We start from the raw sequence: 130,576 nt of genomic DNA on the forward strand, positions 1-130,576 counted from the left end.
TTCCCTTCACGTATTTGTACATGGCTATCATGTCTCCTCTCAGCCTTCTCTTCTGCAAGCTAAACATGCCAAGCTCTTTAAGCCGCTCCTCATAGGGCTTGTTCTCCAGACCCTTAATCATTTTAGTTGCCCTCCTCTGGACGCTTTCCAGCTTGTCAACATCTCCCTTCAACTGTGGTGCCCAAAATTGGACACAGTATTCCAGGTGTGGTCTGACCAAGGCAGAATAGAGGGGGAGCATGACTTCCCTGGATCTAGACGCTATTCCCCTATTGATGCAGGCCAGAATCCCGTTGGCTTTTTTAGCTGCTGCATCACATTGTTGGCTCATGTTTAACTTGTTGTCCACGAGGACTCCAAGGTCTTTTTCGCACACACTGCTGTCAAGCCAGGCGTCCCCCATTCTGTATCTTTGATTTCCATTTTTTCTGCCAAAATGAAGTATCTTGCATTTGTCCCTGTTGAACTTCATTTTGTAAGTTTCGGCCCATCTCTCTAGTCTGTCAAGATCGTTTTGAATTCTGCTCCTGTGTTCTGGAGTGTTGGCTATCCCTCCCAGTTTTGTGTCGTCTGCAAACTTGATGATCGTGCCTTCTAACCCTTCTAAGTCGTTAATAAAGATGTTGAACAGAACCGGGCCCAGGACGGAGCCCTGCGGCACTCCACTTGTCACTTCTTTCCATGATGAAGACGACGCATTGGTGAGCACCCTTTGGGTTCGTTCGCTTAGCCTATTACAGATCCACCTAACCGTAGTTTTGTCTAGCCCACATTTTACTAGTTTATTTGCCAGAAGGTCGTGGGGGACTTTGTCGAAGGCTTTACTGAAATCCAGGTACGCTACATCCACAGCATTCCCTGTATCGACCCAACTCGTAACTCTATCGAAAAAAGAGATCAGATTAGTCTGGCATGACTTGTTTTTGGTAAATCCGTGTTGACTATTAGCAATGACCGCATTTGTTTCTAAGTGTTTGCAGACCACTTCCTTGATGATCTTTTCCAGAATCTTGCCTGGTATCGATGTGAGGCTGACCGGACGGTAATTGTTTGGGTTGTTCTTTTTTCCCTTCTTGAAGATAGGGACCACATTCGCCCTCCTCCAATCTGCTGGGACTTCTCCCGTTCTCCAAGAACTCTCGAAGATAATTGCTAGTGGTTCTGAAATAACTTCCGCTAATTCCTTCAATACTCTTGGATGTAGCTGATCTGGCCCTGGGGACTTGAATTCATTTAGGGAGGCCAGGTGTTCCTGGACAACTTGTTTCCCTATTTGGGGTTGGATTTCCCCAGTCTTTCATCCATTCCATGTTGCTGAGGTTGAAGATGGCTTTCTTTTTGTGAGAAGACCGAGGCAAAGAAGGCATTGAGCAGTTCTGCCTTTTCCCTGTCCCCTGTCGCCATCACCCCATCTTCTCCTTGCAGAGGCCCTATTGCCTCCTTTTTCTTCCTTTTTCTACCAACGTAAGCAAAAAAGCCTTAGATAAGGTTTTGTACATATATTTTTATTCTACTGTTGTTTCTTTTCATCTGTAGTCTTGTTTTTTATCTTTTTAATAAATAAATTGTATAGTAAAAATGGATACTGAATTTTAATATAGATCATTTTTCAGGTTGTACAATATTAGTTTAAAAACATGGCATTATTCACTAGGTATATCCCAATTTTCAATGGCTATTTTATTATCTTAAATTGAAATTTATTTCCTTTTTTATTGTTTACAAGCATATTTACTTGACATTGTCCAGGTGTCAGAGGGGCCACTGCTCTCTACCTTTTCCCCATTTCCTTTCTCTTCACTGCTTCCTTCCTTTTTCTTCCCCTTGCCTGCCTTCTCCTTGCCTTTTTCCTCTTTTTTCTTTCTTTTCTTCCTCCCTTACCCTCTCCTTCCTCCCTTCTCCAGTTTTGAGAAATTCTACATCATAATGTCTCCATGGTAACATGGCTCTCTCTGTGACTTTTTCCTTCCATCCTCACTTTCCCTCATACATGTCACCTTTCTTTACCAGTGACATCACAAATACCACTTTGCCTAGCAATAGCCAATCGCTCAACTACTAACAGCCAATCCATTGATAACACAAAAGACCACTGGATTGTTATGTAGCAACAGCCCTTGTGGTCCAGCCAGACAGATGGACAGACAGACTTTGATTTTTATGCATATAGATTATCATCCCCCCCCCCCCCCGGACCAAAATTCTAGTACAGTAGAGTCTCGCTTATCCAACGTAAAGGGGCCGGCAGAATGTTGGATAAGCGAATATGTTGGATAATAAGGAGAGATTAAGGAAAAGCCTATTAAACATCAAATGAGGTTATGATTTTACAAATTAAGCACCAAAACATCATGTTATACAACAAATTTTACAGAAAAAGTAGTTCAATACACAGTAATGCTATGTAGTAATTACTGTATTTACGAATTTAGCACCAAAATATCATGATATATTGAAAACATTGACTACAAAAATGCGTTGGATAATCCAGAACGTTGGATAAACGAGTGTTGGATAAGTGAGACTCTACTGTATATTTTAATTTATCTTATTTCTTATAACTAAGACTTAGAAGAAACTGCTCAACCTTTACAAAATAGGATGGAAAAATTGACCAAAATGGTGTATAATAGGCAAAAAGTTATAGCCATTTTTGGGAGAAAGGTCAGATTTGACACCAGGTTTGAGGTTCCCTGCCCTCAGCCTGCTACAGCTTCTCTAAAACACTGTTGCACAACTAACTAGGAGACAGATTTGCTGCTGTTGCTTGCTATGTATCTTCAAGCCATTTCTGAATTATGGCAACCCTAAGACAAACCCATTGTGGAGTTTTCTTGGCAATATTTATTCAAAATGGGTTTCTCTTGCCTTCATTTGAGACTTAGAAAATGTGACCTGTTTAAGGTCAGCCTGTGCATTGCCATGGATGAGCAGATATTTGAACCCTGGTATCCCAGCATCGGTGTGAAGTGTGTTAAAGCACTGAGCTGCTGAACTTGCAGACAAAAGGTCGCAGGTTCAAATCCCGGGAGCGGAGTAAGCACCCGCTATTAGCTCCAGCTTCTGCCAACCTAGCAGTTCGAAAACTGCTAATTATTATTATTATTATTATTATTATTATTATTATTATTATCTGTATTTCTATTCACAATGTGAGTAGATCAATAGGCACCGCTCTGGCGGGAAGGTAACGGCACTCCATGCAGTCATGCTGGCCACATGACCTTGGAGGTGTCTACGGACAACACCGGCTCTTCGGCTTAGAAATGGAGATGAGCACCAACCCCCAGAGTCAGACATGACTGGACTTAACGTCAGGGGAAACCTTTACCTTTAACTTATCCCAGCATCCTAGTCAAATCACTACACTACACTGGCTAGAGAAAGCTCCATAAAAGTTACTCTTATCTCTTGCAAGCAAGAGTCTGAGATCATTTTCAAAACAGCATTTTCTTTAGATGCACAAGTGAGCAGTGTTCAATTTTCAAGCTATTGTTGGACTACAAATCCCATCAGCCCTAAAGACTGAACAGTGGTGAAGAATTATAGGAACATTTGGAGGATTGCATGATTCCCACCCCAAGTCTTTCTTAGCAACCACACAAATTCATTCAGGACACTTTGGATCACCAAGCCCAGAATGCATTTAGATTCAAAGTTCAGACCAAACAGGAATAACTAGGCATGATAGATTAAAAGTCATGGTTATGCCTGTGGGAAATCTGCAGTAAATCTGCCTGCAGCCACTAGATGTTGCTGGCACACTGTACAGCTTGGATATTTGGTTATAAACTGATTTCTAGTATAATTTTGTCTCCCTACTTCATCATGTTTCTTAGCCCAGCTTCCCATGCGCCACTATAACAGTTTGAGACTATTTATTCTTTAAATGAGGAGAAAAATATTGTACTATACCAACATCGAATTAAGATACTGGGTGCTTTTACACGGTAGAATTCATGTGACACCTCTTTAACTTCCATGGCTCAATGCTGCGGGATCACGGGAGTTATAGTTTTACAAGGTCTGTAGCTTTCTTTGCCCAAGAGTGCTGGTGACTCACCAAAATAGAAATCAATAGAAATCAATTTCATAGTATTGAGCTTTGGCACGTTGCTTCTAGAGTATAGATGTCTTTTTTTTAGATAAGAACATTATATTGACAAATGCTAAGAGTCAAAATAATAGAAATTGATTTGATAGTGAATGGTTAAACCCAATGAAGCAAAGATGTGCTCTTATGGTGATATAAGAAAAATGGAGCTAAGAAGCTACCAAAATCCTTTTTTTAAACTATGTATATAAACAACATATTTGGAGAGAAAAATGTTGCTATATAAAAGACTCATGGCCGGAGCTAGCTTTAGTTTTGACTCAGAAAGACATAGCGAAATAGTGACACTTGCTTGCAGACTTCCCCGAGTCCCAGCTGTGACTCAGATTATATGGCATGTTGGAAAGAACATTTCATAAAATGATTTATTTAATAATACATCTCAAGTGGATGATATGGCTGAGATATATATATATATATATATATATATATATATATATATATATATAAAATTAAAGGAAGAGTTGAAATAAATAAAATATATATAAACGAAGAGAGAGATCGTAGTATCTTTGTCTATAATATATTGCTCTCTTTCCCTTTCTTCCATGTTTTGGTGCAGGTTTTCCATGAAATCTCACATCCAGATACTGAGAAGTTCCAGAGCTGCTTTGCTTTGATATAATGGGCCCATCATGACTGCTCTTGACTTCACTAGAGTCTGGATGCATCCATACATGCACAATTGCCTTGACCACATTTTTCTCCACATCACATCCACATACACAATAACACCTCAGACAATATTCATAAAGTATCTTCTGTGCTGGCTCCTGCCATGTTATGCCAAGTTCCAGTGAAATAAAAAACCTAAGAATCAAGCAAAGTCCTGATGTTAACACATAGAAAGCTAAAGTCCTTGCAGTGCTATAGTTTTAGCAGACAGTAGCCATTTGGAGTGATATAAATTCCATGTTCTGAGTTAAAATTACCATGGTCATGCCAAAAGAGCTCCAAAGCAACAAACAGCAAACCAGAATTCCAATCCAAAGTCAACAAAGCCAGCAATCGAAAGCTAGCAGACACCGAGGTTAAAGCCAGAATCCAAAACACAGAAACCATGGTACAGTCCAGAGTCAACAAGGCCAATAATCCGAAGTCCAGAATTACACCATGAAACAAAGATGTTGCCACCTACAATGGGACTGAAACCTTGAGAACCTTTTATCCAATGTTCTCAGGTGTTGCTTGTGTAGGGTCTATTTCTCTCTCATCTGTAGTCTAAAAGGGATTGAGCATGTAACCCTTCATCAGCTTGCCCTGATGTACTGGCTTCTACTTGCTCCTCCTGCTGGGAAGTGGTAGATACTGCTGAAGGCACCTCTTCTACAATTACTAAGCTAGGCTGGCAGGGCTGCTGGGAGCTACTGGTCTCCAATTCCAACACCCTTCCAACAACCCATCATCCTCACTGTCAGAGCTGATCAGGACAACTCCAAACACTCTCCTTTCACTCACAGTCACACCTAGCTTCACAAGGATTCACTGAGCATTCATCAACAAACTCCTGTAAGATTCATTGACTGACATCAGCAGGCTTCTGGCTTCAGAATCATCACCTTAGCAAGTCACTTGTTTTCACTAGTGAACTTGCTTTCTTATATTGTTGCCTGAATACTCATCCTCCATCCATCTTTCATTTGCCTTGTATGCTGGACATCCACGCTGGTCTATGTGCTGAGCTGCTCTAAGTAAACTGGTGTAAATGTGAGATGGAGAATACATTTGAGAAGTTTGATAGTGTATGGATCACAAAGAGATGGAAGCTACAGAGATAGCACAAACTTCAGGGACTGGTTGACTTCCAGTTAGGTCAAGAGTTCCCTCAAAATCAGAGGCTTCATCTTCTCTGTTTAGCCTTAGAATCCTGGTAAAAAGCAAGACTACAATAATAAATCAGTATGTACATAGACAAGGAAGACTGGACATTTATATATCCTTAGCTTTTGTCTCATAGAAACATTTCAGGTTGCTTCCTTGGAATGCAGTTTTTCTGCCTTTCTGGATAGATACTGCAGTGAGGTCTAGATACTGATGTGCAAAGATATAGCATTGAATGTCAATGTGGAATTGTCTATATCATTATATTTCTTATTTCTATGCATGGTTGTGAAATATGTCAATGAAGAAAGCTAATAGGAAGAGCATCAACAGATTTGAAATGTGGATATTGTCAACTGCTAAAAAGACAAATGTGTCCAAATGCAAATCAGGCCTGAGCTTCCGCTGAAACCAAGATAACTAAATTGATGCTGTTGTACTTTGGGCATGCACACATCATGAGAAGACCAAGCTTACTATAAAAACAATAACACTTGGTAGGGTGGAAGGTAGTAGGAAAAGAGAAAGATCATATTGTAGGTAGATAGACAAGGAAGGAAGCTATGGCTGACCTGAGTTTGTAAGAACTGAGTTTGCAAGAACTGAGCAGACCAGCTAATTCTCCCTGGGCTTCCCTTTATTAAATAGAATTATTAATTCTTAGGTGATTTTCAGGTAATGGTTTGTGTGTACTTGTTCTTTTACAATTTTTAGACATTAGCATATGGACATGATGTGTTTTAACTCACTGCTTCTTAAACTATAGATCCTCATCCTTTAACTCAGTCTTGGAGTCACAAAACATTTGGCAACAGTAAAAGGTTTCTAAATGACACCTAGACATTTGCACAATCTGTTAGCAACAATGTGCAGCATTTACAGTGGACTCTGCAGAAAATGCTTCAGTGTACTTCACAAAAAGATGGTTTTAATTTGCATGTTTTTAACTGATATTTTAATAACTGATGTTTTCATTGTCTGGTATTAATTGTAACTGTTTATTTTTGGAATTATATGTTGTTGTCATCAAATTGTTGCCTGTTGTAAGGCCGCCCTGATTCCCCTTCAGGATGAGAAGTGCAGGGTACAAATGTGGGAAATAAATAAATAATAAATAAACCAGCTTGTTCAGCAAGCCTTGCAAATGCTGATTTATTATCAGTAAATGTTAGGTTTTTATTCCAGTTTTGTATACTTATAAACATGGCGTTGCGAGAACATTTCTTGGACAAAAAGAGGTCACAAGAGCAAGAAATGTAAGAAGCCCTTTTTATCTCATTGTGGAATTGTTATAATGTTTTATGGTATTGTTTGTTGTTTGCTATGGCTTTATGCTAAAACAATTGGAATAAATGTGTGAAAATCAGAAAATCAGTTTTCAATGCTCATGTATCAGATTTTAGAATGGACCAACAGGTCACTTGAAGTTGGGAGAAGAAAGAAATTACCTTGTAGTTCCCAGGGCCAAAATAGATTTAGCCCTTGTTAGAGAATTAGAACTGTCACATGGATCTTAATATAGACTTCATCTGTCCCATCATCCATTTATTGATTTACCCCAAGCTGAGAAGAACATTGCAAATATTATAGTGGAGCAGTCAAAAGACCTGTCTAGTACAATTTTCTGTTTTCATGGCAGCCAATTGTTTGCCTATAGGAAGCCCACCAACAGGACATGAATGGGTGAGCATTATTCCACTCATGTCCTAGCAACTGATATACACAGACATCCATTTAGAGAAAGTAAATATCTATCATAGCTAATAGCCATGAATAGTCCCATCCTCCATGAAAGTATCCAATCTCCTTTCAGAACTATCAAACTGGGATATCCATTTTGGGGGGGGGGTTGTTTTGTTTTATTGTTTTATCCCACTCCCACCCTCCCCTCCTTGTACATGTAATTTATACAGCAAACTACAGAAGTTACATTTGAAATCTCAATCTTAATTTTTCCACTCCACACCTTAGCACATTTTCTAGATAAAATAATTTCTAGCTGGTTCCCACATCCTCTTAATTATTGTAACCTTTTCAATTTTATCTATATTGTTCCATTTGCAATTTGTTATTTCCACATTTAATGTATTACCCTGTCTCCCCCAAAATAAGACCTACCCTGAAAATAAGACCTATCATGAGTTTTCAGCATTTCTGAGGATGCTTGAAATATGAGCCCTGTTTCAAAAATAAGCTTTAGATATAGTACATTTTAAAAGTCAATTTGGAAAAATAAGACTGCCCCTGAAAACAAGCCCTAACACATCTTTTGGAGCAAAAATTAATATAAGACCCTGTCTTATTTTGGGGGAAAACAAGGCAACTATATACTTATACCAATTTGTCAGAGTCCATTTTGTTTTATCTTTCCAATCCCTCACTAAAACTATTCGTGCACATGCTATTAATTTGTCAATCAATTTTTCTTTTTGTATGCAAAAAGAATATACAGAAATTGGGGTATCCGTCACTATGTTTGGTTGACTATAGTTTAAGTATCCATGCTGACTAAACATGTAATGGAATTTTTGATAGTTTAAGAAAAGTAGTAAAAGAACTGTAGAGGGTTCAAGTAAGTGAGTCAGCCCAAAGCATTTTAAATTTCTAGATATTGTAACTGCAGAAGTAGCATTGTGCACACTATTCAGCCTTGGTTGAAGCAGTAGCAGAAGTGGCAAACAAGAATAAATGGCTTCTGGACCTCATGCTACCTATTCCTTGAAAGCCTGGCATCCAAGAGAGGCTCACCACCACGAAACCAGGCAGTGGGGTTTCCTCCAACTGGGAAATCTTATGGCAAAACAGCCAGCCTGTTTCCTAACATACAAACAGCTTTGCATTTTAGAATACTATCTGGACCATTAACCAAACACAACCAGGAGACGTCTGTATTGCTTTAACAGCTGAACAAAGGGAGTAGGTGCAGCTTTTCCTTGGCTGCCCCATGAGCTGCGCCTGCCGAAATGCCTGTCTTCATTTTGCACAGCTGTGGAAGGTCAGAGCCCTGGTCTATTTTGCTTTGGGTCCTGGAAGCTCCCATTCAAGCATGTGCTCTTGCTTGCTGTGTCCTCCCCTCCTCTTCTCCCTCCCTTTCCCTTGGCAGGAACATAAAGAAAGTGTCCCACTGCTGTTGATCCTCCTGCTCTCTCTTTCTTTGAGGCCACCCCTTAGCTTTTTCTTCTCTTCCACTTCTTTTTCACCCCAGGTAAGTGTGACCAAGACTTTTCTCGCCACTCATATTGAAATACTGCTGTTGTTTTCTGTCTTAGTGCCATTTGTTTCTTCCTTTAAACCTGATACAAATGATAGTGTATGATGAAAGACTTCAGATTGTCAATCTTGCTGGAGCTCCCCCTAAAAGAAACAAATGTCAAGTGGATGTTTAAGGAAACTGGAAGGCAAACCAGAAGGAAGCAGTTTGTTCTCATGTGAAATGAAAGTACTTTATGAATAATGCTGAAGATAAAAAAATACAGTAGACAATCAGTTAACTGGAACTCAAGCAACCAAAGCTCTTAAGTAACTGGCAATTTTAAAAACTAAATTTGCATACTGTGTTCACAAAGTAAAATGTGTTACATTAAGTTAGGTTTGTCTTTATTAGTTTTAATTTGCTTTTAATTACTGTATTTCAATATTAATATCAAGTCAATACAGAGTTAATGGCATGGCACAGTATGGGGTATTGATTAGGCCTTTTAAAAAAAAGTAATTCTCAGACAACTGGAAACTACATTTATCTGGCATCTACCAATCCCCATGGGTGCCAGTTAACTGAGAATGTATTGTACAAGGCAGGAAGCTGTATTAAGAGTTTATCTCCATTTGTGACCCATACCTGTTGAATTTATTACAAATCTAGAATACCCCTTCTACGGTCTGTTTTAACAGTCGTAGAAATAACCTACAGAATCTAAACAGGTGCAAATGTAATACATCTATATTTAAAAAATCAACAGGATACCAGCAAAGCTGTTTTTCCCTTCCAAGTATGAATTATAATAAAAGCCTACTGTATGTTTTTCACTCAAGTGCTTACATTTTAATTAGTCCTCCATGACCAACGGTGCAATCCACAGCCAATGTACTTGAGCAATATGTCTTACCAAGCACAATTTGACTTGTTTCCAAGTAAATACATACAGGATTCTGCTGAGAAATAGTCATATAGTGGGAATCACTGTTTGCTTGTTTTGCAGATGCTTATCAAGAATCAAGTCAGTCTCTTGAGTAATTGCTATCATCTTTCTTTTTTCTGTCTTTGTTTGTTCTCTTTTTCCTTTCTTGTTTTTCTGTGGAGTTTAAAATAACCGTGACTTCAGAGCAGGTGCTGGATTCATGGGGTGGCAAGGGGAGGGGGAGCCAAGAACTAAAAATAGCCAAGTCCTGAAAACTCTTGAACTCTTCTACTGAAAAAAGTCCTTGTGACAAGGAGAATGATATTTTTCACAGTTCATCCCACCAACAGAGAGGAAGAACCAAAATGTGCATTTTTAAAACAGCAGCCTCTTTTTGAGGCCGGTCAATTGTTTAAAAGCTATAAAAAGAAATCAGGCAAGGAGTTAGCAAGGGAAATTTAAATCCGACCTTGGAAGTAAGGAGCTGCCTGCAAGAAAAATATTAGTTTTTTTAAAATAATAATAATAAAACTGACATTAAAAAGATACATTTCAAAAGTAAATACATGAGTATTTGTAAAATTTTAGTTTATATTTTCACTTATTTTTAATAATAATAATAATAATAATAATAATAATAATAATCTTTATTTGTACCCTGCCACCATCTCCCTTAGGGACTTAGGATGGCTCACGAAATAGCACATGATGGTACCACACAACATATAAAATACAGTACATCAACATTTAAAATCAGTAACACATTTACAGAAAACCACACATATAAAATTAACAAAAGCAAACTCAATTTGGGGTAAATAAAATAATCAGTAAAATGTGGCTATACCATTAATTAAAAAGATCCAATTAGGTTAGCATCCCAGCTGTATACCAATCAGAATGTAGACATAAAGTGCTATTGGTAATCAGTCTAGCTACTTACTGCCTTAAACATTATCAAAGGCCTGCTGGAAAAACCACATTTTTAATTCTTTCCGAAAGCTCTGCAGTGTAGGGACTTGCCTAATTTCTCTGGGCAGGATGTTCCAATGCCGGGAGGCCACCACTGAGAAGGCCCTCTCCCTCGTCCCCACCAACCACACTTAAGACAAAACCGGGACCAAGAGGAGGGCCTCCCCGCTCGATCCGGGGAGTCCACACTGTTTCATAGCGGGAGATGCGGTCACGAAGATAGGCTGGACCCTAATCGTTTAGGGCTTTGTAGGTGATAACCTGCACTTCGAATTAGGCCCGGAAACTTATTGGAAGCCAGTTGGACTTCTTCAATAGGGGCATGGTGTGTTCCCTATATCTGGCCCCAGTTAGTAACCTGCATTTAAAGGCCCTTCTTGAGTAAAATTTCCAAGGTTTTATGCACATGGGATTTTACTGATCTTTAGGTATTTCAAAAGTAATTCTACTACAACAAGCAATGCAATAAGTTACTCTTTAAAACTGTAATGACTTACTGTGAGAGATCTATAATGAATTGCATAATTAATTACTGTTCAAAAGTAACTGCCCAAGCTCTGTTTTATAGTACAAGTGTTTTACATTATAGCACTAGAGGGAGAAAGGTATTGTCACAAAATATCCTTTAAAGGGAGTACTTCAGATGCCTGTCATACACTCTCAGCCTCAGGGGAAGGCCATGGCCAACCCTCTCCAAAGAAATCTTGCCAAGAAACCCTGTGATTGGATCATCCTTAGGGTTGCAATAAATCAGACATGACTTGAAGATAAACAACAAAAGTCGTTAGTTGACCCTGATTTTATATTTATAGAGGGAGAGGGAGAGGGAAAGAGGGATTTAACGTTCTGATAAGAATGTTATATACGGGCAACAGCACAGCGGCTCTGCACAAATGATTTGTAATGTACCATATATGGATTGTAATTCTATTGGACTGTCTATAAATGAGTGCATAGACTGAAGCTGGGCATAGGCTGAAGCTGTATGTGCATAATAGTAAATTACGACATGTACGTTATAATGGGCAGCCCTCAATGCTTCTTGGAATCGGCATCTGTTGGAGCTTGTGGCCTTTTGCTTCCTAGTGATGTGAGGCTGACATGCCACTGGAGCTCATTTCTTCTCTTTGTCTCTTTCCTCTTTTTCCTGTCTGACTTCAGTTGCTGTAATTGAGTTAAAATGCAAAAGCAGTTTTTGCTCAATTAACTCATTAGAGATGGGGAGGGAAAGTAGGCTCAGGAAAAAGCAAACTGCAACATCCTGGATTAGCTCGTATGTTCTTCCTCATTCTGGAATCGGAGCCACAGTGGCGCAATGGGTTGAACTCCTGACCTGAAAGTCAGTGGTTCAAATCTATGAGACAGGGTGAGCTCCCATCTGTCAGCTCCAGCTTCCCATGCGGGGACATGAAAGAAGCCTCCCACAGGATGGTAGCACATCTGGGTATCTCCTGGGCAATGTCTTTGTAGATGGCTGATTTTCTCATACCAGAAGCTACGTGCAGTATATTCTCAATTTGCTTCTGATATGATAAAAAAAACATTCTGGAATCATATACTGATATTGCTTAGCCATATGCATCTCAATTTTCATCTGAGAAATGTTGAAGGATACAATTTTCTTTGGGTAAGATGGCTCAAACATTAGAATCTTCCATTTGTAACCTTTCCAGATTTTTCCACTGCTTTCAGTTTTTATTCTTATTGGAGACAAAAACGTTAAGGAGGAGAAGCTGAACAGCTCCACAATGTCTTTATTTGGCATAGCTAAGAATCCCCCATCCAGCAGAAAAGGCCTTTTGCTATAGACTAAGAGGCCATTTAGAGGTAGTGGGTGTTCTGCCAGCCAGAGTTCTAAGAATTTCTGCTTTAACATGTTTTAACACTTATTGAAGAGGCTACAGTCATAAGATGACAAAGAGAGAGCTTCATCAATCACAATCTGTTGATTGCTCAGCCGGCACAACAGGAGTTGGCAGCTAAGACCCTATCACACACGCAGAGAGAGAGAGTAAATCCAGCTGGGCCTACCTGTGGTAATTTAGAGTCAAGAGGAACAGAATCAAACAAGATCTTTTCTTCCTTGAATCTACTTTTCTAATATTGTTTTCTTCATTTCTGAAATGCTTAGGAGTTTGAGACATCTATTTCATATGTTTAGGAATGTGAGGATTAAGCTAGACAATAGAATATGAGAGGGAACCAAAGGCCCCCCCCCCATCTACACTGTCATATAACCCAGTTTCTGAATTCAAATTATCTGCTTTGAACTGGATTATATGGCAGTGTAGATGCATACAATCCAATTCTAAGCAGATAATCTGGGTTCAGATACTGAATTTAATGGCAGTGTGGATCCAACCAAAAAAAGGCTTTAGTTTTCTGCATCTACCTTGCTCTCTGTCCAACTGGACAATATCTTTAAAGACGGCTGATTTTTTCACACCAGAAGTGACTAGCTGTATGTTCTCAATTTGCTTTTGACACAATTAAAAAAACTTTCATTGCTTTATTGTCAAAATATTGAAACCAATTATCACTTTTTGGCAATGAAAACTGCAGGCCATCTTGGATTAGGATCACCATTTGTGGCAAGGATTGATAGTCTCTCCCATGCTAGGATCTTTTTCCCCATGAATCTACTCTTCAGGAAGCAAGAAAATATTATCTAACTGCCAGCTACATGTTAAAAGTATTGTGTAGTTTGATGTTTAGAAGCATTGTTTAAGATCATATCAGATGAGCAGGGGTAAAACGGGGGGCAGCAGGGGCCATTGTGGGGCAATCATGAGGCAACAAAGGGAGCCATAAGCCTCTGTTACCTTCCATCAGGGCCCATAGTCTCTCTTCTCACAATGTTTCCGTCTGTCTCCACTTCCTTTTTGGTCCCTCTTCTGTTCTTCAATAAGGATTCAGGTTTGTCAATGAGGAGAGTACACCTAACTCTGGGCTCTTGTGCTGCAGCGTTGCTGGCACAGAGCCCCACAGAGGCCTGCCAGAAGTACAATATCCCTAAGTCATGTGATGGGCTCCGGGAGACTCCATGCCAGTAGAGAAGAGAAGCGGGGAGAAGATGCTCATTCTCTGCATCGTATAAGGTCATTATTAGTCTTCTATATAGCATCTGATTTGCTAAGAAGTATCACCAATGTAACTTACATTGGCACAAAGTTTTAGGCAACTTTTAGGTAACACAATTACAAGATTACTATTGTTCTCTAATCTCCATATAATATTTGCTTTCCAGATAGTTTTGGAACCCCAGATGAAGAGCTCTAAAATTGAGAAATCTGATTGTTTTCCTCAATCTTTCCTCTCCCCTATCCTTTTCTAGTTTTCAATTACAATCAAAAACACATAAGGAAAATTGCTGTTCCTAGGAACAAGGCAAACTCATATTCTTCTCCCCTGAATCTTTTTTATCAGTGTCATATCTTTCACTAATTTACAATGGTAGACTTCCTTGTATTTTGAAAGAGGTCTTCAAATAGTCTGTCGAAACTGAAAAATGTTTTTGTTTGCATTTTTGGGATTTACATGACTAGGTTGGTTCATTTCACATGCAAATATTACTTGTTTTGAATTTTAAAATCCTAATACATGAATTACTCTTCTTTATTGTGGAGTAGTAACCTATCCCTTTAATTTCCATATTATTTTTCCCTCTGGTCACACATTTTCTGTTAAAGGAATAGTTTCCAGGAACCCATGCACTTCATTGATTAAATATTCCTATAATAGGACAATGGTGGAGTGGTGCATAGAAATGCTGGAGGGGTGGGCTCCTAGTGAAGTGCCAGCTTTGATGCCTAGGAATGCACATGAGAAAGTCAGTCATAGCTGGCAACATAGATGTTCTGCTCACCGATTTCCATCAGCATGGGAAATGATCAAGTATGAGAGGCATTAGCGAAACCATCTAGGCAGCAGGTTTGGGGATGTTAAGCAAGATGGATCAATAGTCAGAACTGTATAAGGTCATTTCCTATACTCATGCATAACATGAACCCAGCAGTTGGAAAAATGACGCATAGAAGGTTCAAATAATTATTTTAAAAACCTGAATGAAAAGTTGAGGAGAAAAAGTTCCTTTGTTGTTATTGTTTGTTTTTCCCTGTTGCATGAGTTCACCCATACGTGATTATTTTGGATTACAGTTTAGGAGCACATTGGTAAGTAAGAACCTTTTCACACTACACAGTTGGAGCACTATGATTCCACTTTAACTGCCACGGCAACATCCTGTGTAATCCTGTGATTTGCAGTGTAGTGAGATGCATTCAGAATTCTCAGCTAGAGATCTGCTGTAATGACTCATTGAACTATAAGCTTCAGAATTCCATTAGATGCAATCATGGTGATTAAAATGAAATCATATCATGTTGTGTGAAAGGCCTTACCTTAGTTTACAGTTGACTCTCTCTCTCTCTCTACATATATTATATATATATATATATATATATATATATATATATATATATATATATATATACACACACGCCATTGTGGTGGTTTTGTTAGATCAAGTACACTTTTCTTTCTTTCTTTATGCATAGCTTAGATGACTGTTCCATTCTTGGCCATATCAAAAGAATGTGTTTGGCATTCCTATATATCTGGACAACATTTTGATGACAGTTTTCATATCTTAAAATAGAAAACTGTTTGCATTGACATGTAACTGTCTTTATATGAACATGCAAGCTGTCGTGTTTTGCCCTCCCAGCACATGAGCAGTATCGTAACTGGTTTCCAGATTTTTTGCATACCACAGTTTATTATTATTTATCGATGTTATGGCAAATTATGTTTATTGAGGCCCTAATTTGGTAGAAAACCAATATCACACTCCATATTTTGCCATGAATACCTGTGCAATATACAGCCAGTTTCGTTTATATCAGGGGTACGTGGACTCCTTCAAGTGGTGTTAGAACACAATTCCAACTAGCCAAAGCCAGGTGACCCAATGTTAAGGGTTGATGTGGGATACAATTCAACAACATCTGGAAGGCCACAAGTTCACCACTCTCAAAGTAAATATTCAGAACAGTATGCTAGCTGAGGAAGAATCTGAATTCCCCCCTAACACAAAACCATGTTGTCTCTAATGGCACAGTATAAAGCTTCAATGATATTGTGTTATATTAGAGCAGTGGTTCTCAACCTGTGGGTCCCTAGGTGTTTTGACTTACAACCCCCAGAAATCCCAGCCAGCTGTTAGGATTTCTGGGAGTTGAATACCAAAACATCTGTGGACCCACAGGTTGAGAACCACTATATTAAAGGAATACTGATCCCTGTTCAATTTTCCAATCCCCCTATTTTAAAAAAACAAACATCCAGAACCTCCTTTAGATTGATCACTTAGTTCAGCACAGATAAATGAGTCTCATTTAGATACATCAATACTAACAAGGGAGGATTTGACCAAGTAGTTTCTTACTAACTCTGAAGTGGAAAACACCCTTTTAAAAATAAAATTAAAGTCCAGTGTTATCAGGAAAACCTTTGATATAGTTGGTTGACTCATTTTGGAGATGAGCACTCTGTCTTCATGTGCTAGTATAAGACAGCAAGAGAGAAACATAATATGACCTACAGAGAATACGAAAGCAATATTTTTATAAAGAAATATAGTGCTCTTTAGCTTGTAAAGCTAATAATCACACTGTAGGTTACAGCTGATAAAAGTTATAACTGTTGAAATCGGAAAGTGGGCCAAGCTTCAGGGCCACAAGTGATTGCAGAAAGAAATATTGTGTGTAAACAATTTTACAAATGTTGCTTCCTCATTCAAACACCCTACAGGCTAGATTCTTCAAAGAAAAAAAATCCACATCTTTCTCCCATTTAGTATTTGTCTACTCTATACATTTTCTAGTGTCACAGGGAGGGGGGGGGAATCTCATTTTGTTTCAAGGAAGCCACTGCCCCGAGTCTTCAAGACCTGGGCAGGGTTTGCTGACAGTTAATGATGTTTGCTTAGTTAAACACTGTGCTGTGTTGCAGCATGGTGTTTAACTAAGGGAGAACCAATGTGCTGATGATACAGCTTGCTTAATGATTTTCTTTTCTCACTCTACATTAGTATTTCTTCATCTATATGATATGAGTGCCTGGAAGAGTCCCTCCCCAATGTTTCAGGTATTGCCCAAACTATTATGTTCATGATTATGAATTTTTATATCCCACTTTTTCTCTCTACAAAGGAGACTCAAAACAGCTTACATTAAAAGCATTTCAATACCATTTAAAATCTACAAACATTCAAACATAATTAAATATCAACGGTATTGAAAATTCTCAGTATAAATCCATAAAATTGAAAACACATTCAAAACTAAACGCACATTTGTGCCCATTAACTGTTTCTTTCTTTCCTGAAATCTTGCTGGAGACCTATAATAAACTTAATAATAAACTTTATTTGTATACCACCCTATCTCCCCAAAGGGACTCAGAGCGATTTCCAACATGTAAGGCAAACATTCAACTGCCATAAAGAAACCATACAGACAATAAACCAAATAGACACCTTCAACAATATAGCACAACATAATTACCTTGTTAAAAACACACTAAAAGTAAAAAAATAAAATATTAAAGAACCCCATCTCATTATAACTTGCGGACAAGCTTCAGTCTATGGACCACTACAATCATAGAATCGTTGAGTTGCATTCAAAGCACCCCCAACAGATGGCCATCCAGCCTTCTGACTAAAACCCAGGACAGTTGAACAGTGTAACTGACATGGAAGCCTCCAGTCACTAAAACCACTATTATCAGTGAGAATGTCATGGACTTGGTAAACTGGGGATGACAGAGTTACATTGGAGAAAACAAGTAATTATATCTAATAATAAATAATATTTTTTTCTTGAGGATAAATTAATGCAAAGTAGTCTGAAGTGTCAGCCTTATCCCTGATTTAAATGTACAATCTGGATGGGTAATGTTTATTTCCAAATATGTGTGTCTTGTGGAGTGGTGAATTCATTTCAAATGTGTCTTGAATTCTTGAGGAGTAGAGTATTTGAACCTTGGGAACTGGCTAAATGGAACATTGTTCTCTGAACATTTAGGATTACTACTATCAAATTATTTAAAGCTATTTTAATATGTTGATCTTTTATAGAAGGAGGAGACTGTATGGTTGGTATCTTAGTGCCTAGAGTGGCTACAAAATAGCTTTGTTGGTCACAACACAAAATTCAGATTAGCACCCCTGAGACCGATGAAATACTGCAGAATTCATGCATGAGTCTATACCAACAAAAAAATAGGCTTCATTATGCTTTCCCAGGTGTTGAATATGCTTGTCTGGTTGTGTATAATTGTCCCAGATACTCATGTAATGCATATTGTCATGAAAAAATCCAATAGACATACCTGAGATCCAAGGTGCATGGTACATGAATTTAGATGCACAAGCAATTGCAACCCAGTCATGCTGTTGGGAGCCAGTGGGCTTGTGGCAATGGTGGCTGCTGGTTTTCATGTCAGTGGAATGGTGAATTCATTTCAGGTTTTGATGAACTCTAAAAAATTAAAAATTATCCAAGGGTTTTTTTCCATGTCAGAAGCAACTTGAGAAACTGCAAGTCGCTTCTGGTGTGAGAGAATTGGCTATCTGTAATGACGTTGTCCAGGGGACGCCTGGATGTTTTACCATCCTGTGGGAGGCTTCTCTCATGTCCCCACATATGGAGCTGGAGCTGAAAGAGGGAGCTCATCTGTTCTCCCTGGATTCGAACTGCCAACCTGTCGGCCAGCAGTCCTGCCGGCACAAGGGTTTAACCTATTGTGCCACTGGGGATCCCACTATTATCCAAGGTGCTTCCCTCTATTGAGGAATAGAGTTCAGGACCTTGGAGAGATTCTTTATAGGCAAGGGTAAGACTTTGAAGGCATTTAATGTAACATCCTGATGATATGGGAGCTATGAGCTGCTTCTGGTTTGAGAGGAAAAATGCAGAACATTTCCCTAGTAGTTTGGTTTGCAACAACACAACTCATTAATACCAATATTATGGGGAATGTGCATGAATTGAGAGAGAAGCCGTGCAATCCAGTACTTACTGGTGGGACCAGACATGCCTCCCATCAAGCACAACATTGCTTTCTCTTTAAACAAAAGTACTGTTTAAACAGGTGGAGGGTTCAGCACTACTTGTTTCATTCTGATACTGAAACTATCACACACATATAAGTTTTTTAAGGGGCCATAAAACATTTCAGTAGTGATGGGATATCATTCCTATGGGTTTCAAGGCAGTTCCAAGCAAGGCTCCCTTTTGTGTGCCTATGCGTGTCTGGACTTTCATTGGAAAGCTTGGCAATGCTACCAGGCCAAGAAAAGTCCTTCCTAGGGCCAAAGTCAGCTTCTTTCAGACCCAAAGAAGGGAGCCACTTTAACGATTTCCATATTACTAAGACTCCCATCTCAGAAACAGCCACAACAACATCTCATCTCTTGACTTGCTCTGCAGTTGGGAAAGGCCCAGTAAGTGTCAGGGGATGAAGGGTAGCAGAGTGAAATCCAAAAATTCACCTCCTTCTCTCCAGACTGTCTCCCGGTGTGGAAAAACAGCACTGGACAAACACACTCCAGTAGACGAGGGATCGGTTGGAAATCCAACGGCAATCAATCTTTATTTACAAGACTATATACAAAATAGAGCAAATCAGTCCTTCTCTCCATGAATGCTCTTGCACACACACAGACACTGCTCTTCTGCTCAGGAAACTCCTCTGCATTCCACAGGAACAAGAAAGAAAGTCCCGGTCAAAACAAACTTGACCCCATTGGTCCTGTGATACATCAATCATAGCAGACTCTCATTAACTCCATAACTGCTGAAATGCCTTGCCGGAAAAACTAACACATAAGGCATTTCTAATAACCCAGATTGATTTTAACATTTCACAATACACAATACCCTGACAGTAAACACTACCAGCTATGTGGGAGGGATCTACAGCTTCTTCCATCCTATCTTGACAACATCACCATACAAAAAAGCATAGGGACTTTCTGTCACTAAGGACTCAGGAGCATTTGTTACAATGATACCATTGATAATTCAGCCTTGGTTGAGGGAATGGCACTGTAACCCCTCAACTTGGAAGCTGACAGGTAAGTGGCAGGGACAAGCCAAGTGCTGGCACAAATCCCATATGCACAAATATTATAGAACGAGTATAAGGCAAGAAAAGAGTAGTAAGTGAGAAATTGAATAAGTTGTAGGCAGAGCTTTGAAAAGTTACTTGTTTGAAGTCCAATTCCCAGAATGCCCCTGCCATCTTGCTACCGATCATGATAACTGGAAGACTTCGGGAATTGTATTTCAAAAAAAAGATATTTTCCAGGCTCTGGCTGGAATACACAAGAAACACTAGGCCATTAAAAACAGGAGACATAACATAAAGTGCTTGAGAGAATGCGCTGTTTACTCTCTGGCATTTCCAGGTAAAGAACTTTAGATAACAAGTTTATATAAAACTCTGCTAGGCAGCTAAAGAGCTTAATACTGGGCTTGACAGACCCATGATGTGTTCACGTGTCCTTTCCCCTTTATTTGTGAGTCTATTGTTTTTATTATATACTGTCTAGAGGGTTTTTAAATAAACAATTAAATAAAATGCAATATATAAATATTTAAATAAGTCCACAGATTGTATAAGAATAAGTTGCCAATTAGTGGCATGAGTGTCCAGATCTTTCACTGAGAGTCAACTTTGTGCTGGCAGGCCAAGATAAGCCCTTCCTAGGGCCAAAGCCAACTTGTTTAAGACCCAAGGAAGGGACCTGTTCTAACCATTCACCCACCATCACTTGTGTCCTAGCTGGCATTACTGATTCCAGTCAGATGGGTAGGGATAAAGCAGAGGACAGCAGGGAAAAGTGTGGAACAGAAGAGGGAAATATCAGGCTCTGTTCTCTCCCTTCAGAATCCGTCCTCTGCCTTCCCCCATTGTTTCCCCCTTTTAGATCCATCTTTCCCTGCTACCTTCTCACGTTCTTTAATTACTTTCTACCACTGTGCTATGGAGTGTGTCCTGTCCTACTGCATCTGCGCATGGTTTGGTAACTGCACAGTGACAGCTAGGAAGGCATTCCAAAAGGTTACTACTGCTACACAGAGAATCATTGGTTGCCCTTTCCCCTCTTTGGAAGAACCTTATAGGTTCCACAGCCTTAAGAAAGCTCAGAGCATTCTTGGGGATCCATCTCACCCAGCATATTCTTTTTATTATTATTGCCATCTGGCAAATGGTACAAGGTGACAAAGACAAGGACAAACAAACTGAAGGATAGCTTTTATCCTAGAGCTGTGGCTATGTTGAACTCCATGGTTTCACACTGATGTGGCATTGGAGGCTGTGTGGTGGTGGGGGTGTGGAGGGATAGGTGTGTTGTTTCATGGTGTGTGTGGGAGAAGGCACGTAATTTCATTGTGCAATAGCACAATGACAAATAAAACTAATTCTATTAGGCATTGGGTAAACAAGCAATTCCTTTAAAAGTACTCTGGGCTCCGCTTCTCTCCACTGTCAGAAGGGGGCTCCATGGAGTCCTGTCGGAAGTTGTCCCACGCCATGTAATGGGCTCCGTGGACTCAGTTCTGGCAGCAGAGAGAAGCAAAGAGAAGACACTCCTCTCTCTGCATTGCTAGTTCTCTGTTTGAAATCCTAGTGATTGGTATAGGCCTGGGATGAGCATCATGTGACCTACAGCTCTCACTGGTCATAGCCAAAAAAGCTTATAGGTGAAGGACCATAAGAGAACCAGTCAACCAACATCTCCTAAGGCAGTGGTTTTCAATCTATGGGTCCCTAGATGTTTTGGCCTACAACTCCCAGAAATCCCACCCAATTAACCAGCTGTTAGGATTTCTGGGAGTTGAGGGCCAAAATATCTGTAGACCCTAAGGTTGAGAACCACTGCTCTAAGGCATTTCATACCCTCAGCATCAGCATCAGTAACAAGTAATGCAGAAGTAAATGTAAAAATTGTAATAATCAATGCTATAATATCTCTGTTAAAAAGGCCTATTGCTCTCCTTGCTTGAAAACAAAATAATAATTAGTTTATGACAAATTGTTCCTTATTGTAGACCTCATTGTGAATGTCTGGTTTTAAATGAATTGATTTTACTGAATCATTTTATTGATTTACTGCTATATTGTTCTGTTGTTTTCAGCAATCAGGTTCAGTGCATCCATTTTTGCTATAAAGTGCTTTGAGATATGTTCTTTTAAATGAAAAGCAGTAAAAATACTGCTAAAATTCTGCCAGTTTTCATTTAATCTCTTCTTGATCATACGTGGTTGTGCTCAAAATGTAACTCTCTTTGCTACCAGGTAATACCTCAAGAATGGAGGATGACCAGATCATCAAGGTTATCAGTGAAGATGCCAGTCATCAACCTGAAGACCAGCCATCATTGCCCATAAACAGCTCTGACTTGCTCCCTACTCAGAATGGATTAGAGAAACAAAATGAAAGATCGCCTCCCAGGCCTCTGTCCCCTGAGAATGCAGCTCATTCCCTGCCAGAAATAAAGCTGTGTGATATATCTGAAGAACTGAGCCGACAGCTGGAGGACATTATTAAAACCTATGGGTCAGCTGCCAATCTGGTGGAGGACAGAAACGCTAAAGTTACAGACAAACCTGAGAAAGGAGAATCATTTAATAACGAGGATGGCGAATATGAAGATGTCCATGATGAGGCTGAGAAAGAACACATCGCTTCTGGGGATGCCTCCGGATCAAAGGAGTCCACTGCTGCTCATAGAGAACAAAAACTGGAAAAGAAAATCCTGAGGGGACTAGGCAAGTAGCTACGTGCGTAAGTGGAATGCAGGATGTAATGTGACTCATTGGCTATATCAGGAACGGCGCCACAGCAGTCTCTGGAGAGTTTCACCACTTGACACTGATAGCACAAGTTTTCATCTCCTCATAGGAGAAGAAATATTGAGTTTGTAGAAAATAGACCTTCTCCCAATTCATTATTTTTAAAAGTGGGAATACTAAGGTATCAGGTGGTGCTAATGGCAATGATCCCCAGAAAGCACAACTCTGAGTATTGGACTCCAGTTATATAATAGGTCATGAAATACACAGTGCAGCATTTGAGGCTACAAACAGTGGATCTAGAGGGTGATGAAGATGATATTAATAACTGCTTTTAGCATTGTCACAAAAGATATGAGACTAGAACAACTACAGCACTATACAATAGGAGACAACTCTGAATCTTTCTTCACAAGCACTTGGAATAGATATGAGCAAAATATGGCATATGGCAGTGGTTCTCAGCCTGTGGGTCCCCAGGTGTTTTGGTCTACAACTCCCAAAAATCCCAGCCAGTTTACCAGCTGTTAGGATTTCTGGGAGTTGAAGGCCAAAACATCTGGGGGCCCTCAGGTTGAGAACCACTGGCTAATAATAATAATAATAATAATAATAATAATAATAATAATAATAATAATAATAATAATAATTTTATTTATATACCCCGCCTCTATATCCCCGAAGGGACTTGGAGTGGCTAACATGGGGACAAGCCCGGGTAATTACAGTCATCAAAAAATTTAAAATACATTGCATAAAAACACATCATATGGCATGCTTGCGCAGTGCAGAAGTAGGGTGAAACTTTCAGATCACCAATATTTGTACACTCTCATGCAAATCTTCATCTGGTTTGAAATATACTTTCCATGGAGATGGATTTTATATATAGTCTATATTATTCCATTTAGGAAAAGAAGCTACCTTATTGATGCAACATTTGAACAAGCTGAATACACCTGAAGAAAAGCTGGATCTTTTATTTAAGAAGTATGCAGAATTGGTTAGTATTGCAGTTATGTTATGGGAGATAATACCCTGCTTACAAATATACTCTATCTGTTCCACAGTGCATCCCAGAGGATTATACTATGCCTTAGAAATGGGGAAAAAATCCCTTCTAAACCAGGTGAAAATATTCAACCACTGTATAATCTTCCCAATCTCCTTCAAAGAGATAGCTAAATTAATCTACTTCTGTGTTAAAAGGGGGGGCATTTCATACGTGTGGCTCTAACATTACTACATTAGTATATCTGAATAGGTGGATTGATATCCATAAAAGTTAATGTGAAAATATCAGTCTCAAACGTGCTGCTAGGTTCTTTTGCCCTTCCACCTTTACCCATGGGTTTTCATTTGCTCCCCACAGCTACCAGGCACACAGAATTCAGAATAGTACACTACACACTTAACTGCCATGGCTCCAGCCTATGGAAACCTTGATATGTAGGCTTAGCTCTATCTACTATACAGCTCCTTTCGTATAGTTCAAGATAGTTTATCAAAGCATTGTCCAGAATACTCTGCATACCATACCAAATAATAAATCCCAATATTTTTTAAAAAAAACTTGATCTGTAATCATGTAGTATAGATCACTGCTTTTCATATGATTTGGTGAGATGCACAGGTAATTCTCCACCAGTGCAGACCGGCATACAGTAGCTTGAGGACCAATACTGCTGTTCAGATCACAATGTTGATATATGCTGATATAAATACTTTTCAGGAATCCTACTTAAGGATGAGATTGAAGGTGAGAGATGTGGATAAAGGAATTAGTGGTTCATAATGGATAATAGAACCTTGGATACTCTCATCTTTTGCTCATTATGGATCCTAAAGGCTTAGAATCATAGAGTTTGAAGATACCTCACGAGCCATCCAGTCCAACCCCCTGCCAAGAAGCAGGAAAATCACATTCAAAGCACCACCAACAGATGATCATCCAGCCTCTGCTTAAAAGCCTCCAAAGAAGGAGCCTCTACCACACTCTGGGGCAGAGAGTTCCACTGTGGAACAGCTCTCTCACAGTTAGGAACTTCTTCCTAATATTCAGATGGAATCTCCTTTCCTGTAGTTTGAAGCCATTGTTCTGCGTCCTAGTCTCCAGGGCAGCAAAAAACAACTTATCAGTAATCGCCCAGTTTCAACCTCAGAACTATGAGTAAATTTGTGTTACATCTCTATCATGAAATACATGTGGCGCAGGCGGGAGAGCAAGCCAGTGCAATTAACTGCAATGAATCACTCTGACCAGGAAGTCATGAGTTCGAGCCCCGCTCGGAGCCTATGTTTGTTTGTCTTTGTTCTATGTTAAAAGGCATTGAATGTTTGCCTATATGTGTAATGTGATCCGCCCTGAGTCCCCTTCGGGGTGAGAAGGGCGGAATATAAATGCTGTAAATAAATAAATAAAATAAATACAACTTTCTAGCAGAGAACTTCTCAGCATCTCTCCAAACTACTAATCCCAGGATTCCATAGGATGGAGCCATGGCAGTTAAGGAGTATCAAACCTCTATAGCTGAGTAATGAGGATGCAGTCTAACACTTGCATCCTTGTGCCTCATATATTGTTATTTCTTCCAGGGCTAAGTTGGGTTATAAGAGACACCAAGAAGAATTAAACATTTTGGAGGAAATGTGAAAAATTGTATGTCATACCTATTCAAGTTGATCGATGTTACATGTTTGATAAACAGAGACTGTAATAACCAAAGGAAGTTTTCCAGGCCACAAGGAATATTATTGTAATCTTTTTAGCATGTATGAAAATTATTTGATATCTTTCTATTATTAAGGAGACTGACTGCAAACCTCCAGCTACCTATTCACCTACCCATGAATATGTATTCTAAAGAGAGTGGTTAGGGCATCAAGTTGCAGCAAGCACACTTGGATCAACTTCATGTTTCCTTCGGTGCTAACAGCTTGAAGAGTAAAACCTTACTTTTCCAGGGGGCTTTCATTACTCAGTTTCCTATAGTATGTGGTGAGAATGACATGCTTTTAATGGCACAGTGCCTGGGCTGAGAAGGTGAACATCAAGGGAACTAGTAAAGTTCCTGGCAAGGAAGTTACATGGGCAAAGTGCCAACAATAAAAACTATGTTCAGACTTGTACAGTCATTGGAGGTGACTATGTTGATCCCTACTGCTCATTTCTACAACAGAAGGTATTATTAAAACTACAAGAACAAACAGCTAAGATACTATAATTCCTCCCATCTACCTCACTCTGGGCAATTGTCAATCCCTGTCACTTTAAAAAAAATCGTGCTTTTTATGGATAAATATCAATAAATATCAGTGTCACCTTACAGCAATAATTATAGTCATCCCTTCACATTTTCTGGGATTAAAAGCAGAGGATCCCCATAAAAGTGAAAATCTCAAATAAAGAAATTGCTATTTTTTACCCAAGAGTTCACCTTTCTAAGAATTGCTAGATCTTCCAGCACAACTTCAGTGCAAGCTATATTTTCTTACTTGGAAGGACACTTCTCTAGAAATTTCCACTGGAAGCTGAAATAATTGTATTCTCTCTATATATCTCTAGGTCTTTCTGCATGACTGGAGAAAGTTGACCACAGAATCACACTGGAGGACCTAGACATTCCTTAAAAAGTACATTTTAATCAAATCTGCAAATAACCAAAGCTCCAGATGTGGAGGGAAAACTATATAGTTGAATTTTATGCCTGTCTACTTAAAATCCACTAGGGGTTCACGGGATAACTGGATGTAGGATTTTAATCTCAACCCTGAACACCATGGGTAGTCCTGACAAGAATGCACCAATTTAATCAATTGTATTAGCATAGGTATTGGCTCACCATTCAGCAATTGACTTAATGACTCTACTTAGTGGAGGGCCTACTTGCATTAAGGTGGAGAAAAATACTGGAGCAGCTCTAAATGTGGGCTCCCTTTGGTATACATGTTTAAACTGCACTAGGGATAAAGGCATAGAAATTCAATGAATAAAAAATAGAAACCACTATAGACATCAGGAGAAAAATATACTTGGAAAATCTTTCAACGTATAACTAACAGCCTAATTCCAGGCATGTTTATTCCATTTTTCAAACAACCAATAAACAAAAAAATGATGATACCAGAAATGTCAGTCAGGCTGGAAGTGAGGGAGGTCCTCCTCAGTGAAGGGCTTGAAGTAGTTAGACTGGTTGAACATGTCCAATTCTACTAGAAGGATTTAGACTTCAGTGGCTTTATTTACTGATGACTTTTCAAAACTGCTTGCTGGCATACCTTTCAAAGTTTCATAGATAAAAACCAGGATGTGTGAGGCCAAGCAACAACAATGTGATCAAGATGGCAAAAGTTATTAATGGAGAAGAAGACACTATGTAAGAGACATTGCAACAGTTTGCTTTTGCCTGAGTCTACTGGGAAGGTTGAAATTGCCCCCCCCCCCCCCCCCGGTCCTCGCTCTCTGATGAGTTGAATACAAACTACCTTTGTACTCTGAATTCAGTTTGTAACTATTGAAGTAAGCTGAGGACACATAGGGAGATGGGAGGAGATGACATTTTAAAAGCAGTTGAAAAAGTAGTGTGATAGGAGAATAATCAGGAATGCCCTACCAAAGCAGGACAGTTGGATTATGTGCAACAGCGACATCACTGGTTAGATGGATGGAAAGTTCATGGCCTATTTGGGGAGTTGCTTTTGAAAGCCCCTAATTAGGTCCTGAATAGCCAAGCACCTGAAACCACACAAATCATTTCAAAAGAACTGGAAATGCAATATTTCATATGTTTATTATAAATTCTGCATCTGTGCCAAAAACAACAATTGAGATGTCTAATAAATGGTCAATATTTAAATTAAAAGAGTAAATTAAAACAATATAAAGAAAAACTTTAAGAAGTAGTTAAAATCCCTTTCAGTGTAATAGTCTACGTTAAATGCAAATGGCCCATTTGAAATAAAGTTCAAAATTTCTACATAGCACATTTTTGCCAATAATATTAGCAATTGTGCAAGTGTAAAATCAGAGTGAAACCATTTTAGCTGTTTCAAAAAAGGTCCTGCAGAAGTAATTTTAAGTAAAGATTCTTGCTGCTTTGCTTCTTTATATTCTTCTCCATATCTTTTAGTTGGAGGAGCATCGCACTGAGCAGAAAAAGCTAAAATATCTGCAGAAAAGACAGACACAGTTGGTAAAAGAGAAGGATCAGTTGCAGAGTGAACACAGCAGAGCCATCCTTGCCCGAAGCAAATTAGAAAGTCTCTGCAGGGAGCTCCAAAGACACAACAAAACCCTGAAGGTGAGACTGTTTGTTTTTTTTTTCTTTCAAAAAGTATGTCCACAGTACATGCTTGAATAAAATGTCTTGGTTCTTTCTCCAGGAAGACTGGCAATTGTGGCCCTACAAAGGAAACAGCTAGGCAGGCTTCTAAGCATGCCCCAGAAATGACAACATAGTGATCTCTGGAATAAACATGGCACTATTTCAAACCAGTTGTAACTCCATTGTTTTTGCTGAAGGCCAAATACTCCTTTCTTAAGTAGGTTAACATGGTAGCTTTCATGTTGAGCATAATTAGAAAATGAATATCTTACTGCTTTTCTAATTGAGGCAGCCTACAGTCCAGATTCCAATTTGGGAAGGGTCTTATGGGACACATTTCAGCAGAGCTATGGGACACAGGGCAGGGGCACAGCAAAGTGAGTGTGCTCAGACATAAGTTTTCCCTATTTGAACATTGTCTCACTAACCAACAATACATAGACAGTTCAATACATTCCTACTCAGAAGTGAAATCCAATGCAAGGCCTGGCTAGAAATGAGTGTTCAAATCCATACAATCTTCCTGGGCTACACACCAGATCTCAGTCCTTCAGAGACCAGTCAAGATTTGCTCATCCTTCCCCCATATAATACCAGAATATGGGAACATCTGCCTGAATCTGCAGAGTGGAAGAGTCAGGTCACATGAAAGGAAGCACTTCAATATAGTGCATATTATTCATGCTGTGGAATTTGCTTCTGCAAGATGTAGGAGTGGTCCTCTCCCTTAACCTTCCTGTACAACTAAAAATTGTGAGGCACAGGATCAGATAGCCAACAGTTAGAAGCTACTGTGAGTTTTTCTCAGTTGGATCACATGAGTGGAAAAAATGTCAGAACTACTTGTATTGTTATGCCAAATTATATAATCCGTTTCCTTTTCTAGACATCAGTTCTCATTAATGTCACCTCCATTGTAAATCTCATTTTGATTACCATTCTGGTCTCTCAGTTCATCTATCCATGTGCTCCCTTTTCTTTTGGCTAGTGATATTTTAGCACTGAAGTTCTTTCATCCACATGCAGATCAATCTGTTAAATAAGGTCACCCTATCTCACATGGCATGATCACCAGGCCAATTGAGAGCTAACCAACAGTGCTGGTCCAAGGCATTTTGCTATCTGAAGCAAAGGACAAGATGGCATCCCCTCCCCTATCTACGCAAAGAAGCTGAGGTCTCATCTACACTGCCATATAATCTAGTTTCTGAATCCAGATTATCTGCTTTGAATTGGATTATATGGCAGTGTATGATGCAGTTCAAAGCAGATTCAGAAACTGGATTTTATGGTAGTGTAGATCTAGTCTGCATGGGCTGGCTGTTGAATCTTTCTTCAACATTAACAATAGAGCAACATACTGCACCACCACACCTAAAACAACAAATAGTTGAGAAGGTTTACTTGGGAAGGGCAACTGCACCAGCACTGGGTGGGACATTTAGATCAGAAAAAGAAAGTTATGCAACTTCACTTTTAATTTTATTCTCACCGGTTTTTTTTTGAAGGCTCAGGAGGTAGGGGTAACCAAAGTCTCTACCTTTTGAAGTGGTTTTACAAGGTCTGGAGGCTTCTAAGCAGTGTCAAGGAAGCACCAAGGGTTGCAGAAAGGGAGTTGTGACCCATTTCTTCACTTCTGGTTGAGATGTTTGAGCAGTGCTAATGGGTACTATGGGTCTATGGTTTCAATCTGTGTGTGCTGCCTTGCTGCCACATGCGCCGTACTAAGCATATGGATTGATTGTTTCTCCCCAGTTCTGGCTGGATCCCAAGGGAGCTGCCCAGCTATGCCGATGGTAGCAACTGACTTTACATCAGCACTATGGAATGATACTACTAGAAATAGCTTGGGATGTATTGCGCAAAGAAGAAAGGGAGGTTTTTGTAATCATTAAAGTCAGGTTAACAGGGACAGGATCTCACAGCTATCTCAGAAGGATAGGATAAGCTTGAATATTGAAAATGATCAGCTTTTACGCTTATCTCTGTGTCAAAATTGAGCCTTTATCCCTCCAGTCTAGTTGTGGCGCAACACTGGGGATAGAAAGCTTACAAAGATGTCAAAAAGTTGACAAGATTTATTTAAATTATCTCATAATTTTTCTTTACATCAGGCTTAAAACAAATAGAGAAAAATCAACCCAAAGCATTGTTTTTTGATGCCTGGTGCTCTGAACAAGTAATGCAGTTTTGCAAGTATTATCTTGAAACAGAAGAAAAAAAGCTTGGATTAAGGCAAAGACTATGGGATGCTAGTAAAAAGGTCACATACACATTCCAGCCTAGCATGTATTTAACCGACCATTACCAGGATTCAAAAAAACTGCTTTGTTTATTTACTACAAGATCGAGATTCCCCCCAGCTGGGAGAACCATGCATGCTATGAGTTACAGTGTCAAAAGAGTCATTTTTCTAAGTGTGGCATCTCTTGACTGAAATGAAACCTTTATTTAAAGTCATGGACCATAATTTGTAAACTAACATAAATAAAGGGTATTTTGTAACAGAACAGGCAGGGAATGAGGAACGTGGCTGTTACCAAGAATTTATTATTTAGAGGCATGCTATCTGTATCAGAGGTGGTTGATGTCTCTATGGTCCGTGTGGCAGTGAATCCACTCCATATTTTAATACAGACTTTAAAACAGTTTAGATAGCTTTTTTGTACTGAAATCCAGAGCAGATTTGCCATCCCATTGACACTGGAAACACCAGCAGCCACTTCCCCTGGGCCTGGAAATAATGCTTAGCCTTCAGAATGAGTAGCCATTGGTAGCCTTCTCATCTGCAAATTTTCCTCAGGAGTTCTATCACATGTGTAAATAAATACCTTGGCCATATCTTTTAATATTAATCTCCCATGTGCTTTATAACCTTTGACATAGTCGCCATGCAATAATGCAAATGCTACTAAAATACCCACCCAAATGATACCATAGCAATAGTGTAGTCCCATGCATATTTACTGTATAGTGTTCAATGAGATTTTTCCTGTGTAAGTATGTATGTGTAGTATTTAACCTCTAACCACTAGAATAGATTATTAGTGGACAAACATAAGTAAAGTATAAGAAAACCTTTTCCTAACTAAATTTTGTGTGTCTTTGTGTGCTTTATTTGGTTTGATTTAATTGCTGTTACATACCCCAAGCACTTGAGTGAGACTTAGAAACACAGCTGAATACATAAATAGCCTTTCCTATCTATGTCCTAAGGGCTAGCATGTCTTTTTTTGATGACAGAGGCCCAGGAGACATAACTATTAAAAAAAAACCCTCTGCAGCAATCTCCTTCTCTCTTTCTGTTTCAGACAGTATGAAATCTGAAATCCACCAAGTGTGACTCTCCATTCCCTCATAAGGCTGCATCTAACACTGGTCCAGTGGTTGCTAATTGCATTGTATCTATGGAAAGGAAACCATTATAATGCATTAAGTGTTTTATTACAGGAGGAGACCCTCCAGCGGGCAAGAGAAGAGGAGGAAAAAAGGAAGGAGATCACAAATCATTTCCAAGGCACATTGAATGATATCCAAGCCCAGATTGAGCAACAAAGTGAAAGGAACATGAAGTTGTGCCAGGAAAACACCGAGCTCGCAGAAAAATTGAAAAGTATCATAGATCAGTATGAAGTCAGAGAAGAGGTGAGAGAGCCATGTGATTTGAGTCTCCTTTGTAGAGAGAAAAAGTGAGGTATAACTAAACAACAACAACAGCAACAACAATATGTAAGCAGAGAGACCAAGACTAACTGAATTTCTTCCTCTTTACCAAGAGTAATCCACTAGTTTAGCTTGATCACTTATATGGATTTCATTACAAGTGAATTTGTCTTTGACATACAATGCTACTCCCCCACAATTTCTTCCCCATCTATTCTTTTTTTAACAGATGACATTCTTCAGTTGTTATTTTGTCATGGGAGTCATCCTATCAAATCTTTGTTGTAACTGTAAAGTCATATATACCTTCCTACACTAGGACTTCATGCTCATTTTGTTGTTCTCAAACTTTGTGCATTGATGTATAAGCATCTAAAATATTGCTTATTGACATCTTTTACTCCACTGTGGATTTTTCTGTAGCTCCCATTCTTTTGAATGATTCTTCTCTAAAATTCACGTATTTGCTTTCATCACTTGCTTTTGGCAAATGCTTAAGCTATCGACTCCAAACCCCTAAGGGTTTAATGCACTTTTGATTAGATCTGACATGCTCTTCCTAAAACATTCTTCCATCTTCATGAGGTGTAGCCCATCAGCAGCCAGTGGTCCTTCTTCTGGGAAGTGAAGATGGTGGTCCTAGAAACCAAAACCTCTCCCATCAACACCATCTACACAACTTGTTGTACAACTGTAGTAGTTTGTACAACTGTAGTAGTGTTTTTTCTCCCTGTGAAGTCTTCTATCTGCACTGGTAGAATTCACAAGAATACGACCCCTGCCTTTAATCTCCATACTTCCATCCTGCTAAAAGTGTTCTTGGTAATGTCCATGGTGCCCATATGAATATTCTACTTTTGATGAGTCTTGTCAAATGGTCACTGACATCATGGAATATGCATGTCAGAAAGAGAGCATACTTCTCAATTAGTGTTGCCTGGCTGACACATAGGTCCCTCTGTACCTCTAAGAAATGAATCATCTACCACTTTCTTTCTTATCTTCTTCCTGCAATGGGTGGTTAGATTGGCTCCTTCCTCAGCATGCAGTGTCTCTTCCTTCTGGTCTTCTGCACCACCTTTATTCTCAGGAAGATGTAGGGAGTGGTGGTTTAGTTGGAGCAGTTCTGAATTATTTGTGGATGATCTCCTGGTGGTAACTATCCTCCAGGGTCCTAAACATTATAATCCTCTTTGTTTTCATTGTGAGTTTCTTCCTTATGATTCTATAGGGTATGTTCTTCTTCTGTTCTGTCCTGGAAGTTCTCCTATTCCCTGATATTTTGAAGAGTCTTGATGCAAAGCTTCATTACACTGACCTCTTTCAGGAGAGCCACTAGTTTGCACTTGCTGCAAATGTAGTCCGTGAGATGACAAGAAGACAAACTTATCCCACACATTGTAGCAGAGAATGACAGAACCTTCTTTCTCCATCCATGCAGTTATTTTTTCACCCTTTCAGCCAGCGTGCCCTCAAAGACTAAGCTCGAAAGACTGATGGAACAGTTATATACGGATACCGGTCACGAGCTCAGCACTCAAGCAAGTCAGTAGCTCAGCAGAATCCTCACCCACTTAGATCATATGCTCAGGGAGAACACGCAGCCAAAAGCAACCACTCCCAAGCCTTAAAAATAGTTAAGGATGCAAGGATGACCCTTAAAATGCAACTCACTTTCTCCTGTCTCCCCAGAGACTTATTCAGAACTTGTCAAGACTTATTCAGAAACCTTCTTTGAATGAATCTGGTTCTGAAGACCCCATAATGTGATCACCATATGTTGGGGCTGACTTAAAGGCACATGACTACAAAATGACTCTCAGATCAATTCCTGTGATCTTTAGTGTATTCATTGCATTTCTAGGCAACCCTTTCAAGCAGAAAACAGAAGTGTGTTGTATACAGTAAACATCCCTTTTCAGTGGATTACAAATAAATACCAAAAGCAGTGACACAGAGGCAAAATGTGTAAAACAATCATCATTACCTTAGGTATTGAATTTTGTGGCACAAATTTGTAGCTTATTTATTTGGTTATCTGGTTTTTTGGGGAGTATACTTACTAAATCTATCAATTTAATGAAATACTAATAGAACTGTAAATATTTCAAATATTTTAGTGTTTTATAAATGTTTTCCTAAAAATAAGTCTCACTGTGTGCACTCCAGCTTGCTCGCATGCAGTGATGCATAAGCATTGCCGTAGTGCTGTAGTCATTTTCCAGCATTTGCCTTATTGTATCAAAACTGAGAATCAGTGTGTCTAAAAATAGCATAATCCTTCTCTCACACCCCCTTTCAGCACCTTGATAAGATATTCAAGCACAGGGAGCTTCAGCAGAAACTGGTGGACGCCAAGCTGGAACAATCACAGGAGGTGATGAAAGAAGCAGAGGACCGACATCAGCGTGAGAAGGAATATGTACTTATCATTTCACTTTTTAATATGTACGCCAAGATCACCTCTAAAATGCTACCTCTATATTTTAATTAGGCCGCCCTGATCTAAGCTAAAAGTCGTGAATTCGTATTGGTTTCTCATCTAAACAATAGTTAGATGATGGCCAATCTGTTTTCACTACAATAGTATGGAAGCATAGGGCATTCCCATCCAAAAGTATGTTTCTTTCAATTGTACCCGATTTTTTCACTAAAGAGGTTAAGGGATGTGTGTAGCTTTGTTCTCACAAAAGCTTTTAAGTGGCTTGAGACAGCGAGTGATATGCAATCACCTAGTGAGTTCCCAAACTATAAAAGAAAATGTGAATCCAGATCTGTTGGAGAATGTGAGAAATACAGTAATTACAAGTAGAGTAACTATCATTTGCAAGAAGAAGGTGAGCACTAACCAGTCCCACCATACCACCTACACCCGAAGTATAGCATCTTCTTTGTAAAACATGTGTGTGGGTGGGTGTGATTTAGACTTAATACAAAAATTAAGTGTTTTGTTATAGTGGTTCTCTAGTATGTGCTGTCCAAATATGAAGAAGGGAGGGAGAACTACAGACAACAAAAATAACTCAGGCACTCAAATGGAAGCGAAAGGAGATTACATGAATATGTTCTGTGACTGAACTTTTAGAAAGGCATGCAGTCTAGCAACTACTAGGCATGTTAAGCTGCAACCTCTAACAAGATCTCCCTTGTTTGGCCTGTTCGTTCTTACTTATTGAAAAAGCTCTGGACACAAACACCCAGAATGCCCAAGCCAGCAAGGCCACTAACCATGCTAGCTGAAGTGTTCTGTAAGTCATCGTCCAAAAAATTATTCCCCTCCTCCTGCTTCCCTCTCAAGTTCTTATTCTACTAAAATGAATCTCTTGCATCTTTGCATGCTGGGATACACAGACACTGATATGAACCTTCCAAAAGACAGTAGACACTGAACTAATATACTGGTAGTGATCCTGCCAGTTGTGTAAGCCACCCTGAGTCCCTCGGGGAGAAGGACGGGGTAAAAATATCAGAAATAAATAAATAAATAATATTTGAATGTTCTTGTTTCCATAAATGTACTCTCCAATTCCTACTGTGAGGCCCCTTCTACACTGCCATATAAAATCCAGATTATCTGTTTTGAACTGGATTATAAGGCAGTGTAGACTCATATAATCCAGTTCAAAGAAGATAATGTGGATTATCTGCCTTGATAAACTGGATTATATGGCAGTGTAGAAGGGCCTATAGAGTGCTCCCCTTGTTATGGGTCTAGTAAACTACCCTTCAAGGGCTTGCTTGACACCTGAGTAGACCAGTATGAAGGAGAGGATCAATTAACAATACTATAGGCAAAAATACTGCAAGATTGATAATTTAATTGAGCCGGGTTTTCAAGAGACAGCACATGCTTAAAGAATTCTTTATAATGGCTGTACTCTTTTGACTTATTGCATAAATCTAATCATGAATGTCTCACTTTATTTCAAAAGGCAAATTGCTTTTGCTCTAGAGAAGCTAAAGCAAGATCTTTGTTCCTATTCAGCTTTTCACATCTGTAACAGAATATCTTTGCTGCCTCCCAGTGGCCTTAGATAAGCTTTTCTTTGGCTTCCTCTTGAGATCTGACAAATCTAGTCTGTTTACTAGGTCTTGTTCGCACTAATTGGTATAACTAAGGGGACAGTGAGAGTGATCGTGATACAAAACATATTCAGTGCATCCCATCTTATCCTTACAACGTTTTAGCATGTGCTTTTACAATAATGCCCATACCTTTTGTCCAGAGTTTTTTTTCTGGATTTATAGCAAAATTTAAAATTGGTTAATAGAGCTAAGCCACCCCACATTTCCATTTCAATTATAACTTAATATCTCAGTGATGGAGAAAATGACTCACCCACATCAAGATATACCCACATTTACATTTCCCTATTTTGTTCAATAAAGGTTCTGAAACCTTTCATTTAATGTTTATTGGTGTGGTAATTATTTTTTATCCATTATTATCCATCATCAACAAAGTATCATTATCAAAATAGAATTTCAGCCTTGGATAACACACATAGCTCTTAATGGAAAAAAGAACTGGTAGAAGAGGCTGCAGCGCTTTGCTTTGGCTTGATCCTATGAGGAGGGCAAAAAAGCCCTCCTCTCATCTTCCCTCCTGCTGAGTTATTTCAATGCAAACTACTTTTGCACTTGGAACTCAGTTTGCAGCAATTGAAGTAAGCGGAGAACAAAGTGGGAAAGTGGGAAGAGCAGAAAGAAACTAGGATACTTTTAAAGCAGTTAAAAGAATGGCTCTTCAGATAATAATTGGGATAGTCTCCGCCAAATCAGGACAATTGGAGGATATAATTATGTTCTGGGATCACATCCAGATTTTTCATGAACACATGCCTGTACATATATATCCCTACAGCAGTGCTGTGTTCAACTACTTCAGCTCTGTGCTTCAGACAACAGATTCTAGTATTACATTACTAGAATGTAATGTAATACTAGAAAATTACATTACTGCCTTAGATGTGAGCGAAACGTCAGGAGAGAATACTTCTGGAACATGGCCACACAGCCCAAAAGACATACAACAGCCCTGTAATTCTAGTATTACTATCCTGCCCCATATGACTTTTTAAAAAATTGTTGGAAAGAAGTTCAGTTTTCAATTTCCCCTAATCTTTATGCCAGCACATTTTTCCTTCACAACTTTTGGCTTTGAGGAAACCAAACAGAGTGGGTGAGACAGCACCACGGGGCCCAACATGAAAAACGTGTATGTCACAGAATAAATGTAGAAGCAGGCAATTCTATTATTCACATGCCTACAATGATTTCATTATAGCCTGGTTTTGTTAATGACTCACAGTATAGTTGATTTTCTAAACAGTGAGACATGAAGCTCAGTTCATTTGTTCTGACCTTCTGAATATAACTCTGAGAGACTTGCATATTTCAGTACACAGCAGACTGCTTCCAAAAATGAAGATGCCTTGCCTAGTCAAGCTAGCCTTTCACTTGTCAAACTAGTGTGATTCACCAGATATCTTTATCTGGTGTGATCACCACAGTATTCCTTATCTGTAATGCTTGGAACCAGAAGTGTTTGGGATTTTGGATTTTTTTCTCCCCAGATTTTGAAATACAGTAGAGTCTTACTTATCCAACCTTCACTTATCCAACATTCTATATTACCCAATGCAGTCTGCCTTCCACCCAGATCCACAGCTGTTTCTCTAGGCAGCAATTCTATCTTTATTTGTAGTCAATTTTTAGTATTCCATGTTTTTGTAGTCACTGTTTTCAATATATTGCGATGTTTTGATGCTAAATTCGTAAGTATAGTAATTACTACATAGCGTTACCATGTATTGAACTGCTTTTTCTGTCGATTTGTTATAAAACATTATGTTTTGGTGCTTGATTTGTAAAATCATAATGTAATTTGATGTTTAATAGGCTTTCCCTTAATCCCTCCTTATTATCCAACATTTTTGCTTATCCAATGTTCTGCCAGCCTGTTTATGTTGGATAAGCGAGACTCTATTATACCTATATTTGCATAATGTGTATCATGCGATATCTTGGAGATGGGACTTAGGTTTAAACACAAAATTCATTTATGTTTGATAATACACATAGCCTGAAAGTAATTTTATAGCCAATATTATAAATAATACACAAATGTGTGACTATCTCAGCCACCAATGTGAATAATTGCAAAATATTTCTGGGTTTCCAGATAAGGAGTGCTCAATCTGTAGTAGTCCTATGTTCATCAGAATATTTGGTCCTGACCTGAAGCCTCCACTGGGTTTAATAATTCCCCTGTCATCTGTTTAGAACCCTTTTGATGTCTCTGCCATGACTGAATGGCACTGAAGAGTCTGCAGCAATTTGCTTTTGCTTGAGTCTACAGAGAAGGTCAAAAGTGAAAACTCTGCAGCACAGTTTGCAGCAGTGGTAATAAACTGAGCACAAAGAGGGACAATGGGAGGAAGAGAGAAAAACTGGGACATTTTAAAGGCATATGAAAAGGTGAATGACAATGAATTAATTGGAACAGAACTGGGAAGTATGCTTTTAACACCCGTGGCACCAGGCATTGAAAACACAGGTGAACTTTTAGGCCCCTTCTACACAGCTGTACAAAATCCATATTGAACTGGATTATATGGCAGTATGGACTCAGATAACCCAGGTCAAAGCAGATATTGTTGATTATCTGCCTCAATATTCTGGGTTATATGGCTGCATGGAAGGGCCCTTAGAGTGCTGAAACTGGCATCTTGCCTTGGTCTGTGTTTCGAGGGTTCACCTATGTCTTGAAATTGAACTCAGAGGGCTCTTCTAAAGCAATCAGAAATATTGCTTGCAGATATAAGAGATTTGTTCTGAATTAAAGATCTTTTTCCCCCAAAAGAAGTTGCTTCCTACATCTTGTCTTTAATTAAGAGAACAACGTTTGGATGAGAAAGTTCACAAAAAAGGGGACAATCCCTTGGAGGCTCCATTAAACCTAGCCTCAAGCAGATGAATTTTAACAAGATTCTTTGGGGCATTTCAGACATTTTAGGGGCAAATAAGACCAATCTATCTGAGTAAAAATTCTCTTCAATATGTTTTCTTTATGAATTGTGTATTTCCTTGTTTCTACTACATATTTTATTAATAAAATCTCAGCACTGGTATGTGGATACCCCCCCCCCATTTTTTTAAAAAAAATGTATCACAGACTATACATTTATGTTTGTTTTTCTCCCTTAACTTAATGCTTTGAGCCTTTGCTTCCAGTAACTCCAGGATTTACATCAAACCTTTAAAACTGCATTAGAGACACATCCATTACTGGATATCAATATGGTTGGAACAAGAAGACTTATTAGGAAGCCATAACTGACTATCTGCTAAAATGCCTTTGACCTCATCCATTTTGTTGTTACTGGTTTTTATATCTGACATGCAACTATAATACAGCATCCCATCTGAAATATGTGACAATACTGTCCTGATGAAATTTGAAGCAGTGTCAAAGCCAAGATAGTTTGCAGGATTAATGACTAACCTGAAACCTGACTTGGCCCTCAGGCTATTGAAGGCTTTTGTTTCATAGTGTTGAACACAACCCATCTATAATTTCCCCAAAGATGTTTTTTAATCCCTGGGTTTTCCCACCTTTTGATAAAGGAAAAATGTTTAGAAAAAAACATAGCAATTTGAAAACTACAGGGAAAGCACTTGTGTATGTGTAGCTTACAGGCTCTAGGATTTCAACTGAACATTTCAAATGATATGATGCTATGTAATGCTTTCTACACGTAGCAGAAAAATTGAGTTTCTTCAAAATAAAGTACAACTTTTACATTGTGGTTTGTTCTTGTTCAATTCCAAACAGCTACTCAACCAAGCTGCAGAATGGAAACTTCAGGCAAAAATGTTGAAGGAACAAGAGACAATTCTTCAGGCCCAGGTGAAGTATTTATTTTTAATTCATAGATGGCTCATATAGTAGATACAGAAATGTGGAAAACATTCAGGTAACCTTATGTGATTGCATTTTGCTTCATCACAGCATGCCATCTGCAACCATATACAAACAAATGACTCAGTTAAAAGCAGGAGTTAAACATCAGGAAATGAGAGGAATCTACCCCTAGGAAGGGAAATTTACTGCTGGAAGAGTTATTGAAGCCGAGATGGACTTTTGGAGGGTCTGCCCCAGCGAGAGAGAGACCCCGCGGCCCCAACAAAGAGGGATCACTACTTAGGCGAGCTCAGAGAAGCCTGATTTCAGCATTTTTAGTTCCCTAAAATCCAATAAAAAGACTCTGCCAAAGTGAAAAAGCATCACCAAGATGATTTATTAGCGATTCAGCTGAATAGGATGCGATGCCGCAATCATTCATCAAGCAAAGCATGTAGATACAGAGAAAGATGCCATTTTTATAAGAAATACAGAGGTTTGCTTTTCAAATTTCTCACCCTCCTCCTGGCTCCCTGGTGATTGGTTGGCGCGCTTCAGCTGGGAGGAGGCTTGGCCACCCGTCCCACACTTGAGCCAATCACTGAGCCAAAGATGGGGTCCTGCAGCACGGGGATTGAAGCTGGCCCTTGGTCCTTGGAGAACTGTAACTCCTTCCCAGGGCTGAAGCCCAGTTGTTGGATTGCCCCTGGAAGGCTCCGTGGGGCAACCATTTCAAACTTCCAGAAGAGAGGCTTCACATGGGCGACGAGTGGCCAGCCACGAGAGAGAGAGAGAGAGAGAGAGAGAGAGAGAGAGAGAGAGAGACGGCGAAGCACGGACTTTGACAATCAGCTGTTTTCCCTTTAAATATAATCTCAAAATTTTAAAAGGTTATTCCCTGGCAAAGGGGCCCAAAATGCAAAAAGCGAGATAGCAGATTATGTTAGAATTCAGCCAGGAAAAAGATGACACCGAAATGGGGCCAATCTGTCAACCTGGGGATACCGGGCCCATGGGGGTTCAGTATCCGCAGTTGGGAGAAACGTGGATTTGAGCTTCCTGGGACGCCTGGAAGGCATCCCAGGTTGGCCTACAGTCTCCCGCAGCCCGGATAAGGTTTTTCTGTAATGTTAGTACGGTTTCAGGCAGAAAAGAGACACAATGTATCAGTTAGGAGAGGTTGAAGTTGCAACTTGGTTAATCTTTATTAGAGGTTTGTTACATAGTTGGAGATGGGTAAGGAGATGAGAGAGAGAGCATACGGTAGGATAGAGTTCCTGGTTGAAGCTGCTGCTGGGGCACATTTCATCCTTTCTAGCCCAATTTGGCATCCAGGAACTGCGGAACTCCCTGCAGCTTGTCAGATCAGCTTAAAGGCAGGGGTCTGGGGTGCCCTCGATGACATTATCATGGAGAAAAGGTGTCTCAATTGAAGCTTTCTTGCCAATCCTAGTTTCCACAACAAGCCAAATTTTCAATATCCAATAATCACAGGGACAGAAAGTGATGTAACATCTTCTGAACAGGGGCATAGACAAACACCACAGGAGTGTTAGCCCTTCCCTATACTATCCAAAGCATGACTGTATGTGTGTGTATAAACAGCATATATATATGGCTGGAATTACATTTGATTCTGACTTATATACAGATTGAACTTAAGAACAAACCTGCAGAACCTATCTTGTTCATAACTTGGGGACTGCCTGTAGAAAATGCATGAATTGTGTTAAATCCACTGTGATGGCACGCCTGAGCCTTTGAGAGAACTATGGTATCTGGCTTTACTCGGGGGCTATCTGTATACCTTCTGTTAAGATCAAGACCCTTAACATGCAGAGGCACTTTAGGGAAAACAAGTTTACTGAAAACAGGAAGAGCAAAGGGCTAACTCCACCCAGGACTATTGTAAAATAGCTTAAAACAATACATTACAAATGGAGAGTTTGCTGAATGCAGTCATCTTTCTGAGATTCTGGAGAGTCTTTTGCCCCTAAAGCAAAGTGATGGACTTGGTCTTCTACTTTGTGAAACTGGGGCTGACCACAAGCTTCTGTTGTCACTGGGGCTGATGGTATATGAAGAGTTTATACATGCTAAGGATGCCTGTTTAAATTGCTAGAGACTAAGATTTTCACACAATATTCAGGCCTCTAAACTCAAGCTCTAATGCAGAAAGAAGGGAGGGCCTAGCAAGAAAGCTCTGTGCAGGCAAATGGACTGAACCAACTAAGCTGGCCTCTAGGGGTACTTTTAAGCCCTACCCAAAAACTAATACAAATGGAGGCATCTACACTATTGGGGAATCTAAACAGAGGGAGCTGAAGCAAAGGAGAGGAAAGGCAGAGCCAAGACTTCACATCCAAAATATTTGTAAAATTCAACAGACACCTAGAATTAACACATTTGTAACCACTGGTGATCAATTATAAGTGCATTAATCTACTGTTATTTTTCTTATTTACCTTCTTCCAGTAAGCATTTACCAGGTTCTATTATTACTGCCTTCTCTAATATAGTATCCTTCAGCTCACATCATCCACAGGTCACTAAATGATGGGAGTTGTGTTGTTAGCACACATGCAACCTTATCACACGAGGGACACCCCGCCCCCAGTGCTGTTTTGCCAGCAAGTGTGGCAAAACAGCAGGTATGAGGGGCGACTCCATCGTCCTGCATGCCACTCTGGCATGGCAACACTTCCCCCATCACACAGGGAAAACGTCAGCCAATGAGGGCACAACACGGTCTTCTCAAGGGCGCTTCCAACCCAGTTGTGGGTGGGGCCTATGCTGGATGCCACATGATGTGGTGTGATGGGGCTCCATCCCCGAAGAAGGCTCGAAACATCATATAATACTTCATAAGTCCTTGGTTGTAAGGACCTTGATTGTAAGGAATGCTGCCTGTGTGGTGTCTTTCGTCTGATTTTTTTCCCCTGAAATCATTTGAAGATTTGGAGATAGACCATTAGTAATATTACCACATATGCTCAAGTATAACTCTAGAAATGTAAGTACTGGTCAGTGTAAGTATTTACAGGTCAATGTAAGTACTGTTCCTTAACTCCTATCAGAAAAGGAACTATCCTCTTCTACGACTAGAGTGGCAAAAGGCACAAGCTCAGTCCATCCCAGAACTTAAAAAAACCACTGATCCCCTCTACTCTTTCAGCTCTCCTTTGAAGGAAATGCCAAACAGCCACTGCCACTGCTACCATTTTCCTGCCAGAGCATTTTAAAAAGATCAGAAGCAGCACTGCAAGGGAGAAAACAGAGGAAGTTGGTGGTGCTTATTAAAGGTTTTCCAGGAACAGGCTGATCTATTGCCTTTCACCACTCTACTTAGAGAAGGGTGGTTCCCTTTTTTGATAGTTGTTAATACTATTTCTAATTTTTAATCAAAAAAGGCATCGTCCTCATCTCCAAGTTGAGTAGTGACAGGCCTTTTTGAATGCCTGTGTAGAAAAATGGTAGCATCCAAGGGTGACTGGCCCTTTTTGAGATGAGGCTGGCACTTTCCCCTCCTCTGTGTGGAATGACCTCCAATTTATCCATGAATCATATCAAAATGCATCATTTTGGCCCCTAAAACATGCCCTTGACTTATACATAAGGTTGACTTATACACAAAAGTTTAATGTATAATGAAACTGTTAATAAAGAACTGATTCCAATTCCTTCCTGTTGTTACAGCTTACTCTCTATTCTGAACGATTTGAGGAATTTCAGAAAACGCTGACAAAAAGCAACGAAGTGTTTGCCAGCTTCAAGCAAGAGATGGATAAGGTGAGTTTTAAGATCTATTTTTGAGGCTCTCCATGTGGGCAGAGCAGATTGCTAGACTCCCTTCAGGTTCTTTTAGCTTTGATGATCAAGACTTTTATGTCATGGAACTAGCTAGCAAGACTAACCATCTTTTTCTGTGAGATTTGAGAGGCTCTATTGCAGCCAAACTCAGAAAATATTGTGTTGAGGTCTCATGTCTTTCCAATCTCTGTTCATTTAGTAAAATAAAAACTGAAGAAACCATACTTGCTCAACATCTCTTGTTTATTCTAACCTTTCAATGATCAGAGGATCTGTTTCTCCATGAACTGGTCAATTATTTGCAATTTGCAAAGCCTTCTTGAACTATGACAATTCACTTGTTTGTTTTAAGGGATTGTTGTTGTTGTTGTGTGTTTGGCATGGTGGTGTAGATCAAAATGTTTATCCTCCCATTCTCCTTCATTTCTTCGATGATTTGGATTTTTTCACTGCTGAGAAGGCATCACACCAGATGATAGTAATATATAGACAGAGTTTACCACAGAGTTCTTGATAGATTAGAAGATAGAGAAATGTAAAACCATACACATATATTAAGACCTTAGAATTTCAGCACATGGTTTATTGTGCTTATTTCCACCAACCAAAGTGTTCAACAGGCCACACAGTTATTTATTATTTGTGTCTACGTTGTTTAATTCACATGTATGACCCTGATTGTAGTGTATGGTTTATAGATTTTGTTACCTGTGTATTTCCCATATATATCTATTTTGCTCCTCTCCAGATTTACATTCTGCATTATTTCTGATTTAATTGTTGTTGGGTTTTTTTGAAGAAACCCTGGTGTACCTAGGAAAAAGTTAATCTACAACTCATCTCTCTAATAAAGCAGTCCCCCAACTTTTTTGGTCATGGGACCAAAAAAACTCAAGTCTAGTAAAGCTACACTATAGCCAAAGTTCAAAGATTCTTTACAGGCATATATATTTAGAACATGAGTTCACATATGTGTCCTGAAAACGTAGCTATAACATTTCCAACTGCTGTCAAATGCTGTGGTCCTATACAAGATCCATTAAAATGAGGAGTGGGGCACAGAAGTTGAAGAAAAGAGGCTGATCTGTTCCAGTGTAATGTGCCTAATGGGACATTTCCTTTGCTTCTACAGATGACAAAGAAAATGAAAAAGTTAGAAAAGGACACGGCTACCTGGAAATCAAGGTTTGAAAACTGCAATAAAGCTTTGTTGGATATGATAGAAGAGGTGAGCAACCTGAACAATTTTCTGATTTATTAAATCTGAAACATATAGTCCCATAAATGTAGTTTAAAATGTGTTTACTAACAGATATTTGGTGAAACCATTATTATGGAGGATTTTAAACAGAAGGTATAAATGTTACTTTTGGTACTTCGGGTTTCGGCAATAACATGTTGGCTCAGAGATCCAGACTTACAGAACATTCATAAATGAGAATGTGTATACGTCATGTTTTCCCTACTTTCCTATCCAACCATTTGGGGTCATTTTAAGAATAGCAAAATGATGCTCACCTTCAATTTATACAAAATCTGTTGAAGAAAATAAATTGTAAAGCCACTTTTTTGTTGATTCTCAGCAAGGAAAAGTAATCTCTCAGTGCACATGAGGAATAAGTGACAATAATATATATTCAAGAACAGGTGCTAAAGATAAAGCCAGAACTTGGAAATGTTATTTCTTTATACTACAATGCCCAGAATTCTCCAACCAGGAAATCCAGAGCCACGTTGGTCAGGCAATTTTGGCACTTGCCCAAAATAGTAACTCTCTCAGTCACCTGGTTAGCTCTAAAGCCCCTTCTACACCGCCTTATAATCCAGATTATCAGATTATCAAAGTAGATAATCCACAATATCTGTTTGGAACTGGATTATATAAGTCTACACTGCCATATCCAATTCAAATCTGATAATCTGGATGTTATATGGCAGTGTAGATGGGTCCTTAGTCTTGAAGTAGCCTAACCACTTATAGAAATCATATCTGCTTAGAATATTTTTCAGATACCAAGATGTGGTGATAGAGTGCAAACCAAGAAGTTGGTCTTTCATTTGTACTGATGATTATGTGTACAGTTTTTTAAAAAATAGAGTTGAGAACAGATTTAGACACTTCTGTCTTTGCCGGAAGTCAGGCAGGATTATTTATTGACTGATTTACTTCATTTCTATCTTTCCTTTCTCCACATAGAGACTCAAGGCAGACAACAACGTCATGACACAACTCAATAAAAAAAATTAAAAAAGAAAATACAAAAATTAAAAAACAAATACAGTAGAGTCTCACTTATCCAACACTCGCTTATCCAACGTTCTGGATTATCCAACGCATTTTTGTAGTCAATGTTTTCAATATATCGTGATATTTTGGTGCTAAGTTCGTAAATACAGTAATTACTACAAAGCATTACTGCGTATTGAACTACTTTTTCTGCCAAATTTGTTGTATAACATGATGTTTTGGTGCTTAATTTGTAAAATCATAACATAATTTGATGTTTAATAGGCTTTTCCTTAATGTCTCCTTATTATCCAACATATTCGGTTATCCAACATTCTGCCGGCCCGTTTATGTTGGATAAGTGAGACTCTACTGTATCTCTATCATAGATAAAAAAGTTAAAATACCCTAAAATAGAATTAAAATTACATTTTAAAACGAAATATCTCAAAAAAAATTATCACCCACAACCTCCCCAGCAACCTGACCACCATCATCCCCCAAATGCCTGATGGCAAAAATGTCTTCAGCTTCTTGCGAAAAGCAAGCAGGGATGGGGCCACCCTGGTCTCTCTAGGGAGGGGGTTCCAGAGTCTCAGAGCAGACACTAAAAAGAGTGGCTGGACAGAATGATTGTAGACTTCTAGGAGGCTCATAGAAAGAAATACTGTCCTTCAAATAATCTGGACCCAAGCCATATCCCTGATTAATATTCAAATGAAAGAATGCCAGTGAATACCAGGTGCTTTAGGTTATATTTCAGAGGAATGAACTGGCAAAACCACTTTTGAATATTCGTTGCCTAAGAAAACCCTATAAAATTTGTGGGGTCACCATACATCAACAAGACACTTGAATGCACATGCACACAAGTTTGTTGACTATTCCCCTCTCCCAGGGCACCCGCTAATAATAATAACAATAATAAAACTTTATTTATACCCCGCCACCATCTCCCCAATGGGGACTCGGGGCGGCTTACATGGGGCCATGCCCAGAACAGTACAATATAGCAAAATATAAAACAACATATCATAATACCCCTAAAGCTAAGCCCCTAAAACTCCTACATAGAGGGTAGATCTTAGAACTAACCCATAATATTTTCATTGAGAAAGAGCACTAGACTGAAGGGAATTATCATTTATATCACATGTATCTGGCAGTATATGCTACATGACATGTTCATTCACTTCCCCATAAACATACTATCTTCCATGACATAAACAAATGCTGGTCCCTTCTAGAACAGATCAACTGAATCAACAACAGAATGGTAAACCAACACTTATGTAAACCCATTGATTAAGTGGACCTGTTCTCACTGGGGCTAGCAATAGGAATTAGGCAACAGTATAATGTGGCTATCTACAAAGATGTATGGTTGCAAATAAAGACTCAGAGCATCACAAGCTCTGGGGCCCATTCACATTACAAAATTATAGCATTATTATTCCACTAACTACCATGATTCCTGGGATTTTGCAATGTAGAGAAGTGTCATTTACCATTTTCAACCAGAGGGTTCCTTCAATGCCTCTACCAAATTACAAACTCCAAGGTTCCATAGGATGGAACCATGGCAGTTAAAGTGGATTAACAGTGTTGTAACTATTTAATGTGAATGGGCCCTGGGGACCTGTAAAATCTATAATACTTGGCAGAGTGACCAAAGCAATGACACTCTTTTGGGACCACTTTTCAAAGAGTGCTCTTAACAAAAACAAAACAAAAAAATTGAAAGGATAATGTGGCCCCTCAGATTATTTGGTGCTATTTATCATCTTATCAGTCTTCAAACAATTTGTTTTTTCTCTCATTTCTCACAGAAAGCAATGCGAGCCAAGGAATATGAGTGCTTTGTAGTGAAAATTCAAAGGTTAGAGAATCTCTGCAGAGCGTTGCAGGATGAAAGGAATGTATTGTATAAAAAAATAAAAGATGCACAATTTCCTGAAGAAACAAAGGAGGAAGATGAGGAAGAGGAAGGAGAAGGACAGAGTGGAGCAGAACCTAGCTTGGAAAAGGAGGCTGCCACAAGCTCCTCTGTAACAAGCGAAGTGGCTGCTGAGCTATCTGCCACTAATGAGAATATCCTGAAAGATCTGGCCACTGCCTTCATGGTCACCCATCATATGGAAATACCCATGGCAACTTCTGACAAAGAAATAGCTGAAGAACCGCAAGATCTACAAACACTCAGTCCACTTTGTCCCTCAGAGCCAGCTGTCCCTTCTCCTGTGGCTCAAGACACAGGCAGTTCTTCCATGCAGCCTAAAGCAGAAGAACATGAAAGGGACACAACTGAACAGCAGGCTCAAGATTCGACAGTGTTGAAGTTACTAGATGCTGATATGGAAGAAGTTGATTAGTGAATGGTATAGTGAACTGATGGCATGTTTTTTTCCAAAATGGCATTATCTCCCATTTTTAAGGAGCCAATTATGTGGGTTGAACAGTATTCAAAGATTTGCTGTGTAGGATCACAAAGTCAATTTTCACAACATTTAACAATGCATTTCAGCTTACCGTTCAGTTCTTCATTTCATTAAAGCCAAATATTTTCCTAACGTGTAGCAAAAAAACAAGACCCCTATGCTGCCCTCAAAAGCATATTCAAAAAATGCATAAGTCCTACTTTCAAAGTTTTTAATTCAGCACACTCCCAAAAACACAAGCTATTTATGCTAGTTTAACAACAAATCATTTTAAATACAAAATAAAATACTTTAGGACATCTGAACCCAATATCCTTTACACATCAAAAGTTAAAAAGCTATGACAGTAAGTTTCAAATTTAATAAAAGTAGAGAATGAGGTGGAAAATAAAGCACGGTATGACAAAACCAGGCATCTCAAATGCTCTTTATGTGCGTAAAGTGAAATTCTATCAGTGCTATCATTTCTGTGTCTGATATTTAAGTCATCTCTTTCAGACATGTTCACTCAATTTCACACAGTGGCATGTATATCCCTGGGATGCTGCTTTTGTTTCTTCTCATCAATTCAATCCTATTTTTATCATAAAGCAGATTTGTGGCTTCACCCACAATGCCCACCTAGCAGGAGGCAGTCACTGCAATTGAAGGAAGTCTGTTGCTCTGGAAGCTACTTGCTACCATTTCCACCCCTTCCCATAATGATTGCCACAGCAATGAGCAGAAATTCCCCTTCATGCCAGAGGTGTCGCACATGTGGAGGATGGAACAGCAGCGAGCTGCTTCCTAATTGGTACAGGAACAGACCCCCATCAATCGCATCCACTGCTTTCTAGTAAATGAAGATTGGGAGATTTTCATGGTTCTTATGTAGCCCATAATCTAGAACTATGTAGGAGTTGTGAATACATAGAAGTCATGAATTGTAACTACATGTTACACATTTGTAACTGCTATACAGGTGTCTGGCTATACTTTTTATTGTTTTTTCTTTATGCAAAAATACACACTGTATAACCCAGTGAGTTAGCCAGCAAATTGAAAAGTTTGCTTTTTATTTTACTATCTAAGTTGCTTCAAATATATTTGAATTGAATTCAAGAGGGCACCTTTTCACCTAACTTTTGAGAATTGAAGAGTTAGTCACTTCAAACAGGATTCTATTCCCAACATCTTTAGTATTTCAGACAGAGGATACATTGACCTGACGGGAGCTGCAATGTGTGATTTTCCTGGTGGTTGCTTGCAGTTATATTTGGAAAATACCCACAACTATATGAAACAAATCCTTTCAGTCATGTCAGCTTTACACATGAAAGGAGTTTTTGGGATGAGAAACACTTTCAAAGAAGTGATACTGACCCAAGAGGATGGGTCCTGCACTTCTTTTGAGAGTTTGTATTTTGTTCTTAAGATCAGACCAGAAGCCAAAAAAAACACAATGTGTAAAATTATCAAAAGTAGAAATGATTGGACTCCCAAAGGTCTAGGGTTCAAAGAAAATATGGGAATCAGCAAACCTCATAATGGCTGCACTGTTTTATCTTTTGCTCTGCAGTATAATGGATATTTCTTTTCAAAAGGCACTGTAATTGCTGTGACATTATCCAATCCTTTTAGCAAAAGCTGAACATCTATGCTTGTATTTCCTACCTTCATATTCCAGTGTTGTATTACTATAGAGTCATTTTTCAGACATACAGTACATGCTATTCACTGATGTGCCTTGTTTTCAACTCCTATACTCTAACTACTTAAACATTTGCAGTACATCGCATTATTTTGTCACTAATGTAATGAAATGCTGAATGGGCTCCCTACGTAACTATATCTATTGAAATTTTATTTAGAATTGAATGAATTAAATTACAGCCTGAATTGCATTATTAACAGTTTGTTTATTATACTGAGTTAATACACTTTCTATGACTACTTTGTTTTACTGGTTTCTTTCTTTTGCATGGTCAGGAGTGGATCCCTTCCATTTTGCAAATTACACCACCACATAAAACTTTGAATGGGTAAAGAAAGCCATAACTTTATTGGTTACAACTGTAAATAAGGTAGCCCAAAGTACGTATATAACAGTTTCAGGCATCAAGCAAACTGCTTGTTGATCAATGAGCCCAATACCCCAGCCTATTGCCAGAATCCATGAAATGACAGAAAAGGGAACTACTTGGACAGCTGCCTAAGATGTAGTCCTCCTCCACCAGCAGGGAGTGCTGGAAAATGTCTGCCCCATGAGCTGAGAAAAATTCTTTTCTACTACACATACCATGAGTCCCATTAAGAAACCCCATACCTTACAAATGCTTAAGAGACAATGGTAATCACTATCCCAGATCCATGTCTATGCCAACCCTTCCCAGAAGTTGTGACAATAGCAAAGCAAATATGTGGTAAACTTCAAAGATACACAATAACCACAATAAGGGTGGGTGGGATGATACTTGGAAGATAATTTTTGACCAAGTGCACAAGCCGGGCTATATATCTCCCTCCACTTGACTGAAGCATGTGATTCTGGCCACTCTCATTGATCCAATTACTCAATGAGCTTGAAGCAAATTCAAACTCATAGGCTAGAGGTACCGAGCTCCAGCTATGGCTCTGCCAGGCTGTACAAATCACCAGGAGGAGAATGCCACCACTATGCCAAGGTGACCTGATCAACTACACCATGCTGCCCAGAAGCAAGTAGCTCCCCTTTGAACTCAGCTTCCTGTCTGATCCACAATCTCTCTGAATGGTAAGATGTTCTGCACCCTTGTTAGATAACTGTTCTGAGGAAAACATTGTCACTTCAGCAAAGTTTTAGTGGGAGTTCCAAATAAAAATCACCTTTACAGATAAAAGAAACAGCCTCAATGAACCTTTTTTAGAATGCTCAAATTGTAAAACACACATGGTTTCAGTAATGATGACATGCAACCAATAAAATAGGTTGAGATTATTTTTCTACTCCATGGTACAAAAATGGCTAGCCCAAGGCCATCTGCTTAGGTCATAGATGAAAAGAGATTTGAACAACTTCAGGTCGTGGTTCTCATATCTCATAAATGATATCTGTTTTCCTTGATTAATTCTTTGCATCACTGAATTTGTACTCCTGGTTTATCTGGGAAAAATCCTGGCAGTTGAACCAGTTTGAGGACATGTCTATTTCATAGGCATAAACGAGACTAGACTTGCTCTCAGTATTAAGCAATGGGCAATTAATCTCAAACCCTCAAAACAAACATAGACTGATTTATGGCAGAGAATATTATTGGGTGTGGGACAGTTGGTGGTTTCTCAGACTAGTTTACAAAACTAGCATGGAAATGTGATGTACAATAACTCAAATGAACTTTTTTCAGTCTTGTTCTTTTCTTTCAAATCCGTCCCACCACAATACCCAAGTAGAGTCCACATGACAAGCCAAATGAATGATTAATGGACTGCAGGTCCATACCAGAAGTTCGTGATTCAGCAGACACACCTGAAGTGCAGAAATGGAAAGGAGACTGCAGTTTGCAAGTATGCAGTTGTGCTGGGAACACATCCACATACAAAGGGTTTAAGAACTGGGTACTGGTCCAGAAAAATTGATCCTTCTGCCCGGAGTTGCCTGCAAAATCCATTGGGGATTTTGCTGGCACCAGAATGCCAATGTTCTGAAGGATTCTTGTGATATCAATCTGATTTGTCTCCATAACCGGACAAGAAGGATGTCTTATGCTTGAACCTACAGAGGTATTTACTTAGATGTTCATTTGAAATATTGTATTACTCTTGAAAATATTTTGTATGGAGAGAGCAACCAATATGTAGCCACAAATCTTTACTATACAGCTGTCTTCTTTGTCCAGTTCTATCATCACCACTCCTTTGTTTTAAGCAATAAAACCTTAAATTTCTTGAAACATCATGTAGATTGCATTTGCGGTTATTGAAAAGGGAATGCCCTTCATACATACATGTTGTTTTTCTCTGTACATGTGCAGACTATATCTCTGCTTCAGTTATGCTTTATTATGCCATTACTTGGATTGCCTTGTGAATGAAGAAATGAGTGCTAGAAATGGAAAGGGATATATATATTCCAATTTTTTGCCCACCTCTCCTACTGCTTCCTCCCTTGTATTTATCCAATCAAAAGGACTTTCCTTCTGTGTTTTTTCTGCTGTCTTGTACCTGAAGGATCAGAAATTAACAACTATAAATCTACAGGTTTTAGAACAGCACTAGAAATTGAAAGAACATCAGATTTAACAGTTTCCCAAATGCACCATGTACTGTTGGATAATGGATTGTATAGATAGGACTAAGGCTATAAAGTCAGACATATAAAACATTTCCACTGGTATATACAACAGAGAGAGATAGAGTGCAATGTTGAAAGTTATACAATTCAAGAAGGGAGAAAATTTGAGAACATGTTTATATATGTAAATGTGCAGAATAGTTTTTTGTTGTATGTCTTTGATACCAATACATAAATTTCAGTCCACATGTACATAAATATATCTATTCCCATGGGAATAGCATCCGGGAATTTTATGGTGTCCAGAGTGCTGCTAAAGTCTCCTGTTGAGTTCCAAACACCATCTTAACAGGGTAAAGAAAATGGTAGTTCCATCAGCTTTGGGACTGGTGTCAGAGCTCCAACACTACTCATGTTCCATGTCAGCATTTACCATTACATTTTGAAAAAGCAAGATTATATGCAATTTGGAATGCAAAAAAGAAATAAAGCAGCATCATGTGTCAGCAGTAATGAAGTTGAGACTAGAATGCTATCTTTATTCAACACCAATGTGAATATCATTTTGAATCTTCCTAGGTAACAAAACCAGCTTGTTTTTAACCTTTGACCAGGTGTCAGCACTACAAATGCACAGCCCTTTGCAATTATACAGCATACCTTGTTTAAAGTAGGAAATATCCGCAGAAATTAGTCTTATATCTTGATCTCTGCAGTCAAGTGATTCATGCTCTTGATCTCTGAAACCTATTATTTTCTCAGCTTCAACAGAAGGGTGTAACATAGTTGGTGTTAGCAGATGCCATTGTTGGGAGCTAGGAAGGAAAGCATTACAAATGCCCTCAATATGTACAACCCTTTATGTCACACAAAATGGAATTCAATAGCCAAGCCATCTACAAAAATGGAAAGCAATGCGTGCTGACTGTAGAATGTCAAAAACAGAAAGCTTATTTCTCTTACAGTTTTCAAACATTTTAATAACAATAGTAATACTTTATCATTTTGTGCATTTCCTATTTTCAAAGGCTGACCTCCTATTCCTCTCTCCATAAACCAAAAATCATACACTATGCCTTAAATGAGAACTCTTTCTTTATGCCATCACTAACTGAACTGGAAGTCATGCAAGTGGGAACTGAATGCAGTCATGCAAATCTTTGTATTCTTAGTCAGTATACAAGTGTTATTAATATCAATATTTGTCTCTCATGACCCAAAGTTTAATTGTCTGCTCCTCCATTTCTTATTCATTATGCCCTTGTTAGAGACACTGGCTCGATGCTAGCAAAAATAGCTTTCTTCTTTTCTGTCCCAGATCAACTGCGTGCAACAAAATAAATTTGCTTCTTCACTTAATCTACATGTCTTTTGCACAATATAAACCTTTATGCCCTTGTGGGGGGAGACACTAAGAAACCCAGAAAGTATATTGCAAAGATGGTAACCAATGTGCATTGGGAGTTCCCGGTGTTTACTAGAACCCACTTGTTAATTCCTGTTGTGCATCAGTCTCTTTGTGTAGCAATAAAGCAGTCACTTTGCAAAGTTATAAAGCAGTAGCACTATACTGGATACGAGCACATCCCGCTCCAACAGATGTCCAGCTGTATTTTATCATTTCTCACTCTCATTGCCCTTTGGCACCTTGTCAAAGTATAAAGTTGGCAAAATCACAGCTGACACTGTGCTTCTTTCTCTTCTTTAACCATCCCCAGTCCATCTCCACTGGAAACAGTGCAACAGAAGCCTAAATGTCTAGTCGGATGCATAGAAACTTAGAATCATAGAGCTGAAGAGACCCAGTCTAACCTCCTGCCATGCAAGATTATATTTAAAACAGCCCAGTGTTGTACCCCATTCTTTTAAAACTAGGAACATGTTAAAACTCTCTGTACAAGGATGACCCAATGTAATCCCATGTGATTATTATATACCATGTAACACAATATCTACAGTTCTTCATAGTGAATTCCAGTCAAACTCTACACACTGCTAAGAAGCCACTGAGATCAATGGAGATTCCTCCCTGTTGGTCAAGAAGTGGCTCGCCAATGTCTCACCCCATCCTGTGGGCAATTTCATGTTAGCTAGCAGAAAAAGGATCCCCGATGTACATCCACCTTGTGCTGGAGATTGTACACACAGATAGGGAGGGAATGTCAGGTAGATGCTTCATAACTGACATGAGAATATAAGCCTGTCAATTTCAATGGCTGCTTACTGAAATGGGGGTTTAGGGAACTTTAGTTGATATTGTGAATACACACCAGTCATAAATATGCATAATTTGTAACTGCCAAATAGGAATCCAGCCAGCATCTTAATTCACAGGACATGTCTGCACCAATGTATCTTTATATCATCATCATTAGGTGGCCAAAAGCGGTCTTCAGATGTTACTCACATGGTTTTCTTCAACAGTTAACCAAGGGAGCACCTACTTAAAGTGAAAAGCAATGTGTCCAGAGAGAAGTTTTATGTTCAAGCTGACTTGAAAGTATGTGTCAACATAACAACTGGAATCTTATTGGGGACTTATGCCATCCTAAGTGGTTTTATGTCTCAGAGAATTAGAATTGGGCAGTTCCACAATATCCATATCCAGTAAGGGACTGCAATTACTAAATAGGGGAGCTTTCACTGTGCATCAGGATACCAACTAGGGAATACCAATGTGCATCAGTAGAACCCAATACACATCAGGACACTCTTGCTGGTGTTCTACTACACATCTTCCCAATTTACTAACAAGATATTTAGCTTCCCTGCTATGTAGCCAAACATACATAAAGTTACATAACATAGTCAATGGTAGAGGATTCGGGTCAATAATTATTACCACCACCACGCTAATTCAGGATCAATTCTGGATCACATGACTAGTAACTTTATTTTCTAAATGGGATATATAACTCATTCTGGATTCCCACATCACATTCTGTTTGACCCTTATTACGATAATTGTGCAGATCCCTGGACAGAAAGGTTTCATAACAGATGACTGCACAACCAGAGGCTTCACAGTATAATCTTAGCAAACATGTTAATTTGTTCAGGGGAGGGGAGTGTTACATTAAAAAGAAGACAATAAAATCAAGTAGAACAGAAACTCATGCCAAAAATGTAGTTGATATGGAGGGTAAACTGGGAATCATGAGAACCTCCTGGAGTTGAACGTAAATTCCAGCAGCTCTACCAATATAGCTAATGATGAGGAATCCTGGAAATTGTAGTCACATAAACGGGATCACATAAACGTCATCCCTGTGCAAGGCAACAAGTATTTTTGTATATGGTATGAGTTTGTAATGTAGTCCTACATCAATGGATACCAGCCAAAGTTCAGGGACTCATATAGCAAATATAGCAATGATTTTTTTTCTTCTGATATTCTTCTGGAGAACAAGCCCTATGAGGAGAGGCTTAAAGAGCTGGGCATGTTTAGCCTGCAGAAGAGAAGGCTGAGAGGAGACATGATAGCCATGTACAAATACGTGAAGGGAAGTCATAGGGAGGAGGGAGCAAGCTTGTTTTCTGCTGCCCTGCAGACTAGCACACGGAACAATGGCTTCAAACTACAGGAAAGGAGATTCCACCTGAACATCAGGAAGAACTTCCTCACTATGAGGGCTGTTCGACAGTGGAACTCTCTCCCCCGGGCTGTGGTGGAGGCTCCTTCCTTGGAGGCTTTTAAGCAGAGGCTGGATGGCCATCTGTCGGGGGTGCTTTGAATGCGATTTCCTGCTTCTTGGCAGGGGGTTGGACTGGATGGCCCATGAGGTCTCTTCCAACTCTACTATTCTATGATTCTATGATTCTATGATATCAGTAAAAGTTGCCAGTGAATTTAACGCCAGCTATGTGCTAATACTCAAGTTACCTTTTATAATCTTTTACCTGTGACATTGTGCTACTCCTATGGCATCTGCACTGCCTTGTGAATAGAGAAGTTTTTTCTGAATTAAGACTGTTTATATATCACACGAACCAATATACATGTACCCCTCCCATACAAACACTCTCTCACACACACACTTTTGAGTGCAAGTGTTGGTAGGGATGGAAGGTGTTTGCGAAAAGACAACATCTAACTTTTGATTTCATCACTTGCACCTTTTATGAATACCAACACAGATCAAAGAATGCTTCATAAAAGGAACATCAATGGAGGGTCTCAGCCACTGTTTTTATAATATTCTGACATCCTCAACGATTTTGAGAATTCTGTACATTATAAAATAAAGTGTTTCATGCCACTTTGGCCAAAGCTGCAATAAAGCTTCCTGGATTCCTATGGGATTGCTGGGGTAATCAAATGTTATCTGCAATGCAACTCACTGAGTGATCTTAAGCCAGTAACCAGGTCTCACTCCAATGTAACTCAGAAGGACTTTTGACAGGACTTTTAAGATGACAAAAAACAAGTATCCATCCCCGACTTGTTCAGAGAAAGAATGGAAACAACTGTGAATATTGTAATAAAGTACCACAAATAAGCAAAGAATGTGATATTTGGCTGTACTATATCAATGGTTCTCAATCTGGGGTCCCCAGATGTTTTTGGCCTTCAGCTCCCAGAAATCCTAACAGCTGGTAAACTGGCTGGGATTTCTGGGTGTTGTAGGCCAAAAACATCTGGGGACCCCAGGTTGAGAACCACTGTACTGCATAATGGTATTATACAACACTGTGACCTCCTGTTTACTCTGGGTCAAAAGAAACACAATCACAATTGGATGCAATTTATTATTTTAATACAGATAAATCACAACCAAAAAACACCACACAAAAATGTCATCATAACCAATTATTTTCAATTTCATTGACATTCATTTACTATGTACATCTTCTTTCCCCAGCAAAAGTGCAATCCAAAACTGGTTGGGATATTTTTCCATTTGAAAAAAGGCTGTTTTTCTGACATAGTAGGGCTGGCTAATAGCCTCACAACACTTTGCCCCAAATACCTCGTACAATAAAATAAGAAATGAAAATAAACTCACTACATGTCTTCCTATCAAGAGAACACACTGACAGAATCACATGTTGCCTCAAACTTTGTTCTTGCTCTCCCCATTCAACTCACTTTATATCCCAAAGAATGACAAAGGCCACAATCTGACACAGGCTTCACAGTAAGTCTTAGTTCCTGATGAAAGAAAACTTTCTAGGTAGAATGCTGTGACAGCTCTCTCGAATGCTGCTCTTTACCTAGTTGGCACTGCTTTTCACTTCACCTGCAAAGAAGTAAGCTAGCCAGAAGTAGTAGCTCACGGGCCTTTGCATGCTTGCAGCCATTTCTTCCAACAGAAAATGAGTTGCATTAAGAGACAGGTAAGGAGCAATACCATGCTTTTGTCTTCTCCACTGTGTGGTATAAGGAGGGGTTCTAGATTACAGGACTGAGCCATCCCTATCTGTAAGCAATGTGTAGTTCAAACTCCTATCCAATGAGAATTGTTGTCACTGTGTGGCTTTACAAAGCCCGTCAATAGCCTCTGATAACACTCTCAGGTCCTGGAACTTACCATGTATGACAGGTCTTGGTGCTTCTGTGGCAGCAGCTATCACACACCCCTAGCTGTAAAAAGATTTTAAATTTGTTCCACCTATAATTATTTTAAAAGGAGGGGAAGTGGCACAATGGGAGCACAAAGCTATGCCGCCCACATGGAAATGTGGCTTTAAACAACCAAGGCGCTGTAATTGCGTGATGCCAGCGGCTGTGCAAAGCTGCCTATCACCATGACAGTATGTTGTCACTATCGTTAAGTCGTAAGAACAATGTGCACAGGAACATCCATAATGTGAAATTTACCAGTAATTCTGTGTGCATTTTCTTTAATGAAGAAAGAAGTACTCTTCTATGCAAGACATTATTCCTGTTTACTGTACATGAAGCCCAATGATACTTGCTGCTCACGTCATTTCATTTTTTTCTGCACAACTCTCTTGGTTTAGTCTGTAACTCTTAATCTATCTAAACTTTTATCCTTTCAGAGATGTTGAAATTCTACCAGTATACACACACATGCACACCTCAGAAATCTAAACAAAAGATCCTGCAGGTGGTATGTGCACATAATAATCAATCCTTTCATAGTACATACTTACGGCTTTGATTCCACTTTACTGCATTCTAGGGAATCCTGGTGTTTGCAATTGGTGAGGCAACAGAGTTTTGTGGCTGAGAATTCTGAACACTCCTCCCTAAACTACAAATCTCAAAATTCCACAGGATGGAACCATGATAGAACCCAAGGCCATGATACCCAAAAGACTATGGCAATAGTAGTCCACAGTGAAGGGGAAGAAGGAATGGCTCAGCCTCTCCTCCAAGCTTCTACATTGGCATCCTTCTTCAAAACTAGCTACAAGCAATGTTACGCATACAAAATGATGGGGCTATTTGCAGTTTGGAGAGTTGAAGCATGCCTACTAAGCATGCATATCAATGAGAACAGAGTTTCTATGATTAATTAATTTGTTTTCAAGCAAAGATGCAAGCTCAAAAGGACCTTCAGGCCATAACAAGTTAAATATATGATTATAGAACTGCCAACATTCTTTTCTCCATATGCAAAAATATCAGTGCAACATGATTTGAAATCCATGCAAAATTTAGAACTGTAGGCAGAATGCAAAGTGGAATATAAATAACACCTGAAAGGGCTTTCACATAAATAGGAAGATTAGCAGAAAACAAGGTAACCCTTTAATTGCAGTTGACCTATTTGGTGTAATTCAAAACATTTTAAAAATAGTTTTGGAAATTAAGAGTTCTAATCAGTCCTATTTTAATTCAAAGATATAGTAATATGTCACCTATGCTAGCATTAATGTGCTAACAGAAATGGCATACTTGAAAATCAAGCTGGAATTCTAATTTACCTGACAGTACATTGTGTATTATTATAATTTTACCTTTTTTGCATTCTTTGAAGGAGTCAGATCTGTCATAAATAAATTTCTCCGTTTAATAAACTGTACTTCTCCAAACTGCACAGTCTTCTATTATTTAATATAGTTTTGGATGATTAGATAACAGTGCTTAATGGTATATAATCATGCAACAAGTTGAGACCAAAGGCTTGAAAACAAGCTAGACTCACTAGACCACTCTGACTGGGTCTCCTCATTGAGATTTGGATTGGGGCTCACCTCCATCTCAAATTTCCACCTCTCTCAGAGATGTTACTAGCTCAGCAGAATAAACAGGTATCTAGTTAACACCTACATGTTTTCCATATAAAGCAATATCAATTCTACAAGAAGAATCTGGAAAAGGGTGGTTGACTGAATCCCTCTCCCCACATTGCAGTCCAGTCTAAAGAAAATCTTATGTTCTGTTTTCCCCTTACTGCTAATTTATAGAAAATGATTTTACTTAAACCTTTTTAGAAATATTATCACATTGCCATCCTGTATTCCATGAAAATCATTCTTTTCTGCTAACCGAATGAAGAGCTTTGTGCCAAAAAACCAAAAACCTAGACTGCCAAGTTTCTAGATAAATTAACTTTTCTTTCTATTAAAAAAGCATATGCAAAATGCTACTAATAAAACTCTGGAAGTGTTATATAATCTCACTGATTTGTTTCTGTATCTTTTTGTGCCTTTTAAGCCCTCAAACTAATACTATATTTATACAATTTAACAAATTATTAAATGCCCATTGATACCTATTCAAAATGGGTATCAAAGAATATGACTCAACTGTTTTAAATGAGTTTTATCTCCATGTTTTATCCCTACATAATTTCTGGACAAGATCCAAAAAACACAAAACTACTGCCACTAAGGGTACTTTAGACTTCTTGTTGCTCTTAATTTGTTTCATTTTTGAATGACATGCTTCTGAAGCACCAGGGAATTTCAAAAGCTGTTTGTGATACAACACAGAAGCCTGTTGTTCAAAGAATGAGTGAAGACCCTCTCTGTGACCACTACGGAGTTTTTGGGATCACATGCTACCATGTGTACTCATTCTGTTGAGTCCATCATACTTCTTTGTATATGACCACAAAATATACCCAGACAGTACGCTTCCACCACTAGTTGAACCAACTGGGTTGTGTCTCAGATTACTCCAGTCTTTTCTTTTTAAAACAACAACAACAATCTTTCATTTAATTTAGGATGCTCCAATCATGGTAAAGGAATAGCCTCCCGATTTTTCAATTACACATGAATTTATTCACACAAATGGAGCTAAGTGAACCACCTGCAACAACATGATTCATTTAGTCTGCACCTGATTTACTGCAACTGTGGAATGAATGGCAAGAATAAAAACCAAAATGAAAAGAACTACAAGGACTATGGTGCATGCACTCTCTTTAAAAACAGGTTTGCACAGAGCTAATAATCTTTTTTAGCATGACAGGAAAGAAGTAAAATGCTTGCAAAAGAGCTGAAGTAACTCAGCTTAAATATGCTATTTGTTTGGGTAGAAGCAACTTCCCTGACTGCTAGAATTACAATGTTAGTGGAAACAGTATGATCTGTCAGTGAAAGTAGTTGTGATTATCAAATATATACTCCAGGAAGACACTATGCAAAAATAAGATAATTTTTAAACAGTGCATTTTCTGACATAGCATTACATTCATTTGTCAATGTTTAGGTTTACCTCATCAAACAGGACCTCTAAGAGTACTAGCTAGCACTACTTATGCTATCAAGACCTGATCTTGCTCCCAGGAATTAGGATAACAAATCCAGCAGGGAACAAAAACAAGCTTATCATATGAGCGAGAAATATACAGAGGGGCAATCTCATAGATGTGCTGTCTCTACAACCATACTTGTACGATCACCTGCCTCATCCAGGCAAAGTAAATGCACAGAGAATCTGAGCATTAAATGTGAGGTTTGTGGATTAAGCAGTGGTGAGACTATGACAACATGAGATCCTACAATGTACTTCCTCCTCATTATATTAGACAGTGGAGTAGGGTAGACATGATCATGGAATACCCCCTGACTGGAACCAGTTTTGCAGGTAATTCCACTGAGTTGGACAAATCCCTTTCCATTACATCAAGTTATCTATGAAGTTTTCCTCTTCTCTCTCCAAATCTACCTAGCAAAAGACATTAAGAACCAGATACTGGTTTTCCATAACATCTCCACGTCTTCAGGTAACATTGCCCTAGTTTTTAAAAGGGAGAGAAAATGTGGAATTTTCCTCCCAGCTTAGATGAATGTAAAGAATGAGAGACAGTGTGCTGCCTCATCACCAACTTTCACTGAAATCATGGCAAGAGGACATATATCTACATAGGAACACATGTACACAATCACACAAAGCTGCAGCTCTTTCTTTCTCTTAGAAAAAACACATTAGGTCCCCCACCCCCTCACAGAACAGATCTTATAAAAGATATGTAAAATAAAAGGAACAATACTCATAAAATAGCTATTACTATGGCAAAGCTTTTGTCAATAAGCCTCCAGAACTTTAAAAGAAGAAAATGGCTTCACAAAATGGTAGTCCAAGTTGCCACAGTGTGGACACTGCTGAACGTTGCTGTATTCTGAGAAATACTGCATTCCAATACGTACATCTATAACAGGTTTCCCACAATGTTTACAGTTCAGTCGAGCCTGTAAAAAAAAGGAAGGGGTAGAAAGATTTTGTTAAAAACCAGCATTTGCTTCCATTGGGGATGTTGTGAGTTTTCCGGGCTGTATGGCCATGTTCCAGAAGCATTCTCTCCTGACATTTTGCCCACATCTTTGGAAGGCATCCTCAACCTCTGAGGATGCCTGCCATAGATGTGGGTGAACGTCAGGAGAGAATGCTTCTGGAACATGGCCATACAGCCCAGAAAACTCACAACAACCCAGTGATTTCAGCCATGAAAGCCTTCGACAATATTTGCATCCATTTTTTATCAAACGACTTTGTTTAGTAATTTATTAATAAGATAATAATGGCAGGAAAAATATCCATGGAACTTCATGTTTTGCAATTGTGAATGCATAGCTGAGTAAAAGAACATGTATAATTAGCATATTTGCGTTGTCTTCAAGATTAATAGATTTCTCATTCATTGATTCATTCACTCATTCCAAAGATCTGAAGCAACAAACTGGAAAGGACTAGTTGAGGTCTTCTCATGTTCTGTCATTACTTTTAAACAATTGGTTTGCACATGTTACTTCCTGATTTTTTTAAAGAGACTTCTCTGTGACATTAGGAGGACCTCTGGGCCACAAAAAGAGCCCCTAAAGGGCCACATGTGACATGTAAGCTGTATTTTGCCCACCCAGTCCAGTCCTTTAATGACCAATCCCTAGGCATTATTACACCCCCTTCTCTTGTGGAGGTTGCCACGTATATGTCTGCTAAAATGCGCATTGGTTCATACCTTCAGGTGAACAAATCTAAAATGAGGATGACCCCTGCAGGCACAGTCCCTTCCCTAGGTGCATTTAAGTCAGCAGAAACTGAAGGAGTAAAGGTATTTGTAGTCATTAATAAATGGACAAGAACAAACTGACCCTTATTCCTGGCCTTCCACAACTCTGAAAGGAACATCATCAATGACAACAGCTGGTCAAGTGAAGTAACCAATTATTCCTTGTTATTTATTATTTGACATAGGGCCCAGGCTGTGGCGCAGGCTGGAGAGCAAGCCAGCTGCAACCAGCTGCAATGAATCACTCTGACCAGGAGATCATGAGTTCAAGGTCCGCTCGGAGCCTATGTTTGTCTTGTCTTTGTTCTATGTTAAAAGGCATTGAATGTTTGCCTATATGTGTAATGTGATCTGCCCTGAGTCCCCTTCGGGGTGAGAAGGGCGGAATATAAATGCTGTAAATAAATAAATAAATAAAATGTTTCATGGGCCATAAGTTACTGTCAGATACTAGCCTTTAAAAGGTGGCCAGGAATTATAAACTGCCCATTCCAATGAAGTGATTTGCAAAAGGATTTAATATTACATCCCTTCCATTCAAATTCCTATGTGTGGCTCACAATACCCTCAGATCTGAAAAACGACCTTGAAAATGCTCCCATTCTCAGATTACAGGGTCAAAGACCTCTTGATTCCAGCTATGAGCCTAATCCAGTTTCATGAGCCTGTTTAGGATTTAGAATAAGATATATTTTGACTTACCCTTTCCTATTAGTTAGTGAGCGGCCTTGGTGGACACACCAAGATATATACAGTAGCAGTATTTCTCAATAGCTGAGAAACCACAAAGCATGCCAGAAAAATACTGTTGGGCAATTTCAATTGCCCAATATCCCTGTATATTGTTACTTAAAATATTTTATGCTACACATCATAATGTTGGCCATAATAGTTATTTTAAAAGAATATAGATCTGTTTTTATTTATAAATTATTTAAAGTATTTGTATCCTTTTTTCATTAAAAAATTCCGTAAAGCTGTTTGGAAGAAAATGCAATAAAATGAACGGTTAAAAACTGACAAGAGGATAATAAAACAATGATGTAGCAGTAAAATATTCCATTAAACCATATGGGGAATTGGTAAGTACCCAGGACAATAACAAGCAATTCTGAGGGATAGGAGAGTAAACATCCAACACAATGAATTATCTAAACGGGGAGATAATTCCACATTGTGGGTGCTATGACCAAGAAGAGCTTCCTCTGTACTGTGACTAAATTTCAATTGGCTGTAGTTCAATAGTCAGGCTTCCTGCTCTAGGTTACATATGTAAGAGAAAGCAGTATCTTCAATAACCCAGTTAATTAAGTATGAATATTTTGGGCACTGGTGCCAGATGGTGCTGGATGTACACGTTCAGGTATTCTTGCATGAGGCTATTCACTATGGTTTCAGGTTTTTTTTGAGAAAGATGGCCTCAATCAACCTAGGCAAGAAAATAGGGAGCATATTTTTGAGGGATCCTTCAGAAGCTTCTGGATTTTAACACTTTTTTGGGGAGGGGGGTTGGAGGTTGGAGTCAGAAACACAACACTATTTAATAACAATACAAATTTAGATGTCTGACAACACACCTAAATATCTGGCATATGAATCCTTCCATTTTCCCACCTAGCATGTATATTCTCCCTATTTGGGGGAAGGGAATACTTTCCAGAAATAAACATGCAAAACATGGTCTTTCACTTCCTTACAATTTTACCACATAGCACAAGTGGTATATTCAAAATCAAATATTGTACTCACTTCAGTTGGAATGCTTATTCTAATTCTTCCTAAAACCTGATTCTGACAATGAAATGGTTGGGCTGCTGTGAGTTTTCCGGGCTGTAAGGCCATGTTCCAGAAGTATTCTCTCCTGACGTTTCGTCTACATCTATGGCAGGCATCCTCAGAGGTTGTGAGGTCTATTGGAAACTAGGCAAGTGGGGTTTATTTATCTGAAAGAGTTCATCTTTCTTCCTACTCCATTATGATTTAGTCTACAGTGACAATGTCCAGTTTCATGTGTCCACTAGCATCTATCCAGAGTATCAGAGAGAGGGCTGTCCTATCCCTGACATCCTCCAGCTACATGTGCCAAGGATTGAGCTCCAGATATAGGAGTTGGGGCATAGACTTCCTCCATCAAATTCCACCTCTCCAAGAACATTCAAGCTCCTGGACTAACAACTGATGGCTCCTAATTTTAAAACAGAACTGGGCAGTGTTTTCAACTTAATTTTTTCACATTTTGAAATATCTGCATTTGCATAATGTACACAAGAAGATATCCTGAAAATGGGACTCAAGTCTGAAATGCTCAGACTGTATATATGTTTAATGAGATTTTATCAGTAGGTTTTTCAAAATGCATACAATGCCAAGTTTCTACCATGAAGCCTCTCAAAAACAAACATGACATCCAAAATTGTTTCCTTTAGCCAACTTCTGAATTGAGTCTATAAACCAATAGTAATCGAAACTAATTTGGCATCGTCTTTCATAATACTAACCTGACAACATGGAGATGCTGCTAGAATGTCATAAGTGTACATGGTTCCCAGTTGATGCCAGCTTCCATCCCATCGAGATTTGCACTTTATACAGATAATTTTGTGAACCCCTTCTAAACAGTCTACACAAACAGCATAGAGATGCATAAGTCTTCCTGTGGAGAATAAAATAGAAAGAATTGTAAGAAGAAAGATGGTACCTGTATTTATATTAGGTTATAAATAGGAGAACACTGTTACACCTTAGTACATTTACATATTTGATTAGGACAAAAAACAAGAACTAAAGTCTATGTTCAGCGTGCATAATATTCACAGCCATTTCCTATCAAGTGCCAGGAATTGTTAACGGAGGCAGTCTGCTTTTTCAGGCTTACTCTTCTGGCTCATCCTTTTCCCCAAACTGCAGCCAGCCTGAAATTCCTACAGCCAAATGTTCAGACCTATTTTTGCTCAGCCTTTTTTTAGATGCATCCTTATTGTTCCAGATTTTGAGAGATGGAAGTAACACGGGCCTGTTTTCAAGAAATTGGGCTTTGTCAAACTTGTGGTATACCGAATCAGATCGGTGCTACACAAGTACCATAACAATTTCTGTAAATGATATCTAAGAGAAAGACAAAAAGGTGGCTATGCCACCTTATTGTTTCTGAATTCACAGATCACCTGGTCGAACTCCATCCACTGCCAGTGGTTCCCAACAAACTGCCCCTGACGGTATGTGGCCTATAACAGAAGAAGTCTGCTCATCCTTATTGAGTGTAATGTCCACACTCTAAACCAAGACTGATCTTAATGTTAGTAGAAACAAGCTAGCTTCATCAACTATGGTCTGATGTTGTCTTGTTTACTAATCACATTTAATAAAACTACTGTAATTTGCTAGGTGCAAATGGCACAGCTCCAGTTGCTCAATGATTGCTTTAAACTATAGGTTTTTAATGGTTTTAATAGTTTTAGCTGTTTGTTTTTAATAATTTTGATGGGACTCAGGGCGGATACCAAGTAATATAATTTTGAAAACTGAATAATATAATTTTAACCTTTAAAAACTAAAGGTTTACATTTTGGATCATGTGATTTTAAAGTTTATATTAGGTGGTTTTAATTCTATGTCCTTATGTCTAAATATTGCTTTATCTTATGTTTAATCATTTTTTTGTTTTTAATGTATAGCTATATGTTTCTTGTTTAAATTTTATGATTTGGTTTTATATGTATTTTAGGCATTGAATTTTGCCATTTTTATGTTGTAAATCGCTTTGAGTCCCCATGGGGTGAGAAAAGTGGTATATAAATACAGAAAATAAATAAATAAATAAATAAATAAATAAATAAATAAATAAATAGCTCTGGATATTAGGTGTAGGTGCGTGCGTGTGCATGCGTGCATGCATGCCTTTTAAGTTCTCCTGTCAGCTTATGGTGATCCCATAAAGTTCATAGGACTTAAATACTCTAAAGGTACCAGAACTTATCTGGTCTTGAAAGTTAGGCAGACTCAGCCATGGATAGTACAGTTGAGTCTCACTTATCCAAAATAAACGAGCCGGCAGAACGTTGGGATAAGTGAATATGTTGGATAATAAGGAGAGATTAAGGAAAAACCTATTAAACATCAAATTAGATTATGATTTTACAAATGAAGCACCAAAACATCATGTTAGACAACAAATTTGACAGAAAAAGTAGTTCAATACGCAGTAATGCTATGTAGTAATTACTGTATTTACGAATTTAGCACCAAAATATCATGATGTATTGAAAACATTGACTACAAAAATGCGTTGGATAATCCAGAACATTGGATAAGTGAATGTTGGATAAGTGAGACTCTACTGTACTTAGATGGGAGTTCTGGATAGCAGATCAATAATGCAGAAATTACACTACTTTTCTGCTGAAATAAAATATTAATGTATCATAATGATTTCTGCAAAATCTTAAGACTTTCATGGTGTTCTACTTGTAACTACATTCTGATATAGAGTTCCAGTTATCCAACATAAACGGGCGGGCCCAATGTTGGATAACTGAAATTGACGGATAATACGGAGGCCCTATTCAAGCCCCAGGCATGGCAAGGAGGGAAGGGAGAGAGAGCTCAAGAGAAGAGGGGGGAGGAGGAGCGCTTTTCTCTCCCTTGGCAGGAAGGGAGCTCGAGAGAAGAGCTTTTCTCTCCCTCGGCAGGGAGTTTGAGAGAAGAGGGCGAGGGAGGAGAGCTTTTCTCTCCCTCTTCCTCCAGCTGCCCCAGGAAGATGCGAAGAAGGAGGAGGAGGCAGAGGGGGAGACAGACGCTGCGTCAGAGGCAGCCATGCGCATGGCGGCTCCGGGCCCTTTTCCACACGAAGCCCGCCTCGCCGCCCACCCCTAGGAATAGCTGGTGGGAGCCTTCGAGCTACTCAAAGGTAAACAAGGAAGGCGCGGGGGGGGGGGGGTGAGATAGAGAGAGAGAGAAATTTTCCATTAAAGCTTCCTTCTGAGCCTGCCTCCCTCCAGGCACCTTCCTGCGGCCTCAGTTTCAAAGTTTCTCAAATAGCGCCTCTCAAGTTTGCCCTTCCCTCCTCCACCCTCCTCCATGCATGGGGTGCAAAAGTCCCTTCCCTCTTTGCCACGCCCCCCGGAGTGTGTCGGATAATGCGGTGTGTTGGATAAACGGAAGTCGGATAACCGGAACTCTACTGTATTCACAAACACTAAATCATGAAAAATCTTAAAGGATTTACAACAGTCATAATGATACATTCAGAAACACTATTTTATTTAAGCTACGTATAATTTATTTATCACCTACAGTAGATGATCCTCACATATGCACACAGCCTGTGAAACCTTTTCTGGTTGTTGATTTTACTTTCTCTTTTTTTTACCTGAATGTTCTTTCCCCTAAATCCTCAGACTAGATGTAGGTATGGTCTTTTGAGACAATCATATGTTAAGATCAACAGAAAATATGCATGACATTGTCTTTCTGCATAAAATTGGCCTAGTAACAGGAGCCTTAAATACAGCATGATAATTTGAGAAATGAAACAGGACTGATAAGCATCCATTACCTTGAAGATGACATGGAACATCATATTCAATTTCATCATGTCTTGATGGACTAAGAAACAGGGTTCCATCCACCAATGGAAACTGTTCAAATACTGGCAGTGCTCTGTGGCATAATGCACAGTTGACAACATTTCGGTGACTAGCACTGAGTGCCGCAAGAATGAATTTCCGAAGGTCTTCTCCTTGACCCACTTGGGCATCATCTTCCATCCGAACGTGAAAAGTGTTCAGTTTATGCCGGGGTATGTGAGTAAGGAGTTCAGACAGATCAAGCCTTCTCAGAAATTGTACAGGGGCATCAAAATGTCCTGATCTGAGTGCTTGTAGTCCACCTGTCCCATAATCAAAGTGAGCATTTCTGAACATGCCACTATTGGCCATGTTTTTCCTGTGAGGTTCTAGGTGAATGGCATTCTTCAAAAATTCTCCTAAGTATCGTGAAGAGCGAGGCCCACTGAAATGTGTAGGGGCAAGGACTGAGTAACCTGCTGGAGGGGACTGACCAGGAGAGCCACAGGGAGAACGGATAGCATAGCTACTGCTGGCACTGCTTTTCTCTTGAGAGTTCTGCCTGTCCATCGAATGCCGCCGTTGGATATCATGATTCAAACCTTTCTGTGGTTTGTTGGCAGGCCGACACTTTTTTACATCTTCTAAAGACTCTGACGTTGATCTTCCACTGCTCTTTTCTGAAATAGATTTTTTCTTCTTTTCATCTTGCATTCGTTTTACCTGGTACCAATCAGTGTCTTTCTTCAAGTGGCCTTGCCCACATCGGCAGGAGCAGAAACGAAAAGCAAGATCATATCCCTTCTTGGTCCACATATTTTGTCGACATTGTTTCTCATTCCAGCTCCTTGCTCTCCCAATGCAGTTAAACTGGGCCAAAATACTGCTCTCCCATTCATAAAAACACTGAAGGTGCATCCAAGTGCTGTAGGGACAATGTTCATTGTTGCACACCACTTTCTGGTAATCATCCTTTTCTAGGTCGACAGGCCGTCCAAAGCTACATATCAGAGGTGTAGCACAAGGTGCTTCTGTGGAGCACAAAACAGAGAAACAGATCAGTAATATGACATACAAGTAAATACTTGCACATTTTTATTTTACTAATGAAATTGTTTGGTCAGACCAGTTAATTCTAAACATATGCCGATCCTATTCCTACTCTATGAATTGCAGAATGTGCAATGATAAAACATGAGTATGCATATACAGTGTGTCATTTGATGGAAGTCTATAGCAAGCCATTTATGCATGGAACTATAAATGCATTCCTGTTAGAAATTTGCAACATCATAAACCAACATACAATTGTGCAGTTTGGAACTGCAGAGCTGCACTCCGGTTTTATTTCCAGAAGAAGAATGCTAACACAGTTGTACACTCCAAAAGTAAAAAGTAAAAATCCAACGACATGGGTAGGAAGTATAACGACATAGTTTTGTTATTATACTCCCTACCCAGGGAAGCCAGAATAGCCCCCTCCCTGCTATCCTTCCAACAGCAGGCTAAAACCTTTTTATTCATTGAATCATAGAATTGGAAGAGACCTCATGGACTATATCCAGTCCAACCTCCTGCACGAAGCAGGAAAATCGCATTCAAAGCACCCCCAAAAGATGGCCATCCAGCCTCTGTTTAAAAGCCTCCAAAGAAGGAGCTCCACCACACTCCAGGGCAGAGAGTTCCTCTGCTGAACCTCTCTATTCAGACAGGCTTTTAAAGGAGGTTTTTAAGATCATGTCAGGGGCTGCAGTGGTTTGGTATGTTTTTGTGGATTTAATCTGAATTGTTTTTAATACTAATCATGTTTAATATTGTTTTAATATTTGTATATTTTACATTATATTGTAATACTTTTAATGTTAGTCACTTTTAGTCTCCTTATGGAGAGAAAAGGCAGGATATAAATAAACAGGAGGAGGAGAAGGGGGAGGAGGGGGAGGAGGAGGAATATTTGCTATTTGCTGAAGGCACAGAAGAATCCTTCCCACTTCTATTCAAATTTAATGCAATCCACTTCCACATATGGCATTTTCCTAACACTCCAAGATGGCTACTGCTCTTTATATCCATCAGAAGCAACACAATGTAACTGAATTCTTGGTTTGTGAGAACATGACAGTGGGGAACATCCACAAGAGACTGAAGAAGGTATATGGAGATGACACTGTCAATCGCAGTACTGTTAGTTGCTGGGCGCAGAGGTGAAAAAGGACATGTCAATATTCAGGATGCTGCACAAAGTGGCACACTGCACAAACAACTGACAATGTGAAGCGTGTGAACAACATGGTTATGGCTGATAGACACGTAACTGTTAAAGAAATGTCACTCCAACAGGGCATTGGGGAAGCACGTATGTACAGAATACTTAAAGCTGCAGTTGAAGGTCTCTGCAAAGTGGGCCCCAAGGAAGTTGACAGATGCACACAATAAAACCCAAAAATTCATATGCAGCAAACTCCTGGCCCTGTATAAGAATGATGGAAAGAAATTTCTTTCAAGAATCACAATGGGAGATGCAATGTGGTTCAACATGGTTGAACCAGAGACGCTGCATATAGATTTTTGGGTTTCATTAAATTTGAATTGAAGCAGGAGGATTCTTCTATGCAAATAGCAAATATGTAGAATAAAATTTGAATTTTTAAAACATGTTGTGCATTACTTTTTGGAATGACCCTCATACCATTGGGATCATGGCACAAGCAGCTAGGCTATTTCACAACAGTCATAATTGCAACAATATAATGTTTCACAGGACAGGATGCCTTTGTACAATGACAGTACAATGGGAAGATGACAGTGGCTCCCAACATACCCACAGGACACTGTGGGAAATGCCAGAGTGGGAAGGCACTGATAATCCAGAATGAAGGGCAATGGAAAATCATGGGTACCCTGAGCCCAGGTGCAAACATGTTCTTACCCTTTGCAGTACCCTATTATTTGGCAGGAGCCCATGTTGCACAACAGGAAATTCTGTACAGTGCCCAACTGTATATCACTGCAATTCGTTACAGTAGTTGCATATTGTGTCAGCGACATAGTTTTGTCATTATAAAGTTACCCATTACTACCTGTGGTGTGGGATCTGGGACTTTATAATAATAATAATAATAATAACAATAATAATAATAATGAAACTTTATTTATACCCCGCCACCATCTCCGCAACGGGGACTCGGGGCGGCTTACATGGGGCCATGCCCAGAACAGTACAATATAGCAAAATATAAAAACAACATATCATAATACAATTAAACAATACAATAAATAATCATGTACAGTGCAACACTATATATATATATATATATATATATATATATATATATATATATATATATAAATAAACAGGGCGGGCCGCATGAGACACTTAGTTAAAACTTGGGGTGAGAAAAGGATAAGAATACAACCACGGAGAACAGGGACATAAGATAGAAAAACAATCTAGAGGATAGATGTTGGGGGGAGTAACAAAAGAAGTGTGTAATAGTTACTCTCCGAAAGCACATCGGAAAAGCCAGGTTTTTAAATCTTTCCTGAAGGCTAAAAGAGTGGGGGCTTGCCTGATTTCGATGGGCAGTGAGTTCCAAGGACTTTGCTTTATCTTTTATAGTGCCTAGGTCTGCGTGGACAACATTAGGGAGTCAGACTCGTCATAAATTGCAACATCAAAAATGAACAGTTAGGAAAAAAATAAAACCAGAAATTACTGTTACACCCACTTTTTCTTGGGCAGAGAGGGCTGGGAGGATTGAGGAATATTTTGTACAAACTGTCTTTCTTCAGAAATGGCAAATGAACTTTTCTGAGAAAAGGAATTACAGGCAGAGATGGGGAGGCTCAGAAAGATGCCAGATGAACTGAAGAACAGAACAAATGTCCTTGGAGGCCACATATAGCCTTTGGAAAAATTTCTTTCATTTTTTTCAAAGTTCCAGAAGGCATACAGGTATATTGCTCAGTACGTTTTCATCAAGACATCAAGACTATGTTTAACTTTGCCTTCCTCTTTACACTTTTAGCTCCTTGCAATTAGCTAGATATAGAAGCCAAACTCCTACATCAGGAGGTGTAATATCACACTCCACCCATGCAATTCTGTGTCCTTCTTTGCTCCAGCAACACTCAAGCCCTGGGTGGAGCAACTGCTACTGCTTGCCAGTTGGGAAAAATGGAAGAACCAGCTAATCTTGGTTTAAAGGGAAGTGTGCTCACAGACTGAATACACCCACCTTTTCCTTCCACTCACAGCCCCAGACCCAACACACCATTCGTCTCTGTAGAATCACATCTCCCCCCTCCCCTCCCCAAATCTGGAAAGCTTGTCAGATGCTGCATGAAAGTTTTGGATTGAGTGCAAAGGCTAGAGAATAGCTCCCTGCACCCCATTCAAAAAGAGAGATGTGCGTGCATAGGCCACACCTAATTGCATGTTTGCATGTCACCCAGGATCTGCTTTTCATACAAAAGCTTTTCCAATGCTCTACTTACAGAATACGCACTTGACCTGTTAGTACAGTCTGCTCTGTTCACCAGAATGCCTTTGAAATTGAAAAGGAATGAGAGGCTGCTGTGGAAAAAGGGGCCGTGGATGTCTCCTTTTTAACCCCAGTTAAATGTGGATGTCTGTGCCCCACACCACTGGAGAATCATAATGTTTAGCCAGTATTGCACCATCTGACATCCGCCAGGAAGTAGCAGACAATAATGAAAGGACCAAGGCAGTGACATCTCCGGCCCATCTCCTGTTCGGATATCAGCCAACACCTTACATCAAAAAATGGTTTTCTAAGATCTTCAGAGATACTCGCAGGAACCCCTTAGCAAGCAAGAGTCCAAAAGTGGCAGGCTAAAACCCAGAAGCTCAAACCATGGCCGATGCTGAATGAGACTCTCTCCTGGGCACACAGAAGACTGGGAGACTTGGAAGGTGCTGAACAGACTGCACTCTGGCACCATGAAATGAAGAGCCAACCTTAAAAAATGGGGCCACAAAGTGGAGTCCACGACATGCAAGTGTGGAGAAAAGCAAACAACAGACTACCTACTACAATGCAGTCTGAGCCCTGCCACATGCACAGTGGAAGACCTTCTTATAGCAACATCAGAGGCACTCCAAGTGGCCAGCTACTAGTCAAAGGACATTTAGTATAATCCCAAGTGTTTAACTTTATTTATGTTTTAAAATGCATTACAACTGTACCCTCGGTCACTTCTGACATGATAAATAAATAACCCCAGTTTTAAAAACCCATACCTCAATCTCAACTATAAGTTAAAATATTATTTTCATCTATTTAATCCAGTCGTACCAACATGATGACTTCCAAGACTGTTAATCTTCTCCTCCCATCATCCCTACCAACATGGATGGGGATGACATGAATTGAGGCCAACTCATGTAGAGAATGCCAGAATCGGAAAGGCACTTATAACCATAAAAAATAATTTAACATGTTTTATATAAGCTGCTTATATGTCAGGAATTCTCTGACCTGATCCTTTTGGGCCCCTTCTATACTGCCCTTTATCCCAGGATCTGATCTCAGATTATCTGATTTAAACTGGATTATATGAATCTCCACTGCAAGATAATCTGGGATAAGCAGATATTCTGGGATCAAATCCTGGCACAGTGTTGAAAAGGCCTTGGATAGTCCCAACTAGAAGAAACAAACTCACGCAATCAACTGTTGAAAAATGAATCAACATGTAAGTTCATCCCATTGAATGGGTCAACTGTAGTTACAATTAACATCAGAATTCTGTATATTTTAAAAGAAACCCCTCACAATACCCCTTTAAAAACACATCTTAGAAAACCCACTTTTTTATACTACAACTCCTGGAAGCTCCCAAATGGTGTGCTTAGTGACCATGATGACTGAGCAATTCTGAAAGTTGTTACAGTCTAAGAAATAATTATTCCCATCTTAGAAGAAGCAGGCCATAATCTAAACATTTTTATTATAAAACCAAAATTAAGAAGGGCATAATCAAACTCATATTAATATGAGTATGCACTGAAGAAGTTATTAAATTAAGTCGTCATATGGATCAAATCCAACTACACAGAACATTAAACTGTGTGCAGATGCAGCTAAGGAAAGCCAAGCTAGTATGTGAAGATCTTTCCAAGCTTTCCATTTTAAAAATGCTTTGCATTCCTGTGTTTTAAATTTCCCATGGCCTTTAACACACTTGAAGAACTTCAATCGGCTAACCTCTTTGACGTAAAAACATGTGTTCTAATTAGCACCGAATCACAACATTAAAAACGTCAACAAGCTTTCAGAAACTGCACTTCCTGATATGAAAAAGTGGTACCTTTACAAAGACTAATAGATAGGAGGAAATAAATTTGGTTGAACATCTAGAATAAGAACACAATGTGACCTAACTCCCAATCCCACATCAGAAGAAACTAAAACATACAAGTGTCCAAGGAAAAGAAGTGTTCAGAGAGAATATTTCTTTTTACAAAGTTTCCAAAATGAATAGGTTGCAAGAGCTTTAACCAATTTATTAGATTTATAGCTGGTTTAATTTTACAGATTAATAAAAAGAAACATCCTGAAAGAAAATATAACTGTCTTTTCACTATGCAGGGGTCATAGCAAGCATACATACAGAAAACATATTGCTTCCTGTTAAATGAATGATTTTTCTTGCAATTTATCTAACCAGTTTTTAGAAGACATCACACTAAAAATAATCTACAATATTTTTTAAAAAAAATTAATTGGTCACATTTAATCTTAAACAAATATATGTTGCAGCCCTATTATCAACTTACTGCAATCATATGGTCTAGAAATTCATGATAAAACGCATTCAATATATCACATAGCTGTTCTAGTCTCTACCTAAAATAGTTATGTTTTAGCACAGACTTCTTAGGGCTCTTCAAATTATTTGTCCTCCTTGTTTCCCTTCCTTTCCTCCTAAAGATATACACTTCGCCTCCAAAATGGAAACCATAGGAAAGGTGTAAGCCGGTCATAGAAAAAAGATCACCTTTAGACTCATTGTATTTATGCAAAGCTCACCTGACCTGCATATTTTATTTGACATAGGTATATTGTCAGTTTTGGTCTAAAAAGTTTGCTGAAACATTATGAACTGCTCTTATTCTCTACTTTTTTCTTGTATTGTAGGAACATATCCCTATTCTTTGCATGTTATTTCTGCTTCTGGTACCAAGTTTTCTATTAAAGAAGCAATGTTGAGAAACATATTTACTTGTTAACTCAGCTATACTGGTATCTCTATTCTAGTACCTACAAAAACCAGTTAACACCATACAATGAAATTCAGACAATATGACAAAACAGGAAACCTCAGGAAGAACTTTACCTTGCTGTGTAGATACAACATGCACATTGCTCAGTTGCTTCTGTCTGCAACTGGAAGTGACCAAACAAATCACAGAGCTTTGCTCAGCTTGTCCAAACACAGCAATCTGTCAGGTTTCCTGCAGATCAACAAGATTTCTTGTGTCTCTGCATCCTAGTGTATTATGCATCTGTGGCCATAGCATGCCCACAAGCTCACAAAATAGCCATAACCTAATTAAAGGTAGTTAAAATATACCAGTCTAAATAGATAATACACAATTTTATAATGTGCAACAATGGAGCTTTTAGTGACTACAATATACACAAATAATATTTTACAACGTGAATATTAGAAAAACCCATTTCAATTGGAATGGCTCCAAGATATCATAAGTTTAAATGACTTGGTATTTCTAATTTACTTTGCGTGGATATGTGTATGCGCACCATCTAGTCACCTGTTGACTTATGGTGACCCCAGGGCACAGCTAGAGTAGGACCTTTAAAAATACATTGCCACTACTGTTCCAAAGCATATGTGTGGATACACACCTACTCCAAAGATAGTCAGTTACCTTTACTGTTGCAGTTTTTTTAAAACATAAGCCTATGCTCTCATGTTTCTCAAACACAGAGGAGCAACTAAACTTAAACATTTCCATCCTGCCCTGTATTTTAACAAATCACAGGATGGCATACTATACAGGTAAAATCAGTATCAAAAATACTAAAGCAGTTGAAAACAATACAAATAATTAAATAATGCTTTAAACAATTAAAAACATATTAAACACATTGCCAACTTTAAAATAGGTTTTTAAACCCCTGTGCAAAGCATTAAAATAAACTAGTGAGGCTCAGAGGAGTTAATGGATTGAGAATAGCCATGTTTTTACTTGGCATCTAAATGAAATCATTGTCAGTACTGGTTGGGCCTCCAAGGTGAAGGCGTTCCACAACTGGGGTGCCACAGCTGAGAAGACTTCTCTCCCTATGGCCTCAGACAGTATACTGACCTCACTGGCAAAAGAGCCCCCATCAGACTTCAGTCCTTGGGCAGAAACATATAGGGACAGAAGACCCTTAAAGTATTTAGGGCTTAGTTATCAGAAGCACCTGAATTCAGACTAGAGATGCACTGACAGCCAGTGCAAGGGCTGGCGTTATATGATATCTATATGGTATTCCATACACCCAGACCTCTGTATACAGCCAGTTTAGTGCTTTGAGTGCTGGACTGGGATGCCAGAAGACTAGAGCTCAAACTTCTACTCAGCCATGGGAACCCACCAGGTAACTTTGAGAAAGTTACTGCCTCTCAGCCTTATCCTCTGAATAATGTGTGCCAAGAAAATCACAAAATAGCTTCACCTTGGGGTTGGCATGTGCCACAAACAACTTGGAAGGCACTCAACAGGAAGAACAACATTCTAGTCATCAACTAAGCTGCCGCATTTTCCACTAGCTGCAGTTGCTGAGTCAGCTTCAAGGGCAGGCCCACACAGCCGTCTATAGTATACTACTCTAATCGGGAGTGTCACCATGCTTTGCCCCCAATATTTCTTAAGGCAATGGTTCTCAACCTGGGGTCCCCAGATGTTTTGGCCCTTCAACTTCCAAAAATCCTAACAGCTGGTAAACTAGCTGGGATTTCTGGGAGCTGTAGGCAAAAAACATCTGGGGACCCCAGGTTGAGAACCACTGCCTTGGGGAATTCAAAAACTATTCTGCTCCCTAAAATGGAAAGCAACACCCTCTCATGCCCTTGGATGTGCTACTGGCTGCATTTGAGGGACTTTAAGACAGCCTTATCACTTTTTGTAGCCTCATCAACATGGTGAGATAGGCTTATTTCGGATGTCAACTCTAAAACACAGGGTTCATCCAAACGAGTGATTTGTGCAACCAATTCTCAACATTTCTTGATATTTCTCCATCCAGAAATTACTGATTTTTTTTAAAGCCCCAACAAAAAGGTGGCACGTTTTGATTAATTTGCACACCTCTTGCTTCTGACATGGGTTGGGACATAAGAAACGTGCATTGGGGTAATCTTGCTTCAAGAAAACAAACATAAGAATAGCACCATTACTTTTTCCAGCATATGCACAGCAGCCAACCTGAGGAAACCTTCCATTTGTTCCCCACTCCCTTTTCAATCTTGAACTTTCATCCCAAATGTAAACTGGTATCTGTGTGTGTGTCATCTTTTCATGCATATGAGTGTACAGTACAACCCCTGTATTAATAACACCAATACTTTTGGTTTAATTTATCCCACTCCAACAAAATATGCACTCTCTAAGTATTGCCTATGTCCTCGAACATGATTATTTGGTATTATTGGGCAGGAAGTTCTTTATATCGATATGATTCATTATTAGCCGCATTTTCACACACGCACCTCAAGTCTGAGGACAAGTCTCCTGCAGCAGAACTGCATTAACACTGAAGTTCTAAAAAGTTAGGGGTGGGGGTTAAAACATTAAAAGAAGGCATTTCGGAAGGGAGCAAGAGAAAAAAGAAATATTGCAAGTATGGAAGCATCCTGAAACTGTAACTTTTATTTTAAAGCAAAGCATAAGAAAAAAAGTACCATAATCTCCCAACACATTTACTCCATATGAAGATATAATGGTTACTACAGTTAAGGACTCAAACCATAGTTGATCTTTCAAAGCAACAAATGGGAAGACCATGGTTTGAATCTAATTGTGCTTTTATTTTCTGCCATTTCAGCTTTCAGCTTCAAAAGAGCACTTGTATTTGCACTGTTGCGTGTAGAAGCAGTTACAGACAGTACCATGAACATAACATTTTAAAGATGGTGTATCATGCTCTCGGAGCCCCCGGTGGCTGAGCTGCTGAACTTGCTGACCGAAAGGTCAGTGGTTCAAATCCAGGGAGCGGGGTGAGCTCCTGCTGTTAGCCCCAGCTTCTGCCAACCAAGACATTTGAAAACATGCAAATCTGAGTAGATCAATAGGTACCGCTCTGGCTGGAAGGTAACGGCAATCCATGCAGTCATGTTGGCCACATGACCTTGGAAGTGTCTATGGACAGCTCCGGCTCTTCGGCTTAGAAATTGAGATGAGCATCAAGCCTCAGAGTAGACTTAATGTCAGGGGAAAACCTTTACCTTTAATATCATGCTCTCTTGTCCTAAAAAAATTAAAATGGGAAGGAAAGAAAATTCTTTCACATCCAAAAATTCAGTCATATTTGGCTCTCTGAACATTATTTATTTATATTAAGTTTTGCCTAATTTTCATATCATGAAATCAGCACTAAGAGCTGTCCTGCTGAGGCATAACAGAGTCAAAGGATTCCTAAAGGAGATACATAGGCCTAAATACAATTGATAGTCCTATCCTATCTAGAGTAAGCCCATGAAATTTAATAAGATTTATATAAGTGCTGACTTGATGTTTGGTAACTGATTCAATGGTCTACTTTAGTTAGCACCAGTTGGATTTGATTTATAAAAAGATCCATTACCGGCACGGCAAAATTTAGAATGTTGTAAAGTAACTACTGACCTATGTAAGGCAAGCCTTGCAAATCAGGATTTGTTTTCCTGACAAGCCATATGAATGGACTCTACATATCTGGGATATGTAACATTTTGCAAGGTTGATTTATGTTAAATACAAACTTCACTTTCTGTGCAACAACTATGAAATGCTACAGTATGAAAGAATCTGTATATGTGCTTTTGGCCCAACGTTTTCTGAGAGCCAATCTAAACATGCGGGTATAGTCTTCTTAGGCAGGGTTATCATACATCCTTTTACTTGACAACCATGACAGTCATCACTACAAAGCAGTCAGTTGGTAAATATGTCCTCTTTTTTCTTTTCAAAATATTATCTTAAGATTTTATACCATTTCAGAATGCAATCGATATGGATATCAAGTCAAGATGCTATCTTTCCATATGCTGGGTGCTTATAAATTAGAGACAGTGTCAAAATTCAGTATCTTCCTACTTTGAGACACTGCAAGTATTGTGTCACAAACTTGTGACAACTTCAAGTATGTATTAACAAATAAAACATGGGAAAGTCTCTTCAAACAAAAGGAGAGAAATCACACTACAGTTTTGTTCTATCTAGAATAATAGAAGAGCCCACAAGGACCATTCAGTCTAACCCCATTCTGCCAGGCAGAAATACACAACCAAAGCACTCCCAACGGAGGGCCATCCAGTCTCTCTGTTGAAAAACCTCCAGAGAAGGAGGCAGCAGGCTCCAATGTAGGACAGCTCCTGCCATCAGGAAGTTTAATATTTAGGTGGAATCTATTTTAAAGGCACCCAACATACTTTTAAAGGAAAGCCAACTCTATCTAAAATATTCATAATTTTAACCAAGTTTGTTTAACGGTTATATTAAATATAATTTTCTATTTATACTTTTTTTCCACTTAGTGTATGTATGTATGTGCATATACACACACATGTATGTGTCTGTCTGTCTGTCTGTGTGTGTGTGTGCGCATGAGTGTGTGTCTTTTCCCGTTTTCCCTCTACTCAGCCCAAGGTAATGTACACATGATTCTGCCTTCAACTCATCCTTATAAAAATCCATGAAGTATCTCAAACTGAGAGTGTAAAGCTGATGAGGAGCAAAGAGCCTGGATCTCCTAAGTCCCAGTGTACCACAGGCATAAACAATTATGTTTCATTAAAATTTAAATGTGTGGAACAACAAGAGTGGCATAATACAGAAACTCATGTCTCAAGCTTGAGGCTGTCCTCCATATCACAACAGCATCCAGAGCAAGCCTAATTTTGAAAACTAAGCAGGATCAGATTTAGTTGGTACATTTATGGTATACTACCAAGTAAGAAGGGTCTAAATACCCTGAAGGCACCAGATCCTGTCTGATCTTGGAAGTTGCTGAGTCAGCCCTGGTTAGTACTTAGATGGGAGAGCACTAATGAATATCAGGTGCTATAGCCTATATTTCAGAAGAAAGAAATGGAAAAACCTTATGAAATTAATGGTGTCACTGTAAGTTGATAGGTAGGTTAAAGGCCTATATGCACTAAGTAATAACAGGGGTCTCTAGGTAGAGATAGGAAACAATACTGTCTAAAACTTTAGAGAACTACCACCATTGAGAAGTGACAACACTGGACTGGGCAGACAAACAACCTCATTGAATATAAGGCAACTTTTATGTTCTTTCAACTTAAACAGGATGACCCTTGTCCATAAAAGAAAATAACAATCCAGAAACTCCAATCTTCTAGCTGTTCCTAACTTGCCATTTTTGTCAAGTACAATACAATCCCACATCACAAAGAGGCTACAGTAACCTTCTGCAACATAGTACTCAAAAGATGTATTGAACTACAAGCATCTCCAGCTTTGTGGAGAGTCAGAATTACAGATCAGCAGTTACGAATAACACTGGTTTAAGAAAGGGTGGGCTGTAGTTATAGTAACACTGCCTATGTCAGGGGTCCCCAAACTTTTTAAGCAGAGGGCCGGTCCAAAATCCTTCAGACTGTTGAGGGGCCGAATTATCATTTGAAAAAAAATTCAAACAAATTCCTATGCATACTACACATGTCTTATTTGTAGTGCAACAACAACAACAACGAAAGAATACAATATTTAAAAATGAAAACAATTTTAATCAACATAAACCTATTAGGATTTCAATGGAAGGTGTGGGCCTGCTACTGGCCAATGAGATAGTCAAGTTAATTAGGGTTGTTGTTGTTGTTGTTGTTGTTGTGTGCCTTCAAGTCATGTCAGACTTTGGCTGAGCCTAAGTCTAAAATTAATTATCTATTTACTGCATTTATTTACTACATTTATATCCCACCCTTCTCACCCCGAAGGGGACTCAGAGCAGCTGTATGTACATACAATATATTATATTATTAGCATAACACAATATTAGCATTATATATTACTATATTGAACGATACCACTATACTATTATATAATATGTAATATACAACATATAATTAATATTATTATATGGTATTACTATTAGTATTATATTGTATAACATAATATTATTATCAATATTATATGTATATACAATATATTATATTATTAAAACTGATATAAAAATATTATATTATAAAACTGAGGGCGGGGGCCAGGTAAATGACCTTGGAGGGCCGCATCCGGCCCCCGGGCCTTAGTTTGGGGACCACTGGCCTATGTCATTGTAACCATGTTGTTGAAAAGTCCTCTGAGGAGCATGCAGGACCAGCATGTTCTTAATCAGTATCTTGGGGTAACATTAGGCATGCTGCAGTTTTCAACATGAAGTGATAATTTGCAGAGGTGAGTAAGCCTCAAAGATCCTGCACAGTAGATAGGGGAAAACTCCTTCACTTCACAAATATGTTTTCTTTTAACACTATTAGTGAATCAGTGATTGTGGTTAGCAATTCATTGGTAAATGTGTATGGGTAAATTATTTGCTAGCCTCATTAACATTGAAGCACAATGGGTTAAACCCTTGTGCCAGCAGGACAGCTAACCGACAGGTCAGCAACTGGAATCCAGGAAGAGCGGGTGAGTTCCCTCTGTCAGCTCCAGCTCTCCATGCGGGGACATGAGAGAAGCCTCCCACAAGGATTATAAAACATCAAAACATCTGGGCATCCCCTGGGCTATGTCCTTGCTGACGGCCAATTCTCTCACACCGGAAGCGACTTGCAGTTTCTCAAGTCCCTCCTGATACAAAAAAAAAAAAACATTGACAGTTCTTTATGTAAAGAATTCAGAATAATACACATACAGGAAGTCCTGAGTTGCAAACCTCTGACTTACAAATAGCTCATAGTTAATAACGGGGGTGAGACAACATGAAGTGAGAGAAATCTATCCCGAGGAAGGGAAATTCACCCTTGAAAGAGTTATCATGGGGGAAAGTGTCTCCTCTGAAGCTTTCTCAGCAATCCTTGTTTCCACAACAAGCCAAATTTTTCAAAATCCAATATCACAGGGACAGAAAGTGAGGTGAAATTGTTTGAACAGGGGCACAGATAGCAAAACAAACAGCACCACCTTACCTATGCTATCCAAATCTTTTAAAAAATTGTTATTTTTGACTGGAGTTAACACTTTAAAAATTTACCTATTCCAACTTACATACAAATTTAACTTATGAACAAACCTACAGAATCTAGCTTGTTTGTAATTTGGGGACTGCCTATATGTGTTTTGAAAATAAAAAGTACTTTAAAATTAAGGTGAATGTGCATGACATTATGTCTGTACAAAGACAGACCATGTCTGTCATGAGGCTAAGGTTAACAGCATGTTTGAGCTCATCAGTCAATTCAAAAGGGCTGTCACCAAATTTCACATTACCTATAATATACATATTTTTGTAAACATGGCACTGGCCCAAAAGTATATACATCACTATGTATAATTCTCCCTTAGCATTTTCAATCAGTCTTTGAAAATGTGAATAAATGAAATTAAAGCCTAGAAAAGTTGAGGTTTGTAGCCAAAGCATGGTGGTGTTGTTATTCAGTGTAGCAACTCCTAATATCCCATAACATTTAAAAAAATCTTCTGCAGAAATATATTAGGTATTATCTATAATCTCCATACTGAAAAAGTCTAGAGAACTAATTGTTTGCAGCCTCTTTTTATATCTCTCTTTCTCTCAGAATGTGGAATCTGTGTCTCCCTCAATGTTAAAGGAGTACAATACCTATGCTCCATGATACAGTGAGTCAGATTAATAATACTTTCAGTACATCAGCTTCTGGGGGTCCATACATTGCTTACCTGTCTTAGAACATGCAAATTGGAAATGTCAGTATTCCAGCAAGTGCCCTTGTGAATTACACAATTGCTGTGATGACTGCCTGATATTCTCTAGAATAGGAATGGGGAAAGTAAAAAACTGTAAGTTACATGGAGTACCTGGACCCCCTTTTTTGGCATTTCTAAACCTCCAGCTCCCCTCTCTTACATTTGCATAGTGTTTTCTGGCTCCTTTCTGCATAGAAAGCAAAGAACTAAATAAGTCATTTTCACGTATTCTTAATCTAGTGAGAGCTACACGGTAATTTTCCAAAACAAGGGAGGACACTACAGTTATTTATAATTTTTGTAAAATAATCTGAGTTGTTAAAGAGTGGAGGGCCCTCAAACAGTATGGCTCAGTCAGAAATTCAGTTTCCATGGTAAATACTAGACTTTGGTTGTTGTTTTTTAATAGGGCTGTACAGAACCTCATGGGCCACACAATTTCAAATGCTGCTCTGTGTCACATCTGCCCCTATCTTGAGTCAGACCACTAAAGCATTAGCTATCCAACAAATGGCAGCAGTTCTCCAATATGTCTGGACTGTATCAGGCCCACCCATAGGTTATTTTTCTATAAACATATAGAAAATAAGAGGGGTGAAAAGAGTACGGATAACAAGAGAGATTGCACTGTATCATAAGATAAAGATTGGGGGCAGGGGAACATACTTTCAAACACAGATACTATAGACACCTCTAATTTTAAGTTACAAAAGAGGAGCAAATCCTCCTGCTGCTGCCTTTCTTTCCCTCCTGCCACTATTTTTTGGACCATCCCAGTCTGTAGAAGAGGAATCAGGAACATATGCTTGCAGAGATACAAAAATAGTTATCCTTACAGACTTGCAGCATCAGACCTCATCTAAATGTGCTGAACATCAGAACACACATCCTAAATTTAGTACAAACTATCAGATTGCTTTATTTCATCAGTAGTGGGCAATTTGCTGAAAGTTATTCCTGGTGACTGTAGAATTTAAGATTCTTGCTCTTATTTTTTAAAAATACATTTGTGAACTAAAGATAATTATTTTTGAATGACACTACTATACTTTACAGAAGTTGACAGAAAAAGAACATGAATTCTTCCCGTTTCTGAAAAACCATTACAATTTAATCAAAGTATTTTAACTATGCTATTCAACAAGGAACAGAAGAAACTTTTACAGGTAAAAAAAAATTACACCAAGTAATTCCTAAACATTATTTAGGGGTAACATATTTATTTATGCTGAGTTATTTTCATACAGATTCAGACAGCTTTCACTGAAACGACTTGAAGGCACACAACAACAATCCTAATTTACTTGACTATCTCATTAGCCAAAAGCAGACCCACACTTACCACTGAAATAGTAGTAATTTTATGATGGTAAAATTGGTCTTCATTTTAAATATTGGATTGTTCTCTCTCTCTTTCTCTCGCACTATAAATAAGATATGTGCAATCTGCATAGGAATTTATCTTATGGAGTTTTTTTTTTTCAACTACAGTCCACTCCTCCAACAGTCTTAGAGACCGTGAACTGGCCCTCTGTTTAAAAGGTTTGAGGACCGCTACCATGGATAATAGTAAAGCCTATATTTTGACTATACTTGGATCAAAAGCAAACCATAGAATTGCACTGGAAGACTTACAGAAGCCTACAAACATTTCCGGTGAAGCACAGATAGTTTTTGAAGCATAATGAAGTGAACCCGTGGATATCAAATCCATGAATAGAAGGGAGCATACTGCATTATCCCAATTTATTTTTTAAAATCCACTGTTATTATATTCTTGCACATTGTCTGGCACTATGTTTATAAATGGTCTCTACATTATTTTTAAAAACTGAAGTATCACAATTATAATAATCATTTATATCCCACTTTTATCCTAATCCACGAATAGACAGCTTACAAAAGTTTTTTTATCGTGTCATAAATGGCTCACTTCTGGTGAGAGAATTGGCCGTCTACAGAGATGTTGCCCAGGGGACACCCAGATATGTTAGTTAGAGATTAAAACAGATACAGCTTAACATTTAAAATCATACAAAAGTGAAAAATATAATTAAATTAATTACATAATTAAAAGTTATAGTGATTAAAAGGGGGGAGAAACACACAGTACATCACATTCTAAAAGGCCTTTTTGTCTGAACAAGCAGCCCTCCAAGACCTTCTGAAACACAAATATCCTCCTCTGCCTTGGAATGGATACAGAGAAGTGACCAAACTTCCATGTCTGGGAGCAGCACAAAGCAAATCATCTCCTGTGTTCCCAACAGAGGATCTGAAGGTGATGGGGCAGAGAGAAGGGCTTCTCCAGACAACTCTCAGAAAACTGGTGGGCTCAAAAGTAGAGATTCAGTTCTTTAAAAAAAAAGCCCTGAACTTTAAAGAACTTTATAAGTAATGACCACCACTTTGAATTGTGCCTAGAAAGAGATCTCCACCTAGAATAAATGAGATACATAGTTCTGCTAGACCAGTGGTTCCCAACCTGTGATCCGTGGAACACCAGTGGTCTGCAAGAACTAAAATATGGTCTGTGGCCTCACTGTTACTACTAGGGATAATAACACAGCCCAACAAAAAAGAATTTCTTGGTGTCTTCGTTTTTAGACCTGTTCCTGGGGGTTTTTGGGGTGCTGATTCATAAAATTTCATTGGATAGACCACATCAGCTCTAGATTATTAAATATGGTTTTCTGTGGGCAAGCAGATGGCAACTACTGGATGGCATATGTTCTGTATCAGAAACTAGAGCTGATGTGGTCTATCCAGTGCAATTTTCTGAATCAGAACCCCAAATAACCAAACCAAATCTAAAGTTGGCCAAAAACTGATTTGTAACCCTTTTGAGGTTGAAGAGTGGTCCATGGTCAAGTGGTCCCTGGTCAAAAAAAGGTTGGGAACCACTGTGCTAGGCAGATTAGAATCACTGGCACTCCAGCAAAGCACATTTCAGAGTACATGGCTGCATAAATGCTAGCCACTCAATATGTAGTGATGAATAGCTATTCTGTGCCCATACAAGTGAGGGAAGTAGACAAGCTCCTTTCAGAAGCTGCCCTACCTTATGTCAGACCATCAGCTGTCCAACAAATGACAGCAGCACTCCAAAGCATCTGGATTATCTGATCAACTTTTCATTCAAATAAAATGTTTTGGCAGCTACAAGCCCTACTGTCACAGAGAACAGTGATAAACATTTCTATGGATTACATTGCAAAGGGACACTGTAGCACTTTTTGGGACTAACACAGAGAAAGAAGATTGTAGCACAAGCTTTCACAGTTGGAGCCTGCATCCTCAGATGCTTCTATTGGTCTCAAAGGTGCCACAATATGGCTGATCCAGACTAACACAGCTATGGCTTTGAATTATATATTATACTCAGCCCTCCGTATTCATGGATTCTGCATCCACAGCTTGAAAAAAATTAATTCCAAAAGCAAGCCTTGATTTTAACATTTTATGTTAGGGACACCATTTTACAATGTCATTGTACATAATGGGACTTGAGCATCCACAGATGTTGGTATCGATGGGGGTCCTGAAATCAAAACTCAGTGGATACCAAGAGCCCACTGTACATATTTAGTACATGTTTAGTCCACTCACTATGGCTGCAATCCTAAACATGCATGGATTATGTGTTTTTAGTTAGCTAATCTGACGGGGCTTTCAGAATTATCTAACTTATTGGAGTATAAAGATAACTAAGGGTACTTCTACACTGTAAAATTAATGCAGTCTGACACTACTTTAATTGATAGCTTAATGCTATAGAATCATGAGAGTTGGGAGTTTTACAAGGTCTTCAGTCTTCTCTGTCAGTGAATCCTGGTGCATCACCAAACTACAATTTTCAGATTTCATAGCATTGAGCTATGGCAGTTAAAGTTGTGACAAAATATATTGTGGGTGCACCCCTGGGCAAGGCGTGTTGTCGTTCAACTGCCACACTTTCAGTTCCTCATGGGCACATTACCAAAAAAAAAAAAAAAGGAGACAAGGAGCAGAAACAAAACCTCTTTCAAAAGGCTCTGAAAGCCTACAAAGCCCTCTGAAGCCTGTGAGTTCTGCCACTTGCCACCAACCTCAAGAAATCTTGCCAAAGGGACACAGTACCTAGACAGTACCTAGTCATCATCCCACTCTATTCTACTTTGGTCAGACCTCACCCTAAACTAACAATATGTCCAGTTCTGGGCATTGAAATTCAAGAAGGGTATTGACAAGGTGGCTTAGAAAAGGGCAACCAAAATAATCAAAGATTTGGAATACAATTCCTATGAAGAATTCACTTCCAATGTCATGTGGCGGCTTTAAAAAAGCCAGTGGGATTTTGGCCTGCATAAATAGAAGTATAATGTCTAGATCCAAGGAAGTCATACTACCCCTCTATTCCGCCTTGGTCAGACCACACCTGGAATACTGTGTCCAATTCTGGACACTACAATTGAAGGAAGATGTTGACAAGCTGGAAGGTGTACAGAGGAGGGCGACTAAAATGATTAAGGATCTGGAGAACAAGCCCTATGAGGAACAGCTTAAAGATCTGGGCATGTTTAGCCTGCAGAAGAGAAGGCTAAGAGGAGACATGATGAGGGTCATGTATCAATATGTAAGGGGGAGTTATAGGGAGGAGGGAGAAAGCTTGTTTTTTGCTGCCCTGGAGACTAGGATGCAAAACAATGGCTTCGAAGATTCCACCTCAACATTAGGAAGAACTTCCTAACTGTGAGAGCTGTCCAGCAGTGGAACTCTCTGCCCTGGAGAGTGGTAGAGACTCCTTCTTTGGAGGCTTTTAAGCAGAAACTGGATGGCCATCTATTGGGGGTGCTTTGAATGCAATTCTCCTGCTTCTTGGCAGAATGGGTTTGCACTGGATGGCCCATAAGGTCTCTTCCAACTCTAGGATTCTATGATTCTATGACAGTGGTTCTCAACCTGGGGTTCCCAGATATTTTTGGCCTTCAACTCCTAGAACTCCTAGCAGATGGTAAACTGGCTGGGATTTCTGGGTGTTGTAGGCCAAAAACATCTGGGGACCCTAGGTTGAGAACCACTGTCCTATGAGGAGCAGCTTAGGGAGCTGGATCTGTTTAGCTTGGAGGAAAGAAGGCTGAGAGGAAAGGGCATGAAAGCCATATTAAAATATTTGAAAGAATGTCAAATTGTTTTCTGTGGCTCTGGAGGCTAGGACATGGAGCAATGGATTCAAATGGCAGGCAAAGAGATCCCACCTAAAAATCAGAAAGAATAGCCTAAAGGTGAGACCTGTTGGGCAGTGGGAGCCTTACTCCTTCTCTGGGGGGTTTTAAGCAGAGGCTGAGTGACTCTCTGCTGGGAGTGCTTTGATTACACAGGCAGGGTCTCTTCCAGCTCTAGCAACACCAGGTCAGACTACACAGAGAAGCCATTGGAATCCACAAGTATGTGGACAATTTCAACAGAAAGGAGGAAAACCATGAAAATGAACAAAATCTGGCCACCAGTATTTTAAAAAACTCTAAAATTAGGACAGTAAAATAAAGAACAACACTCTGAAAACAGGGGAATTCCAGACAAGAAACAATCAAGGCCGGCTAACACCTCCTAACGAAGGAAACGCCCAGGCAGGAATCAGCCAGGCCTTGAAGCTGCAGGGCTTTTCAATGCTAATCAAGGTGATTAATTGCAACATTCACACTTGCCCCTAACAGACAAGAGTTCTTTCTCCTACCCTGGACTTCCAGATATATAAATCTCACTTGCCTAGTTTTCAATATACCTCACAATCTCTGGTGGCTGCCATAGATATGGACGAAACGGCAGGAAAGAATGCTTCTGGAACATGGCCATACAGCCCGGAAAACTCACAGCAACCCAGTGATTCCGGCCATGAAAGCCTTCGACAACACAAAGTACTGTAATCCCACCTAAACATCAGGAAGAAGAGCCTAAAGGTGAGAACTGTTGGGCGGTGAAGTATGCTTCCCGGGAGCGTTATGGAGCCTGGATTGTCGAAGGCTTTCATGGGCGAAAGTCAGGAGAAAATGCTCATGGAACATAGCCATACAGTCCGGAAAACTCACAGCAACCCAGAACCTCATCATACTAGAGCTTGGATCCACTTTAAATCCGCTTTAGGGAGGGGGCTTTACAAGCTCAGCCAGACAAGTCCTGGGTCTCACCAAACCACAAACCCCAGAATTCTGCAGGAGGCAGAAACCGGATTTAAAGTGGATTCATGCTCTAGTGTAGGCATGGGCATACTTGAGCCCTCCGGGTGTTTTGGACTCCAACTCCCACAATTCCTAACAGCCTACCGGCTGTTAGGAATTGTGGGAGTTGGAGTCCAAAACACCCGGAGGGCCCAAGTTTGCCCATGCCTGCTTAAGTGTGTAGAGGCAGCCAGTTATGGAGTCTCCTTCTCTGGGGGTTTCAAAGCAGAGGCTGGGTGGCTCTCTGCTGGGAGTGCTTTGATTACACAGGCGCTTTGGCCTGGCAGGGTCCCTTCCAACTCTGTGCCTGTCCAGTAGAGACAATGCCAGAGTTCGGGGCTTTGGGATGACGCGGCGAGGCCCAGAGAAGAGGCGAGGCCCTGGCACAAGTGCGATGCCCACGCTTAGTGAGCCCTGAGCCAGGGCGAGAGAGAGACAGATGCAAGGCTCCCTCTCCCGTGACCCACGGCCTGGAGCCACGGCGCTGTGCAGAGGTACCCCGTGGCTCCAGGCCTGCCTGGCTGCTTCGGAAGGAACTCCCTTACCGTGCTTGGACTCTGCCGACGCCGCCGCCGAGGAGCCCGGGGCAGCCACGGCCGACACTGCCGCCGACGACGCACCCGAGCCTCCTCCTCCTCCTCCCCCGGCCGCTGCCGCCGCTGTCCCAGTGTTTGGCGCCGCCGCCGAGGCCGCTACGCCGCTGCCGCTGCCACTGCCGCTGCCGCCGCCTCCTCCCGCCGCACCCAGGGCTCCATTTTCCTGCTCGTCCCCGCTGCTGTTGGCGCGCTTGTTCTTCTTGCCCTTGCTGCTCTTCTGGTTCGGCATCGCCTCCGACGGAAGAGGAGGAAGACACTGGCTTGGAGGCTGCTGCTGGGGAAGCTCCTTTATTTGAGGCGGTGGGGAAGGAGATCTTATTGCCGCTCCATTGTCAGGCGGAAAAGAAGAGAGCTGGCTGGCCCTGCTGCTGCTGCTACTGCTGCTGCGTTCAAAGCACAGGCGCGCACTTGGCAGGCGGGCGGGGGCGCGCACGCGGTTGAGAAGGGCGAGCCAGGCGAAAGGCGTGCCGGGCTTGTTTTGATTCCGCCGCTGCTGCTGCTGCTTTCTCCTCCTCCTCCTCTTTCTCCTCCTCTCTCGCGCCTTGGTGACAGAGGAAAGCCCAGGAAGGAAGCGGAGGAAGGCGGGCAAAAGGAGAAGGAGGAGAAGAAGGCCAAGGCGCGGGAGGCGGACATCCACTGGAGCAGGCCTGGGCAAACTTGGGCCCTCCCTCCAGGGGTTTAGGACTCCAACTCCCACTATTCCTAACAGCCTCAGGCCCCTTCCTGTTCCTCCTCAGCCACTTAAGGGAGGGCCCAAGTTTGCCCATGCCTGCACTGGAGGATGAAGGCTCCAGGACTGCCACTTCTCCATGCTGTGGAATCTGTTGGGGATTGTGGATGATAGATAGAAGCTCTTAGGTGTGCCCAGGAGCTCAGAGTCACCCTGCAGAATGATGCACCACTCAGCTTTGCAGAACAAATAACACAGGAACTTTTACTCAGTCCAAGAGATCAACAGAACAATGGTTTTTATAATAGTCCCTCTGATTGCTTACAGAAATCAGCAGTCGTAAGCAGTCCTTTCAGAGTCCATAAATCAGCTTCAGTGAAGATCAGCAGTAAACAAGGCCTCAAAAGCGTTGTCGAAGGCTTTCATGGCCGGGATCAAAGGGTTGTTGTATGTTTTCCGGGCTGTATGGCCATGTTCCAGAAGTATTCTCTCCTGACGTTTCACCCACATCTATGGCAGGCATCCTCAGAGGTTGTGAGGTATGGAGAAATTAAGCAAGGAAGGTTTATATATATCTGTGGAAAGTCCAGGGTGTGAGAAGAACTCTTTGTCAGTTGGAAAGCCAGTGTGAATGTTGCTTAACCTTCCTTGCTTAATTTCTCCGTGCACTTGGCTTGGAAACTTTTTTGGGCTACAGTTCCTAGGTTTCTGCAACCAGAATTGGTAATCAATTTAAAGATGGCTTTTTTTCTGTATTTGGTACAGCCTCATCGGAAAGGATGCGTTGATCAGTTGATTACACCACTGCTTATAATAATATAATAATAATAACTTTATTTTTATACCCCGCCCCATCTCCCCGAAGGGACTCAGGGCGGCTTACATGGGGCCTTGCCCGATACAACAATCAAATATCAATCACAAAGCCATAACACAATTAACCCAATAAAAACATCAACTTCTTCTTAAACTGTGAGTCCCAACCTCAGATAGGGTCCCCTTAGATCAATATTAGCATCCTGAAAACTTTGATAACAGTAAACGTTTGCTGAACATCGCCAAATGGCTATTTTAGACATTTACACAAATCTGTTGTTTACACTGGACTCCAGCTGTATTTCATGAAATGTTTCAGCTGTACTTCATAAGATACTTCAGTTGTACTTCATAAAAAGGAAAACCAGCCTGTTTAGCAAGCCTTGCAAATGCTGATTTGTTATGAGTTAATGTCTGATTTTTAGCCCTATTTTATAAACCTATATACCTGGGGTCATGTAAAAAGTGCAAATGTTTAAGAAGCCCTGGATTACACAACCAGCCAACAATGATGAGAGGAAAGACTGAAGGGGTGCATTGAATGATTTTTTGTATATGATGGTTTCACAGTAACATTATAAATCATAGAGTCTTATCCATAAATTAACATTATTATGATCTTCTGCTGTTCCTTAGAGCTTTCTTAATGAAATTTTAGCAGATCTTAGAACCAAAATGAAGTTTAAATTGTACAAAGAAAAAAAGACATTAAGCATGAGGTTTGAAAATGATAGTGGTATTCAATGTGACTCTGAAATGCAGCAACTTACAGACTTCTAATTTTTGTTGTTTCATTGCATAGAGGCACTCCAGAGACTACCTGTCTGTCCATAAGGCTACTAGCAATGAAAAAAATAAAAGACCACATGCACAGGCAGAACACAAACATCACACATAGCAGCTAAAACAAAATGTTCCAGACAACTGTTTCTCCCAAGGGAATTTAATGGATTTACCCTATATTCTCATCACTTGCTCCCTGCTCTCCAGACAGTCTCCTTATTTACTACCACAAGTTTTCTACTAGTGAGATTCAACTCAGCAAAATCTGAAATCAAGCTATAGTTATTTATGGAGTTTTTAAAATCACTCACAAACCTTGATAGCATGAAGCTCTTTGTAGGAGAATGATGACTAATGCATGACCAATGCTATAACTGCAGGTGTTTACAATCAAACTTTTCCAATATTTGGTTGGTTTTTTTTAAAAAAAACTGCATCACAATTGTCATTCTTGTGGTGTGTATTTATCAAAGACAGCTGTGTATGATGCATTACAGATGGTGAATCTTTTGACATATCTTCAGGTCCCTATGAGGATAATATCCTTACCCTCATTCATTCCTTTCCCCATTACTTCTCTCTTCTTTCTTTTCTTGCCAGACCATTTTGATTTTGAAAAATATAAATAGTCTTATGTGTTAGGGAAGGGAGAGAGAGAAATGGGGGAAAGGATGTTGAGGGAGGATAGCTTTAACCATCTGCCTCCTCAAAGAGCAATTCTAGTTTGCATTCAGTTTTCTTTGCACGTGGGGAGAAGAGAGTAAGGGTGTAATCATGTTTCTTCCTGTCAGCTCAAGCAAGAACAATTATAGCTTGCATTGGCTTCTGTGTTGTTCCTTATCAATAACTTTGGCCATCTTGACCACACTCTGATGTTGCTTGGCTATCAGTTCTTATTGTTAGAGAGTAATCTATGTATTCTTAGCACGAGATTGTACTGTCTGTTGTGATGCTTATGGTAGTCATCAACCATACCCAACTGCTAACTAAGGCTGGATCTACACTGCCGTATATCCCAGTATCTGAACTCAGATTATCTGCTTATCTCAGATCATCTGGCAGTGTAGACTCATATAATCCAGTTGAAATCTGATAATCTGGGATCAGATCCTGGGATATAGGGCAGTGAAGATCCAGTCTTAATCTTTGCTTCTTTCTTGTTGGCTGGCAGGCTTCCCTTCTACACAACTAAGGGTCATGGTGGGAAATGCTTAGCCTTCTCTTGCACATTTATCCTGTCAATCTGACATTATGATCTATAGCAGCATTTCTCAAGCTGGGGGTCGGGACCCCTGGGGGGTGTGCGAAAGGGGTGTCAGAGGTTTCTTATGGTCTTAGGAACCCCTTTGCAGGTGAACTATAAATCCCAGCAACTACGACTCTCAAATATCAAGGTCTATTATCCTCAAACTCCACCACTGTTCAAATTTGAGCATATTGAGTATTTGTGCCAAGTTTGGTCAAGATCCAACATCGTTTGAGTCCACAGTGCTCTCTAGATGTAGGCGAACCACAACTCCATAACTCAACGTCAATGCCCACCAAACCCTTGCAGTATTTTCTGTTGGTAATGGAAGTTCTGTGTGCCAAGTTTGGTTCAATTTCATTGTTGGTGGAGTTCAGAATGCTCTTTGTTTGTAGGATAATTATAAATCCTAGCAACTACAACTCCCAAATTACAAAATCAATCCCCCCAACCCCACCAGTATTCAAATTTGGGCACATTGGGTATTTGTGCCAAATTTGGTCCAGTGAATGAAAATACATCCTACATATCAGATATTTACATTAATTCATAACAGTATCAAAATTACAGTTATGAAGTAGCAACAAAAATCATTTTATGGTTGGGAGTCGCCACAACATGAGGAACTGTATTAAGGGGTCATGGCATTAGAAAGGTTGAGAACCACTTTATAACCCCCAACCACATGATCAGCCTAATACAATGGGTGTGATGGGTGAGGGCAATGGGAATTGTAGTACAACACATGTGGAAGGTACTAGATCAGAAGAGGATACAACACCAAGTGTGCATGGTGAGGTCGTTATTGTCCTGTCTAACCTGTTTGGGCACCAACGACTCTAAGCAAAATAAGTAATGTTAAATGTAAATTATTTTATATTAATGGAATTTTTCTGATAACAGCTCTTGCCTATAAGGTATCATAATTATGAGGTATGTTTACACATGCATAATGTTTAGTAACAGGCTGCAAGTGAATCCTGGGGCCTGTGATGACTCATGGGCCATGTAGTCCCGTTCCCAGCACTGTTGAGACAGATGAAGAGGAAAACTTAGGTTTCCCACCGTTTCAGCCAGAATTGGAGCTTTTTCAGCCAGAATTGGAGCCCTTGCACCTGCAGGAGATTTGCCTTCCAGAAGTCTGCCAAACAAGCCTTGAGCCGAAATCTCCCCCATTTTCTCGCCGTGATTATTATAAACAACAGAAAGGCGCTCAGGAGGCGTCTCGCAGGAGCGCTAGGATTGCTGCCAGGCATTCAGCTGATTAAGCCTGCTTCCCATGGGAAACTTTAGGGAGTCATGCATCTGGACACAGAGAAGGGCTTTCGGTTCTGGTTCCCCAGAGAATTGTTCTTTGGCGGGAAAACGAGACCCTATTTAGGTGTTTTGCCCACGTAGGAATCTTGCGGAGTCAATTCGTCAGCTTCGGGAGTAGGTTGTGTGTGGACTGCGCTACTCCCGCGTCCAAGTCCTTTGCTCCCGTTTCCAGCCTTGCCTTGCTTCCCAGGACCTTGCCTTGCTTCCCAGGACCTTGCCTTGCTTCACGGACCTTGCCTTGCTCCACGGACCTTGCCTTGCCTTCCGGACCTCGCCACGTATTTGCCACGGATCCTGTTCTTGCTCCTCGTTTCTTGTTGCCTTGAATTAAGCCTAGTGTTCCAAGAATCAAGTTTACTTCCTAGCCTTGCTTAAGCTTCATGGACTAAAGGACCTTGTCATCTCCCCTCACTTTGCTTGGCAAAGTGAGTGTTTCGGTTACTGGATTACAACTTTGGACCTTAATATTTCATATTGGACATTGTTTCTTTGGACTAATTTTGACCTTTCCTGAAAGGTCTACTTCTGGACTATTTTCTACACTTGTTTTTATTAACTTTATATATTTCCACAATAAAGATATTAGATAGATTCTGGCCTCTGTGTATGGTTATTGGTGCTCTGCAGCCTGGGTCCTGACAGGGCCCATTCACAATGCATCCGCTATTTCATTTTAATTGCCATGGCTCTATTTTATGGGATCCTAAGGTTTATAGTTTGGTGAGGCACTACAGGTTGAGAATGCTAAATGCCCTTCCCAAAACTGCAAAACCTCAGAATCCATATGATGGAACCAAGACAATTAAAATTGAATAATAGTGCTATAACTGCAGAGGTATAGCCTACCACCTGTCCAGAGACAACAGAATATGAAGCAGAAACATACCCTGTATCATTTCACACTACATTTTGATGTTCTGCTTGGTAATATAACATTAAAATGCCCTCAAGGAGAATATTAGCTCAGTAGGGATAAAGTTGTATGGCCTAAATATCTTAAAGGTACCAGATACCATTTGATGGTGGAAGCTAAATTGATTAGTATGCCAATACCAGCTGATGTAGGCTGTATTTCAAGGGAAAGAACTGGCAAAACTACTTCTGAGGATTCCTTGCTTAAGAAAATCCTATGAAATTCATAGACAACAGGCAACTTGAAGGCACATAGGCATAAAGCAGAACTATGAAAATGGCTTTCCCTCAACTAGTTTGTTGAGTTTAACAGGAATTTACATAGGATAATGTCCAAAGACAGCAGTCCTACCCATATTCTCAAATGATACAGCACACACTGAAGTGGTATGGTAAAACTCCAATGTGCTGCATGCGTCAACACCTTAAAACAACCATTACTAATCAGACCATTTTCCTTTTCTATCATTGCCCTACTCTTCAAAGCAATATTCTTCAAAGGAAGCAAACTGCAGTTCCATCTGCTTGTGTGAATCAGCCTTGGGAGAGCAAATATGACTTTCTGGTCCCCACCCACCTCAAAAAACCAAAACAAAACATGAATTTCCAGTATTCAATTGCAGCATTCCAGTCATCAAAGAAAAATCCCAGTGTTGCTCAGACTTGTGTTTTATTAAAATGTATCCTTTTTGAGCCAGATTCTGCAGGTGCAAATGTGCAAAATCTCTTGAGTCAAAACTATTTTTCACACAGAATAAGATAAGTGAAAATGATTTTCAGATTTGTATTTATTTACTAATGAAATGGCTTGATTTTAAGGCTCTTCTCATGCTTTTACAGAAGACTGATACAGAGGAAAAATAGAAAAAGCAGGAAAAAATACAAGGACATTAATGAGCTGGAATGTGTCCAAAGGAAGGCAATCAAAATGGTAAAAGGTCTGGAAACCAAGCCCTACAAGAAACAGGAGCATTTTGACATCACTTTAATAGCCATGGCTCATTGCTATGCAATCATGGGAGATGTAGTTTTCACATTCTCTGCTAAAGAGCACTGGTGCCTCATGAAACTATAAATCCCAAGATTCCATAGCATTTTTTTTTCGTGTCAGGAGCAACTTGAGAAACTGCAAGTCGCTTCTAGTGTGAGAGAATTGGCCGTCTCCAAGGACATTGCCTAGGGGACACCCGGGTGTTTTGATGTTTTTACAATCCTTGTGGGAAACTTCTCTCATGGAGCTGAAGCTGATAGAGGGAGCTCATCCGCACTCTCCACGGATTGGATTCAAACTGGTAACCTTCAGGTCAGCAACCCAACCTTCAAGTCATCAGTCCTGCCAGCACTAGGGTTTAATCCACTACGCCACCGGCGGCTCCATAGCATTAAACCATGGCAATTAAAGTCGTGTCACACTGCATTAATTCTACAGTGCAGATGCATCCTTAGAAGGACAATCCTCCCAACACTTCAGTCATGCAAAATGAAACCATTTTGATACTAATTTGTTCTCCTGGCCTCACTCTTGAGAAACCTTAGATCTTTGTATCGTACCACAACTTCTCTGAAGTGTTGCCATGCAAAAAGAAATTAAATGTATCAGACCGTTGTGCATTTTTGAAGCTTCACATGTGAAGTTTCTATTAAATATCAGATACACTCTCGCCTTTGTTCTGTTTTATGTCTTCATTTTGCCTGGAGCAATTGTTACTAGAAGAAAAATAAAAGCAAGAAAAAGGCACATTCATGCATACAGGAATAAATGCAGTCATCTGATTATGAGAAACTGTAAACATAACAAAAATTATAAAGGAAACTCGTGTTTTCCATCATTTGCAACAAGTCAAATTGGTTTAAAACGCAATTCCTGAGACCAAAATAAGGTTCTTATATCATTTTATTGTGATCAATTCACAAAATAATTTCAAAAAGGTTTCCCAAAGAAAAACATTTTCTTTTTGTTAGAAAGATAGGAAAATACACCTTCATGCAAACATGCATTGGTCTGATAGAACTTTGTATAGTCTTTTAGCCGGCGAACGGTGGGGAAAGCAATAATGTTATGGAGCTAAGGAGATTCTAGCTAAATTAATTCTGCAGTAACAATATATCAACATTGTCATGAACTCCTTGCAAAAGCAGTTCTCCAGGATAACTAACAATCTTCCTTCGTTTTGCAGCTTTCAGAGTCCCCACTAAAGCTTCAAAAAGATTGGCACACTTTTCATCAGCAAAGAGTACTCCAAACTTCACACTCAACGTCCCATCAGGATCTAGGCAAAAGAAAGGATTTCAACAGAGTCACATACCAACATTTTGGTTCCAATAGGCACTTGGAAATGAGTGGAGACTTTACATGTTTCCTGTAGTTTTCATTCTAAAAATATGCTTTAAAAAATTCTTTTTGTTACCAGTTTTCAAATTTTGAATTAACTGCCTCCATACCATGTTCCTGAATATTATAAACCAACTTACGAAGTGAGTTCATGTGAAATATCATAGACACATGTTGCATATCAACAATTATTTATCTGGAATCATATTATGCATTAATAATATCAAAATTCAACATCATTCAGGTCCAACTCAGATCAGCCCTATCCATTGGCAGATATCTACCAAGAAGAGAGCAATAAAATGATAGTATTGTCCTCAGATAAGAATTCTACCCAATTAAGATTTTCCTTCAGTCCCTATATTTTTAACAATGTTAAATGAGACAATGAAAATCAGTCTCACCTGGATCTCTTATATAACATTTGTGTTGTTCACATTCCCTTGATAATGTTGTCTGTACCTTTTCTTTGGATGCCTATACTATGGCTGGACCTACACTGCCCTGTACCCCAGGATCTGGTTCCAGATTATCTTCTTATCCTAGATTATCTGGCAGTGTAGACTCATATAATCTAGTTCAAAACAGATAATCTAGGGCCAGATACTAGGATATAGGGCAGTGTAGATCCAGCCTATATTTCCAAATGCTCAAACGAAGTTTAAAATTACTGCAATACTAGGAATTTTGAAGGATAATTTTGTTTGACATGGGACATAGAGATAGGCCTGCCAGATCAGGAGATTTCAGGGCCAAAACCTAAGGATGGATCTACACTGCCATATAAACCAGATTATCAAAGCAGATAATCCATATTATCTGCTTTGGACTGGACTATATGAGGCTGAGTGCACACTGCCATATAAAATCCAGATTATCTGCTTTGCATTGGATTATACAGCAATGCAGACTCATAATCCAGTTCAAAGCAGACATGGATTATTTGATTTGATAATCTGGATTATATGGCAGTGTAGATTCAGCTTCATATAATCCAGTTCAAAGCAGATCATCTGGATTTTATATAGCAGTATTAGGCCCCATCTACGCTGGTTTACTGGGGCTACCTAACACATAAAATCCAAATTAGACCTAGGGATGACTTATTGTGATAGTCTAAGGAACTGACTCTGGTGATGTTATTAAGCATGATACATTTACTATCAACCATTGCTGCAGAGTATAGTGTTCAAGCATAAACATTAACAAAATATATATGCACACATATTTCAAATAAAAATGGCATTCAAATAAAAAACACCAAGTTTAAATTTGGAGCATGAAGGACATTTTTGTTTAGCATGGGACATAGAGATAGGTGTGTGCACGCAAGTATGCACGCCAGTAAGGTAGCTCTCTCACCTGTGAGGACTGGAGAAAAAAAAACAAGCCCTGAGATATAGGATCAGTCTCTGAGTTCCAGCAACCCTAATGGTGTTACAGATATACAATACACATTTTAATTAAAGGGCTGAGTTAAACATTCACATTGCAGCAACTAGATCACAAACTACAGTCACTGCAAATAAACTGGCTTCCAGACCTATTTCTATCTATATTGCAACCTGTGTGTTTGAATATTTTGTCAGTTTGCTGAATACTTGTTGCTAATTCATACTAGTACTAGCAAAGTGAAAAGTTTGGCGACAGTCTATTTTGGTGTTTATTTGTGATCACACATTAGGTTAGGTTTTCTTCCAAGAGACAGGATCTATTTTTATTCAACCATTAATTGTTAAGTGCTTACTTTTGGTCCCCAGTCGCTGAATTTCTTCCACTAAAAGGCTGATTTCATGTTCAACGTTCATTGTTGCCTGCAAATGAATTGAATGAATACATTAATTGAATTTGTTATAGCTTGTTCCATTTAGTTCTCTTTCATGTCTACACCGCACCAATTGGTTATTAAATAAGCATCAATTTTACACATCAGTAAGAAAAGTGTGGTACTACATGACATTGCAGTGTCACTAGGATTGGTGTCACTCCTGGTGTCAGCCCTATGGAACTCTTCCTATACCATACCATATTACAATAGTGTGATTAAAATACAAGAAAAAGTCACATATATAATGTTACGAGTCAGACGCCAGCCAATATAAACAACTCAGTTTATTGCAAAAACAACACAAAGGAGCCTAAGAAACAACCAAAAGGGGGCTCAAAACACTTTCTCTTCAGTGTGAGGTAACAATGTCCAAAAAGAACTCAAAAGACCCAAATTTGGGATATAATCTGAATTATCCTGGGAAATAATCCAGATTAAAACAAACTTAGTTGAAAAGGCTGGAAACTCTCTCCACCTGCTGGTTGAAGCTAAACAAACACATGAAAGCTACCAGCAGTAACCCACAGTGACCAACGGTCACACAATTTTATTTATTTATTTATTTACAGCATTTATATTCCGCCCTTCTCACCCCGAAGGGGACTCAGAGTGGATCACATTACACATATAGGCAAACATTCAATGCCTTTTAACATAGAACAAAGACAAACAAACATAGGCTCCGAGCGGGCCTCGAACTCATGACCTCCTAGTCAGAGTGATTCATTGCAGTGATTCACTGCAGCTGCTCTCCAGCCTGCGCCACAGCCCGAGCCCCAAAATGTTGCTAAAGCAAAACCATGTTGTAAAGGAGAAGTCACAGCTGCCACGTCCAGTCCGCATCGTTAGGGAGAAGTCACAGGCGTCGAGTTCCAGCCCAAGTCATCAGGGAGAAGTCACAGTCACCGAATTCCAGTCCAGGTCATCAGGAAGAAGTCAGTCACTGAATTCCAAGGTAAACACAAAGAGCCAAAGTGACGGAGGCAAGCCGGCAGCTAATGTATAAAACACAAGACAATCCAGCGCAAACCCACACAATGCCAGCTCCCATTGCCACTAAAAACCCAGGTTAACACTTACGTCCCAAAGCAGTCTTCCAAACACGTCTTCTGAAACAGAGATCCCGAAAAGCGCCCAACAAAACACCTTGCCAATTGCAAAGTTACATTAGCAACAAACTTACTTTTATCTACAAGTCCTCCTCTGAACTTGAGCCAGCCAATGCCTCATCCACAGCTGGTTTCTGCAAATCCTCATCAGAGCTAGTCACCCAATGCCCCACCTCCAGCTGCAGCCCTTCTATGATCTCTCCAGCCAGACCACCTTCTATCCAAACCCATAACTCCCCAGGATCCATCTGTATCTTCTCCGTGCCATTCCTCAAATGTACCACTGCTTGTGGGCTCCTCAAGAATCTCCCGTATCTCCTGAACCTTAGTCCAATCCATCACCTCACTCCCAGAGTCTGACATCCCATCTTCCTGACTCCCAGTCCCACAATCCGCTTCAAAACTCTCAAAGGTATCATCATCAGAGGGCTCCATAAGTATTTCCCAGATTCTCTTCCTTTGTTGCTCCTCATCAGTCTTGCTCATGAGCAGTTTTCCTGCCTCTTCTAATTCAACTAGTAGGATCTCTACTTGAAGACTCCATCACAACATATAATCTATTTAATTAGTTCACATTGACTGAGTAAATTTCCAGCAAATATCTCTTTAATACACACACACACACACACACACACACACACTGAAATGCTGAGTGTATCCACACAACACAGTTATGACTGTTTAATACCACTTTGTCATTGTGCCATCCTATGGACTCCTGAAACGTGTAGGTTAGGGAAGACCTTACATTTGTCAGCTAGGGCCCTTACAGACAGGCCCTATATCCCAGGATCTGATTCCAGGTTTTCTGCTTTAAGCTGGATTATGTGAGTCCGCACTGCCAGATCATCTGTGATGAACAGAAAACCTGGGATCAGATCCTGGGGCATAGGGCTTCTAGATAGATTCTCAGTACCTCAACAAACTAGAAAACTCAGTATTCAATAGGGTGGAATCTGGGCAGTTAAATGGTATCAAACTGCTGAAATTGTGTAGATATACTCTCACTCTCTTTTTCATTGGATTTAATTTGAATATGTCCAGTTTCTTTGCCTTTTGTTTAGTAAAGGCGCAAATAATCCAACTTTTAACAAAGAAACATAATGGTACCATAGCACCACAACAATGCATGCCAGGACACAGTCACCTCTTTAGAAAGTGCTGGGACAAAGGACAACATATTATCAGCAAAGTTGTCATAGTTTACAAGCTGCAGCAATTCACTTCCTTTCCAACAAATACTAGATGAAATTATTGCTTATGTTTAAGAATGGGACAGGAGGTACTAAGTCTGATGTAAACATGAACGGTTCCCACTTTCTTTCAAAAAGGATTCAGAAAGCATGCAACACTAACACAGTCATGAAACATATCAGTAAACACTGATCAGTTGAAACCTTGTCATTGACTGTATGGTGAGGGGAGTTCTACGTCTGAGGTGCCTAGATCAAGAATGGTATTCCGATCGTTGCATATCATATCTCTAGAATAGTGGTTCCCAACCTTTGGGCCTCCAGGTGTTTTGGATTTCAGCTCCCACCGTTCCTAACAGCTGGTAAACTGGCTGGGATTTCTGGGAGTTGAAGTCCAAAACACCTGGAGGCCCAAAGGTTGGGAACCACTGCTCTAGAAGATGCAGATTTGTCATGGGGGTATCCCCAGTAAATAATATGTAGGCAGGTAGATAAGGGAGAAGGTACATCAATAAATTTCTAGATACTAGCCAACACAAGCAGAGCACTTTCAATAGACCTCTGAAGTGTATCAATACTAGTGACTAGGTTGTCTAAATATAAATAAACAGAATTTATAATAAGCATAGATTACAAACAGGAAGTGGCTATTAACCAGTTTGCATTCCACTGAAATACAAATGAAAATGTGTTACTCTGTTAATTTATTATCCACATTCATAAATTGTATGATGTACACATTTCCATCTTTATGAAGGACCAATGACTCAAAAGACAGGGGTTTATTTGGGGGGGGGGGGGATCTCATTCAGAAAAAAATCTCTCTGCTCCTCTAACAGGGCATTGATGGACCTCTGTCAACCATCACTATAAGGCAATCAACTTTCTAAAAACTAATGTATTGTGCTGCTCAGCCTATTTGTATATTCACTCTGGACATGAATAGGGTTAGCAAAATCCATAGAATGCTACATTAGAAGAAACCCAGAAACTTTTTTAAGACAAGAAAAAATACCGCCATGTTGATCATTCATATATATATATATCTCCACTCAGAAGTAATTTCGATAGGCTTTGGATAAACATGTAGAGAAGAAACACAAGAGAGAGAGATGATTGTTATATGCAAAGAAATGGAAGAAAAGAGGTATACCATCTTAGGAAGATTATATAATGAAAATGTTGAAAATGTGCATTTCAGTGCTTTCTCTGTATATGGAAGCATGCAGACTATTTCAACAGAAAGAAGGAAACCACGGAGATGAATGAGATCTGGCTACCAGTATTAAAAAAAACTCTAAAATCAGGACAGTAAATAAAGAACAACACTCAAAAAACAGGGGAATTCAAGACAGGAAACAATCAAAGCCAGCTAACACCTCCTAACAAAGGATTCCCTCAGGCAGGAATAAGCCAGGCCTTGAAGCTGCAAGGCTTTTCAATGCTAATCAAGGCGATTAATTGCAAAACTCACACTTGCCTCCAACAGACAAGCATAATTTCTCCCACCCTGGACCTTCCACAGATATATACACCTCCCTTGCCTAGTTTCCAATATACCTCACAACCTCACAGGATGCCTGCCATAGATGTGGGCGAAATGTCAGTTGAGAATGCTTCTGGAACATGGCCATACAGCCCAGAAAACTCACAGCCATCCTATTAATTGGTTTTTGCAAGAAATAGGTGAAGAGAAATGAATTGTGGAGTTTGAGAAGTGGTCGCTCAAATTAATGAGAAGGAGGTGAGATGTATCTGGGAAGGTAGGATGTATCATTATTTAGATAATACAAACTTTTACAAGAAATAGGTTCCATGGGATTCAGTTTGGTTTACATCCAACCCACGTAGGAATGCAGTTTAAAACTTCTGGATTCTAGATACATACTGTATTTAGAATGTAAATACATTTACACACACAAGGAAGAAACATGTTCCTCAAAATATCAGAGGGATTGGGAGTGGTAGGTATCTAAATCTGCTCTCTTCTTACTGCAGGTGCAAGAGTTAAAAGATCTGAAACAAAGCAGGCATCCAATACCTGTTGACACGTGTGAATGTTGGCCCTGATACTGGATGCTGATGCATCTTTCCATATAAGTAACTACTGCCAAGCCGGCAAAAACAAGCGCTTGTCCATAAAATTTCCCAAATTGCAATTTGCTTTATGAGAAAGTTGGTGAATGGCTATACTTTGGTAATTGCATTCTGTGTTTTGTAAGCATCCCAAATAAGGTAATTTGTTGCTGCAAAGAGAAGGAACTGCAGAGTGATGAGTAACTTCCTTCCTGGTAGTTGTACAGACACACGCAGCCTCATTTGGACTTCTGTGTTGCAGACAATGCAAAGAGCTTCATGAAAGCCATGATCTGGTTGCACTGGTTTGTTTGCATGTTTCTTCCAACTAGGGATCCATCTTTCCCCTGTTCCATTTCTTCTGGCAAGATTGACAAAACAGCTTTTGTGTCCTGTCAAGAACTCCCACACCACACATTTTTCCTTGCACCCGAACAAGAGAGAGAGAAAAAAAGAACGGAGAAAGGGCAGGAGGAAATGGGTGGGTAGGACAGCAATGTGCATGTCAGGGTCCATCTACACTAGAGAATTAATGCAGTTTGACACCTATTTATCTGCTGTGGCTCAATGCCATGGGATCATGGGGGTTGTAAGTTTCATGAGGGGGCACCACTCTGGCAGAGAAGCCCAAAAGTTCTTATTAATCTACAACTCCCGTAACTCCATAGCCCTGAGCCAAGACAGTTAAAGTGGAACCAAACTATATTCGTTCTACAGTGTAGATGCATTCTCAGAGAGATAATCGCAGGCAGGATGTGTGACATCAAGTCCTGGAAGTGGAGGAAATCTGGAGGGAAGAGATGGCAACAGGGAAAGACCAACTGGTGGCCTGGAGACAATTGCAGGGACAGAGAAAAGCCCAGAGCAAGACGAGAAAAGGCCAAGGACTGACTTGGCAAGGCAGCCTGCCTGACCTCCAGCTTTCATACCACCATCCACATGTGTGTTTGGAAGGAGGAAGTCCCATTGTTTCCCTCAGACTTTGAATCCAATAAATAGGCTTAGGCTTAAAGGGAATCCCTGGCAGCGACCTAACATTATTTTTTGCTGCTAGGACAAGGAGATCAGGCTGGATTATTACTGTACATGAAGCCATAAAGGGAAGCTGTGATCCTGGAGTCTGCCCGAGACAAACTTCCTCACCAGCCTCTAGGAGGGATGTACCACTCACATCATTATCATAATTGGTAATAATTGTCGTGATTTAAGGATCTGCTGAATAATAATGAGGTCTATATAATTCATGGAATGGGCATGGATCTAGAAATGGGGGCAGAAGGGGCTTGACCCTCCCCCTCCTATGATCGGGAAGAATTGGGCCATCCGTACTCCTGTGAGCTCAGCCTCCTTGGGAATTAGCAGCCAGACATGTACCAGATAAGCAGGCAATGAAAAATGTGGAGACAGCAAGCCCTCCTATAAATGCTATAAAGGCACCAGATCCTGCCTGATGTTAGAAGCTAAGCAGGGGAAGCTTTGATTGGTACTCGGATGGGAGATCACTAAGGAATACCAGGTGCTTGAGACTATATTTCAGAGGATGGAACTGCCACAACCACCTCTAAGGGTTCCACACCTAAGAAAACCCTATGAAATTAATGGGGTACTGGAAATAACTGCACCTAGTCTCTGGGCACATATCCCTTTGGAAATAAACTGCAATCATAACCTTATTGAAAAGGTAAAAATGATGTCACATCTTTTTGGTAAATGTGAATCTCCATGAACATGTGGAGACCACCTTTTGAAAACCACTAGTCAAAAAAGCATGAGCTTGTTAGAAAACAACTCTTTGAACAAGTGAAAAGCATTCATGTAATGGCACACAGGTAACTCAGCTGTTAAACTGAAGAACTATGTCTTTGAACTTCCAAGGAAAAAGACATGCCACTACAAAACATTTGGTTAGCAGAGGATGGTTTTTTGTTTGTTTGTTTGTTTTTTGAAGTTGAAATTGCAGTTGCCCAAAAGATATACACTCCCTTGGAACCTTTTACTGTCTCATCACACCAGAGCATGAATCCACTTTAAATCCGGTTTCTGCCTCCTGCAAAATTCTGGGGTTTGTAGTGACCTAGGACCTGTCTGGCTGAGCGGTTTAGAGCTCCCTCCTAAAGTGGATCTACGCTCTAGTGTGATGAGGTCCTCTGTTAAAATAGACCTACAAGCCACTCTAAACACCTTTGCAGAAGCATACGAGAAGCTCGGCCTCTCATTGAACATCGAGAAAACCAAAGTGCTCTTCCAACAGACACCAGCTAATCCCTCTGCCATACCAGGAATACAACTTAAAGGTGTAACATTAGAAAATGCTGACCATTTCCGCTACCTTGGCAGCCACCTCTCCACAAAAGTCAACATCGACACTGAAATACAACACCTCCTGAGCTCTGCGAGTGCAGCATTTTTCAGAATGAAGCAGAGAGTGTTTAATTATCGGGACATCCGTAGAGATACCAAGGTGCTTGTTTACAAAGCCACTGTCGTCCCAACCCTGCTCTATGCCTGCAAAACGTGGACGGTCTACAGATGTCACACTCAACTCCTAGAGCGTTTCCATCAGCATTGCCTCAGAAAAATCCTGAAAATCTCTTTGGAAGACAGGCAGACAAATGTCAGCGTGCTGGAAGAAGCAAAGACCACCAGCATTGAAGACCACCTCGAACTACGAGGGATCGCCTAAGTAAGTACAAGTGTTAAAATATGCATTGAGAGATAAAAAAACAAACTATTCTTTGAAAAATAACATATCTTGTTTACTCGCAAACATCTTGTTTTGATTCACCATACAGGCACATTTCTTATTAAAGTTCAATTATAGATAGGATGTAGTTCTGTGTTGAGTACACAGGGCATCATTCCTAATCAATAGTCCATAGTCTTTAGGTATAGTTGTACTCACTGAAGTCCATAAGTCATACTTCTGTATTGAAGTCCAAAACACACATCCACTTTACAACAGACATCTACTTCCAGTGAGGTGTTCAGAAAACACACCCATCTCCAATGAGGTGGTAAGCAGACTGAATACAAAATGGAGTTCTGAGTCTGAACATGCTCAGTACTTCTATAACCCCTCCCATAATGAAGAGGTACGGTCAAACTGGCAAATCAACATACACTTAGAATACTGGTTAGCAAACATATACATTAACAAATAAATAGAGAAAGGCTGAGGAGGTTGTTATTTCACTGTGAACCACCCTGTGGGGTTGCGAAGGGCGGTATATAAATACAGCAAATAAATAAATAATATTTCCAACATGGGGTTGCCATAAACCGAAAGGCGACTTGGAGGCACATATATGCACTGGCATCTGTCCTGTGCTACACATGGAGGGTACATCTTGTGCTCATGAAAACCTGCTATTTTACGATATTGCGATGATATTGAGGGAAAGTCATTTATCCTCCCTGTGCAAATAGTTGGAACTAGGTAAAAGTAGAGAAAACCTTGAGAGTGACAATTGCAGGGAGCTTCTCTGCCTTATAACTGCCTTGCCTTGAATTCCATTTTAGGGGTAGGGGGCGATATATATTCAATCAATCCCTTAAATTGCTCTGAAGAAGAGGGAATGCAGCAAGGCGCTACTACCTGTAACCTTCTCGTGTGGCAGACATTACCTGCTGAAATCCCTTTCCCGCACTACAAAGGTAGGGGAGCTGTTTCCAGTTTCCAACCCTCAAACAGTTCCGGAGTTCCTTCCGGTGGCTCACCTTCCTTCTTGCGACACATGGACGCCGGTACGACTCTGGGTAGAATGAATGCCATTTCACAGCAGTTTAACTTCCACGGCTCAATGGTGTGAAATGGCATTCATTGCACCGTGTAGTAGAAGCACCCTCTCTGGCTGTCTCCTTTTGGAGAGGGAAAGAGAATGGAAGAAGAGGGAAGGGCACTTCGCACCCTTTCTGGCTCCAGGGTGGAGGAGCAACAGGGCGGCATCCTTTGGAGAGGCGCCTCCTCGCCGGGCTCCCTTCTCCTTTTCCTGGAGAAGCCAAGGCGTTGCAAAGCCAGCCAGCCAGCCAGCCAGCTAGCTAGCCGGGCACGCGCGCAACCCAGGCGGGCGCGCCCCCGCCGCCTGCCTCCCTGCCTGCCCCAAACCTCGTGCCTCACCTTCTCTGCTTGTTCACCTTCTCGTGCTTCGGATCGGAGCCGGGAGGAAAGCGCAAGGAGGACGCGAGCGCAGGAAAGAGGCGGAAAGGCGCTTCCCTCCCCTCCGAAAAGGTCGCGAGGAACCGGCTCCTGGGTGCCGCCCACATCAATGGGGAGAGAGCGGGAAGGGGGGGGGGGTGGAGAGAGAAGGGGAGGGGGCTGAGGCGGTGCGGGGTTCTGTGAGCAGGATCCGGATCCCAACCGGCCTCTGGTTGGGCAGCGCTGGGCTGGGAGAGGGGCTGGGTCCCTGCACCAGCCTCGTGTTCCCGGTTGCGGGAATTCTCCCACCCACCCGAGCCCACAAAACTTTGGGACTTTCCACCAGGCAGCGCGGCTGTGAGTCACCCAGGGGAGGCCATTCGTGCGGCAACCGGCAAGACACGCGTGCTCCACCGCGGGTGGTTTTCTACACACAGGGCACGTCGTCTAGGCGCTGCAGAGCAGGACGGGCACAGGCTTAGGCTTCCGTTTGGAATAATCCCCAATTGGAAGGGACACTAAGGGCCATCCAGTCCAACCCTTTACCATGCTGGAACATAATCAAAGCACGGCCAACAGATGGCCATCCGGAGAGGCCATGCTTGGAGAGGTGAGGGCTACCACATGCACCCTAGACCCCTGCCCATCCTGGCTGGTGAGAGAAGCCAGAGGGGGATTGACCGAGTGGGTGAAGGTGGTGGTGAATGCCTCCCTTCGGGAAGACATATTTCCAGTGAGCCTGAAATTGGCTGTGATCAAACACTGTTGAAAAAGCCATCACTGGACCCCACTCAATTGGACAACTATTGGCCTATTTCCAATCTCCCCTTTTTGGGCAAGGTCGTGGAACATGGAACTCCAGGCATTCTTGGTAGACACTGATTATCTAGATCTGGTGCAGTCTGGCTTCAGGCCAGGGCATGGTACCGAGACAGTCTTGGTCACCTTAGTCGATGATATACACCAGGAACTGGACGGGGGAGTGTGTCCCTGCTGGTTCTGCTGGACCTCTCAGCAGCATTCAATACTGTCGATCACGGTATCCTTCTGGGACGCCTTGCCGGGATGGGTCTTGCAGTGGCTCCAGTCCTTCCTGGAGGGTCGTTCCCAGATGGTGTCACTGAGGGACACCTGCTCGGCCCCACAACCATTGACTTTTGGGGTCCTGCAGGGTTCAGTACTGTCCCCCATGTTGTTTAACATATACATGAAACTGCTGGGAGAGATCATCCAGAGTTTCGGGGTGCGGTGTCATCCCTACACAGATGATGTCCAACTCTGTCACTCCTTCCCACCTGTCACTAAGGAGGCTGTCCAGGTCCTGAACCAATGCTTCGCTGCTGTATAGGACTGGATGAGGGCGAACAAATTGAAATTGAATCCAGACAAGACAGAGGTCCTCCTGGTCAGTCGTAAGGCTGAACAGGGTATAGGGTTACAGCGTGTGTTGAACGGGGTCGCACTCCCCCTGAAGACACAGGTTTGCAGTCTGGTTGTTCTCCTCGACTCATCGCTGAGCCTGGAGCCCCAGGTTTCAGCGGTAGCCAGGGGAGCATTCCCACAACTGAGACGGCACCTGTACCTTGGGAAGTGTGACTTGGCCACGGTGGTCCACGCTCTGGTTACATCCCGTTTGGATTACTGCAACGCGCTCTATGTGGGGTTGCCTTTGAAGATGGCCCGGAAGCTCCAATTAGTACAACAGGCAGCAGCCAGATTAATAACTGGAGCGGCATACAGGGAGCGTACAACCCCCCTGCTAAGCTAGCTCCACTCATTGCTGATATGCTACCGAGCCCAATTCAAAGTGCTGGTTTTGAACTATGAAGCCCTGAATGGTTCTGGCCCAAGTTACTTGTCCAAACGTATCTCCTCCTATGAGCTGAGAAGAACCTTAAGATCATCTGGAGAGGCCATGCTCTCGGTCCTACTGCCTCGCAAGCGCGGCTGGTGGGAACGAGGACAGGGCCTTCTCGGTGGTGACTCCCTGGTGTGGAACGCCCTCCCTAGAAACACTCGGCAAGCCCTGACCTTGTTGGGCTTTATGAAAGCTGTAAAGACATGGCTGTGTGCCCAGGCGTTTAGCGAATAAGTACTCAAGTCAACATGGTTCTTATTAAGGTTTTTGCGTGAGGCTTTGGAAAAATGGATTTAATTATATATATGTTTTAAGTTTTATATTGCATTTTAAACTGTATTATTAATTGTTTATATGTACTGTAATGTTTTTTATAATTATGTTTTTGGGCATTAAATTTTGCCAATTGTAAGCCACCCTGAGTCCCCTCAGGTGAGAAGGGTGGGGTATAAATGCTGTAAATAAATAAATAAAATAGAGTAGCACCATTACTTCCCTTGATCAAGACACTAGAATCCTACTGATGCAGCCTAGAATCATATTGGCCTTTCTAGCTGCCACATCATACTGTTGAGTCATGTTCAGCTTGTGGTCTACTAAGATTTCTACATCCCTTTTACATGTACCCCCATCCTACATCTGTGCATTTCACTGTTATTACTGAAGTATAATATTGTACATTTCTCCCTGCTGAAATTCATTTTGTTAGTTCTGGCCCAACTGTCTAAACTACTAAGGTCATTATGATCCTGTCCTCTGGGGTATTAACTGTCCCACGCAATTTGGTGTTTTATGCGAATTTGATGAGCATGTGTTCTATTATGTCATTCAGGTCATTGATAATGATGTTGAATAGCACTGAGCACAGGACAGAACCCCACTGGTCATGTCTCTCCAGGATGAAGGAGAAGGAGCTGCTATTGGTAAGCACCCTTTGTGTTCAGACAGTTAACCAGTTCCCAATCCAGCTAATAGAAGCATTGTCTAGCCCACATTTTATTAACTTCTTTGTGCTATTGTCACAGAGAACCTTGTTGAAGGCCTGACTGAAATCAAGATATGCTACATCCATAGCATTCCCTTCATCTACCAAGCTTGTAACTCTTATCAGAAAAAGAGATGAGGTTCATCTGGCATGACTTGCTTTTGAGAAACCTGTGTTCAGTTTTGTGAGTATGGTGTGCCTTTCTAAGTGCTTATAGATGGTCTGTTTAATTATCTGCTCTATAATCTTTCCTGGTATTGATGTCAGGCTGACATACAAAGGTCATCACACAAAGAACCTGATGTTGTTATTCTATCAAAGCATAGCGGTACAGAGATCATGTCTAAGAGGGTGTAGGGCATCCGTTGAATCCCATTCAAATTGTATGACAATATTCAAAGTCTCTGAAATTGCATAAATGCCCAGTTCTATCTATGTGGCCATATACATATAAGCTACTAGTTGCTCATTGAATGGCAAAGCTTTTAAATCATTCAAATGTATTGTGCAATGATGAAGAAACAAAGGAAGGAATCATGAGCACATAACCCAAAGTGTAGATTTTACTCTAATTTGCCCCATTTCACTAATTTGTTAATTTGCTTCTTTAAAAAAAACTATATTTTATCATGATCTTAGGACTTGTCTATATACAATATTTCATCACATAATAGTCGCCCCCACATAATAGTTGCACCCTCACTTTTTAGGTGGCAAAATTGTAATTTTTGCATTCCTCACACAATAGTCACAGAGCTTTTTGGGGCTGATTCTCCCGTCCTCCCTACCTCCAAAGGCAAAGCAGGTGTAAAAAGCTCTGGAGCTCTGCTCTTCCCTCCTTCCTTCCTTCTTCCTTCCTTCTTCCTTCCTTCTTCCTCCTTCTTCCAAATAACTCCATTTTAGATTTTGTAAACTGCCTTTCATTTGGAGAAAGGAAGGAAGGAGGGGGGAATCTTCCCTCCTCCTTCCTCTGAGGCAAGGAAGTTTAAACAAACAGACAAACAGACAGACAGACTAACAGAAATTGAGCTGTTTGTTGGATGCTATATCCTTCCTCTCTTCCTCCTGTCATGAAGGTAATTTATTATTAAAAAAACAAACAAACCAGAGAATCAAAAACAATTTTATTGCATAATAATCACACACCCCTTTTAAATTAAAATAGGGATGAAAATGCAACTATTGTGCCATGAAATACGGTAGTTTTCAAGGATACTAATGCAGTGCTTTGGGAACAATAAATAAAGTCAAAAGTGAAGAAGCAGGCACCACATTTCTTTTAAAAATATTTCTAGCATTTTGTTAAATATGTTTCCTTTATAAACATAAGCAGAGAAGGAAGAGGGAAATTGGCCTTCATTTACTCCTAGCATAGTTAACTTGTAAACTAAATTTCTCATCCTCTATATAATCTAGTAAACAATGTATATTGTCCAGGATGCCAGCCAGCTTTAATCAATATGGTCAAGGCTTACGGTGATGACACAAGAGGCAATGAATAACTTTGGAGATCTGTACATACATTTAAAAAGTAGTCACTGCTATTGCTGGACATAATAACACATGGCAAGAAGAAATCTTACAAACGGTTTATTAGAATGAAAATGCAGCAAGAGCAAGGGCAGCAACTCAGTGTTACAGCATGTGGTTTCCACACAAGGAAGTCCAGTTTCAGTTCTTGGCATCTTCAGGTAGGGATGCCAAGGGACCCACAGTGGCATAATGGGTTAAATCCTTGTGCCAGCTGAACTGCTGACCTGAAGGTTACTGGTTCTAATCTGCCAGATTGGGTGAGCTCCCATCTGTCACCTCTAGCTTGCAAGGACATGAGAGAAGCCTCCCAGCTAACACATCCGGGCATCCCCTGGGCAATGACTCTGTAGATGGTCAATTCTCTCACACCAGAAATGACTTGCAGTATGTTCTCAAGTCGCTTCTGACAGGATAAAGAAATCTTCAGGTAAATACAGGAACCTAAAGAGAAAATGCTGATCCATACTTGCTAGATGAACCAAGCATTTGGTTTGATATAAGACACCTCTTACGTTCTTTGTTTGTTCATTATAATTCCTTGTATACATGAACAGGTATCAACAACTTGTTGCAATGCTATAAATGTCTTTGCAAGATTTGCCACCATGCCCTTGACCTTTTCATATTTAGCTGTGTTGCAACCTGAAATTGAAATAAAATTAATTGTTATTACTTGGTGATACACTAAATCAGAGGTCCCCAAACTAAGGCCCGGGGGCCGGATGCGGCCCTCCATGATCATTTACCTGGCCCCTGCCCTCAGTTTTATAATATAATATTTTTATATCAGTTTTAATAATATAATATATTGTATATACCTATAATATTGATAATAATATTATGTTATACAATATAATAATAATAATACCATATAATATTAATTATATGTTATATATTACATATAATATTACAGTATAGTGGTATAGTTCAATATAGTAATATATAATGCTAATATTGTGCTATGCTAATAATATAATATATTGTATGTACATACAGCTGCTCTGAGTCCCCTTCAGGGTGAGAAGGGTGGGATATAAATGTAGTAAATAAATGCAGTAAATAAATAATTAATTTTAGACTTAGGCTCAGCCAAAGTCTGAAATGACTTGAAGGCACACAACAACAATTCTAATTAACTTGACTATCTCATTGACCAGAAGCAGGCCCACACTTTCCATTGAAATCCTGATAGGTTTATGTTGGTTAAAATTGTTTTTGTTTTAAAATATTGTATTGTTCTTTCATTGTTGTTGTTGCTGTTTTACACTACAAAAAAAAAGACATGTGCAGTATGCATAGGAATTTTTTTTCAAATGATAATTCAGCCCCTCAACAGCCTGAAGGATTGTGGACTGGCCCTCTGCTTCAAAAGTTTGAGGACCCCTGCACTAAATGCTCAACACAACGAAAGTGCTAAATACTTTTTTTTATTATGGCACAAAAATAAAGTGGCATTTCTTTGTTTCATAGGTATTCATTCCCTTTCTGTGTCATATCTAATAAACCTCTGGTGTATCCAAAGCATGTCATTGAATGGAGTCTATTCATATGCAATTCCAATCTCACATGGTTGCAGATTAAATATATCTATTTCTGGAATGCTGCAGGGTTTGTTGGGGATCGTATCTAAATGAAGAGGATCATGACTAAGACTAAGAAGCTATAATAACAATGCTAGACTATAATTGTACAGAAAGAGTGACCTGGATTAAGTTATTTCAAAACTCAAAAGTTATGAAAAGCACCTGGGGCCAAATACAGGGCAATTCCAAAGGTAAGCCAGTTTTAATCCATAAGGGACAAGGTCTGGAATAAAGATTTTCCTCCCAAAAGGCACTGACCCTAAATACCTATCAGAAGTAACACTCGAGGGATTTGAAAACAGTATCCTGAATGTTTTAGAAATCCTCAACTTTATGTCTTCAAGAGTCTAAGACAGGATTTAGGAGTTGTTTACAAACTTGATAGACAGACCTAGAGCAATTTTGTCATGAGGAATGTGCTAAAGCTGCAAGATGAGATGTACAAAACCTGTTAGGGACATCCTTGAAATATGTCGATCTGTAATTGTTGGCAAAAATGCTTCTATATATGTGTATGTGTCATCATAGAATCATAGAATAGTAGAGTTGGAAGAGACCTCATGGGCCATCCAGTCCAACCCCCTGCTAAGAAGCAGGAAATCGCATTCAAAGCACCCCCGACAGATGGCCATCCAGCCTCTGCTTAAAAGCCTCCAAAGAAGGAGCCTCCACCACGGCCCGGGGGAGAGAGTTCCACTGTCGAACAGCCCTCACAGTGAGGAAGTTCTTCCTGATGTTCAGGTGGAATCTCCTTTCCTGTAGTTTGAAGCCATTGTTCCGTGTCCTAGTCTGCAGGGCAGCAGAAAACAAGCTTGCTCCCTCCTCCCTATGACTTCCCTTCACGTATTTGTACATGGCTATCAAGTCTCCTCTCAACCTTCTCTTCTGCAGGCTAAACATGCCCAGCTCTTTAAGCCGCTCCTCATAGGGCTTGTTCTCCAGACCCTTAATCATTTTAGTCACCCTTCTCTGGACGCTTTCCAGCTTGTCAACATCTCCCTTCAACTGTGGTGCCCAAAATTGGACACAGTATTCCAGGTGTGGTCTGACCAAGGCAGAATAGAGGGAGAGCATGACTTCCCTGGATCTAGACGCTATACCCCTATTGATGCAGGCCAGAATCCCGTTGGCTTTTTTAGCTGCCGCATCACATTGTTGGCTCATGTTTAAGTTGTTGTCCACGAGGACTCCAAGGTCTTTTTCGCACACACTGCTGTCAAGCCAGGCGTCCCCCATTCTGTATCTTTGATTTCCATTTTTTCTGCCGAAGTGAAGTATCTTGCATTTGTCCCTGTTGAACTTCATTTTGTTAGTTTCGGCCCATCTCTCTAGTCTGTCAAGATCGTTTTGAATTCTGCTCCTGTCTTCTGGAGTGTTAGCTATCCCTCCCAGTTTTGTGTTGTCTGCAAACTTGATGATCATGCCTTCTAACCCTTCGTCTAGGTCGTTAATAAAGATGTTGAACAGAACCGGGCCCAGGACGGAGCCCTGCGGCACTCCACTTGTCACCACTTTCCAAGATGAAGACGAGGCATTGGTGAGCACCCTTTGGGTTCGTTCGCTTAGCCAATTACAGATCCACCTAACCGTAGTTTTGTCTAGCCCACATTTTACTAGTTTGTTTGCCAGAAGGTCGTGGGGGACTTTGTCGAAGGCCTTACTGAAATCCAGGTACGCTACATCCACAGCATTCCCTGTATCAACCCAACTCGTAACTCTATCGAAAAAAGAGATCAGATTAGTCTGGCATGACTTGTTTTTGGTAAATCCATGTTGACTATTAGCAATGACCGCATTTGTTTCTAAGTGTTCGCAGACCACTTCCTTAATGATCTTTTCCAGAATCTTGCCTGGTATCGATGTGAGGCTGACCGGACGGTAATTGTTTGGGTCATTCTTTTTTCCCTTCTTGAAGATAGGGACCACATTCGCCCTCCTCCTATCTTCTGGGACTTCCGTTCTCCAAGAACTCTCGAAGATAATTGCCTGCTCATTTACAGCAACCCTATGAATTCAAATTGCCTGCTCATGAATTCAAATTGCCTGCTCATTTACAGCAACCCTATGAATTCCATAGGATTTCTTAAAGCAAGTTATCCAGAACCCTAGTAATTTCATTCTGTTTGCAAACAGTGTTTAAAGACCTAGGAAGAGTTAGATTCCATTATGGATAAAGTCACTGAAGTAATCAAGATTTTCCATATCATGGTGCAATCATTAACCAAAATGGGAGACTGCAGTCAGGAAATCGGAAGAAGACTAGGACTCAGAAAGGCAACTGTGTAAACATATAATTGAACACTAGAGTTAGGGTTGTTCATGCCACCATATTTTCCATTTCTATGTGTAGCTGGGAAATCTGGATAGTGAAAAAAGTGGATAGAAAAAAGTCTACTCATTTGAGGTAGTGCTGGAGAAGAGGTCTGTGGATACTGTGTACTGCTAAAAAGACAAATAAGTGGGCCCTGGTATAAATCGAGTCTGAACTCTTGCTAGACAAGATGACTAAACTGAGGCTGTTGCTCTTTGGCTATATCATGACACATCAGAAAATATAAGGATGTGTGTCATCCTTAAGGGTTCAAGGAAGTAGAAATGAGAAAGATTGCATTTCAGGTGTACAAACTCAATTAGGGAAACCATGGCCAAGTTTACAAGATTTGAACAGGACTGTTGATATTAAAGTGACTCGGAGATCTCTCATTCATAGGACTGTCATAAGTCAAAATTGACTGAAAAGCATCTAACACACTACTAAGATACAAGTTTCACTGAATTTAGTGGGACTTTTTTTCCAGGTGTTTCTTGGATTGCAGACAATATGACTATAATCCTGTAGCAAAGGTATCTTCAAAAGGAGATAAATAAGTATGAACATAAATAATTTCAAAAAGTAATAAAATTAGAACTCGGCAATACCCCCCCCCCCCATTTTTAAAAATAATAATACACAAATTGACTATGGCAAGTGATGGATTGCATTTCTTATGCAAGAGGGAAAGATCCTAGGAACATTGCTGTCATTATGTGCCTTCTAGTTAATTCCATATGCTTACCCTATCATAAGTTTTCTTGGCAAGATTTATTCAGAGATGGTTTTGCAATTGCCTTCCTCTTACGCTGAGAGATTGAAAAACGCTAGTCTAGATGCTCAGCTACAACACCTACTAGCTCTCCTTAGGAACATACCAATGTACATTTCTAATATCTTATGTGGCATAATGCGCTTTTATAGAAAGATAATTATGGCATGGAGTACCATGTCTATTTTGGCTCACTTAAATATAGTATCACATAATTAAAATATATTTTACAATAGAACAGAATGGGGGCTAAGTTGGTAGACTGGTTATGTCTATTGTGAAACACTATTACACATTTGAACGAGTGTGGATTTTATAATGCATCAAAAATGATGTTAGAGCAGACATTCTGTCTTACCTCTTCTTTACTTACAAGCTTTTTGTAAGGATAATATTAAATAACTGACATCTAAGTTACCCATTCTTGGCTCAATGAAGAAATGGTAGAATTAAAACTGTAATTGTTGCTCATTAATAATAATAATAAATATCTGCTTATTTTCCAGGTTTGTACTGTATTTTAAAGAAGATTTTGGCAAAATTTGTTTTCTGGCATGCCTTATACCAAGGTCCAAAAAGGATTTTAAAAACTACAGAGTTCAAGCTTGAGTTTGTATGAAGAACCTGGGGGGACAGGGATGCACCATTCTACACTAGAATTAATGCAGTTCAATACCACTTTGACTGCCCTGTCTTAGTGCTACGGAATCATGGGAACTGTAGTTTGGGAATACACAGTCACTAAATAGCAATTCCCAGGATTCCATAGCATTGAACTAGGCCAGTCAAAATGATGTCAAACTGCATTAATTCCACAGAGCAGATGCCCTTTAGGTAAATTTAATTATAATGAAATATGTCATGTAGAATTTAATTTTTCAAGATCATGACATCAATTCACAAAAGAGATATTGACCATTCTTAATTATGGTAGGTTTTCAAATGGAATTAAACCAGTAGCCTGACCAGAAGAAGACTAATAAAAAACAAACAAACAAGCACTTACAGCCTGAACCTAGTAATGTAATCTGAGAAATTCTGTTTCATTCAATATGTCTTACTGATACATGTGCACAAATAATTTTATTACCTTTTCCAGCAACTGTTACAAAAGTCAAAGCACACTGTCCATCAAAGAGAAAACAATATTCTCAAACTAATGGCCCCTCTATTGGTAGGAATCCAGAAACTGCAAGATTTTAAAATCTTATTTGCTGTCAGTTTGGTTTTTACTTATGGTGACCCTATGAAGGAGACCTTCAAGAGAGTCCTTAGAAGCCCTGTTCATGTGAGTATACAGTGTAATGTATTTTTTATGTTCTCAAATAAGAGTGCATCATACTATTGGCTGCTATTATATATCCAAGCGGCATGATACTTCTGTTTTTCTTAGAGGCATACATTTTCTTAGAGGCATTTCCTGGATTTGTAATGCATACCTAGGAAGTGGAGAGAAAACAAGAGGAAGCCACTATTTTGCAATATAGGTCCACAACAAAATGAAAAGTTCTTATTTTTTACATTCTTCAACTAAACCTTAACATCAAGCTTATCCTGCAAAATGATTTCATTGAATAGGTAAGAAGGGTAAGAAGGAGGCCAGGCAATATTTACAGACCATCTCCTGTTTGAAAATACAATTTTTCATCAAATGATATACAAATGGATCTAGGAACCAATCTCTGTAGGTAAACATTCATGAAATACGTATTGATGCCATCAAATATACCATATTGCTCCATATCTTCAAGTCTCATTGGCAATACCCTTCTACTGATGGTCATACTGCTATTGAAATAGTACTGTACTATCATATCTAGGAAGGTATGCTCTGTGAGGGCAAACAACTTGATAACCAGTACAGTTTTGGGATAAACTACGGCTAGAAATGTATGCAAATTTCCTGGGAGTAAAATCCACTAAAAGATATTACAGTAGACTCTCTGGGCCCTTCTACACAGCCATATAATCCAGAACATCAAGGCAGATAATCCACTTTATCTGTTTGAACTGGTTTATATGAGTCCACACTGCCATATAATCCAAGTCAAAGCAGATAATGTGGATTTTATTTGGCAGTGTAGAAGGCACCTAAGTCACTAGAGAGTTTATGGTATGAACGTATGATACAGCATCAAGTATAGTATTACCTAGGTGCATTTGTAATAGTTGCTCTCAAACAACTAGATACTACATTTATCCAGCATCAACCAATCCCCATGGGTGCTGGTTAACTGAGGGCCCTTCCACACTACCCCTATATACCAACATCCAATCCCAGATTATCTGTTTATCCCAGCAATGGGGACTCATATATTATCGTTTAAAGAAGATAATCTGGATACAAGGCAGTGCAGAAGGGCCCCGAGAATCTACTGTATTTTTGATTAAATATGTGTTATGTCTGCAAATCTAAACTGGGTAATAGGATCATAGTATCAAACAGGCATCGTGAATATTTCAACCACCCACATAATTGTCTCTTCGTGTCCCTACTCATATAGGAAGGCTGGGAATATGCTAAACAGTATAGAATATGCTTTAATCCCAAACTGTAATCCTTCTAAGAGAACAGTGTACAATTTCTTACATTCTCATACAGCTATAAATGGATATGTACCTTAATCCTATTGCTGCATTAGAAACTGTTGGCTCTCTAGGTGTGGTTTAATTCTAACTACCAGTAGTTCTATTCAACATAGCCAACAGTGGGAGATATATGGGAAGTAATATGGAGGTAGGATTGCCAAATCTCCAGACCTGTTGCTGCGGCCCCTTCTACATTGCTATATAATCCAGATTATCAAATCAGATAATGCACATTATCTGCTTTGAACTGAATTATATAAATCCACACTGCCATACAATCCAGTTCAAAGAGGATAATATGGATTTTATATGGCATTGTAGAAAGGGCCAAAGTCTCTGGTTTTGCTGGGCTCAGCTCCAGGCAAGAGGAAAGGGGTGTGTGCAAATTTCCTGCTCAGCTACAATTTGCAACACTCCATTGATTTCTTGCTATAACTTGCAAAGATCTGTGTGTGTGTATATGTGTGTGTGTGTGTGTGTTTAATTAGCTTCCTCTTTTCCTCCCAGTCATTACTGCACTACAACACACCCTTCACTGCTCTCTGCATCTACTAGGATAGTGCTTTTCAAACTGTGCGTCACGACACATTCGTGCAGAGCTTTCCAACCATTTCATGTTGGTGACACGTTTGTCAGACATGCATCATTTTGCAACAGTTTTATTCAGTTTTATTAGCAAACCAGAGGTTAACTAACCCCTTATAAGTGATACACATATATGAATTGTATTAACAAAATGTATGAGGACACAGCATATCTAATGAAAACATTTCATTTATATTTTAAACATGTATAATTTGTAAGATAACATGAATTCCCAAGATTTTTATGAGTAACAATATGTAAATATGTGCAAGATTTTTTTAATGTATTGTATAACACAAATAAAATAACTACTTTAATGAGATGTATGAGATTAATAAGCTGAACACAGCTTTTGAATATTTGGTGGAATATGAGGTAAATATACTTGCACTTCATTATCAAGCATTTTAAAGCAACACACTAATATGTCGAGATACACAGCTCTACATTAGAGTGTTGCCTTCAGTGTGTAGGTGTGCTGTGCAAACATAACAAGAAATCTCTTAGTCTATGTGAAATAGTCAATAAATCATATATTTTAAAATACATAAATGAAAGGTTTTCATGAGATATGTTGTCCCCATAAATTTTGTTATTGCAATGTATGTATGTGCCTGTATCTCTTATAAGGGGTTAGTTTAATCTCTGCTTTGCTAGTAAAACAGAATTACTGTGTTGCAAAAAGATGCATGTCTAAAAAACACTACACTGTAATACATTTTAATAATGCTATCATTCCACTTTAACCATCATGTCAACTTTTGTGGAAATCTGGGGTTTATATTTAGTTATTCATAAGAACCCTGTCAAGGACAGAACGCCACAAGATTCAAAGTAACAGAGTTTATTAGATTACAGAACTCAAAAATGCCCGTAAAACACAAGGGCCAGGCAGTTTTTGCCTTTAGGAGCAAAAAGGGGCAAAAGTAAATGTTCAAAAGATAAACCGGATTAAACCGGAGTTTAATCCGGGTAAAAACAAACTGCTTGCTTCAGCCTGGGTATAAACGAAACGAAAGCCAAGGAACAAAAGATACAAAGAATGCAACTAATTGGCAGCAGATTCCTCTCTGCTGCCAACACTGTGCTTAGAGTAACTTGCGTCGCTCCCCCACACACACAGCAGACAGGATCTCCAACACGAGTAAATCAGCCAAGGATTGTAGCAGTTGAGTAGACCAGTTCCGTTCCGTAGATCAAAGCCAGAAGCAGACGTTTGTAGTTTTTCCAAGTCCAAGAAGGGGGGAAGACAAGCCGTGGTCAGTTCAGTCCGAGTTCTCAAAGCAGGAGATGGCGTCCGTCAAGAAGACGACGGAGGGTCAAGCTAATAAGAGTAAGCACAGGTTTGCACAAACAAATGCCCACACAATCCCTCCCGCCGTCTGACCCTGGATTCCAATCAACTTACGTCACAGCACAGGAAAGCACACAAGTCTTCAGGGAAGCGTCCCACACACACACGGATCCCAAGCGTTTGCCCAGATTACCTTGCCCAACGCAATTTGCAATTGCTCCCAAGCCCCATTTTATGCCAGTTACAAATCTTCATCACTGTCAGCTGTCCTCCTTAACCCGGGCGTTTCCTCATCACTTTCCTCGTCAGAGCTGGAACACCTCTGACTACGCCCAACAGCATCTCCAGCTGTGGATCCCGTCCCATCCCTCCAGCTAAACCATGGGTCTAATCCTGAAGGTCCCCATTCATCTTCTGTCCCATCATGGCCAGTGGCACCCACTTCCTCTCTTACCCGAGTCCAATCCATCTCATCCTCCTCTGAGCTAACCAGCCCCTCCTCCATTCTCTCCGTAAACCCTTCGAAAGACTCCTCGTCAGATGGTGCTGCAAATATGTCTCGCAGTCTTTTTCTCTCTCGCTCCTCGAGAGTATCTGACTCTCGAGGAGTCTTACGCCCACGTCTGTCAGTAACAGAGCCATGAGGCTCAATCATAACACTATCCCCTCTCACAAAGGCCTCCTCCCCCGATGGCGGAGAAGTGGCAGTGATACCCTCCGCTATAGCACCACGACGACTAGAGGTATCAAGTTTCAACAGCGAACGATGAAAGACTGGATGGACCTTTAAACTAGACGGTAAACGCAAACGAAACGCAACAGAAGAAATCTTTTTAACGATAGGAAAGGGACCCAAATACCGAGGCGCAAACTTTCCCCCAGCCTGTTTAATATGTTTGGAAGATAACCACACCAAATCCCCTTCTTCCAACTCCTCCCCTGCCTGCCTGTGGCGGTCAGCCTGAGTCTTCTGCGTTGCCTTAGCTTCCAACAGTAAGCGACGGGCAACATCATGCAATGCAGCCATTTCCGAAGAGCGGTACACAGGGTCCGAAGAGACCACATTGGTCGACGGCGCCACACCTCCCCGTGGGTGAAAACCATAAGTTAGCTCAAATGGCGTATGCTGACTAGACGTGTGCACCGCATTGTTGTAAGCAAATTCCGCCACCGGTAACCACTTTACCCAAGCCGTGGGTTGATCTAAACAAAAACAACGCAGATACTGCTCTAAGAGCCCATTAACCCGTTCCGACTGTCCATCCGTTTGCGGATGGAAAGCTGAAGACACGTTTAACTTAGTCCCCAAACACTCATGGAAGTGTTTCCAAAAGCGTGACACAAATTGCGGAGCCCTATCTGAAATAATCACCTCGGGTGCTCCGTGCAAACGATAGATGTGCTTTGTAAATAGTAAGGCCAACGTAGGGGCCGCCGGAATGGTTGAACAAGGAATAAAATGAGCCAGTTTACTAAATAAATCCACCACCACCCAAATACAAGTATAACCCCCAGACTTAGGCAAATCTGAAATAAAATCCATGGAAATGATTTGCCATGGCCTCTCCGGAACAGGTAAAGACGATAACAACCCTCTAGGGCGCCCAACAGGCGTCTTACTCTGCTGACAAACGGCGCAGCTGTCACAAAAGCGCAGAATGTCTTGCCGCATCTTTGGCCACCAGTAGCTCCTGGTGATAAGCTGTACGGTCTTGAACCTGCCAAAGTGCCCAGCCATGGGTTCGTCATGGTGGGCTCTAATCACCTCCAACCTGAGGGTCCCTACTGGTACGTAAACCTGCCCCCTACGCACCAATACCCCGTCTTGATCCTGGAGATGCGGCAGTATGGTACGGTTACCTGCAGAGAGCAGCATCAGTTGCTCCTGAGTCCACACATCATCCTTCTGAGCCTCAAGGATCTGGTCATGTAACCCAAGCTCATTATCTACAACACACAGAGAGGCAGTAGGCAAGATGGTCTGACATACTACCTGCTCATTGGTCTTAAATTCCGGCTTGCGGGATAAAGCATCGGCCCGCAAGTTTGCCTTCCCCTCCACGAACTGCACCTTGAAGTTAAACCTGGAGAAAAACAAAGCCCAGCGGATTTGACGCTGGTTTAACTTCTTTGCTGTTTGCAAGTGCTCTAAGTTCTTGTGATCAGATCTGACCACGATCTGGTGCCGTGCCCCTTCAAGCCAGTGCCGCCACACCTCAAACGCCACCTTAATCGCCAACAACTCCTTCTCCCATATGGTATAGTTCTGCTCGAAGGGTGTTAGTTGCCGCGAGTAAAATCCACAGGGACGCAAGGTCCCTGAGGAATCCTTCTGAGACAATACAGCCCCCAACGCGTAGCTAGAAGCGTCCGCTTCTACCACGAACGGTCTGTCAACATCAGGATGGGTTAGTATGTTGTCCGATTGAAAACTAGACTTTAGTTGTAGAAACGCCTCGTGAGCTTCCCGCCCCCACACAAATGGCTGTTTCTTGCGCAGAAGCTGCGTCAAAGGTACCGTGAGCTTTGCAAAATTCGGAATAAACTCCCGGTAGTAATTAGCGAAACCCAAGAACCTTTGTACATCCTTCTTAGTCTTCAGCTCCTGCCATGAGTTGACGGCGTCAACCTTATGTGGGTCCATTTTAAGTTCCCTACCTGACACTACATGACCTAGGAACTCCACTTCAGGCACATGAAAGACGCACTTGGAAGCCTTGGCGAAAAGCCCATTAGCCCGCAGTCGGTGCAGAACCTGCTTGACATGTTGACGATGTTCTTTCTCGTCCTTAGAAAAAATCAAGATATCATCCAAATAAATCACTAAAAATTGGTCAATTAGGTCCCTGAACACATCGTTCATGAACCTCTGGAATACCGCAGGAGCATTACAAAGCCCAAAAGGCATGACTCGGAACTCGTGGCATCCGAAACACGTGTTAAATGCCGTCTTCCATTCATCCCCTTCCCGTATACGGATTAAGTTATAGGCCCCCCGCAGGTCAAGCTTGGTAAAGACCTTAGCCCCTTGCACCCTTGATAACAGTTCCGAGATTAAAGGCAGCGGGTACCTATCCCGAATGGTGTATTTGTTTAGGATCCGATAATCGCAGACCAACCTAAGTTCCCCAGTCTTTTTGGCTACAAAGAATACCGGTGCCGCAGTTGGAGAACTAGATGGGCGAATAAACCCCTTGGCTAAATTTTCATCTAGAAACTCCCGCAAAGCTTGCCTTTCCGGTACAGTCAAGGCATACAGCCTCCCTGCTGGCAGTTTCGCACCTTCTGCCAACTTGATGGCGCAATCATATGGCCTGTGCGGTGGTAATTTGTCCGCTTCTCTTTTACAAAATACATCAGAGAACTCCCCATACTCAGCAGGCACTCCCTCCATATCAGAATGAGTAACATTTAGAGTGCAACAATCCTGCCTCTTTAAGATCACTTTACGTGTTGCCCAATCTACTTGTGGGTTTACTACAGCTAGCCAATCCATCCCCAGGATCACATCATATCTAGGCAAGCTCGTAATATCCCACACAAACGTTCCCGTTACTCCCTGCACCTCCCACGTTACTGCTGAGGTTTCATGGTTAACCACCCCAGTCTCCAGCAGTCTCCCATCTGCTCCTTCCACCCACACGTCGCATGCCTTGCGCACTCTAGGAATGCCATGCTTCTTAGCAAACTCAATATCTACATAGGAGACCGTAGCCCCTGAGTCCAGCAGTGCCAAAGTAGAAACAAGTTCCCTTCCCCCAACAGATAATGTAATGGGTACGAAAACATGCTTCCTCCCCTCAGTTGACTGCTTGAGGAGCCCTAGTGCGTTGGACTCACGTCGCACTAGGGCTGGCCTTTTCCCGAAAGCTGGGAAGGTTTCACATTACAATTTTTGGCAAAATGCCCAGCATTCCCACAGTACAAACACAAGCCCAGCTGCCTCCTACGGCTCTTTTCCTCTGTAGACAGCTTTTTAAAGACCCCAAGCTCCATGGGCTCTTCCCCCATCACCACAGGTGTCCTGGTTACATGCATGGGTGGCGCACACATTGCTTTTGAGTGTTTACGAGCCTCGAACCTTGCGTCTAAACGCAGCACCTTAGCTACTAAGGCGTCCCAGCTTTCAGCCGGCTCCAAGCGTGCTAATTCATCCTGGAGCATATCACTTAACCCGGCAGTAAATAAAAGCATGAATGCATTTTCCCCCCAATCCAGCTGGTGGCGATACAGGTTAAACTTATTTAAGTAATCCAAAACAGTCCCCTTTCCCTGTTTCAACCGATACAGAGCCCACCCAGCGTTCTCCGTGCGGAGAGGATCCCCAAAAGTATCAGTTAACAACTTTTTGAAATTATTCAAATTGTCCTTGACTGGGTCATTTCCCAAAATTAAATTAGTGGCCCATTGTCCTGCGGGACCGGTCAACAAACTCAAAATAAAGGCCACCTTGCTAGTGTCTGTAGGAAAAGCATGAGCACTGAGCTGAGAAAAATAAAGCTCCACTTGTGCCAAAAAGGTTGGCAACTTGCACCTGGTTCCGTCAAAGCGTTCAGGAGTCAAAACATGTCCTTTCACAGCCTGAGCTGTTTGGATAACGGTAAAAGCCGTTTGCAATTGGTCTACTTTGGCCCTTAACTCATCCATCGTCTTCCTGACGGGTTTATTGCTGCAATAAACTTTTTATGGGCGTTGGGCAATCTGTCAAGGACAGAACGCCACAAGATTCAAAGTAACAGAGTTTATTAGATTACAGAACTCAAAAATGCCCGTAAAACACAAGGGCCAGGCAGTTTTTGCCTTTAGGAGCAAAAAGGGGCAAAAGTAAATGTTCAAAAGATAAACCGGATTAAACCGGAGTTTAATCCGGGTAAAAACAAACTGCTTGCTTCAGCCTGGGTATAAACGAAACGAAAGCCAAGGAACAAAAGATACAAAGAATGCAACTAATTGGCAGCAGATTCCTCTCTGCTGCCAACACTGTGCTTAGAGTAACTTGCGTCGCTCCCCCACACACACAGCAGACAGGATCTCCAACACGAGTAAATCAGCCAAGGATTGTAGCAGTTGAGTAGACCAGTTCCGTTCCGTAGATCAAAGCCAGAAGCAGACGTTTGTAGTTTTTCCAAGTCCAAGAAGGGGGGAAGACAAGCCGTGGTCAGTTCAGTCCGAGTTCTCAAAGCAGGAGATGGCGTCCGTCAAGAAGACGACGGAGGGTCAAGCTAATAAGAGTAAGCACAGGTTTGCACAAACAAATGCCCACACAATCCCTCCCGCCGTCTGACCCTGGATTCCAATCAACTTACGTCACAGCACAGGAAAGCACACAAGTCTTCAGGGAAGCGTCCCACACACACACGGATCCCAAGCGTTTGCCCAGATTACCTTGCCCAACGCAATTTGCAATTGCTCCCAAGCCCCATTTTATGCCAGTTACAAATCTTCATCACTGTCAGCTGTCCTCCTTAACCCGGGCGTTTCCTCATCACTTTCCTCGTCAGAGCTGGAACACCTCTGACTACGCCCAACAGCATCTCCAGCTGTGGATCCCGTCCCATCCCTCCAGCTAAACCATGGGTCTAATCCTGAAGGTCCCCATTCATCTTCTGTCCCATCATGGCCAGTGGCACCCACTTCCTCTCTTACCCGAGTCCAATCCATCTCATCCTCCTCTGAGCTAACCAGCCCCTCCTCCATTCTCTCCGTAAACCCTTCGAAAGACTCCTCGTCAGATGGTGCTGCAAATATGTCTCGCAGTCTTTTTCTCTCTCGCTCCTCGAGAGTATCTGACTCTCGAGGAGTCTTACGCCCACGTCTGTCAGTAACAGAGCCATGAGGCTCAATCATAACAAACCCTCTGGCCAATATTTCTAAATGCACCTCCCTAAACATCTATGGAATGTGGCCAGGGCAGTTAAAGTGGAATAATAGCACTATAACTGTGTAGGGTGTATAAGTGGACTACATTAAATATTCCTTATCCCTAAATGAGAAAAAATAATCCCTTCATCTCACCTTGATCAAGGTATGATTATTTTGAGTTGCTGTGAGTTTTCTGGGCTGTATTTCCTGACGTTTCACCCACATCTATGGCAGGCATCCACAGAGGTTTTGAGGTCTGTTGGAAACTAGACAAGTGGGGTTTATATATCTGTGGAATGTCCAGGGTGGGAGAAAAAGCTCTTGTCTGTTGGAGGCAAGTGTGAATGTTGCAATTGACCACCTTGATTATGTTGGAGATAGCAACCTTCTCAAGCCTCTTATATTTAATGTTTCACCTGTTTTATAATGTGTCGGTTTATTTCCTAATGTGTATGTCTTCTTTGGTTTGCAATTTTCTTAGCTCTATGTACTTAAAGCAGTGGGAGGGGCTGCAGACCATGTGACTAGTTCAGTGACTGTTTAGAATGTTCAGTTTTAAAAGGATGACAATTAAAAGACAGTTGAGGCTTGAGTCTGTTTGAGCGCAGATGCCAGTATTAGAACTTAAAAGTCAGTTGAGGCTTGAGTTTCTTTGGAAGGAGACTGTTATAAAAGGGAACTATACAGAGCAATATAGTTTTTTAAGAAACTGTTAACGATTATAAGATACAAACTGAAATGTTTTAAAGTTTAACCTGACAAGAAATGTACCTGTATATTTAAATACATGAAGTTATGAGTAAAACAAACATGTTATTTTAAAAAGAAGTCTACTTGAATCTTTGTCTGCTGAGGGCATTGAACAGGAACAAGATATTTACACTTCCATGACCCAATAAACTGAAGGAACACTCCTGAGACTCTGCTACCGAATAGGTTATGATCCTTCAAGGAATGCGGTTCAAGCTGCTGGCTTGAAACCATTGTGTGCCTGTTCCCAGAATCCTCTAAACCAAACTCTGGCTGGCTTGGGACAGTAGTTTCCTCTAACTCCAGCTGCATAGGAATCTTAAGCCCAAACCCAGAGTCCTTTGACAAGTCAGGTGCAGGAACTATCGCAGAGTCAGGAGCCCAACCTCAGGCTCCCCCGACAGCTCAGATGCAGGCTGGGTTACAACACCATGAACAAGACGAAGTATCCTTTAGAAAACCCATCTTGGCCAATATCTTTTATGAGAAGCCATCAACATGACGCAAAAGCAGACAAACTTGAATACAGTCCTTTTTATATATAGCTGGCGCGCCTGGGTGTTTGCACACTTTTTCGTGACCCTAATAAAGGCCACATTGGACACTGTTTCCTCGCAAGGCGTGGCTCTGAGTGTGTTTTAACGAACTCTAACTGAAGGGGCAAAGACGCTCCGGTACTCCTACGATCTCACTGAAGGCAGGAGCCCCCTTGGTGAAGAGGGCAAGGTTAGGAAAGACACCAAAAGTTGAATCTTCAAACTGCAGAAGCTGTTTATTGCAAGCTTAGCAATAACGACAAAAATGCATAAAGGAATGCAATGAAAGGTTTTGTCACAACCTGAAAATGAGTTGCAAGGCTTTTTATCACTATTACAAAAAGTAGAAAACATATTCTTATTGGTTTTCAAATATCAATCATCTCTTTGGGTTAACAACTGATTACGTCACAAGCATCTTTATTAACACACATTTTATTGGTTTTTTCTGTTCTAACAAGCAAAAGCAACATAACAATGGCCTTTTCATGTTTTCTGACCCTGAGCTCTGCACCTGCAGGCCAGTCTTATCTACTTCTGTTGCAAGCATAAGTCCAAAATGGCTGGGAAACTTAGGGAGTACTATCTAACCTGTTATGTCCTGATGTTCTGTTATCCTTGGAATACCCTTTCTGCAGCAACTTTTTCCAAACATCAGTTTTCTTTCAAACATAGGTGTCACATAGGCCCTTTGCAAATTAGGTCAAATAGCAGTAAATCAGGACATATGGGATTTATAGTCATTGGAAGTATCTGCCCAATATCTTTTATGGGAAGACATCAACATGATGCAAAAGCAGACAAACTCGAATACAGTCCTTTTTATATATAGTTGGTGCGCCTGGACGCTCGCATGCTTTTTTTGTGACCCTAGTAAAGGCCACATTGGACACTGTTTCCTCACGAGGTGTGGCTGAGTGTGTTTTAACAGACTCTAATAATGCTTAACTTAAAGGGCTGAAGTTCACCAGAGAGTGAGTGCAGGCGCTTCCACACAGCCATATAATCTAGAACATCAAGGCAGAAAATCCTACCATATCTGCTTTGAAGTGGGATATC

The 130,576-nt window shown here is 40.3% G+C and overlaps 3 protein-coding genes and 1 long non-coding RNA gene across 8 annotated transcripts; 1 reads left to right on the top strand and 3 right to left on the bottom strand.

Moving 5' to 3' along the window:
- Positions 1 to 7,467: 7,467 nt before the first annotated feature.
- On the bottom strand, positions 7,468 to 10,536 carry LOC103279434 (uncharacterized). Its single transcript, XR_506786.3, has 2 exons — positions 9,975 to 10,536; positions 7,468 to 9,289 (listed from the first exon to the last, which is right to left on the bottom strand). It is a non-coding gene; the product is annotated as an uncharacterized LOC103279434 (long non-coding RNA).
- Positions 8,888 to 50,193, top strand: txlnb (taxilin beta). The gene is made up of 10 exons (XM_008114498.3): positions 8,888 to 9,140; positions 22,396 to 22,869; positions 23,805 to 23,896; positions 28,023 to 28,193; positions 31,668 to 31,862; positions 34,183 to 34,302; positions 39,718 to 39,792; positions 43,483 to 43,575; positions 44,729 to 44,824; positions 47,653 to 50,193. The coding sequence occupies exons 2-10, from the start codon at positions 22,410 to 22,412 to the stop codon at positions 48,193 to 48,195; spliced, it is 1,845 nt and encodes a 614-aa protein (XP_008112705.2). The 5' UTR covers positions 8,888 to 9,140; positions 22,396 to 22,409; the 3' UTR covers positions 48,196 to 50,193.
- A 7,057-nt stretch (positions 50,194 to 57,250) lies between these two features.
- heca (hdc homolog, cell cycle regulator) lies at positions 57,251 to 90,975 on the bottom strand. The gene is made up of 4 exons (XM_003223277.4): positions 90,392 to 90,975; positions 68,495 to 69,535; positions 65,439 to 65,593; positions 57,251 to 62,122 (listed from the first exon to the last, which is right to left on the bottom strand). Exons 1-4 carry the CDS (start codon positions 90,669 to 90,671, stop codon positions 61,958 to 61,960), a joined length of 1,641 nt encoding a protein of 546 aa, XP_003223325.2. The 5' UTR covers positions 90,672 to 90,975; the 3' UTR covers positions 57,251 to 61,957.
- A 7,087-nt stretch (positions 90,976 to 98,062) lies between these two features.
- Positions 98,063 to 109,164, bottom strand: abracl (ABRA C-terminal like). Of its 5 annotated transcripts, none has more exons than XM_003223278.4 (3): positions 108,842 to 109,164; positions 100,266 to 100,332; positions 98,063 to 98,456 (listed from the first exon to the last, which is right to left on the bottom strand). In XM_003223278.4, exons 2-3 carry the CDS (start codon positions 100,324 to 100,326, stop codon positions 98,272 to 98,274), a joined length of 246 nt encoding a protein of 81 aa, XP_003223326.1. In that variant the 5' UTR covers positions 100,327 to 100,332; positions 108,842 to 109,164; the 3' UTR covers positions 98,063 to 98,271. The 5 variants fall into 5 exon arrangements, with proteins under 5 accessions (XP_003223326.1, XP_008112706.1, XP_008112707.1 ...); XM_008114499.3 differs by lacking the exon at positions 108,842 to 109,164 and adding an exon at positions 108,632 to 108,781; XM_008114500.3 differs by lacking the exon at positions 108,842 to 109,164 and adding an exon at positions 108,442 to 108,622.
- Between the last annotated feature and the right edge of the window lie 21,412 nt (positions 109,165 to 130,576).

This window comes from Anolis carolinensis, chromosome 1, assembly GCF_035594765.1.
Source record: "Anolis carolinensis isolate JA03-04 chromosome 1, rAnoCar3.1.pri, whole genome shotgun sequence".
In the NCBI taxonomy this organism is placed as follows: domain Eukaryota; kingdom Metazoa; phylum Chordata; class Lepidosauria; order Squamata; family Dactyloidae; genus Anolis; species Anolis carolinensis.

Excerpts from the sequence above, each read along its gene's own strand:
- heca (XM_003223277.4), bottom strand. The coding sequence starts at position 90,671 with ATGCCGAACCAGAAGAGCAGCAAGGGCAAGAAGAACAAGCGCGCCAAC. Across the intron at positions 69,536-90,391 it reads GTCGGCAGAGTCCAAGCACG|AAGCACCTTGTGCTACACCT; the intron begins GTAAGGGAGTTC and ends TGTGCTCCACAG. Across the intron at positions 62,123-65,438 it reads CAGCATCTCCATGTTGTCAG|GCTCGACTGAACTGTAAACA; the intron begins GTTAGTATTATG and ends TTTTTTTTACAG.
- txlnb (XM_008114498.3), top strand. The coding sequence starts at position 22,410 with ATGGAGGATGACCAGATCATCAAGGTTATCAGTGAAGATGCCAGTCAT. Across the intron at positions 23,897-28,022 it reads TTAAGAAGTATGCAGAATTG|TTGGAGGAGCATCGCACTGA; the intron begins GTTAGTATTGCA and ends CATATCTTTTAG. Across the intron at positions 39,793-43,482 it reads AGACAATTCTTCAGGCCCAG|CTTACTCTCTATTCTGAACG; the intron begins GTGAAGTATTTA and ends CTGTTGTTACAG.
- abracl (XM_008114499.3), bottom strand. The coding sequence starts at position 108,670 with ATGCCGCCCTGTTGCTCCTCCACCCTGGAGCCAGAAAGG. Across the intron at positions 100,333-108,631 it reads CCACCCTGGAGCCAGAAAGG|GCAACAATGAACGTTGAACA; the intron begins GTGCGAAGTGCC and ends ATTCATTTGCAG. Across the intron at positions 98,457-100,265 it reads TCAGCGACTGGGGACCAAAA|ATCCTGATGGGACGTTGAGT; the intron begins GTAAGCACTTAA and ends TCTTTTGCCTAG.